General features: G+C 38.6%; 1 protein-coding gene across 1 annotated transcript; it reads right to left on the bottom strand.

The window, feature by feature from the left end:
* Window positions 1-18862: 18862 nt before the first annotated feature.
* LOC149191341 (plasma membrane ATPase 1) lies at window positions 18863-71010 on the bottom strand. The gene is made up of 21 exons (XM_089404177.1): window positions 70454-71010; window positions 70247-70366; window positions 69732-69830; window positions 68768-68905; window positions 68469-68603; window positions 68138-68317; window positions 67759-67965; window positions 67510-67629; window positions 67297-67416; window positions 67062-67184; window positions 66830-66934; window positions 66581-66725; window positions 66325-66489; window positions 65861-66099; window positions 65710-65742; window positions 21024-21105; window positions 20714-20874; window positions 20339-20524; window positions 20051-20233; window positions 19558-19736; window positions 18863-19373 (listed from the first exon to the last, which is right to left on the bottom strand). The coding sequence occupies exons 1-21, from the start codon at window positions 70505-70507 to the stop codon at window positions 19277-19279; spliced, it is 2871 nt and encodes a 956-aa protein (XP_089260303.1). The 5' UTR covers window positions 70508-71010; the 3' UTR covers window positions 18863-19276.
* Between the last annotated feature and the right edge of the window lie 58619 nt (window positions 71011-129629).

The following is a 129629-nucleotide window of genomic DNA, read 5'->3' as shown; positions in this document are numbered from 1 at the left end:
CCTCACAGGTGGAAATTGTTTTTAGTGAGTTGTTTCAGCTACATGGTCTTCCGAAGACCATTGTCAATGACCAGGACAACAGGTTCATGGGGGATTTTTGGTGGGATTTGTTCTGACTGGTGCGCACTGAGCTCACTCTAAGCACTAGTTATCACCCCTAAACAGACGGGAAGATGGAGATAGTTAAAAAATGGTTGGAGGGTTACTTGTGTAACTATGTGATAGGCCATCAGCTAGCATGGATATGGTGGTTGCACTTGGGCGAGTACTGCTACAACACCACATACCACATGTCCATATGTATGTCTCCATTCTGAGCCCTGTATGGTTATGATGCATTATCTTTTACTCAAGTGATGATTGGAGATAGTAAGACACCTAAGGCCAAGGATTGGATACAGGAGAGACAAGACATTTTGCGGGCTCTCAAAGACAACATGTGGATGGCACAGAACGAGTAGAAACTTTATGCAGACAGGGGCAGAGTTGAGAGGTAGTTTGAGGTAGGGTATTTGGTCTTCTTGAGGCTTCATCCATACAGGTAGTCATCACTCAAGTAGAAGGGGTCGAGAAACTCAAACCTCATTTTTATGGGTCGTACTGAGTCACTCGGCGAGTTGGGGAGGTAGCATATGAGCTAGAGCTACCCCCGGGAAGTCAAGTGCACAACATTTTTCATGTGTCTTTCCTTAAAAAGTCACTGGGGAAGTAAGTGGCAGCAACTACAGAGATGCCCCCTATGGATGATGAGGGGCACTTAGTTCTAGAGCCAGAGGCTATTTTGGACACCTAGGAGAGGCATTTCCGGAATAGGGTCATCGAGGAGTTTTTTATCAGATGGAGGAGCCTACCAGATGAGGATGCCACTTGGGAAGGGGAGCAGATACTTCATCATCCTTCATTACAGTTTCTTGAGGACAAGAAACGTTTTGGCGGGGAGGACTGTGATATTCCCAAAAAGGCATTATTACTAAGTGAAATATCAATTTTGGCCATTTTTGTCTTAATTCATGTTTTCACTTAGGAAATGTGGGTTTAGAGGCCCCACGTGTATTTTTTATTAAAGAAAGCCCAAACATTAGAGTTATAAGGGGAACATTGAACCTCTAGTGGAGTGTGGGGGCCACTCATAGAGAATCACAGCCCATATGAGAAGTATGCACTCATTGGAGCAAGTTCGGTGGGATGAAATTGAGTTGGGCCCACATGGGAATTTTGGAGGCACTTTGACAAAAAGGAAGGAAAGGCACTCATTTTGGCATTCATGATCATTTGAGAAAATTGTCTTAGACTAGCACGCTTGAGTTGAAGCCAAGTCTACAAGTGTTGTTTAGCACACGAGTGTTTTCGAGCGGAAATCTCAACCCTTGCTTTGGTGGACTTTGAATGTCATCCCAAGGAGGGAATCTCACCTATTCCAGTTCGATCCATGAGTAGAGAGTGTGAGTTTGAGGGAGGTTCCAGCAGCAGCAACGCAGTATTTGTGAAGTCTTTGGAGGAGGCATAATTGGGTGTTGAGGAGAGAAGGGAGTTTGGACCTAAAACTTGAGGAGGAGCCCAGGGAAGTGTTTTGAGGGAGATTGCAGCCATCTTGGGGGATTTTTGCAGTAGGATTGATAGGTGGGTCGAATTACCCAACAGCAGTGTCATTGAGGGGAAAGAGGATTGAAATTTCAATGTCAACCATTGGTCAATCCATTTGTGGTTTATTTTGGGTATTTGGTGACAAGTTCGGGATTAATTTCCCAGAATTTTCTGAGCATCGGAGGAGGCCCTAACAGCAGTTCTTCACAACCCACAACGTATTTTATAGGCAGTTCAGTGCAGATCCAGGAGAGAGTAGTAGCATACTTGAGGGGGACTTCTTATTATTCACTTAGGCTTTGCTAGCTTTCCTTGGGAAAGCCTAGGTGCACTCTTTCCAGCACCACATTGTACTCTCTTTATATTTAATAAAATGGCTCAGTAGCACAATTTTTGGTGCAGATTCATGGAATGATTTATGTGCTTTATTTTCATGATTTTTATGTCTATGCATGCTTTGTTATTTGTTGTAAACATTCCCTAGGAATATTACACGAATCATTGGTTGGTTCGAGATGGATTTACAAGGTAAAGCATGCAACATATGGGAGCATAGAGAAACACAAGGCCAGATTTGTGGCCAAAGGGTTCTCTTGGGTTGAGGGGATTGACTATTATGATACCTTTGCTCCAGTATCAAGGTACTCATCCATCAGGTCAATTCTAGCACTGCCAGCGTAGATAGGATGGAAGATCCACCAAATGGATGTGAATGCATCATTCCTCAATGGAGTTATATAGGAGGAGGTGTATATTGAGCAACCAGAGGGATTTGAGAATTTTGACAGACATTCGCATGTGTGCAAACTCAAGCGATTATTGTATGGACTCAAGAAAGCACCTTGTTCTTGGTATACAAAGATTGATAGTTATCTCACTGGTTTGGGCTTCACCAAAAGTCAAGCAGATGCAAACCTTTATTACATTGTGGTAGAAGGTAAATTATTGATTATTGTATTATATGTTGAAGACTTGATCCTTACTGGTGATGAGTATTTGATCAGATCTTGCAAGGAGGACCTTGCAAGAGAGTTCGATATGAAGGACATGGGCCTCATGCACTACTTCATTGGATTGGAAGTATGGCAAGGAGATGGGGAATTGTTTGTCTCTCAAGGCAAGTATGCCAATGAGATACTTCATAGGTTCTGCATGGACAAGTGAAAACCCATGGATACTCCTCTAGCAGGGAGTTGGAGGAAAGAGGATGCTACTTCAAGTGAAGTAATGGAGGTTACCATTTACGGGAAGCTTGTGGGTTCACTTATGTATTTGGTAAACACACGACCAAACATGTGTTATGCAGTTAACAAGCATAGTCAAGCAATGGTTAAGCCAACCAAATTGTATTGGAAGGCGTCAAATCATGTGTTGAGATATCTTAGAGTCACTACTCAGTTTAGTCTTTGGTACATATGGACAGAGGGAGTGAAGTTGTAAGGCTTCACAGATGCGATTGGGTGGCGATTCCATCAGATAGGAAAAGCACATTAGGAGTGTTTTTCAGTGTTGGGTCCGCAGTAGTTTCTTGGTACAACAAGAAGCAGAGATCTGTGGCACTCAGTTCAGCAAAGGCAGAGTACATGGCTGCAAGTCAAGCAGCATGTGAGGCTATCTGGATGAGAAATATTCTTATTGGATTATTTGTTCAAAAGATGGATCCTACAGTGATTTGTTGTGACAATCAGATTTGTATCAAACTCTCTGATAATCCAATATTTCATGATCTATCCAAGCATAAAGACATTCGGTATCACCATCTAAGAGATTGTGTGCAGAGGCAGATTATGTTGTTGCAGTACATTCCGACAGAGGAACAAGATGCAATTATTTTGACAAAGGCCTTGTCAAGACACAAATTCAAGTTCCATAGAAGCAGGATTGGGGTATATGATAATCCCTTTCTTGCTGAGAGGGAGTGTTGAAAATGTAGCAAGAAAATCTAGTTTTGGATTTGCCTTGGTCAAACTAGATTAAAATTCGAATTTCTATTTCAGCGAAATACTTGGAGGTAGTTAACTGAGGTGACATGGCTCTTGTCACTCAGTTAACTCAGTTAATTCGAGTTGGAGACACTTGAGTTTAGTTCTACATGATTGATTGCTAATTTATATCAATTTATTTCAGTTAATTTATTGTCAGTTTAACTAGTTATAACTGTTAGAAGAACTAGTGGAGGTCAAGTCGTGGATGTGTAACTTCAACCACACTCGGTGATCAACCAGTAAACTGATCAATCAGCCAAAAATAATTGTTGCATGGAGAGAATTCAAGTTACCCAGTTGAAATGGAGATTCCAAGGCAGTGTACTATTAGTTGTAGCATATTCCTATGTGTACAGGTGGTGCATGCAGTCAGAGATTTACCTAAGGCTATTTCACAATTCCTTCGTGTGAAATTCCTAAAAACTAGGGGCAATTTCCCAAGGGAATAGCGCAAGGAAATAGGAGATTAGGAAGGTTTCAAATTGGCTAAGTGTTGGGCCAGGTTCAATCAGTCAGTCATAGGGATATATTATACACTTATAGGGTGTGCTCAGGTTTGAGCAAGCATTGTATTTCTTCTCTATTCTCTTATTAATGCAATACAAATAGTAAGGGGTTTTAAGTAGTTGCTTTCCTCTAGATAAATATTTGTGCATGTGTGATGTTTCCTTTTGCATGTCAATGAGTCTTGTTATAAATGGTGAATTAACTTCCGCGGATCAGTAGAGTAGCTTCAAGTCTTGTGATTTAACAAATTTCATGAGCAGTATTGAATCTGCACATTAATTTCTACAATCTTCAAGTTTCCTTCTCCTTCACCTTAGCTCTGAAACCATGTTGAGAAATCAATAGGGGTAGAAGTTAGGGTGATTTAGTTTACTTGATAATAGTTGTGAAGTTATGTTGTCTTCTTATTACTTATATTATGTTTTGTTCATCAAACAATTACCAAAACCATAAACCATGAATATCACAAATAGACAATGAACACATGATGTAAGCTCCAAGCCAGGGCAAAACCCCTCTAAGGGGAAAACCCATAAAATTATTCTCTTCCTATAAAATTGGATTAAATGATAAATCCAAGACCCAAACGACAAGACGAAGACCTCCAACAAGACCCAAGTCAACCCTCCTCCCAAGCTCTTCCAACAAGTCAAAGTCAGCTCAAGTCAAAAAATTTCAAAACATCTCCAGCTTCATAATTTCAGAGTTGTATTGAATATGTAACTTCAGCCCCTACAGTAGCTTCATAATTTCACACGTGTGAGAGATCTAGGGCAGACTTTAGAGCAAAAACTTTGATTTTCTTCTTCCTTGGACTTCACTTTCTCTCGCTTGCTTTCTTGCTCCTTCTCTTGAATTTTTCTCTTGTCTTGGAGATCAAACTTTCTTGCTTGGTGCTTCAAATGAGGTTGAACTGTCTCTGTTTATACACATCCAAGAGGTTGAATTACCCCTTCCAGGGTCAACTTGATGAGGGAGGGCTGACTTGGTCTTGTGGGTACAAAAGTTACATTTTTGACTCAAATAAATTTCTTCTTCCACTTCTTTTTCAAATTCCAAATGGGACTTGACTCTAAAATAGTATTTTGACTTATGACAAATATTCTTTTCACTCAATAAACTTGAGAAGCATGAAGAACATGCTTGACCTAGATGAAAAATCAATTCGAGCATGAAACTCATGCTTGATAAATAATATTTATTTTTCTTATTTTTTATCTTTTACATAAAATATATAATGACATAAGTACAATTGCAATTATGAAGACCGAACCTAGTTACATTTTCTAACATAAGATACGTACACTACAATCAAATAGGAAGGTCTCAGAATGATGTATACCTTGAAAAAAATTCAACACAACCTGTTGGGAATCCAGTTTAAGTTCTACAAGAAATATTCAACATTGAAATGCCTAGTAAACAAGCCTATTCTATAAGGACACAATTTTCGGGGGATCCTCTGATTCTAAGAATTTGATTTTGAGGTAGTTTTCAAGCCAGATAATCAACATCGACCCAAATCATATGTCCAAAATAAGGTCCAAATAATTAGCCTAGGATCCATAAATGATCTACTTCTAGATGTTGACCTCTTTAGGGTGGAGTTTATGCCCAACTCCTTTGAAGACATTACAATCTTCCTCACAATTGATGTAGCACCACAATACTTCATGAGCATGCAAAAGAAATGACTAGTCTCCAGGGAAATAGAATACTAGATGATAAAATATACAAATTAGGCATGGATGGCATAATCTCATATTTCATTTCTCTCATTAACATCTTAAAATACATTATGAATTCCATAATGGAGTTGTGGAAGGACCTTATAGATGGAAATAAATTTCTAGAAATATCTTGCAAGGAGGACTCTAGTGGTTGACAATATTAAAAGACACTAACAATTATGAAAATGTTGTAATTTATGCCAAATAATGGGGAAGAAGGGATCAAATACGACTACACCTAGTAATATCCATTCGGTTATTTGAGAAATGGGTTATGGATTGCCTAACAATCCTCTTATTTTCCACTCAAGAGTCAGGCACATCATTACAACTATTGATTATCTAACCAAATGTACAATAGTGGCACGAACCACAAACTACATAGTGGATACATTAGTCAGGTCTATTTTTGAGCACATCACCACAAGGTTTGGATGCTTGTGAAGCTTAACAAGTAAGAAAGGCCATCACTACCTAAATAAGATGGTTGTGATGTTGACATGAGACTTCTTGATACAATGTTCTAATGGAATGGTAAATGCCTTTAACAAGATCTTAAACAGTTACAAATATGTGTGTTTTGAATAGGGATGATTAGGATGAACACATACTTCTAGTTCCATCGGAATACAAAGCCAATGTTGTGAAGCTCACCAAGCATACCCTATTTCACTTGGTGGATGGATAATAAGCAATTGTACATGTAGAATTTTTTATCCATGTTCTCTTAATCACAACATAACAAAACAATAAAGGAATAATCCCATAAAATCAAGCTCTAAGAATTGTTGTGATTAAAAAAAGGCACATTTTAGGCACACAGAGTGCAAAAAGAAAGAGAAAATGCATTGTGTGGTCTCCAATTTAAGCATGATACTTTTGATGAAGGAAACCTAGTATTATATATGATAGAAAATACATGAAATGATCAAGTAAGCTTCAGATGCATTAGTTAGGTCCATTCCTAGTCAAAGAATATGCAACTCTAGAGCTATCCAGTTGAATCAACTGGATGGAACGATTAAAAAGGGGTGAGTGAATGGCATGTGCCTAAAATCATTCAACCCATCAAAAGAATAACTGCATCATCCTAGAAGAGAAGTATTTTACAATCAAGTTACTTTAATTCAATTTCTTTTCAATAAAATAAGGTTCAAGCCTATGCTTGACAAGTCAATTAAGTGAGAATGTGTCGCAACCAATCAATTCAGTGTGTGTTGTAGTTTGATGAGTCAATATATGTTGCAATTAGAAAAGTTAGTAGTATTTTATAACTAGCCAAGTTAGTAGCATTGGCCTTTTAAAGTTAATTGAGTTAATTTCATTTTGTAGTTAAATACATCCTCTATTCAAAATATCTTCTTTGTATTTTTAGGATGAGCACCACTTTTGTGGTTGGGGAGGGAATTTCATAGCATCTCTATTTTGTATATCAAACTGCATAGTTGAAATTTTGTGCAATCACGTAGATAAGTCAAACCATAACTAAGTTTGTTACATCACAATGTATCCACTACTATCAAAGTTGATTTTGATATGATATTGAAGTCGAAGTAAATGGTCTAGTCAATTAAAATGGATAATTCATAATTTGATAAGTGAAATTTGGTTAATGGAATCACATCCCACTTTAGTCAAGTAATGCTCAATTATGAATCAAATCTTATATTATTTACTTCTACATATACAAAACATCCCACTACTTCTAACATATCTTGTAGCCCAGAATTCAAACAACCAAGTGTTCATCCAAAATTATTCATTTATGACTTATAAACTAGTCAAAAAACAAAAATGAAAGGAATCAACAAATAATCTATAGGCTTTCCTCAATTTACATTAGCTTCTAAACTCAATTATCAGATATAATGGTACCTAAAGATAAGAATAGTTCTAGACCGCAAAGAAGTAGTGCATGTAAACTTGATAGATGTTAGGGTATACCAAAGAGGAGACTTCATGGGAAGAGCGGAGTTCATTAGGATCATAGTTGATCTATATTGTATGAGGAATAAGACTTAAAGATTGACAGTAGAATATGTCACCAATGCATAAAATAAAGTATTTAAGACAAACAATATAAAAAGAACTCAATTATTTTTATTAATTGGCAAAAACATCATGAGAGTATATTATGAGGAAAAGCATGCTTTTCTCCATGGTGAATTAACGTATGTATACTATTTACGAGTGTATTTTCACCTAGATTCATGCAATTTCGGTACATTTCAAATACCATGGTTTACAAAAACCATGGGTGAATATCATAAATTACTATGGTAATAAATAATAGTGATATTAGATTTTCACTCCATTATTATGATTTATTTTGTTTTGTTTTCATGCACCTTACAAATACCATGGGTGGATACCATGGTTTACCAAAACTATGGGTTATAAACCACCAACAATAGAAAGACAATTATTGACCGTGGTAATTTTATAAACATCCACCTAGATCACTCCTAGTACCTAAGGAAGCCATGGTCCCCACTACTTTGAGTTCCCCCATTAGATGGTGAAACTTTTGTTAAACTTGACCCTAGGTGAGCCACTTGCCTTGGTGTAGGAGTTTCCTTGATTTGACAACCCAATAATGTTGGAGCCTTTGTTAGCGAGTGCCCTTAACCTATGTGTCCATTATATGATTAATGGTTTCTTGTTCCATATAGTTGGTGTTGAGTTTTGTTGGTGTCAACTTCTCTGGTATATATGATGTGTTCAATAATGGTGGAAAGTATGGTTGAAGGAGTTCCATATTGAACATTGGGTGTAAGCCAAGGAATGGGAGAATACTTAGCTCAAAATAATTGTCACGCATAGCCTTGGTGATGGTGTAAGGTCCATAGTGAAGTAGACGAAGCTTCTAATGGGGTGTTGTAAGGTAATCTTGCTATAAATGCAACCAAACTATGTTTCCCACCTGAAACCTGTGTGGCACCTGTGTTGATAATGGTGTTTCTTGTACTTGGTATTGGATTTTTGTAAAATATCATCGACTTATTGAAGGATCTATTGAATTTTCTCAATGAATTTGGTAGCTTTGTTGGCCTTGGATTGAGCATGGAAATATTTTACATATGTGGACACAACAGGTAGTGCTACTTCATTTTGACCCAATGGTTGAAACCTTGAGCCCACCTAAAAATGGTTGTGGTCGTTCAAGCTATAGAGGGATATATTATATCATGTTGAACATAAGGGAGAATCCCATCCCATGTGTGTGTATGTTTGTAGTTGTACATGTGCAAGATATGCACGATAATCCTATTGACAACCTCTATCTAGCCATTAGTTTGGCGATGGAAGCCAGTGGGTTTGGTGAGCTTGGTGTCCAACAATGGTCAGAGGCTTGACTAAAATGTGCTTAGGAACTTATTATCCTAATTTGAAATTATGGTTTGTTGTATCCCAAAATGTGCCCACACCTATTCAAAGAAGAGTTTAGTAGTGGCCTCCACTGTGATATTATTATTTTAGGTTGTCAAAATGGCCATTTTAAAAAATTGATCAACAACCACGAAAACACAGTCATTGTGTTTCTTGGTTGAAGGAAGACTAGACATATAGTCCATCGAGATGGATTCCTATGGCATGTTAGGAGTAGACAAAGGGGTGTACAATCCTTACTTCTCAATGATTAGTTTTGAAATGGCATAGGCAATGAAGGACTTGATATACTTGTTGACATCTTGTCGAAGTTTCAGTGAATAGAAAAACTTTTTTAGCACGGTCTCTATATTTTCCATGCTAAAGTGACCTACCATCCAACTGTAATGAGATTCTCAAATCATCTTTGAATGCTTACTTGAAGGAACATAGATATGGCTTGTATGGAATAACAATCCATATTGAAGATGAAATTCGGTGACAATCGTGCTTGTGTTCAGCATCTGGTAAGTGGTAGTGAAGTCAGGATCACTCTCATAGAGATGGGCCCACCCAGAGGCCTCATGTCCATAGGAGCAGAGCATTGTGGTTAGTGCTACAATTAGAGGTCGATTGAGGTAGTAAGCAACGTGATTGTTTCTCCCTGTCTTATATTTGATGTCCCTTTTTGAAGCATCTCTTGGATCTTGTGCTTGATTTCCTCATTTTCCAGAAGAGAGCAATGATAGATTGGCCCATTGGGTAGAGGTGCTCCATGGGTTATATCAATTGAATGTTTTTACTGACAATGTATAGGTACCCCAATGAGTGAGGAGAAGATGTTTTGTACTCTTCCACGACCCTGTCCACTTGCTTTAGCTATGTTGAAAGGTCCTATGTGGAGGTCAAGGATGTGGCCATGACTTTCTACTCATTTGGAGATCGAATCAAGAGGAAGACGAATTTCTCGTTCTAGGAGATGACCTTCCTACTTTTGTTAGCTAATATCAAAGAAATGCTTGTAGGCAAAGATACCTATGATATCATGTATAGCCGTCAACCCAAAGTAATAATGACATTACAAGGTCTTGAATCATATACAACATAATGCTTCCACAAGTATGGTTGGCCTAAAATAACATCACGAAATTCAAGGGGAGAAATGTCACAGAGTAACTCATCCTTGTTGGTAATCACGACTTCCATTAGACCAAAACCCGCAGGTGTTAGTCAACGATCACATCGCTATAGATAAGGATCCATGACAGGTAGTCAGTCCATGTCGTGAAACAAATGGGGAGCATTGGTTTATCTGATGTCCAACAATCCTCCCTTAATGCAAACTGTGTGTGTATCAAACTCTTGACCTACACTCTGATACCACTTGTTGGGAATCATGATTGTTATTAGACCAAAACCTACAGGTGTTATTCAACAATCACATTTTCAAAGATAAGGATCCATGAGAGATGATCAATCCATGTCGTTAAATACACAGGGAGCGTTGGTTTATCCAATTTCCAACAATCCTTGAAGGCTTTATGCCATAGGAAAGGTGAAATTTTTAATTGATGGAAAGATCTCCCCCTTGGTGAAGCCACTCAATGGTATGTGGCTACGAATGTGGTGTCATCGACAGGTCCTCCTGCTTAACGACCTCTGCTGAGAGGAGGTTCTTTTGATTTTTTTTGTCGACAATGAAGTGCAACAGAGCACCCTTCACCCTCATATCTGAGTGAAAAAGGTGCTCACCTTCCTTTAGTTCTTCAAGCTAACTTTTCTAGACCTTTGTGGTAGCAACGATGGCATTGGGTTCTACATTAATGATCTTCTTCCCCTTATCTAGATTTGATTCAAAGTTGAAACCTGCATTTGACTTTAAGGCTTTCATCTCAACCACCAATGACTAACTTGAGCAAAGTTATTAGTGTTGTGCCATGGGCTCCTATGGAATTCGCACCACTTTTCCATGTCTTTCTTCATCTTCCCATTACTCTTCTTTGTTTGTGGCTTAGATGGGATTTCTTGGGGCAACCCATCATGGATTATTCCTTTGTTTTATGGTTTGGGCCTACGTTTTCCTTGCTTATGTTGTGCGGAATTCACATCTCCGAACTCTTCATTTTTCTATTTATATTTATGCTTGATTTTCATAGCATATTGATATGTTGCACCTAATGAAGAGATCTCTAGAAACTCCATTTATGTCTCGATGTATCTGTGCAAACCGCTGCAGTATTTGAGCGATGGATGTCACTCAGAGTCTTTGATACCCAACTTGTTGTGTAAGGTATGGAAGATATTTATGAACTCCAACATAATTTGGTCCCTCTTCTATCATAGTGTGGTCCATCTCATGTGTTGGTCTTGAACTTCCAACAAGGTGATATTGTTCCTTCAAAACATCCTTGAAAGAGCCCCAAGTGAGTGTGACTACAAATATTGTGGATTCCTCTATGGCCTTTTGCTCATATAAGTCTCCCACCAATCCTTGACATGGGGGACAACTTTAATGAGTGGAAGGTAATCTTTTCTCTATCGAAAAAATTGTGGACTAAAAAATACCCTTCTGGCAAATTTAACCATTTGTCTAGAGAATTTGAATCTATCTAACCTTCGAATATAGGGTTATCAAAACTAATTTGTACCTTGAAGGGGGCATCACCTCCAAAGTGACCATTTGATGAAGATGCATTGATTGTTGTCATTCGTCAAAGGATCTGAGAAAAATTATCCATCGTCTCATCCCTTTGTCGTGTGAGGGCTTCTTCGAGCAATAATTTAATAGGATTCATTGTTCCCTTGTCTTTCTTTTATTCTGCCATGGGAAGTCATCTAGATCGACGAGGACGATCTTCTAATGGCTCAAGTAGTTCGAGCCCCAACTCCTTATACCATGATCTCACTAAGGATATGCACAAAAAACAAATAAAGACCAACCTACTTTTATACCACTGATCTGGATTGTCTGAGGAATGCGACTTAAAGATTGACAATATATTATGTCAGGAACGTGTAAAAGAAATATTGAAGAGAAACAATATAAAAAGAACTCAATTATTTTTATTAGTTGGTAAAAATATCATGAGACTACATTATGAGGAAAAGTATGGCTTGCTCCATGGTGAAGTCTAAAGTGGAGTATGTTACATGAAGACTAATCTTCAACTTTCAAATATGTCATTTGTTTACACTTGTAGAGTAAACCAATGTTAATATAGAGATGGGTGATCCATATTTATTAATTTTCCCTTCTAATATCCTTAAATAGAGAAAACTTCTTTATCATAGATTTGTAAAACTCAACGATATAATTGTTTAGGCCATAGACTTGTCAATGGGAAATCCTTAATATTTTTTCTACACCATCTTAGGGAGGCAAGATTTCAATCATCCATTAAAACCAGTAGGGTCAACTTGGAAATAATTGAGACAACAGTGTTTTTTTCGAAGTAGGTCAACTTGGAAATAATTGAGTAGACACTAGTGGTGTGTTTCCAAGTAGGTAGATCTTTGTGAGATCCTCATAATAATGAATGATTTTCTCTAATAAGCATTTCATCCGTGACAAGAAATCTCTCTATTTCAAACATGCTCTCTAGATCATTTTTTTTACTTGGCTAGAAACTAGAAACACTAGGTATACTTATCACCTTCCTCCAAATAAAATTGAGACCACTTCTTATTTTCTCATTTCAGATTAAGGCATCTAATTCCATCCAGTTCATATACTTTATCCTTTCAATTTAAGGCATCTAAATATAAAGTCTATTTTTCGTCTTTAGCACATGAAACCAACAAGATTATTCCCCCCATGATTTTGAGGTGATCCTAAAGTAGAGACTCATTTTTATCTCTACTTTGTGCCCCCTAATTTAACATAGTTACCGATCAAACAAGAACTTTACCGATTACCTGTTTTTTTGAGGTAGCAAAAATATCACTCGATTTTGAAAAATGGTTATTCAGAATACACCCTTTTTTTATATATTTTTGACACTTCAAATTTTCTTATGTATCAAGTATCAACATTTTTTTTAAATGTTAGTGATTTTCATACTGATTTTGAAAAGTATTGATGAAACATCAATCCATTTTTTTTAGATGGTTTATTCTAACACTTTAAATTTTTTTATGTATCAAGTATGAATTTTTTGTTAAATGTTAGTGATTTTCACGTTGATTTTGAAAAGTGTTGATGCAGCATCAACCATTTTTGTTTAGAGGGCTTATTATTTACACTTTAGAGTTTCTAATGTATTAAGTGTAGATAACAACAACAACAACAAAAACAACATAAATAAATGAATATTTCAAAAAACATTAAAAAAATTGAGTTAATAAAAGAAACCACACAATTAAAAAAATAATAATAAATTAAAAAAACTTAAAAATAGTAATAATAATAATAATAAATTAAAAATTAAACTAAACAAAAAATATATATTGTGCAGGGAACCGGAGGGAAAAGAAATTTAATTTTTCTTTATAAGTTTTTAAAAATATTTTTTTTTTTATTTTTTTAATTGTGTGGTTTTTTTAATTTTAATTTTTTTCTTCTTTAAAAAAATTGTTTTTGATGTTGTTTTTGTTAATTTTTTAATATTTTTTGTAATTTATGTTTTTTTCCTTATATTTTTTAATTATGGTTTAATTTTTAGTTTTAAAAATCTTTTTATTTTTATTTTTATGGTTTTTTTCATATTTTTTTATATTTGGTTTTTTTTTATGATTTTTTATTTTTTTTAAGTTTCATTATTTGTTATTGTTTTTAAAAACTGTGTTTTTTTTATATACAATGTTTGAATTTTTGTTTTCTTTTGTATATTTCATATATATATATATATAGCAGAGTCCATGTTGATGCTCGACTAACAACATGATCCCATTATGTGCAATTTGATAGTTGATTTTAAAGTTTTCTTTATAATGAATCGAATCTGCCCCACAATGTGTGAATTTCATAGTTGGTTTTTAAGTTTTCATTACAATGGTCGAGTTCACCTACACTGCATGTCATTTTGATGTTTGATTTTTAAATTTTTGTTGCACATGTCAAGTTGTCTTATGCTAAGATTTTCAAATCGCTATACATTTAACATTTAAAAAAGAAATTACTCTTGGTCTAATGACTCTTCAGGCGTTCATTTTTAAAGTTTTTTAGTTATAAAATTTTTCTATAATGTCATGCTTGAAATAGTCATAATTTTTTGTTTTAATTCCATGGTTGAAAAAATGCCAAGATTTTAATGTTTTTCTAAGTCGTGATATTTTATCTTTAATGCTATGGTTGAAAACAGTTATAAGTATTTTTTCTTTAGCACTATGATTGAAAATTATTGAAATTTTAAGGTTTTTCAAAGACGTGATATTTTATATTTAATGTCATGCCTAAAATTCGTTGGAATTTTAAGGTTTTAAAGACGTGATATTTTATATTTAATGTCATGCTTGAAAATCGTTGGAACTTTAAAGTTTTTCGGAGTCATAATATTTTATTTTTAACATTATTATTAAAAAATGTTGAAAATTTACCCGATACAAAAAAAAAAAAAACGTTATTCCAACGTCAACACTCTTTTCATTTTCAGGGTGTCTTTTGCACACAAGAAATTGGTTTTTGCTGTCATTTTTTTTTAAATGTTGAAAATTCACCCAAAAAATGTTATTCGAACATCAACGCTTTTCATTTTCAACCTGTTTTTCATGTTTTTTTGGGGTTTTACGGCTATAGTTCTCGTTTTGAGGTAATAGTTCTCGTTTCAGCAATAACTTTGTTATTTAACGAACACTCTTGGATTTTACCTTTAAAGAAACTCACCATAGGCATGGATTACTTGGTCCTCAATGTTGTTCTACCACCCTATAAGCTTTAAATGGAGACCTTACAATTGAGGTTCAAATTTGAAGGGAGAGGAAGCACTCCAATCCACCAAATCCCATTGGATGGATTGTTGTAAGAACAAAATAAAGATTAAAAAATCAACATCACTAGAATGACAATAAATGGTGGTCATGATTTTCTCGATGAGAGCCCAAGAGACTTTGTCTAACCCTACATCTCTACAAAATGCTCCATTCCCTTAGCCTTTCCAATCAACTTTACTTTTTCCAAATAACTACATAAATTTAAGAGATGAACACGATCTTAATAAGATAATCTTCTCGTCTTTAAGAGATGAACACGATCTTAATAAGATAATCTTCTCGTCTTTATTATATTAGAGACCCTACCTATCATATTAAAATGCACAAGGCACACCAACCTTTGGTTATATGTATTCAAATTGACAAGGCTTCCTTTGGGCTCATCCCAAAACAACAATGTGTCACTTTTATCTATGAGAGCAAACATCAATAGTTGGGTAGTTGGTTGAATCCTTCCATTAGACTAAACTCCTTAACACATGATTGTGGCAAGAAATATAAAGAGTGCTAGGCCTCGAAGCATCCTTGCCTAACATTTCTCCACTCACAAGATGGTAAAAGGATTAGATTATTTTTCCACTATATATTATATAACAAGTTTTCGCATTGTCGGTTGACAACTAAGCTAAGCTAGGATAAGTTGTTCCACTTTGGAAAAAAAAATATAAGAAATTTCCTCATCAACTAAGTAACCCAAACATCACATGATATATACTTGAGATAGAGAAAGCAAATATACTCCAATGCCATCAGAAAGCTAATGATTCTCTTTGTGGGAAAGATTGAAAAGGGACCTTAACAAAGGCAAAATGGATCCAAATTGTTTAAATCCACAAAAGCCACAAGATGAAAAGAGTCTAACAAGGATATGAAAGAAAACCCTAAACAGACATGCCAAGGAGAGCAATACAACCTTCTCAAATGCTTGAGGATAGAGAAAGAATAAAGGAAAAAAATTGTTATCATCAAATAGAATGATTGCATATGAAACCCATGAGCAGATGTTGCCTTGTGATGGGAAAATTCAGATTGTAATTTCCACAAAAGCCACAAGATGAAAAGAGTCTAACAAGGATATGAAAGAAAACCCTAAACAGACATGCCAAGGAGAGCAATACAACCTTCTCAAATGCTGGAGGATACAGAAAGAATAAAGGAAAAAAATTGTTATCATCAAATAGAATGATTGCATATGAAACCCATAAAATTGTTATCATCAAATAGAATGATTGCATATGAAACCCATGAGCAGATGTTGCCTTGTGATGGGAAAATTCAGATTGTAATTTCCACAAAAGCCACAACATGAAAAGAGTCTAACAAGGATATGAAAGAAAACCCTAAACATACTTGCCAAGGGGAGCAATACAACTTTCTCAAATGCCTGAGGATAGAGAAAGCATGAAGGGAAAAAATTGTTATCATCAAATAGAATGATTACATATGAAACCCATGAGTAGATGTTGCCTTGTGATGGGGAAAATTACAGTGAGCAATGCAAAGTTACAGTAAAAATAAATGTACAAAAGAAAAACCATCCCCTAAAATAAAATAATAAAATCAACAAATTCCCATTAAACATCTTTACGGTTTCCTTTATGGTTTGAAATTTTGTTTAGTAAACCATAGGATTGTTCCCAGTAAACTTGAAGCAAAGGTTAAAAACTTTATAGAGCCAACTCCACAAAACCACTCACCTTCACATATCCTTCACATATTTAGTCTACTAAAAGATCTAGAATTGCTACCAATGTTTATTTTGGACTCGTAAGGGGGAAATCTTACGACAAAACGTATTGGATGGAGCTAATTTTTTGGCAACTTGTAATTTTTTCTTAATTTTTTGCACAGTTCTACAAAGAAATCTTCATTCTTGAAAAAAGCATCCACGTGGAGATCTCGTACTCGACTCATCAACTCTTTTAGTACATTGAAGCCCATGGTACCGTGACTCCATGTTTGAAGTTGTCATGATAAATGAATCTAATGATGACCAAGCTGAATAAACACCATCTCAAGAGTAACTTCCATTAAGAACATTTATGCCCTGACCCTGGATGTTAAGAGTGCAACGACAATTTGTTTTTAAACAAATCATCAATGATACCAAAACCAGCAGTCCAGCAAAATACGAACGAGCACTAACATTAGGTTAGTGGTATCTTACGTTACGCTAACTTGGATGTATGTCACTTTCAAAAAGGCAAATAATTTATAACTTGCATCATCAAGAAAAATGAAGAATTAATCTTATCTTTCTCAAATGTTTCAATATCGAATACGATATTATGTAAAACCAAACAAAGAAAACACTCTGAAGCTTACTAAAAGTGTTTTTCATCAACCAAATTGCATACCTGCAAAGAAGGCCATGAGTTACAAACTCCAATAGTAGAATGTTGTAGAGAAGTCGAAATGTGGAGCAACAATGAACCATGTAAAACAACAAAAGAAGCAGCATTTTTCTACATACATAGGATTGTCTCAATGTCCGAGATAACTTGGAAAGGGTGGGTCCAGAACTATGCAATATATACATTAACACAACCCAAATGTGAGGTTCTGCAATAATGGGTTTTCAAATAGTGGTTTTCCTTGTAAACCAAATGAGTTCTAGTTTGAGAAGACGAACAATGAGAGTAATTGGAAAAAATTAGGTGATTACTCATCATAACAGCAACCAAACTAAATGGTTTCTTAATTAAGCTTGAGAACTCAAGAACTTAATAATTATTGGAAGTTCAGTTACTAGGGGGATATCAAAAGCAGTATATTATTCTCCAGCAGATAGAAATGACACACCAAGTATGCGTCTTTTTATCAGAATAACCCTTCTTTTGGCAGGAGTGGGGTCAATATCCTGGGTCCTGTTAATCTGGAGATTCCCAAGGAGTGGGGTCAATCCCCTGGGTCATGTTAATCTGGAGATTCCCAAGTAGTTCAGGGTGCAAGCACCAAAATGCTAGGGATCAAACGTAGCCCAGTTCAGGTGAACCATCCATCTATTTTTAAAAGGAATCTACCCATATTATGGCAGAACTGGAGTTAGATATCCTGGGTCATGTTGCTCCGGGGATTCCCAAAGTAGTAGATGGCTGCAAGCACCAAAATGATAGGAATCAAACCTAAGCCAGTTCGGTAGATGTTGCTCCGGGGATTCCCAAAGTAGTAGATGGCTGCAAGCACCAAAATGATAGGAATCGAACCTAAGCCAGTTCGGGAGATTCCCAGGAATCATACCTAGGCCAGTTCAGGTGAACCAAAGTATCCTTTTTTTTAAAGGAATCTACCCATATATTTTGGAAGATGTGGGGTCTATCTACTGGGTCATGTTGCTCTGGGGATTCCCTAGTAGAAGGCTAGGAATCAAACTTAAGCCAGTTCGGGTGAGCTCCCACTAGTTTACCACAGAAGCACAGTCCAATCGATGGCCACACCAAGTATCCTAACTAAAAAATTGTTTTTTTTAGTAGAATCAAATACACCAATCCTTTTAACATTTCGTAATGCTACTGCTCCGCAACTTAAAAGCCCATCTCAAAAGTTATCAACCAACTGCAAAATGGAGTTTTGACAAGTCATCGATATTGACTTCCGTTCTGAAAATTGCCATGTAAACTAAAAGCTAAAAAGTTCAGACAAGTTGTTGGTATTGACTTCAGTTCTGAAAATTGTCATCTAAACGAAAAGCTAAATACATTTTATTAGATTCTTTCAACATAGCATTACGTCCAAATAAGAGACAATTTAAAGACAAAATGATGGTCAACTTCTTCCAGGTAATACTAGCCAATATGTTAATTCATATAGTCTGACACTGTTGAGTGCAGTTCCATCTGACTAAGAAAAACGAGGTTTAGATCAACAAGAACATGAAACCCAACTAGTTGTCAAACACACAAAACCACCTGAGATCTTACTGCTTAATTTGTGCCAAAACACCACATAAAATCGAAGATATTGAACACAACACTCTGCCCACCTGAATACCAGAGATTTGGCAAAGTTGAACAGTGCGCTTGAAATTAACATCCTTTCAACTCTTTTACAAGAAACGTTACTAAAACTTCTGTAGAACACCAATATCTTCATCAAATTACACATGTCAAAAAGTTACAACTGTTTTCAAGTGAGCCCCCCCATAGCACCCTGGCAGAAAAAGCTCGCATTGATTCAAACAGTGTAGGCCTGCTGAATTGTGTCTATATCCAAGCCCTTCAGCCTTACAACAGACTCTACGTGTCCTTTCAAAGTATGTAGCTCTCTCAACCTGGAAAAGAGAGAATAAATCAATTTAGGAAGAACGAACTTTTATTAACTCACATCGAAATATAAACACCAATCGATTGAGAGTCACAAAATTGAGAGAAAACAGAATAGACCCTTTACCATCAAAAAGGTAAAGCTTTGTGAAAAGGGAAACAAAACAAGTGCGACAGATAGCAAAGTCAAACCTTGCAATCTCAGCACGTCTCTTAGCCTCCTCCGCCATTTGATTGAGGTCAGTAATGTTGCCCCTTTCACTGAACATTTTTGTGTCTGTTGTATGCAAACCATGAAGTGTCCTTTGAGCATGTGCCCATTTAAGTTCACGGGCCTCTTTCCCAAAGTCCTTTTGCCTTGTAAATGCCGTCTGAAATAGATCGTCCAATGTAACTATAAGAACTGTACTCTTAAATAAATGGCATTCAGTGTAAATTAAAAATGTCTAAAAAAAATGTTCATGATAGCAATCAGAAATATCCACGACTCTTGTACCCTGAATGACACATCAGTGTACCATCACTATCAAATATCCAAAAATATTGCCTCAAGACCAAAACTTTCCCCTCCGAGTCTAGCATTTTCCTATATACTCTTTATGCATAACAGTCTTTTAAAGCAGATGCCTAATTGAAGCATTTAATCAACAGATTATTCAAAGCATTTATAAATTCAATAACATACCCTTTGCTCAATAACAAGATCCCAAGCCTTCCCACTCAGAGCATATCGAATGAGGAATTTTATTATATCAAGAGGGAAGTAAAAGATGATATTATAAAGCCACACTACACCAGCCCAGCCCCAGCCCATGCCCTCTATTGCAGCAAATCCCCAGTTTGCATAAACTGCAATTAGTGTCGCAATCTGTGAAGGGCATCAATAAAACAAAGTTTTAGATTTAGAGACATAAACTAGCACATAACTTCCAAGCTATGCAAGTCACATAAAAGAAATCAGTACAGGACGCACCAGTTGTGCAACACAAAAAGCAAATACAAGCAAGAGACCAGGCCGCTCCATAAAAGACCAGCTCCGGGAACGAGTCACAAATATAAGTGCCTGACTAACTGTACTAACTTGCAGGTAAACTGCAGCACTCAGTTTTCTTATATCATCTTGGTCTTTTTTCTGAAGACTTGCAACACCAAATGTTCTCTGCAAAGAAAGATCAAAATGCTCTGAGCTTCTTAAGCAACCTAGTCAATAAAAACTTTACAAACCAGTGAAACTGTTACTGTTTCAACTTGAAGAAAATTTGGGAAATTTACAGATTTATATTTCTTGGAAATTCCCAAATTAACGACACTCTTAAAAATTCTAAATCTCGGCAAATTAAGTATATACCGGGAAGAAATCTGTCTTGTAAGCAGCCCAGAAAAATATAACAGTCATCAATGCTAGGTAACTGCCAATAATAACCCCAGTGGCAAAAATCTCTGCTAGTTTCCAGCTATCTGGTAAAGGTGATGGTTTCACCCTGTCCTTGGAAATGGTCATTATAGTACCTACAAATTAAAAAAGATGCCAATTACTAACAATATTCAAATCCAGCATCAAAAGTTGTTAATAGCAAACCAAAGATAACAAGGTGCATTAGAAAATTCCATATATAGACTGACCATGAAATAGCAAAAGCAATAAGAGGAATACCAACCATCATTTAATATGGCAATTATAAGTACCATGAACGGTGGGAAGTCAAACTTCCATATCAACGCTAAAAGCATAAAACCTAGCTGCTCACAATAGACAAGTGTCAAGAGTGCATGCATTAATTCAGTCTTCCAATAAGTCACAATGTTTTCTACAAGCAATACACAACAGCTACAAAAAGGGAACATGTAGCCAAAACATCACTGTATTAGCAGATCTGAGCACTTCAGAATCTCTTCTGCTGAATTCCCAATAAGAATATCATATATGAAATAGCAATACAATCAACAAACACTCGATAAAAAATTACTTCAAAGTTGGAAACGAATGTGAATGATCTAATCGCCAATAAAACAATTTGAGACTAGTATTGTTTAACAGTTACTTTGCATGTTCATATATCTGCATCATTTCACAAAGACCAAAGCCAAGTGATGCAAACTAGCCATCTTGTTAGAAGCAGAAGTTTATGAAACCTGGACACTCGGAGTTCATGCATAACCCTTAACTAGACAGATGTTCAACCAAATACGTTAACATGAATTCATACTTACAAAATTGTTCTGGCAAACTGAGACACCTTGTGGTATTGCTTTATTTCAGAAAACAATTGCTCATATATGTTTTCTTGACACATTGCAGAAAAAATAGATGAAGAGCTTGGACTGAACTGCAGATGCCGACACCTGCCTTACCAAACAAGGAATGGGAAAGCATATGATAGTTACACTAATCATTAAGTTTTTTGGGAATTATAAACTAGTTACATATGATAGTTACACTAATCATTAAGTTTTTTGGGATTTATAGTTACACTAATTCATTACCACAAATATATATCTTCATCGGAAATCAAAGTTTTGTATATTCTATCAACTAAACTAGGAATACAAGCAAATAGTATACCATGACTGAGACTCACTCATCACACCCGTGACACTGCATTAATCTTGTCTAACTCAAAACCTGAAAAGATCCAGTCTTGTATAAAGATTTGCTACCTTTAACTTCTTCAATTCACTAGATTTTAGTGAAATGACCAATACTCAGCTGACAATTACCCAGTTATCGTTTAAGGGCTAACACCTTGCCTATTGATAACATCTTCAATTCAAGCAATTATGATAACTGATATGATATTTACCATGTGTCTACACAGCCAATTTCAATCAGTATATACACGCAGCAGTATTCAACAAAACAATTTTTGGACAGACAAGCATGTAGAGCAAACATATGTATGTGAGTGTATATGCAGATGGTACGTTCTTTTGTGTATGTGCATATGTGTTTGTGGGTATAACTAGCATTGATACATCTTCATTGTTAATCCAGGATCCATGCAAACCTCTTGATGCTTAATATGTCCAGGGTTAACATGGATCTATCTAGTGTGTGTATGTGTGCACACGCTAAGTCACCTGGTTCGTGTTCATGTTCAAATTCAGGGCCAGTGAAATTTGAAAAAAATCACCATTGCAAAGAACATTATAAAATCATCATTGTGTTCAGCAAAGAAAAGAAAGTAAAGTTTGTTATAACTTCATATATTCAAACAAAACTCAGATACAAATATTTTTTAACTACAAATTTGACCTAAAAATATGTCAAATTAATTATCTACACTAAAAAATACAGCATCATCATATATTTCAAAAATATGTTACATCTCTCTCTCTCTCTCTCTCTCTCTCTCACACACACACACATATGTGTTTGTGTGCGCGCACCATAGTATTTAAAACCGGTTGAGTCAAACTACTAACGGGTCAAACCAGCCGGTTCATTAGGCTTGGGGGTCAACCTGGCCAATGAACCCAGTTCGGGCCTAGGCAGACCCCGGTTTGGTACCAAACTGGTCATAAACCGGCCAGTTGGGCAGTTATGTCATAAACTGGCTGGGTCATTACCAGCATGGTTAGATCTTACATTTGTGGGCAGTCTGGGACCATCAATGGTGGTTCTTCAGGTTGTTTTGGAGGAAACCTGGGGTGGCTTTCCTTCCAAAACAGCCCCCCTTGGCCATAAAACCAATCCTCCCCCTTATAAACCCTAAACCTAAACAAAAAAACTAACTGAACCCTAGCAATGTTGGCAAGATAACTAATATCTAAAAGGATGAAATGAAAGATAAAGGAAATTAAGTATGGGGGATTTTCGCAGTGCATTATATTAGATATCATTTTTGGGATTCAACTGCGTTAAGTAAGTCATTCAAAGTATGACCATTTCCATGAGAGGAAGTCGTAAAGTGACTAATTTCTCATGATTTTTGAATAGTTCACTTAGCACTCATTGCATCGGGTGATGCTCACAGGGGTGAAGAAGTGGGATTGAAACTAGTGAAATGTGGAGAACGAATCACATAGCATCAATCATCACTTCCGGGGCTTGCACCCGGTAACCAGGACTTCCCAGGAGGTCACCCATCCCAGAACTCCTCTGGCTCAAGCGCGCTTAACTGTGGAGTTTTTCCCCACAATCAAGCCCACTTAGCTTGCTACCCCATTTGCAAAACCTTAGCAAGTATTGTGCCTCATGAACCATTCAGGTAGAGATCCCTTGACTCTTTTTGAATTTAAGTATGGGGGATTTTCGCAGTTAAGCGCGCTTGAGCCAGAGGAGTTCTGGGATGGGTGACCTCCTGGGAAGTCCTGGTTACCGGGTGCAAGCCCCGGAAGTGATGATTGATGCTATGTGATTCGTTCTCCACATTTCACTAGTTTCAATCCCACTTCTTCACCCCTGTGAGCATCACCCGATGCAATGAGTGCTAAGTGAACTATTCAAAAATCATGAGAAATTAGTCACTTTACGACTTCCTTCATGGAAATGGTCATACTTTGAATGACTTACTTAACGCAGTTGAATCCCAAAATGATATCTAATATAATGCACTGCGAAAATCCCCATACTTAAATTCAAAAAGAGTCAAGGGATCTCTACCTGAATGGTTCATGAGGCACATACTTGCTAAGGTTTTGCAAATGGGGTAGCAAGCTAAGTGGGCTTGATTGTGGGAAAAACTCCACAGTTAAGCGCGCTTGAGCCAGAGGAGTTCTGGGATGGGGACCTCCTGGGAGTCCTGGTTACGGGTGCAACCCCGGAAGTGATGATTGATGCTATGTGATTCGTTCTCCACATTTCACTAGTTTCAATCCCACTTCTTCACCCCTGTGAGCATCACCCGATGCAATGAGTGCTAAGTGAATATTCAAAAATCATGAGAAATTAGTCACTTTACGACTTCCTCTCATGGAAATGGTCATACTTTGAATGACTTACTTAACGCAGTTGAATCCCAAAAATGATATCTAATATAATGCACTGCGAAAATCCCCCATACTTAAATTCAAAAAGAGTCAAGGGATCTCTACCTGAATGGTTCATGAGGCACAATACTTGCTAAGGTTTTGCAAATGGGGTAGCAAGCTAAGTGGGCTTGATTGTGGGGAAAAACTCCACAGTTAAGCGCGCTTAGCCAGAGGAGTTCTGGGATGGGTGACCTCCTGGGAAGTCCTGGTTACCGGGTGCAAGCCCCGGAAGTGATGATTGATGCTATGTGATTCGTTCTCCACATTTCACTAGTTTCAATCCCACTTCTTCACCCTGTGAGCATCACCCGATGCAATGAGTGCTAAGTGAACTATTCAAAAATCATGAGAAATTAGTCACTTTACGACTTCCTCTCATGGAAATGGTCATACTTTGAATGACTTACTTAACGCAGTTGAATCCCAAAAATGATATCTAAGATAAAGGAAATGTCACTTTTACTTTCATCCTTTAACTTAAATTTTTAACATTACCATGAAATGACTCAGAATGTTTGAGAATTGTTTTGACCTCATTGGATTTCATATGGAGAAACTAGAATTTTAGATCTCACTCAAAATCCAGCAGACTTAATGGTTTTCAGGATTTCAGGATTTGGGGGATTGTAATGTTTTGATTTGATTCTGTCATGTGTGAGGGTATGAGGTTGGCATTTGATAAAGAGCATGAAGCCCTTTACATACCTTGATGTTGGTGGCATTGATTGGTTAGGCATGCTAAACTTTTTCAATTTCTACCATATTATAAGGTTGAGCAATCCAAGTATGAAGTCTTTGAGCTGATGATGTTTATGTAGTTCTTGTTGATGATCCCATTTCTAGTAGTGATGAATCAATGATGAGTTTGATGAGTGATCATGTTGACCAGTGCTTTGTAGTTTTGATGTCTAATTTTAATGTTGCTACTATTATTACTGAGGTTGCAGAGGAGTCTGAGTCCTCAAACTTTGAGCCAGATAACGTTTACGTAGCTCCTATTGATGATCCCATGTCAAGTAGTGGTGATGAGTTTGATGATGATGAGTTTGATATGTAGACTTGTAGTTGGCTAATGGGATCACGTTAATCAGTGACTTGTAATTTTGATGTCTAATTTTGTTGTTGCTACTACTACTACTGAGGTTGTAGAGGAGTCTGAGGAGTCCTCAAACTCTGGGCCAGATGATGTTTACGTAGCTCCAGTTAATGATCCCATGTCAAGTAGTGGTGATTAGTTTGACGATGATGAGAAGTGATCACATTGATTATTGATATGTAGACTTGTAGTTTGGCAATGGCCCCATAGCTTATAGCATTGTTTTTGGACTCTAGAAGCCATTTAGAGCCTCATTGATTATGTATTTTGTTGCTAATATGTATTGCACTGTAATAACACGAGGAAATTTTTCCCTAGGGTTTACCAGGGTTTCCAACAAATTCTTCTTTTTATTTCAAATAATGACCAAGTAATTCAAATAATGTCATCTTCAGGAAAGCAACATTGTTTCTCCGCAACAAAATAAACATTCAAAATACTATAACAAATTCCACAGTGCGAAATGATCCAAATTCAATAATCTAGTGCAATCCGAGTTCACCAAGACTTAAACTACTTCTATATTTGGACTAAAAACTGAGTCCACCTAATCTAATCTGCAGTCCTGAAAATTCCTTCTGCAAATATTGACCAGAGAGGATAACGACTCGCTTAGACTGATAATTGTACTCGTTCTCGACTTCGGCACCCTTCAAGAATACGTCCATACAAACTTCAGTGCCTCCACAACTTCTCCAAGGAATTTCGGTCTATTATAATCCTTGGACAGACTCTCGCATTGCATCAGATGACCGGCAAAGTTCTATACAGGATACATAAGTTCTCCTGCATAATGTTACCCCAGAAACCCTCCACACTTGTCTCAAAACAAAGTGATTCCAGGTGACTCAGATTTGCTCCAGGCTAGACCAATCTTCCGCGTACCCTCAGAACAAAATGGATTTTGCTCCAAGGGTGAACGTCTAGCTTTAGGGAGTACTTCGACCTATCTTAGAACAATTCGTTGCAAACCTTCAGCTTCAGATCTTCGACTTGTTCAGACAATTCACTTTTGCTATACCTCGAAGCAGACTCACATGCCCCAGCCTTAAATCGGAAGAAACCAAAAGAAGAAATAAAAGGAAACAAAAAAAAAAAAAAAAAAAAATCCTCCTCCAAATCTCAGAAAGGTGTCAACCTGTCTTAAAAGATTAAGAGGTTTGTTCTTGTATATCTTAGACAGACTTGCAGATCCTCCGGACTTTGCATAGCTTACCTCATAATTTCCAGATTGAAGGTTTCCCTCGAATCTGTTGTTCAATTCCGGCCTCAGAGAGATGATCTTCAGCTCTAGGAGATTCTCGGCTTGCCTCCGAGGTCTTTCCCCCTTAGATCCTTCCCAAAATACTTTGTTGCTCCCTTAGATAGTTAAATCCCTGTGCCAGAACAAAAGAAAATGAATAGGTAAGGTGAGATCACCTCCGCTGAAACTAGTCCAAAGAGAAAATGGGTTTAAACCCTTAGAGCCTCATGCTCAAACAAAACAGAGACAAATAATCCAATCCAATAATGCCCACAATTGAATCTAACCCTCTTGCATTTATAGATTTCCTTGGTGGGGCTTTTCTCATTAATCAATTGAGTGGGGTTCACAACAAACCCCATCTTTGGGCTTTTTCGCCCCAACTGCCCCAAAACTTGAGTATTTTGGGGTTTTCACCTTTATCAATGACTATAGCCTATGGGGATCGATAGGCTACTTTGTCCCTTGGGCCAATTAATCCCTTGGGGACATTACAGTCCTCCCTTCCCGACATTGATTGTCCCCAAGCAATGACAAATTTGGGTGAAACTTTTCTTCAACCTTTGTAACTTCCTTCCTTTGCTGGATAATTAGTGTGCCGACAAGGATCACCATCATGCCATAGTTGCTTTTCCACTTGTTTCATCATTAGTGAGGTTTGTGCAAAAGATGCAGCTATAAGTCTTTAGAAACAGTTTGTTGGTGGTGAATCCTTCCTTAAATAGTGAACCCTTTGCAGTATTTTTCACATGTTGTCCATACATTGTTGTTGGCACCATTCCCTTTTAAAGTGACTTATGTCCAATTTCTTGGATGATGTCATTTAAGCGTGGCTGGTAATTGAAAATCTCCAACCCTGTGAGGGAAAATGGACCATCAACCCGCAAAAGTTTAGTGGCAGCAATTCCTCTTGTAATCTTGCAACATTTTGCCTTCAACAAGAATGATTTGGCAACCTTCATAACGACTACCTGATTTAGAGATGGGTTGTGAATCCTCTTATTGTCATGGATCAGATCCTTTTTTCCTGTAATTGTGGGATTCCAAAAGGCACTTTTGTCCCTTGAAGTGCCCCTTATAATCAATGCGACCTGTACACTTCTTTCCTTAAGCTTTTTGGAAGGATCTATTAGTACAATTTTGTTAATTTGTGTAGCTCAGGCATGTGTTCTAGTCTCAGATTGTGTCTATGAGGCTAAGGAACACAATTTACCAATATCCAAATAAAGTTTCCTGAGAAAAATCCTTGATTAGAATTAATTAAGCAATTAATTAATTTTCCTAAGTCTAACTTAGGGAAATAGCTTAATTAATCAGTATTAATTGGGGTAAATGGATTTTCCATTAGAGACTTCGAGAAAAGTTACTTGAAGGAGTCAAGATTATCTTAGCCATTGATTGAGATTAGATCATGGTCGTTGATTCATCAACAAGATGATTATAAGAGGAGATCGATGGGTCATTTGGAGAAGAGATCGAGACACAAAATTGCAGTGATAGCAAGGGCACAAAGGCATCACAGGGGCATCAACAGAGAGAGTTCAAAAGTGACTGGAGACAAGATTACCGGAGAGATTCCTCACAATGATTTCCAAAGAGACAAGGAGATCGATTTTTCTGTAGGAGGTCGATTTCCCAATGCTACGAGTTGCTCCAGGGAGGGGTGCGAAATACCCTAGCATGCAGTGTGAATTTCTCAGAGAGGACGAAGTGTCGTGGAAAAGAGAAACTTGCAACAGAGATAGATTTGCACAAGGAGATCCATTTTCCAATTGAAGTCAAAATTTCCAGTGAAGGTCAAGTTAATGTCTCAGCTAGTGTGACTTGCCAGGAGAGTCGCGTTCATATGCCAGGCCGCACATGTGAGCCAGATCGAATAGCCAAATGGAGGTCGAAGTTGATCTGAGGGGCCGAGTTGCTTCCAGGAGGTCAGATTGACTTGCAAAAGTGATCAAAACATTTTTCTAGAGGTTTGCTAAATTACAGCAAACAATTTTGTGATTTTCTCCATCAAAAATTTGTTGAAGAAAAATAAATAACTCATCTGCAAAACTGGTTTTCCCCACACAGGTTTTTCCAAGGACATTTGTCCAAAAATAATGGTGTCCATTATTTGTGTGTGCATAATTTTCTCAATTCTTGTGGTTAATTATATTTCAATGAAGTTTCAATTGTGTTATATTCAGTATTTGCCGCATATAATTTTCAGAAGACAAATAATCTACATTGATAGGAGAATAATAACCAAAAATTGCAACAATCTTAAAATTTCACATGGTATTAGAGTAGATCTAATGGTAGAAGGAGGATCTGCACAAGCACAGGAAAAGAAAAATCGAGGGTTTTAACCCAGTTCAAGTGCTTTAGTTTATTCTCCAAATTTATTTGAGTTTAGCAAATTTCCAGAGATGGTCACAACAGATTTGAGAAATCAGGCCAAGTTGGATGTGTGAAAACTCCAAACTGGAACACTATTGCACAGTGTTGCGGGGGAGCGCCCCCCCCCCCTCGCTCCCGCTCCCAATCCGTGCTCCGGGCGGGAGCGGGTCGGGAGCGCGCTCCCGAAATCGCTCCCGATTTCGGGAGCGCGCTCCCTAAAAAAAATTTCGCTCCCTGCCTTTTCGGGAGCGTTTTCGGGAGCGTTTTGCCTTTTTTGCATTTTTTTTTTGTAGTAATGTTCGAAATGCAATTTTTTTTGAAAGAAACAAATAGTTTTTGAGTGGGGCAACTTAATGATCAAGTCTAGGCCCTAGTATTGATATGCTATTCATGGTAATGTTAAATTCTTAAAGTAAAAGTGACATTTTCTTTAATTTTCATTTTCATCATTTTACTTAAATTTTTAACATTACCATGAAATGACTCAGGATGTTTGAGAGTGGTTTCGTCCTCATTGGATTTCATATGGAGAAAGTAGAATTTTAGATTTCATTCAAAATCCAGCAGACTTATTAGTTTTTCAGGATTTCAGGATTGGGGGATTGCAATGTTTCCATTGAATTTTGTCATGTATTAGGGTATGGAACTCATATTTAATCAAGAGTACCAATCCCTCTATGTACCTTGATGTTAGTGACATTGGTTGTCGAACTCCTCTATCATGACCCTTCTAAAAATGTACGCATCACTCAAACAAAATCTTGACTTGACATGCTATGCTTTTTCTATCTTATGTTAATGCTTAGAGGGTGATATTAATGACAAAGATCCCTATACAGATACAAAGGTAATGACAAAGATACCTCTGGATATTAATGCTTGGAGGGTGATATTAATGACAAAGATCCTGATTTTGCAACAAGACTAAAAAATTAGACATTTCTCGTGGTGGCAAGAGGCCCAAGCATAAGAAATAGATAATAGATTTACTTCTCTTCTCTAGTTTCTAGTAGCTTTTATAACTATTGACTCTTTCATATTTATTATGATATTTTTTTAAACAATATATGACAATTTAAGTTTGAAGTTGGCAATTATAACTCATTAGTAATGAATTATGAATATGATGCTTCATGAAAGTTGAAAGTTGTTTCATTTCGTTTCATTTTATAACATTTCATTTCATGTTAGATATTATTTGTTGTAATGGTTACACTTAGCTTACAAGTACAACTTTGGTGATCAATGATGATAAATGTTATATATTGAATTTTGAAAGCTTGAAACTTTAAGATTGATGAATCATGAGACTCAATATGTTGTATGTTACTATGTTACTAACTTGCGGACGTGGTTGATGAAGATTATAACTTCTAGATGATTGTTGTTATATGGTTCAATCTATGCTTTTTTATGTTTTTTTATATCTAATTCATCATTCTACATGTTTTTGTTGACATATATGTATCAAAAATTAAAAAATATAAAAAATATATATATTTTTAAAAAATCGCTCCGGGATTCGCTCCCAAACCGGGAGCTTCTGAAAATGGTCACTCCCGCTCCCGCTCCCAAGTAACATTGCTATTGCAGCAACTGGTATTATTTCTCCTAATTGTTAATTAATTTAACAATTTATCTGCTACAACAAATATCAAAACAAACACACTGCAACCTTCACAAATAAAATACTGCAGAAAAATAAAATGTTAGAAGCTAAGAAATGCTAGCACACACACATAAAATTAACACAAATATTTTTCGACAAAAGTCCTCGGAAAAACCCAACTTGGGAAAACCAGTGCAGCGACTAAGGGTTTTATTATTATGCAACAGTGAGAAATTTTGAGTACAACTGGATGTAGAAATCTGGCAATCCTACAGAGAATAAATACTGGCAAAAATCTAGTGAGGAATTTTCCTCACCCCACAGGAAATCTCCCAACATAACTTGCCTTCAAAAACTTGGCCCTCTGACCCTTTGCACACCCTATTGGACGTCAAATCTCTGATTGATCTCTGATGAAGTCGTTCAGCTTTTTGTTGGCTGGAAAGACGCTTCTTCGGCTCTCTAGGACTCCTTCCCGGCCTCTGGAACTGAAGATGTCTCTCCCTCTCAGCAAATCGAACTTGCCTCTAGAAGTTGTTGCATTGCCCCTGCGTCAGGTTCTCTGTGGCTCTTCTGCCTCTCTGCAAATGCACTCGTTGTATCTGGAATACTTCTTCCAACCTCATTGTCTCTGCCCCTCACTCACTGCTTCGATCTTTGGCTCACTCCGACAACTGACTGTTGCTACTCTGGAAATCGATCTGCCAAGAAATTGAACTGCTCAAGTGTCTCAAGTGATTTCCCCATCACCACATCGACCTCCACTTATAATCCTCTGTTGGAGCACCAACGACCAAGATTAAAACATAAACGATGGCTAGGATCATCTCTGAATCGATCTGTATGAGTTTCCAGATGATTCTCGCCTTGACTTAATTAATACTGATTAATTAACCATATTTCCTAAGTTTAGATAGAAATATTTAAAAAGGTTAGTAATCTAATTAAGTTATTTCATGGCAGAATTTCCAAAAACGATTTCTGGGTTTTGGAGATCTCATGTATTCTAGCCTTTCCACCAAATTTTGTGGCTAAAACACATCTGATGCTACAAAAATTAACACTCCCTCTTAGCGAAATATTTAAAAACTGGTTAATAATCTAATTAATTCATTTCTAGGCAGAATTTATTAGCGAGGAATGTGTTCTAGTGTTGCACTCCCTACCACATTACATTGTCTCTACATCATCTCTTGTCACGTTGATGATGCCTAGCCATACCACCCACCAACCACTGCACAACTCCAATATACGCTGCATTTGTGCTATCACTGACACTGCCATACTGTTGCCAACACTGCATCTGTACTGCAACTCCCTCTCATTTGTTGTTGCTGCAACTGCAACATCTGCAACTGAAAAGCATCCAAAATACTAAATCAACTATGATCGGTATAATGAATTTGTCACCTGAGCCTCTGACTACTACTAGCCTTTGCACTGTCCATTGGAGACTTTGCGCTATTGCTGACTCTACACTGTTGTCAACTCTGCACTGCACTCCCCAGCATCTAACCCTACTAGTCTATGCAATTGTCACTCTAGCATCTAAAAGCATCAATTGCCACTGATCCATCCTACTACTAAATATTGTGGGCCCCCATAGCCAGGTAATGATCCATGAAGTGGACTTCTCAAGGATCCTGCCCATCTGTAGCGCTCTGGGGCTACAACACCAAGTCAGCCCACCTCACTCCTAGAGTATATCAGTGAACATCGTGAAGCCTTCCTCCAGCCTGGAGGAAAGTCTATCAATCTCTGCAAAAGCTACCTGCTTGTCCTCCTTATCCTCCTCCTTAGAGGACACTGGTTACTGTAGTGACCGAGCTCACCACACCTGAAGCACTTGACCTTTGACTGGTCCTTCTTCTTCTTTCTTTGCTCCCCTTGTCCCTGACGTGAACCCTTATATGCGAGGGCCATATTCTCTTCCTCCTAATGCAAATTGGCCCACATTCTATCCCATTATGGTAGCTTATCTCTACCCAATATGCTTTGGACAAAGATCTGCCACTCCTTTGAGACATTGTTGAGTGCCAATTGCACTAGCTCTGTGGGATGAGGTGCTGCCCAACAACTGACAACTGGTCTCGTACCTCCTGAATCTTGGTAAGGAAGGGGTCTATGCCTTCCCCTTTCTACATATGGATGAGTCTCAGCTTCTCCTCTAGGTACTTCTTCCGCTACTTGGAAGTACCTTGATACAATGTGGAGAGAGCATCCCACATCTGCTTGGCAGTATCTTTTCCAACTATATGTGAAACAACATGATCTCGGACTCCATCTAGGATCAACTATTTTGTGCGTGCCATCTCCTTCTTGTTCTCTTTTTGTTGATCTGCATCCTGAGGAACCACCACCACTGCATCAATATAGGCTTCCAGACCATATTCATCTAGAAGGAAGGACATCCTTGCCTACCAGATGACATAGTTGGAATCTCCATCCAACCTGTCCTAATCACGAAGACCAGCAGTGGCCATCTCAACAAACTGTGGAAAAATTCCTCTTTCCTTTTGCTCAACTGCTGCTCTGCTATTCGCACTTCCTTTTGGAGTGAGAAGATCTACTCAGAACTACTGTCGATCTGCAAGGAAAATCGAACTTCTTGAGACTAGAAGTTCCCTGAGAAAAATTTTCCCTCTGTGTGTGCTCTTCTCTCCTCCACCTTGACAATAGCTCTGCTCTAACAAACTACTGCAAAAACCACTACGTCCAGCTAGAGATCTGCTCAATAAAAAATTGGAGTTGCTCGCTCTGCCTCTGGAATCACTCGATCTAGAAGGATCGATTTTTTCTGCCCCTCTCAGAAAAATCAGTCTTCCTCAAGCAACTCGGCCTCTATGGCAAAAGACTACGCTACCCTTGGGAATTTCGACCTGCTACCCACACTGAGCAGCGAAAATTCCTTCTGCTTTGTTTCTAAGCTCTCCAGCTAATCAACTGCGCCCTAATACCATGTGAAAATTCCAAACCGAAACCCTATTGCATCAACTGGTATTATTTCTCCTAATTGTTAATTAATTTAACAATTTATTTGCTATAGCGAATATCGAAACAAACACATTGCAACCTTCACAAATAAAACACTGTGGAAAAATAAAACGCTGGAAGCTAAGAAATGCTAGCACACATAAAATTAACACAATTATTTTTGGACAAAAGTCCCAGGAAAAAACCTAACTTGGGAAAGCCGGTGCAGTGGCCGAGGGTTTTATTATTATGCAGCAGTGAGAAATTTTGAGTACAACTGGATGTCGCAATTTGGCAATCCTACAAAGGAAAAATATTGGCAAAAATCTAGTAAGGAATTTTCCTCACCCCACAGATAATCTCCTAGCACAACTTGCCTTCAAAAACTCGGCCCTATGACCCTTTGCGTCAGCCTCTGCGCAGCCTGCTGGACGTCAAGCCTCTGACTAGGCTCTAATGAAGTTGTTATGCCTTTTGCTGGCTAGAAAGATGCTTCTTCAGCTGTCTGGGACTCTTCCCAGCCTCTAGAACTGAAGACGTATCTCCCTCTCAGCAAATCGAACTTGCCCCTAGAAGTTGTTGAGCTACCCCTACGTCGGCTTCTTTGTGGCTCTGCTGCCTCTCTACAGATGCACTCGCTGGATCTGGATTACTTCCTCCAGCGTCATTGTCTTTGCCCCTCACTCACTACTTCGATCTTTGGCTCACTCCGCCATTGAACACTGCTACTCTAGAAATCGAACTGCTCAAGTGTCTCAAGTGATTTCTCCATCACAACATTGACCTCCTCTTATAATCCTCTGTTGGAGCACCAACGGCCAAGATTAAAAACATAATCGATGGCTAGGATCATCTCCGGATCTATCTGTATGAGTTTCTAGATGATTCTCACCATGACTTAATTAATATTAATTAATTAACCATACTTCCTAAATTTGGACTTAGGAAATATTTAAAAACTAGTTAATAATCTAATTAAGTCATTTCTAGGCGGAATTTCCAAAAATGATTTCTGGGTTTTGGAGATCCCATGTATTCTTGCCTCTCCACCAAACTTAGTGGCTAGAACACATCCGATGCTACAAAAACTAATAGGATGGAGCTTCTAAACTTTGGCGCTTGGAAATCCAAAATGTCATTCCTATTGGATGAGTATGGACTGAAGAAGTATGCAGAGAATATTACTGTCATACCGACAAATCCACAGCAATAGGCCACCTACAAAAAGGAGAATGCCAAAGCGAAGAGGATTATCCTTAACGGAGTCAAGGACCATATTGTTCCACATATCGCAGAAAAAGACACAGCGAAGCAGATGTGGGACGCCATAGTTAAACTGTACCATAATCCTTCAGAAAACAAGAAGATGATTCTCAAAGAGAAGTTGAGGAGCATCATCAAGCAGTAGAAAGGATAAGACATGACTTCCTATTTCACCAAAGTTCAACTTGCCAAAGATGAGTTAGCTACAGTGGGAGGCAAGCCTAGTGACGATGAGCTAGTGCACATAACACTGAATGGATTTTCCAAAGAATGGTGTATGTTCATCCAAGTGATTTCTAGGCAAGATACACTTCCAAGATGGGACCACCTATTGAGTGACTTCACTTAGGAGGAGCTTAGGCTCAGCTTGGTCAATGGCACCAGTAGCAGCAACAAGGCATCGAAAGTGGAAAAGGAGCAAGAAAATGTCACCCTATCAAGAAAGGGAAAGGTGAAGAAAGGATCCAGTAAGGGTCAAGGCTCAAAAGGAGAAAAGAAGAAGGATCTATCAAAGGTCAAGTGCTATGGTTGTTACGAATTGGGCCATTGTGTCGGTGATTTCCCACAGAGGAAGAACGACGCAAAACAAGTAGCAACTTCAGCGAATGCATATGAGCTCTCTAGTCGGATGGAACAAGAATTCACATTAATAGCCTGCATGTCTAGCTCAACTTCACAGGGTGTCTTGTATATAGATAGTGGAGCATCATTTCATATGACAAGAGTTAGAGAGTACTTCTCAGTTACAAGGAGGAGGACATTAGATTCTAGATTCAGATGGGGAACAAGTCCAAGTACAACCCAGTTGTTGGAGGGACTGTTATATTTTAGAGGGAGAATGGCAAGGTGATTCATATTCATGATGTGTTGCATGTGCCAGGCTTGGGGATGAACTTGATCTCTGTATCAGTCCTTCAAGACAAAGGATACGATGTTATCTTTAGAGGGGTAAAGGCGTTATTGAAGCACAAGGATAGGAAGTCACCCATAGCATTTGGAGTGAGGAGCAGCATGTTGTGTAAGTTGCAAATGGATGCTCCCAAGGCACTAGTTAGCAGCAATAGTCTGAAGGATCATGGGGGGCTATGGCATAGGAGGATAAGCCATATTCATCATGGAGCACTCAAACTGCTTCATGAGACGATGATAGGTTTTCCAGAGGTGAGCACAAAGCATGACAATGTTTTCAAAGGATGTGTGTTGGGAAAGTTTGTGAAAGCAACTTTTCCAAGGAGTGACAACAAATTGCGGGGCATGCTTGACCTTGTGCATTCAAAAATATGTGGGCCAAAGTCAACAAAATATCTCAGGGGATAAGAGTACTTTGTTGTTTTTATTGATGATTTCTCTAGGAAGACCTAAATCTATTTCTTCAAGACCAAGAATGAGGTCTTCAGTCACTTTCAGAAGTTTAAGGCTCTAGTTGAGAATGCAACAGGTAGAAATATCTGGACTCTTCAGTCATACAATGGAGGTGAATACACAAGCAAGGAGTTCCATGAGTTCTCTACCAGGGCAGGAATTGAAAAGAGAGTGGACGTTCCTTACAACCTGCAGCAAAATGGGGTTGCTGAGAGGAAGAACTAGTCTATTTCTGAAGCAACGCGAGCTATGTTGAATGACCAGGATCTCCCACGATATTTATGGGCATAAGCATGCAGTACTGCGGTATATATAGAAAACAGGGTCCCACATAGAGCGCTTGGCAAGACGACACCCGAGGATACCAGGAAGAAGCCAGATGTCAATCACTTTGGGATATTTGGAGGCCTAGCGTATTGTCACATTCTAGGGGAGACATGTTCGAAGTTGGATTAGACTGCAGAGTGAGGTTACTTTGTTGGCTACAGCAAAACCTCGAATACATACGGGATCTTCCTCTTAGGCGCCAGGAGGATTATAGTCAAGTGGGATGCCATGGTTGAGGGAGTATTCCTTGATTATGAAAAACAATGTGTGGAGGTTATACCGAGACCGAAAGATGGAGCGGTGGTTGGATCACGATAGATTTATAAGATCAAGCAAAGTGCAGATGGCAGCGTCGAGAAATACAAGGCTAGATTCGTGGTCAAGGGGCTCTCTTGGAAGAATGGAATAGATTACGAGACATTTGCTCCTGTGGCTAGGTACACTTCTATATGAGTCGTGGTCTCAGTAGCAGCACAGATGGGCTGGCAAATCCATTAGATGGACATCAAGACGGCGTTCCTAAATGGTGAACTGGAGGAAGAGGTGTACGTTGAACAATCAAAGGACTTTGTGGCACACAGCAGAGAGACCCATGTGTGCGGATTGAAGAAAGCCTTGTATGGGCTCTAGCAGGCTCCCAGGGCGTGGTATCAGCACATTGACAGATACTTGCAAGGCATGGATTTTGTGAAGAGTGAGGCGAGCACAAACCTCTACTACTTGGTGGTTGGGGGTGAGGTTCTCATTCTTGTCTTGTACATGGACGACTTGTTTCTTGCAGGTTCACTGGGGCTCATTAAGGAGTGCAAGAGGGACCTTGCAACGAAGTTCGAGATGAAGGATTTGGGGCTCATGCACAATTTTCTAAGCATGGAAGTATGGCAGACGGATGGTGATATTTTCCTTGGTCAAGGGAAATACTGCATATAGATCTCGAGGAGATTTAGGAAGGAGTGCAAAACCATGTCTACTCCCATGATCACGAATTCGAGGAAGGTAGATGCATCTAGGAAGAAGGATGTGGTCCCCACCTTGTACAACCAGTTGATAGGCTCTCTCATGTATCTAGTCAACACCAAGCCAAACATATCCTATGTTGTAAACTCTCTTAGTCAGTTCATGGTAGAGATGAAGAGAGTGCATTAGACAGCGACAAAACATGTGATGAGGTACTTGCGTGGCACTATCGGGTATGGGATCAAATATACTCGAGGTGTTGGTGTTAGGTTGGTTGGCTATACTAATGCAAACTAGATAGGTAACACAGTGGATCGGAAAAGCACTTCAGGGTGTTCCTTCAGCGTGGGATTAGGAGTTGTTTCTTAATACAACAGGAAGCAGGAGTCTGTGGCACTAAGTTTTGCAAAAGCAGAGTACAAAGCAACGAGCATGGCTACATGCAAGGCTCTATGGCTTTGTAAGTTGCTAGTAGCCTTGTTTGGTCAAAGGGTTAAGATGACGATGAGACACTGCAACAATCAAAGTTGCATCAGGATGCCAGAGAATCTAGTGTTTCACGACAAGTCCAAGCATATAGACATCATATAGCACTTCATAAGGGACTATGTGGAGCACAAAATTGTTTAACTACAGTATATAGCCACAGATGAGCAGGTAGCAATACTAACGAAGGCTTTGGGAAAAGCAAGATTCATCTTTGTCAAAAACAACTTGGGTGTTATGTAGAACACATTCCTCACTAAGAGGAAGTGTTAGTTTGTGTAGCACGGACAGGTGTTGTAGTCTCAGATTGTGTCTATGAGGCTAAGGAACACATTTTCTCCAATACCCAAAAAACAAATCATGAGAAAAGACCTTGAGTAGAATTAATTAAGCAATTAATTAATTTTCCTAGGTCTAACTTAGGGAATAGCTTAATTAATCAGTATTAATTGGGGTAAATCGATTTTCCTCTAGAGACTTCCAAAAAAGTCACTTGAAGGGGTCAAGATGATCTTAGCCATTGATTGAGCTTAGATCATGGTCGTTGATTCATCAACAAGAGATTATAAGAGGGGATCGTTGGGTCATTTGATGAACAGATCGAGACACAGAATTGTAGTGATAGCAAGGGTGTAGAGGCAACGCAGGGGCATCAGCAGAGAGAGATCAATAGTGGTTGGAGACGAGATTACCAAAGAGATTCCTCACAGCGATTTCCAGAGAGACAAGGAGATCGATTTTTTTGCAAAAGGATGCTAATTTCCGAGAGATGAGAGTTGCCCCAGGCAGCGGTGCGAATTACCCTAGCAGGGAATGCGAATTACTCAGAGAGAACAAAGTGCCAGGGCAAAGAGAAACTTGTAAGAGAGATCGATTTGCACAAGGAGATCGATTTGTCAGTTGAAGACAGAATTTCTAGTGGAGGCAGAGTTAATTTCTCAACTAGTTCGAGTTGCCAGGAAGGTCGAGTTCATCTACCAAGCGGCATGTGTGAGCTAGAGTGAACAGCCCGAGGGAGGGCGAATTTGATCTGAGTGGCCAAGTTGCTTCCAGGAGGTCAGATTGAATTGCAAAAGTGATCAAAATATTTTTACAAAGGTTTGCTAAATTACGACGAACAATTCTGTAATTTTCTCCATTAGAGATTTGCTAAAAAATAATAAAATAACTCATCTGTAGAACTGGTTTTTCCCACACTGGGGTTTTTCTAAAGGACATTTGTCAAAAAATATTAGTGTCCATTATTTGTGTGTGCGCATAATTTTCTCAGTTCCCGTGGTTAATTATTTTTCAATGAAGTTGCAATTGTGTTTTATTCAGTATTTGCTACATATAATTTGCAGAAGACAAATAACCTAAATTAATAAGAGAATAATAACCAGAAATTGCAACAGTCTTGAAATTTCACAAATTTGCTCTCCTTTGTGGCCCTTGTTTGCATCAGCGATCTGATCTATACACGTTCTTGTATAGTTTTTTAGTTGAGAATGAGTAATTCTAGTTGGTTTGTTATGTGTAGTTCTGGCAAGCTTCTCCCTGAGCATAGATTCGGGGACAAAATACATCTCATTTTTGTAGAAGATGATTTTGTCTTCCACCTTATACCTGTCATAATGAATGAGTCCATCCAATATGTAGCAAGCAAAATTATTCTTGTAGTACTCTACTAAGAGATAGGCTCTCCAGTCTCTCAAGAATGTGTCATGTTTCGCATGCTTGACTCCATTAGATTATAAGTTGTTACGTGTAGTTCCACAAGATGACATGCAAGTGACTTCTCCTTGTTTGGTTGTGACCTCCATTTTCTAGGTTGTAACCATGCGAGGGCTGCCATTGCTCATACCTCTGGGTCTCGGAATTCGATTTCCATTGTTTGGTAGTTCATCACAATTCTTCCTAGCGAGTACAACCACTGAACTCCCAGCACCATATTAGTATCTGCCAATTTTATCACATAAAAATCATCAATAAGCATATACTTAAAAAGAGTGATGCTCAATTGTGGAACTACCTGGGTGCATGTCATATGATATCCATTAGTTGCCCTTACTTCAAAGCCCTCAAATTCTTGGACGAGAATGCCTCTCCTTACCACTACGGCTGCATCGATAAAGTTGTATGTTGCTCCACCATCTATCAATGTTATGACACGTTGCCCTTGTATAGCACCTTTGATTTTGAATGTGTGATATTTAGGAACTCCTGAGAGAGTGGCAATAGTACCTCCTTCAATTCTCGGAAGTGGCTTCCTCATTGCTTTTGGGGGTGGTGCTTCTTCATAGATGCTAAGCTCCTTGCTTGGTGGTTGCGTTGTATCACTCTCACTGTCAAATGTAGTGAATCTTACCTTTTCCCAAACATCAGTGACCTAGTTCCCATGGCTCTTTGCAAGTGAAACAAAGCTTCTTTCTTCTAAGCTCGTTTCGAGTCTCTTCATCTAGTTGATCCTTCTTGGTTTTGTTGTCCAGAGATATCTTCTTGCCCTTGTCTTTTGAAATGATTGGTGGCATGGGTGGAGCCTTCACTTTTGGTGTTGCACCTCCCATATCTCGAGTCTTCTTGATGGCATCCTGTAGGGTTGCAGGGTTGAAAGCCTTAACCCAGCCTATAGGGGTTCGACTAATCCTTTTGTGAAGAGCATGATCGTTATTTCTTCAACAATGTCTGTGACCATGATTGTAGTCTGTTTGAATTCTGTGATATGCTCCTCATGCAATTCGGTTTGCTTGAGTTGTGCCAATTCTCTAAAGTGTATATCCGGGTTATTCCGATCAAATCTATCTATCAACATTTGCATAAAGTCTACATAAGAAGTGTTGTTTGCATGTCCCAATGTAACCAATCCATGATACCACCAATCATGTGCTTCTCCTTCTGGGTGTAGCATGGAAAACTAAATAACATCTATTTCTTGCATGGAATTGAGTTGGAAATAGGTGTCCAACTTTTGCACCAAGCTCTTGTTGAGCACTTTGATGACCCATCAAAAGAGTGGACGGGCAGCTTTCCTACCTTGCACATCAAATCCAGATTTCATCATTCCCTTGGTCTATTTTGATATTTGATGTTGTTGTATTCCCAAAAAGTTAGGACTTCTCAAGTGTTATCTTCTAGTGTTGCATACTTCCGAAAGTATTCATCAAAGAGTCTATTTTTCTCTGCTGCTTCTTGGGTCGTTGTCTGTTGTTGGGGTTTAAAAATTGATGGAGTAAGGGTCTGAAGCTCCCTCCACTTGCTGCCCCTAGTGTTAGTGCGTACAGTAGGACCAGGGTTACGGTTGTTGCTTCCTTCAGTACTAGCCCTATTACCAAAATGTGATCTATTATCATTATTACCAACAACATTTGAATTTCCTATGAGTTGTGCCATTAACTGGGTTAATTGTTGTTGTCCTTGAGCTAGTACCTGAGCTATTTTTTTATTTTCCCCTAAATTAATTGTTGTCCCTGCTACCACCCTTGTAAAATCAAATTTGTCATCTCTGTCAGTCCATGAATCAATACTTGCAAGATATCTTTGGTATCTGGTCCTCCTCGATCTTCCCTATTCCCCGTGGTTGATCTGCAGTTAACCTTATTCTTTCTGACTGTAATGTTACTAGTATCGCCCGGAAGCATACAAGGTTGACACCCTCCCAAACTAGCAGGATTTCAGCTCTTATACCACTGTAATTCTTCCAGCTCTGATACCAACAAATTCAAATAATGTCATCTTGTGGAAAGCAGTATTGTTTCTCCACAACACAATAAACATTCAAAATACTATAACAAATTCCACAGTGCAATATGTTCCAGATTCAATAATCCAATGAAACCCAAGTTCACCAAGACTTAAACTACTTTTATATTTGGACTAAGGACTAAGTTCACCTAATTTAACCTGTAATCCTAGAAATTCCTTCTGCGAATACCGACCAGAGAGGATACTGACTCACTTAAACTGATAACCGTACTCATTCTTGAATTCAACACCCTTCAGGAATTTGTCTAGACCAACTTCAATGCCTCTGCAACTTCTTCAGGGAATTCCGGTCTATTATAGTCCTTGGACAGACTCTCACATTGCCTCAGATGACCAACAGAGTTCTGTACAGGATACATGAGTTCTCCTACGTAATGTTACCCTAGAAACCCTTCGCACTTGTCTCAGAACAAAGTGATTCCAGGTGATTCGGATCTGCTCCAGGCTAGGCCAACCTTCTGCATGCCCTCAGAACAGAATGGATTTTGCTCCAAGGGTGAACTAGGATCCCTCAACACTTTATCATTCAAAAGCTTTACATCAAAATTATTCTCAGCAAGTGCTTCACTAAACAAAACCATACTGTGATCCTGACTCCAAGAAGCTCTAAGAGAACTATCAGCTTGCCTTCACATAACACCTCTTATACGTCCAAAAACACATGAGATAATACAGGGGAAAATGCCTCAAGAAACAAGTAAAAGCCATTTCATTTCTGCAATTGGCATCAATGACAGATCAAGAGCTTATTCTAAATAGAAACAAATGTGAGCTTTTCATGCCTTTTGTTGCTTTGTCAGATGACTTTGATTAAGAATCCTTTGGAACGTACTCATCCTTTACTACAACATCATGATCAAAGCTGAGAAGGGTTTTTAATGAAATTTCAAGTTTTTCTTTTAACCAGTTCACATCAAGAAAATTCTAGAGATACAGAGAGCCTTGGGTAGCATTTGCTAACAGATAGGAAATCCCTTTCAACTTCAATAAGACTGTAAGGCTTGCTTTCAAAATTATTGCAAGTGTAATCTCACTTTCTCTTGTTATATTTTACAAATCCTCCTTTATCCTATCATACTCGCATTGAAGCAGAGTTTTGTCATCATTCAAAACGACTACATCCAATGCTTATATCCTTTATAACTTCATCAGGAACAGATTCACTATCTGTTGTGCTTTAATTCAGTCTGAAAGTCCTCAGGAGGATAAATTCTTTGAAAGGTAGGAATAGCATCTTCAATATTTCTCTTTCTAATAAGTCATCAGGGTGATTATGCCAACCATGTGAATGTCAACAGTCAAACAGCAGTCCCTTTCCAGCCAGCAGCAGCAGATTTCAAGGGCCAGAGTAGATCTTGAAGAGGAGGCACTTTCTAGCATCCGGGCAGCACATTTTCTCACCTGGGGTTTGTCTAGCTTGCTTTAGCAAGCCCAGTTGCACACATTCCATACATATATTGTAAACTCCTATTTGATAATAAAATGGCTCAACTTGGCGCAGTTTTTGGCTAAATTTTTGGGTGTCTAATTGCATGTTGAATTTTTGTGTTGGATGTGGTGTTTTTGTTTTGATTATCATTGTTAATTCTTAGCAGGAATATTACAGTGGTATCAGAGAACCGGTCTTGGCTTTAGCCATGGGGGAAATCTTCTATGATCACAGAAGAGAAGTAGAACATTATTTACTGGAGGCATAGATACAGGCAATGTCACATGGCTCGGGTTCGAGTTCGGGTTCGACAATGATTAGGTTCGGTTTGAGTTCGAATGTTTTGATGAGGTTCATCATTAGGTTCGTATATATATATATATATATATATATATATATATATTAATTTAAAATGAATTATACTATAAAATAGTAAGAAATCAACATCAGTAAACATCAAAAATGCTATCACAAACATGGAAACTGCAAGGATAAATTACAAGCTTGAGTTGCGACTGGAAGTTATGATTTTTGATCTATGGACTTGGTCAATGGCTATGAGGTTCGATGAGGTTCGCCGAACCTCAAATTTTTTTTTAAGGTTCGCCAAAATTCGAACCTCAAGGTTAAAGTTCAACGAACCTTGTGACATAGGATACAGGAACCGGGAGAGGGAATTGGAGATCACACTTGATACTGAGGCCCCAGAACAGGAGATAAAGGAAGCAAACATGGTGGAACCAATGAGCAAAGAGGAGGCAGCATTCAATAGCCTCTTGAAGGCTTTGAGTGACTTGGCGAAGGGACAGAAAGAGATGCTGAAAGAGATTAAGCAGCAGAACCAGGACAAGAGCGTCCACCGGGATTTTGTGTTCAGGGAGACCTCAAGGCTTCCCATCAATATAACCATCATTCCCCTTTGACTCGCACACACGCTTTCAGTGAGCCAACCAGGACTACATTGCTCATGTTTTTACCTTCAGGAGTTGGTAAGCAAGTTGGGCGGGATGAGACGCCCATGGGAGAGTATTTCCGAGAGTCGCAATCGATGGGGGATGAATTTCGAGCTCTGCACAAACTTTCCAGGATTTCTGCCAGCTCAAGCAAAATGATAGGGTCAAGGGCGCAAGAGGTTTAGGCACACAGAACTCAGAGCTGCAACGTACCATTGGGAGGATGTATCTCCCCACATTCGATGGTTCATCCAAGTGCACGGCTAGGGCATGGGTTGAGAAGTTAGATACGTATTTTCAGCTTAGCCGAATGACTAAGGTGGAAGCCATCAAAATGGCTACCTTGCACTTGGAGGGAGAGGCACACAATTGGTGGTTCCATGGGTTGACCACGCTAGGGCATGCCAGTGTGACTTCCTATGAGGACTTCACATGGAGGGTTGTGGAGCATTTTGACAGGAGGGATCCGGAGGCACATTTCAGAGAGTTGACCCAGCTCAAGTAGACAGGTAGCCTCGAGCATTACATATCATAGTTCTTGAGGGTGTCAGTGATGGTATTGGACTTGTCAGATGCCAGGAGGGTCTACACCTTTGTGGAGGGTTTGGTTGAGCCCTTGCGTGGGCTAGTGAGGGCAAGTAAGCCCACCACTCTACAGGAGGCAGTGAATCACACAAGGGATTTGCAAGACGCAATTCCCAAGACTAGGGCACCAATTCCACCACGATCTCCCTTTCCATAGAGGGGCTGAGACACTAGAACCCACCACAGAGAGATGTTTAGGGGCGTGGACAGTTGGATGATGAGATTAGGAGAGACCTCTGTAGGAGGAAGTTGTGCTTCACTTGTCAGGAGCCATGGGCACCTGGGCATAGGTGTACCAAGGGCAAGGCCCATTATATAGAGGTGTTTTCTGACAGTGAGTCGGAGGATGGTTTGGAGCAGGAGGATGATGTAGGAGGTGGTGAGTTGCAAACCATTGGAGGTAGCGGAGGAGGAGGAGCACCACCACCACCTAGTGGAGACCTCTTCAAACCCACCGGAGGGGTCATCACTTCACAGAGGAGAGTCCCCAAGTATTTGACGCTGAGGATCACGGGCACGGTGCAGGGACAGTGTGTGGCAGTTTTGGTGGACAGTGGGGCAACCCACAACTTTATTGATGCCCAAATGGTGGAGCGGAGGGGTATATAGACTGAGAGCTTTGAGGGGTTTTCAGTCCCGGTGCCAAGAGACGGGAGTATGCAGTGCACCTGGTATGTCCCTAGTTTGACAATGATTACGAGAAATTACTCTATGATCGATCACTTCTTTGTGGTCGATGTTCCAAAAACCAACAAAGTCATGCGTGTCCAGTGGCTCTATTCCTTGGGACGAGTCACTACAAATTGGAAGAAGCTGGAGATGGAGTTCATGGGGCCAGATAGGAATCTGGTGTTGCTGAGAGGGATGCATCCATACCCACCACAGGCGGTGCCAGCACATCAGATGGAGACTGACTTGCCACATGGGGACATAAAGTGGGCAGTGGAGCTTCGAATTACAGAGACAGTGACTCAACCACGGCCAACACCAAGACATTCAGGAGATATTAGATAGGTACCCAGCAGTTTTTGGAGACATTCCTCTAGGTCAACCACCTGACCGAGGATTTGAGCACATGATTGAGTTAGAGGAGGGTGTGCATGTCGTGATCACCACTCCATACCAACATCCCAAGACATACCAGGGTGAGATTGAGCGTGCCATACACAGGTTGTTGGCCTTGGGGCAGATTAGGCCCAGTTCGAGTCCCTTCTCCTTTTCAGTTGTACTGGTGAAGAACAAGGGTGGGACCCTCCGCATGTGTATCGACTACCGGGCTTGAACAAGAAGACGTTGAAGAACCAGTCCCTGATTTCGCGCATAGATGAGCTGATGGACGAGCTTATAGGAGCTAAATACTTCTCTAAGATTGATTTGCGCTCGAGCTACCATTGTTGAGAAATCCAAGGGCAACTAAATTAGGTGATATCTCTAACTTTGATAATTGCTTGTGATGTATTTTTGCTTAACTTGATTATCTTCTTCTTTTACTTGATTATAATTAGTGTTCTTATCATCAAACAACTACCAAACAATAAAGAACAATGAGACAAGAGGACACAAGATATAGGCTATTAGCCAAGGTCAAAACCTCTCCTCTTGAGAGGAAAACCCACAAGAATTCTTCTCTTCTTATAGAACTTCAATTGACGAATTCCAAGACCTAGACCCTTGACGAAGACTCCTCCAAGACCAAGTCAACCTTTTCCTTTTCTAGCAAAGTCAAACCAAGTCAATGTTTTCCTTGTTTCAATTGTAATCTCTCTTATGACCTAGGCTTCGGACCTACAACCTTAGGCTGCAATTTTGACCTGCCATTTTTGGCTACTGCAAAAACCCTAGTTTCCACTTGTGGGGGACGATGCAATGTTTTCACCCTTCTCACTTCTTTGCTTGGACAGTGGCTTCTTCTTCAACAACTCAGCTTGCAAGATGGCTTCTCTTACCCTCGTTCTCCGCCTCCTATTGTGACTACAATAATTCGGTCTTTGCTGCAACAAATAGTACCCAGACTTCTTCGCACGTGAGGAATTTCAACCCTAAAACAATCTTCAAAAGTTTGGATTCTTCCTTCTTGAAGTCTTCTCTTCCTTCATTGATTTTAGGTCACCTCTCCTTGCTTTGATCGAACTTCTTGATGCTTGATGGATGGATCCTTGAATGAGGTTGAATGCTCCTATTTATAGGCGTCCTTGAGTGCCCTAATAGGCCAACTTGTCCCCCTAGGTAGGCCGACTTGTTCCTTTTGAAGGTCAACTTGCTCTAGCATTATGACAAGGTTTTAGAGGGTCTTTGACTCTAGTTTGACTCAAAAAAAAATTCTTTACAATATGTAACTATTGACACCTAATCCGAAACGGATGGGTGAACTGGACAGTCATCAAGAAGATGAACTGATCTGTTGTATTTATGTATATAAATATGAGTTAGCTAATGAATAATAAAATCAGTTTTCTCTCCCGCTCATTCTGGAGTTACCCTGGCCTGACATGGTATCAGAGCACAGGTCCCAGAAATAGTTGTAACTCCTGCTGTCCTGAGAGCTGCTCATACCTGAGCGTTTCTGCCTCTGTCCTGAGACTGCGCACTGTCCTGAGACTGCGCTCCTCTGCCCTGAGCACTGCCAACGCGTCTGTCCATATTCCATAATGTTCTCTGTCCTACGCTGCTCTGCCTCTGACATGGCCTCTGGCATCGTTTTTGGTTCATGAAACGCCACTGCAATCTCTCTCTATTCCATTCTTTGAATCCGATTCAATAGCTAGGACTACCTCTCTTTTTTTCTTCTGCGGAAATTTGAACTCAGGGTTTCGTATCTGAGACCAACCCTTTTTTTTGTTGCTATGCTGGGGAATTGATCTCAGCATCACCACAGTGGCCTATGCCTGGTGCCTCCACGCAGGATCGAACTACGGACCTTCAGTTTACAAAGCCGTGAATATACTGAATATTGCTGAGACCGCGGCCTTGGTTATTGTGAGTGCTCGATAAGAGCGTGGAGGTTATTGGTATCGCCCGGCGTTTTGTGATTCGCAGACCCTCTCGCTTTCTCTTTTTCGGAGTTAGAAGTATATGTATGCAGGGTGTTTCATTTGGAAATGCCAGCGGAAATACGCTATATGTATTTCTGAGTGTTCTGTTATTACTCTGAACTCATCGTCGAAAAACCAAACCCTCTGTCTGGTCGGAAGTTGTGTGGTATTTACATTGGGCAGCGGCTTTAGGTAGATCTGCACGGGCTTGAATCGGCCTGAGAGGTACATCTATTGCGAGGCCTCCTCATGTAGCAGGAGGGATCCCTCTATTGCGAGATCGACCTCTCTTGGATGCGTTTCCTAGAATCTCTAACTCCTTGTATAACCAACATCATTGGCTCTTTCCTACTCTACATTGAAGGCTGCCATCTCATTCAAATATGCCATTAATATGCCAGGAAATTGTGTTGTGTTATATGTTGTGAATTATGCGTTGAATGTCTTTTTAAGGTCGTGACCTGGTGCATTTGAACTGCTACATGTGTTTGAATGGTATGTGACATCAAAGACTGTGTATGGTGGTTCGATGAGCGTGAATTATTTCTGCATTAAAAAATGAGATCATGTTAGTTATTGTCAATGCTACATTAATTGTGGTATGCATTGGTCTCTGCGCTGGCCTGCCACATTGTTTTTTTGCAGAGCCGAACGGATGTGGATCATCTTTCATAGTGACGTAGGTACAAGAGAGATGATTTTAATGGCGGTATAATGTTGTGCTGTTGATATGCATTTATGATGGCAGTTTTGAGTTTGGAGGTGATATAGTGATATTGCACAGTTTTTTATTTTTGGTAATGCTGTATTGAAGCATAAAGTGATATAATATTTCAATGAAATTCTGATGCCTTCTGTCACACATTAGAGGGATTTGTAGAAAATATAGTGCATAAGGCTGTAAGGAAGTTTTTTATCAAGCAGAAGTATTTTTTACAGAATGCATTCAATCATCTCTATGGTCGGAATAGTTCTCACTGGCAAGGAGAACTATTCTGAATGGTCTCGGATGGTAAAACACACCCTCATCTACAATGAGCTGTGGAAAGGAGTGTGTGTCGGAGAAGAAGACAAAGACCCTGTGCAGCGTACATCAGATAAAGAACTTGTCATTTGGGAAAACAAGAACAGCAAAGCCTATGCATTGATCGCAGCATCTGTAAATGAAGAAGTAAGTCGTCATATTTCATCCTATTCCACTGCCTTTGAAGCTTTACAAAAGCTGAAAGAACTCTATGATTCACATTCTGCACTTGAAGTTGTTCAGCTCATGATTAAACTCTTCACTCTTGAACTGAAAAATAATGATCCCCTTGCTCTTGCATCTGAAATAAAGTCTATAATGCATGATATTAAATCCACTAAGGTGGAGCTGGATATCTCTCTTATTGCCTTTCTCAAAGCACTCTATCCTACCTACTCTAATTATCTTGAGTCTTTACAAGCAAATGGAAATCTTAAAGACATAACCTTTGAGTCTCTTGTGAAAAAGTTTGCTGAAAGAGAGAAAGCCTTTGGAAAGAAAACAGTCCCTGAATCTTCTGAAGAGACTGTTTGCCTTTCTCATAAAGAAAAGCATCCTGCTCAAGATTCTACAAGAGGAAGAGGTGGACGAAGAGGAAGAGGAAGATACTTCAGAGGCAAGGGGGGCAGACATTCTCAAGCAGAAAAGGCAGATCTGCATTGCATTCGCTGCAAACGAAATGGATCACATCATGCTTCTACATGCAAGCTACCATGGGACAAGGTTGAGCAGAGAAGAAACCAGAAGAAAGGTAAAACTGATGACACAGACAAAGGTAAAGCACCTGAATCCGCTCACTATATTGAGGCACAATGTAACATTGGAGTAAATGAAGATTTGTTTAATGCTTCACTTGCTTCTTCGAAAAATGACTGGTTGCTTGATTCGGGAGCAACCTGTCATATGACTCATAGGAAAGATTTTTTTGAAGATTTCACTGACAATGTTGATGGAGCAGTATACTTTGCAGATCAGTCAAAAATCAAGCCATCAGGGCTTGGCACAATCAGGCTTAAACTGCCTGGTCTTCCAGATTTTCTTCTGGATCATGTTCTATATCTCCCACAGCTCAAGAGAAACTTGTTGTCCCTGGTCCACATCCGCCAGCAAGGTCACTCCATTCATATGTTTGATGGAAAGCTTGAGGTAAGAAAGGCATCTGACCATTCACTTGTCATGAGGGGTATAGAAGAAGAAAGACTTCTTAAACTGCAAGGAACCTCTGCTCATGCACAACATTTTTCATATATTTCTCATCATGAAGAAGGTACACTTTCATCAAGTTTATTATGGCATGCTAGATTTGGACATTTAAACTATGATAGTCTCCGCTTGTTGAAGAAAAATGGTGTTGTTGGTTTGCCTACAATTCCTAGAAAACATAAGCAATGTGATGCTTGCATTCTAGGAAAGCATAGCAAACAGTCTTTTCATGATTCAAATTCAAGAGCACATAGGAAGCTTGAACTCATTCATTCAGATTTATGTGGTCCAATGCCTGTTTCTTCTGCAAATGGAAATAAATATATCATGACATTTATTGATGATTACACCAGAATGTGTTGGGTTCATTTATTGAAGAACAAATCTGATGCTTTTCAAACATTCAAGAATTTTCATAAATGGATTGAAAATGATGCACAATCTCATATTGGGTCTATTCGCACTGATAATGGAAAAGAATATACATCAAATGAATTTGAACACTATCTTCGCCAACATGGGATTAAACATCAAACAACTGTGCCTTATAATCCTCAACAGAATGGTGTAGCTGAAAGAATGAACAGAACAATTTTGAATATGGTACGATCCATGCTTTTCTTCAAAAATGTAAAGACAATGTTTTGGGCTGATGCTGTTCTATGTGCTGCATATATAAAGAATAGATGTCCATCTAATGCTATAAGAAACAAGACTCCTTATGAATTGTGGTATGGACATGTTCCTTCGGTAAAACATCTCAGGATTTTTGGTTCCACTTGTTATGCTTTAATACCAAAGGTACATAGAAACAAACTTGGTGCTAGAAGTCGTAAGTGTATCTTCCTGGGGTATTCAAACACATCTAAAGCATACCGCCTCTATGATGAAGTAAATAAAAAGTTTGTTTTATCTAGAGATGTCATTTTTCTTGAATCATCCAAATCTGACAGTGTTGTTGAGCGGCAACTTGATCGCTTGGATAAATTCACAAAACCGAAATCATTTCAAGAGTTTGATAATCAGATTCCACATCTTGAAGGGGGGATTCCTATACTAGATCAACATGTGGAATCTTCTTCTGAAGAACAATCTCCCTTGCATGACACTCCAACAACGGATGATGCTTTAAGTGATGTAATTGATAGAATTGGGAGACTCAATCTTGATTCAGATCCAACTCAATCAACAGAGCAGCCTGGACCATCTCAGAAAGGTCCCCCAAAGTGGCTGACAAAGACACTTGAAAGTGTTCATCCTGATGAAATTGGAAAAACAGGAACCAGAAATACAAACCGACAAGATGGAGGTGATGTAGATAACTCTAATTCACCTGTTGATATGGATGTTACTTATGATTGTGAATTGAACTTGTCTACAGATTTTGAACCAACTTCCTTCAAAGAAGCTGCTTCTCATGATGAATGGAAAGAAGCGATGCAAAGGAGTATGATGCCCTCATAAAGAATGGCACTTGGAAGCTGGTTGATCCTCCATTTGGAACCAAACCAATTGGCTGCAAGTGGGTCTACAAGAACAAATACAAAGCTGATGGCTCACTTGACAAGCACAAAGCTAGGCTTGTGGCAAAAGGTTTTGCACAGAAGGAAGGGGTCGATTATGAGGAAACTTTTGCCCCCACAGCAAAATGGGCCACCATCCGGACACTCTTTGCACTAGCTGCTCAGAACGGTTGGAAAGTCCATCAAATGGATGTAAAAACTGCATTCTTGAATGGAGATCTAAAAGAGAATGTTTTTATGTCCCAGCCTGAAGGATTTGCTATGAAAGGACATAAACACAAAGTATGCAAACTTGTGAAGTCCTTGTATGGCCTCAAACAAGCACCACGAGCCTGGTATGAAAAACTAACTGAGCATCTTCTGAAACTCAACTTCAATCATTTTGATCTTGATGATGCAACTTTATTTGTCAAGAAAGTTGGCAAAACAGTTGTATATCTTGTGGTATATGTAGATGATCTTTTAATGACAGGGAACAATGAAAGCTATATTGCATCCATAAAGAAAGAATTAGGAAAAAATTTTGAAATGACTGATTTGGGCTATGTTCATTACTATCTTGGCATTGAAGTAACCCAACATCCAAAGTCCATATTTCTTTCTCAAAAGAAATACATTGGAGATTTGTTAAACAGATTTGGCATGACAGAGTGCAATCCCCTTTGTACTCCAATGGAACAAAACTTGAAGCTCACATCTATTGAAGGAAAGGAATTTGAGGATGCAACAAAGTATAGATAGCTTGTAGGAAGTCTCATCTACCTCACTACTACCAGACCAGACATATCATTTGCTGTTGGAATCCTCTCCAGGTTTATGCAAAAGCCTTGTGAGGGACATTGGTCTGCTGCAAAAAGAGTTCTAAGGTACTTGAAGGGAACTCAAGACCTTGGAATCAAGTATACACAGGTGGACGACTTCAACCTGATTGGATACTCTGATTCAGACTTTGATGGAGACAAAGAAACTGGGGTATCTACTTCAGGATATGCTATGAGTCTTGGATCAGGAGTTGTCTCCTGGAGATCACGCAAACAATCAGTACCAGCAGATTCCACAACAGAAGCAGAATATGTGGCAGCAGCTGAAGCAACGAAAGAAATTGTGTGGCTCAGGAAAATTCTTGAAGATTTGCAGGTAAAACAAATACAATCAACTCCACTCATGATTGATAACACATCTGCAATAAAGTTGGCCAAGAACCCAAAGTTCCATGATCGTACTAAGCACATCAATACTAAATATCATCTGATCCGACATCATGTTGAGGCCAAAACAATCCATCTCCGTCATTGTTCCACAAACGAGCAAATTGCAGACATCTTCACCAAAGCGCTTGGAAGAGAAAAGCTTGAAAGATTCAGAACGATGCTTGGACTCACCAACATCCCTTCAGATTAAGGGGGGGAATGTTGACACCTAATCCGAAACGGATGGGTGAACTGGACAGTCATCAAGAAGATGAACTGATCCGTTGTATTTATGTATATAAATATGAGTTAGCTAATGAATAATAAAATCAGTTTTCTCTCCCGCTCATTCTGGAGTTACCCTGGCCTGACAGTAACATGCCCAAAAGGGTCTTCTTTACATGACAATGACTCAATTGACTTGTAGACTCAATGACAAGCCCCAGAAGCACTCAATGGATGCTTGACCAATAAAAAGAAATTTCTCTTGAGCATGAAACCCATGCCTCAAGAATGACAATAATAAATTTATTTTTCTCTCTTAATCAACTACATAAAATCATGATTACATGTGTCATTATTAAGACTGAACCTAGTTACATATTTCAACAACCACCACATCGAGCTGCAAGAGCGAGACATCCCAAAGACAGCTTTCTGATGCCATTATGGGCATTTCGAGTTTTTGGTGATGCCCTTTGGGCTAACCAATGCCTCTAATACTTTCCAGTCTTACATGAACCAAGTGTTCTGCAAGCAATTTTGCAGGTTTGTGCTAGTGTTCTTCGATGACATCAAGATCTACAGCAGAACTTGGGAGGAGCACTTAAGGCATTTGGAGGAGGTGCTTCATATTCTTGAGGAGTAGCAGTTATACGCCAAGGTGTCCAAATGTGAGTTTGGACTGACAAAGATGTTATACCTTGGCCACATCATCGGAGAGGATGGGGTGCGTGTGCACCAAGAGAAGATCAGGGCCATACTGGATTGGCCTACACCCAGGAGTGTGACTGAGCTATGGGGATTTTTGGGCATTTGCACCTATTACAGGAAGTTCGTGAAGGGGTTTTCACAGTTGGTAGCACCCCTCACCGATCTGACCAAGAAAGGTGTGTTTGAGTGGATAGATGTAGCGTAGGGGGCTTTTGAGCACCTCAAACAGGTGATGAGCAGTTGTCTGGTGTTAACGCTGCCAAATTTTTAACAGTCATTTGTACTGGAATGTGATGCGTCCAATGAGGGCATTGAGATTGTTTTGATGCAGGATCGGAACCCCATAGCATTTGAGTCGGAAACTCCTTATTCATGAGAGGCTCTATTCTATAGATGACAAGGAGATGTTGGCCATCACGCATGCATTGGTCAAATTCTGACAATATCTGGTGGGAAACAGGTTCAGGGTGAAGACTGACCACAACAGTCTTCAATTCTTTTTGGAGCAGAGAGAGCTCAAGGAGAAGCAACAGAAATGGGTCAGCAAGATCCAGGCCTATGATTTTGGCATAGAGTATGTATTAATTTTAGGTATGTTCTACGCTTAGAGCAATTTATTTCAATTTTCACAGTTAGCTCAATATCTTTTCCAAATTAGCAATCATATCAGCATTAAAGTAAACTACAGATAGAACATAAACATAAATCGCAGAAGACAAGCTAAGACAAGAGGACACAAGATGTAGCGCTAGCCAGGGACAAACCCCAATGTGGGGAAACCCTTGATCAATTCTTCTTTTATGTTCTTCAATAGTTCAACACAGAGAGAGAGAGAGAGATAGTACATTTACAACAGAAGTCAACACTTTGACTTATCTAGATAAGAGCATAGATCATCTCTAAGAAGATGATACACGAGATCAGTTGAAGACATGCGCTTCAACTGATTCTCCAAGGTGACTACTTCACCTATCATTGTGCTGCATCTCATCATCATGTTGCACCTCACCATGCTGCACCATGTTGCACCCATCATCACAATGCTAGACCTCATCACTGTTGCACCTTATGCTACACTGTTGTCCCATGTGCCATTGTTGAACCATGTTGTCATACAGCGTGTCTCATGTGCTTGCAGCACCATGCTTGCCACTGCTATCCATGTTGTCCACGCTTGCCATGTTGCACCATGCTTGCCATGCTATCCATGCTTTCCATGCTATCCATGCTATCCATGTTGCACCATGCTTGCCTTGCTATCCATGCTTGTTGCTGTCCATGCTTGCTATTGTCATGTAATAGTTGTTGTCCCACTTTGTTGCCTTGTCATAGCTGTTGTCCCACTTGTGCCACTGTTGCACAATTGTCATAGTTGTCCTATGTCATTGGGTTGTCCCATCAAAGTTGTCGTCCCAACATGCTGCTATCCCATTGTCCTATTTGTTAGTGGCATTGCAGCTCCTATGTGGCAGTATCCAACACCTTTGTATTGTTGTTCATGGACAGAATTCAGTCACTAGTTAGGGCACCCTCCTGTAACCTACAATAGTCCAACAATCAACCCATAACTCACCTTGAATTATGCGGCCTCCCTTTCTTTATAAGGGAGGTGACCTCACTGGTTGAGGAGCCACCTACAGCTCCATGTAGAGGGTTGTTTTAACCATCAAAACAATACTTACAGGCCTGCGACTTTCACACGAACCTTGCTACCTCTTCAAGTGGTCACAAGGGTGACCTTAACGTCCCTTTTCCTTCGCTGAAGTAGGCCTTGTATTGCTGCCTTCTAGCCCAGCTCCTAGGCCCTCCTAACAGCAGCTCAATCCTCCAAAAGACCCATGACTTTGCTACGGCTAGGACCTATTAGGGCAGTGTATATCCTTTTCTTGATTGTGGTTAGGTTACCCTTAAGATAACGTAGGTTAGGGCTGCCTTAGAATAGTGTCGGGACTGCCTTCCATCTACATCTAGGGCTGCCTTCTATCTGCATCTAGGGAAACCTCTTTTCCATCTCTAGGGCTTCCACTCCTAGATTTCTCTTCCACTAAAACCCAAGACAAGTGGAGAGAAATCAAGATAGAAATGTGTGTGAGAAATGACTCTCAAGCCATTTCCTTTTATACTAAAACGTTGAGCACATGTCGGATTTATTTGGTTGTTGGCCGACCTTGACGAATTGTCTTATAACACAAATAAATTCATAACTCAATGAATACTTATCGGAATCGGATGATATTTAGATCAATCCTACACCTCTCGATGAGAGGGATCCAAGAAAAATATCAGCTGTCATAAATAAGATGACCCACATGGAGTTTGGTCCTAGTTGCCAATTTTAACACTCCCTCTCAACTAGGGAGAACTCCATCTGCTGATCCATATGTCCGATTGTACTATCTCTGCCATCAGTGCCCTGCATTGCTCTGCTCTGGTGTGTTGAGCTCTGCTCTACTTTGTTCTGCTGAACCATGAAGAAGAAGAATTGATCGAGAATGTCTCATACCATTCTCTACTGACCCGAAGACAGTTCCATATGAAGAGAGTGTGTCATACCACTCTCATTGACCCGAAGTCAGTTTCATTGATCCCAAATCAATGGAGGTCATCCTACCATAGGGAGTATGGTGGATACAACGATGCGTCCATCAATCGTACTACTATGGTCCCTAACCCCATTTCCCTGCTCATTGGCCAGATGAGAGGTACTTCTTATGAGTCCCAAACTACATGGGTAGGATGCCTCAACAGGAGAACCACTCATCCTGTCCCTAAGTCACCATGGGGTATCACAGGGGAAGGTTGAGCCATTCACCCTGTACACAGCGCACCATTAGGGGAGGGTGAGTCGCCCTATGGTCGCTTGTTGCTCCAATATGTACCCCAAGCCCCTTGGAGCTCTCAAAGCTCAATGCATGCAACATGCAAGACCCTCATAAGAAGGTCTCTCAACGACTCCAAGTCGTTCGGGAAAGTCACAAATTTGACCTTTCCCCGGGGCTTTAACAAAATGTCTGCGACCTGTACATCAATCTCAATGTGATAGAGCCTCCTCACTCATCAACGTACCAGATCCCAAATAAGGGAGTATTTGATGTCTATATACTGAAGCAATCATAGAATACAAGATTCCTCAACAATTGAATCCCCCCCCGATTGACACAGAGAATCACGGTGGTATCCATCATGTGTACAAACAGCTCGCTGAAGAGCTTCCACAACCAGGCAACTTCACACGAGATCATACTCGTAGCTATGTATTCGGTCTCAGCGGTGCTTATAGCAACCAACTTTTGCTTCTAGCTCATCCATGATATCGAAGCAGAATCCAAAGAGAACCAGCACTTAGAAGTGCTTTTGCGATCCTCCACACTCTCTGCCCAGTCAGCATTCGAATAATCATGCAGCTTCACATTTCCGACAGCGTATCTCAATTCATGAGAGATTGTGCCCCGAAGATATCTCAGAAGATTCTTGGCACCAACCTAGTGAGGCTCAACCATCTATGAGCTCATCATGCTAACTACAAAACATATGTCCAAACGGAAGCTCACCAAGAACATCAACGCGAATGAGTTTATGAAACTCAGAGGCATTTCCCAAATCTGGTCCGGCATCACTACCATATAACTTCTGAAAGTTAAGATCCTCGAGGTAGTCACGGGTTTGCAGTTTACCATTCCACATGTAGAAACCAACTCCCTCTTACTTCTGCAAATAAGAGGGTCTGCACCTGTCAGAAATAGGTCGTCCTTAGAAGGTGCCGGTATGAGAGGTCTATTATCCACAACCTTCGAGCAATGGTTTGGATCAGTTTCACTCCTAGTGAATCTCAGCTTCATCAGACAACTATCAATCCTCTCATACTACACCCGGGGTATTTTGCTTCAAGCCATAAAGGGCTTTCTTCCACGTGTATACATGAGATTCCCGATCATGAATCTCAAACTCCTCGGGTTGTTCCAAACCTGTCGACCTGCTAAATGAGGGGAATGGTCCCCTTATAAGATTTTCCTTCAGTACATCTCAGACATGTACCTTCATGCGCTTCTTGAATTCAGGCATCCCTGTCACCATCTGACTTACATCGAGTAGGGCCCCATAAGTAGACCTCCGGTGTTAAAGATGAGATATGTCAATTGACATGATCCCCAATGGACCATCTTGCAACTAGATACAAATTACCAATGAGAAAAAGCATCTTTGAAATTTCTATTTTCAAACACGTACCTTTCCATCGATGAATGCCACCCTGAAACCTTTGACTTCCATTACCGAAATGGACACCAAGTTCTTCTTGTGATCAGGTACATAAAAGAGATTATGTAAATGAATCGAGTTACCCTCATTCAGTTGAGGGGTAATATTACCTACACCCTTTCCGGGATAGGTGGCATCGACTCCAAGTATAATCCCACGATTGTTTCCATCTCTACCAAATTAGAGAGAGCACCCTTCTATCCGATGAAGTGCCTTGAAGCACTACAATCAATAAGCCAGATTCCCAAAGAGTCTGAAGGAGAGGGCCAATACAAGATAATGCTTCTTTATCTTATCAAAAACAACATTTGATTCTTCATACCTGGGGTTCCTTGCTTTCTTTGAAGAGTCGGTTGTTTCCTTGATGACCTGCATTACCTGTCATTCCTTCGATCATTGAAAATGTCCCTGGAATGATTGTTATCTTCATCAAGAGATGTGTCCCTGCCATTCGAACACTCCTTCACATAATGGCCAAACTTATTACAAACAAGGCATCTGTCTTTCTTTCCACCCTTAGATCCGGACTTCCCAATGAAGTGGTCTTTAGGTAGGCCATCAGAAGCTTCCGCTGCACTATTCTGATAATATTCTCTGGTTCGAATTCACCCTTGGTGAATTTGAAGAGGGATGAGGAATCCCATTGATCCTTTTGTCCTTTCCCAATTGTCTTTGGTGATTGCTCTCACTCTTGCTTGGCTTTGTCCTCACTTCAGCTCCGATACCATGTTAATTTTAGGTATGTTCTATGCTTAGAGCAATTTATTTCAATTTTCACAGTTAGCTCAATATCTTTTCCAGATTAGCAATCATATCAGCATTAAAGTAAACTGCAGATAGAACATAAACATAAATCGCAGAAGACAAGCTAAGACGAGGACACAAGATGTAGCGCTAGCCAGGGACAAACCCCAATGTGGGGAAACCCTTGATCAATTCTTCTTTTATGTTCTTCAATAGTTCAACACAGAGAGAGAGATAGTACATTTACAACAGAAGTCAACACTTTGACTTATCTAGATAAGAGCATAGATCATCTCTAAGAAGATGATACACGAGATCAGTTGAAGACATGCTGCTTCAACTGATTCTCCAAGGTGACTCCTTCACCTATCATTGTGTTGCATCTCGTCATCATGCTGCACCATGTTGCACCCATCATCACAATGCTAGACCTCATCATTGTTGCACCTTATGCTGCACTACTGTCCCATGTGCCATTGTTGAACCATGTTGTCATACAGCGTGTCTCATGTGCTTGCAACACCATGCTTGCCACTGCTATCCATGTTGTCCATGCTTGCCATGCTGCACCATGCTTGCCATGCTATCCATGCCTGTTGTTGTCCATGCTTGCCATGTTGTACCATGCTTGCCATGCTATCCATGCTTGTTGTTGTCCATGCTTGCTACTGTCATGTAATAGTTGTTGTCCCACTTTGTTGCCTTGTTATAACTGTTGTCCCACTTGTGCCACTGCTGCACAATTGTCATAGTTGTCCTATGTCATTGGGTTGTCCCATCAAAGTTGTCGTCCCAACATGCTGCTGTCCCATTGTCCTATTTGTTAGTGACATTGCAGCTCCTATGTGGCAGTATCCAACACCTTTGTACTATTGTTCATGGACAAAATTCGGTCACTGGTTAAGGCACCCTCCTGTAACCTACAACAGCCCAACGATCAACCCATAACTCACCTTGAATTATGCAACCTCCCTTTCTTTACAAGGTAGGTGACCTTGCTGGTTGAAGAGCCACCTACAGCTCCATGTAGAGGGTTGTTTTGACCATCAAAACAATACTTACAGGCCTGCGACTTTCACACGAACCTTGTTGCCTCTTCAAGTGGTCACAAGGGTGAACTTAACGTCCCTTTTCCTTCGCTGAAGTAGGCCTTGTATTGCTGCCTTCTAGCCCAGCTCCTAGGCGCTCCTAACAACAGCTCAGTCCTCTAAATGACTCATGACTTTGCTACGGCTAGGACCTATTAAGGCAACGTATATACTTTTCTTGACTGTGGTTAGGTTACCCTTGAGATAGCGTAGATTAGGGCTGCCTTAGGATAGTGTTAGGGCTGCCTTCCATCTGCGTCTAGGGCAACCTCTTTTCCTCCAACGTCTAGGGCTTCCACTCCTAGATTTCTCTTCCACTAAAACCCAAGACAAGTGGAGAGAAATCAAGATAGAAATGTGTGTGAGAAATGACTCTCAAGCCATCTCCTTTTATACTAAAACGTTGAGCACATGTGGGGTTTATTTGTTTGTTGGCCGACCTTGATGAATTGTCTTGTAACACAACTAAATTCATAACTCAATGAATACTTATCGGAATCGGATGATCTTTAGATCAATCCTACACCTCTCGATGAAAGGGATCCAAGAAAAATATCAGTTGTCATAAATAAGATGACCCACATGGAGTTTGGTCCTAGTTGCCAATTTTAACAGTATGTCAAAGGCAAGGAGAATGTAGTAGTTGATGCTTTATCCACGGGACCCGCGACATTATCCCTCATGAGTATCTGCTAGGATTGGAGGGCGCAGTTACTGGTAGAGTACTTTAAGGACAGGCACGCTTGTGAGATCCTAAATGGCACCCATGCAAATTACTAGTTCCGTGTGATGAACGGTGATGCTTTATCCACAGAACCTATGACATTATCCCTCATGAGTATCTGCTAGGATTGGAGGGCGCAGTTACTGGTAGAGTACTTTAAGGACAGGCAGGCTTGTGAGATCCTAAATGGCACCCATGCAAATTACTAGTTCCATGTGATGAACGGTGATGCTTTATCCACGGGACCCGTGACATTATCCCTCGTGAGTATCTGCCAGGATTGGAGGGCGCAGTTACCGGTAGAGTACTTTAAGGACAGGAAGGCTTGTGAAATCCTAAATGGCACCCATGAAAATTACTAGTTTCGTGTGATGAACGGTGATCTACTACAAGAACTAGATCTATTTGGTACCTGGTTCGCAGTTGAGGGAGAGGATTACGCAAGTTGCGCATGACTCTCCACTAGAAGGACATCAGGGGTTCCTTAAGACATACATAGCTATCCAGGAGCGTTTCACATGGAGGGTACTCAAGGGGGATTTTATGAGGCACATACAGGAGCAGAGGAACAAGGGAGAGCAAACACACCCCGCGGAATTATTGTAGCCTCTTCCCATTCCTAAGAGGAAATGGGAGAGTATATCCATGGATTTTATTACAAGGCTACCAGCAGCATAGGTGCGGGACTGCATATATGTAGTGGTCGACAAGCTGACCAAGTACACCCATTATTCGCCATACCCTCCACGTCATCAACTTCACAGGTGGACAAGTTGTTTTCCAGGGAGGTGTTCAAGTTGCATGGTCTCCCCAAGACCATAGTGAGTGACAGGGATATTCAATTTATGGGGGGATTATAGCAGGAGTTGTTTCGGTTAGTGGGGACTGAGCTCACACCCAACACCAGTTATCACCCACAAACCAATAGCTAGATGGAGATTGTGAACAAGTGGCTGGAGGGATACTTGTGCAATTATGTGACTGGGCAGTAGCGCACATGGGTGAAGTGGCTTCACCTTGGAGAGTACTGCTACAACACCACGTTCCACATGTCGATAGGTATGTCTCCATTTCGTGCTCTATATGGTTATGATGCTCTGACATTTATCGATTTGGTGTTTAGAGACAATAGGGCCCTAGGGGCCAAATATTGGATACAAGAGAGCTAGGACATCCTTACGGCTCTCAAGGATAACTTACAAATAGCCCAGAATCAGTAGAAGATCTATGCAGATAGGCACAGGGTTGAGAGGTAATTCGAGGTTGAGGACTTAGTCTTTCTAAGACACCAACCAAACAGGCAGTCCACTTTGAAGCAGAAGGGAGATGAGAAGCTCAAACCACGTTTCTGTGGGCCTTACAAGGTGACCAGGCGGGTTGGATAGGTGGCCTATGAGCTGGAGCTCCCACTTACGAGCAAGGTGCACAATGTATTTCATGTCTCATACCTGAAAAAGGCTCTGGGACAACAGGTGACAACAGCCACTGATTTGCCCCCTTTGAATGATGAGGGGTATTTGGTGTTGGTGTCAGAGGTTATATTTTGGAGGTGAAGGAGAAGAGGCTCAGGAACAGAACGGTTCAAGAGTTTCTGGTGAAGTGGAAAGACTTGCCAGAGGAGGATGCCACTTGGGAAGGGGAACAAGTACTCCAGCACCCATCACTGCAGTTGCTTGAGGACAAGCAACATTTGGGCGGGGAGGACTGTGATATTCCTACTTAGCAATTTTGCTAAGTAAATTACCATTTTTGCCAATTTTGAAGTTTTTCCATCTTAGACTTAGGAAAAGTGGGTTAGGAGGACCCCACTTGGCATTTTTGGCTTAAGGAGGCTCCAACATAGGAAAAGGAGGCAAATCGAATTCCTAGTGGAAGGTGGGGGCCACCCCAAGAGGAATACACACCCCTTGGAGAAAAACACACTTGTGGAGAGAGAGGGAGAAGAAGGGGTCGATGTATGGGGCCCACATGGAGAGAGAGAGAGAGCTCAAGGATAAATAGGAGGAGAAGGCATCATTTGGGGGATTTTGATCATTTGACAAACAAACTCTCTTGTACGCTTGAGCTATTGAGCCAAGTATACTAGTGTTGTTCAGCACACGAGATTTCTGAGGAGGGATCTCAACTCCTTCTTTGATGGACTTCGAGTGCCGCCCTAAGGGAGCATTGCTACATTTGTGGAGTTGTTCCAGAGGAATTCCACAGAGGATTTCGAGCTACTTTGGAGCAGACTGGGCACAGAAAGAGAACACGCACTATTGTGGGGAGAGAGCTTCAGGGAAGAGTTGATTCTGGGGATTTAGGGGCACATTCCCTTGGTGTTTAACAGTGTTTTTGCAATGGATTAGAGGGAAAATTGGGTGGCCATTCTTCAGACCGAATTTCTTATTCCTGAGCATGCGCAGAGGTGGCTTGACTGGCCCTGAGCATGCGCAGAGGTGGCTTGACTGGCCCTGCGCAGTCATTTGAGGAGTGCATTCGTTGTGGAGGCTTGATCGGGTGCTTGAGGCTGAATTTTGCTAGGAGACATAAGGAGAACTATTGGAGGGCCTTCTCAGCAATTTTGGAGGGCTTTGGTGGCAAATTCTCAAGTAGTACGAATTGCCCAGCCAGAGGAGGAACTCGAACTAATTGGGGGTAATTTCAGAAGGTTGGAACTAGACCCAACCCTTTCTGGGTCTTTGTGGGTTTGGTGAGGAGAGCCCACGATTAATTTTACAGAATTTTCTGAGCACTCTAGAGGGGTCAAACAGCAGTCCCTTTCCAGCCAGCAGCAGCCGATTTCCAGGGCTAGTGCAAAGTTTGAAGAGGAAGCACTTTCCAGCACCCAAGCAGCACATTTCTCACCTGGAGTTTGTCTAACTTGCTTTAGCAAGCCCAGTTGCACACATTCCATACATATATTGTACACTCCTCTTTGATAATAAAATGGCTCAGCTTGGTGCAGTTTTTGGCTAGAATTATGGGTGTCTAATTGCATGTTGAATTTTTGTGTTGCATGTGGTGTTTTTGTTTTGATTATCACTGTTAATTCCTAGTAGGAATATTACAACGTCTCAGATTCCTAGATTGTAGAAAAATCAAAGACCTGATTTGGGATCATCCGATAACAGCAGTTCCTTCATACCTGGGTTAATAAATCACAGATGATAGAGGAACAAGGGCTCATCCAAAGGGGAATCAAAGCAAACCTGATACAATGGAAGGTCTAGCCTTCTTTCAGGAGAAGACACATGGAGGCTTTTTGAGCTCAACGGTCGTTGAAAGGGGTATCACTTTGCTTAAGGCTACCTTCCATCTGTCAAACAGATTATCAAGAAACTTCCACAGGTAGGAGTTGGAGGCTCGAACACCAGGATCTGTCACCAACTATTCAAGTCTTGCAGAAAGAAACATGACACCTTCCTTTTTGACTTCTAAAAGATTGACCAAAGTACTGGTTGTTCAGTGCTGAGAATTCTTCACTTTTCTTCAAGAAAAAGAAGATTTCTACTTTTATAGGCGTTTTTTTAGGATTTAAATGGAGAGATCCAGGAATCAGAATCTGCCTTTCTATCTGTTTCACCTCCAGGAATGATCCGGTAGCCAAGTTTTTCAGAGACTTTTGGTGATGTCTTCCTGGCTGTTACAACTAGTGCTGAGTGTGTCCATCACTGGTGCAATGCCAGTGGGTTATGTCTTGTTTCATGCCATAATTTGAGTGCATCATCTTAGTGTTCCAGAACATGGATTACAGCAAGGGTCATTTGCAAATTCTGGGTTTCCTACCAGATCCCTCTAGAAATTTATGGTAAGACCCTTCCTACAACAAATATGTAGAACATATTACAACCCTTAGAATTAACTCCAACTTCCATCGCTCTCTGACATTAAGACATCATTAGATGCCTAGTGAGACACAGTGAGACTGCTTTTGTGTTTCACAGTAGGCACAGTTAAAAGTTTATGGTAAGGGCCTTCCTACAACAAAAAGATGTAGGATCTGTTGGAACCGTCAGAATTAGTTCTCTCTCTCTCTCTCTCTCTCTCTCTGAAAGAGAATATTACCGGTCGCCAAGTGAGACACCAGCGATATTGTATTTGTGTTTCCACAGTGGGTGCACAGTTTTCATTGTAGGATTAAAGTTAACTTTATAGATTAGCAAGATTGAAACATCTGACTATCAAGGTCTTCACAACATCAGATTCAAAGTATTCTATTTCTTGTGGACCTTTTCGACTTTCGAACTTCTTTCAGTTTGCCCAGTCAGGAACTTAGGCCTCTTGACATTTTATATAGACTCAATTAGCAGGGGCAGGGTCCTTTAAAATTTAAACCTAATTAAATAAAACAAAGCAGTCATATTATCTACCATCTGTATTATAGTAGAAAGGAGGACAGAATTGAATAGAAGGTAGGAGGTTATGGGATTTTGATATCTGCAACTACTCCCAAGGAAGAAGTTATTTGGAGAAATTCATCTGAAAATGCAACAAGTTATTAAGAAAAGGGCTAAAGAACCATGCCTAGTTAAGAGAACCAAGATGTGCTCAATTCTGTATTTTTTTTGGAAATTAATGCAAATACTATTTATTAAAAATGACAGCAATTCATTTCCACCAGGAATGGAAAGATGGCCCCTGGTAAAATTCGTCCATTCATTTCCAAAGAAATTAACACATTAAACACAAAATGAGTGACGAAGAAAGATTAGGAATAAAAAAACATTAAAAACTGATATTGAAATAAATTGTCTATTGCCTATGGGCTTGTTTTGGTGCAACTTAGTTTTCATTCCACAAGTCAATTATCAAGAGAAGGTGCACATAATGGAGAAGATACTAAGAGCTGGTTTTGGGTGGCAAATAAATTTGGAAATTTTGGAGTGGCAAATAAATTTGGAAATTTTGGAGTGACCTCAATGCAAAACAATGATATATTGGTCTGTTAACAATAGATCTTGCAGACATAGATCAACAGAATCATGGAATAGTGGTTTTGCAGTCCTATCGTCTTGTTCACAGGTGAAAAAGGTAAATAACAGAAAAGATACCCAGAAAAGGCTCAGACAGCAAAAACATTGTATTGTTTCATGTAAAAAACGACAGATGCATTGCTCTGAGCAGTAGACCTACCAGACATATGACACTGCATCAATGGATTCAAAAATTAGCAGTTTTGCAATGCTATCTTCACGTTTATTAAAGGGCAGAAAATACTTTGAAGGGAAATAATATCAGTGCATCAATGTAGATACTGAAAACATACTTACCACAATACGTATTGTAATTGACACTGCATATATCTGCATCACAAATATGTATTCAAAATATCAATCAAAATTAGCACAGAAATTTTATGTAATTCATTTAGAAACTGTTAGTAATTTTATAATCCATGCACAGGAACGCAAGTAAGTTTACAGTGTAATTCTTCATTCGCTGGAAAATTGCACGACTTGTCAACACTGCACTGATAATAACACTGAGACCTGGCTCTGTCAAAACTATGTCAGAAGCACTTCTTGCTGCATCAGTTGCATCAGCAACAACAATTCCTATGTCTGCCTTCTTTAGCGCAGGCGCATCATTAACACCATCGCCAGTCATTCCACATATGTGCTTTCTAGCCTGCAATCGCTTAACAATCTCATACTTATGCTCTGCAATGACCAGTCAAAATCAGGAAGGCCATGGAATCAAACACTAATTAAGGAAATGAAAAAATAAAAGTATATGAGATAAACATTTCCACCTGCAAAAAATAGTTATAATATAAACCATGAAGCATAAAGTTCCATAACCAAGAGAGAAGGGAGTTGGAAATATAAAGAATTGAGTGGGACTCCCAAGAAAAAACACAGAAGTAAAAGATAATTGTTGCTCACCAGGGAAAACACCAGCAAAACCATCAGCCTTCTCTATCAGTTCATCAACTGGCAAAGCTGCAATTGATTCATCTTTGTCCTGACCTAGTAAAGAGGATGATGGATACATGTTTGTACCCATGCCCAGTCGGCGACCTGTCTCCTTGGCAATAGCTAATTGATCTCCTGATGAACATTTGCAAGTAAATAGTTAAATGTCGGCTCGCTGCATTACAAAAACAGTAGTGAAACTGATGACACCATAACCTCACCATACCTGTGATCATTTTGACATTTACACCAAGATTAAGAGCCCTTCTGATTGTTTCAGCACTGTCATGGCGTGGGGGATCAAAAAGAGGCATCAATCCAATAAAATGCCAGGGCCCTCCTGGACTCTCCTTCCTGCCCTCTGGAACTTCCTGCAAACATTTTGAGATAGCTATAAAGATATACATAATCAACAAGAAGAACTTACTGGGAAGATTCAGCCCACAGATAAAGCAAAAGAAGCCATATTATTAACCTGATATGCAACTGCAAGAGAGCGAAGTCCTCGTTCAGCAAACTTGTCAATAACTGTATGAACTCGCCGCTCAATTTCTGGCTTATTATGTGCGAGGTTAAGAATCTAGCAGAAAGTATTTGGTCATTTCAGTTTTAATAGAATGTGTACAAATAAGTTTTGAAGCACTTTCTAAACAATACAGCCCATTACCAAGCCTAATGAAGAAGGTCAAACATCCAAAGAACAATACCTGCTCTGGAGCACCTTTACTAACTCGATGCATTTTCCCTTCATTGTCAATATAAGTGAGAGCTGTCCTCTTGTCAGTTGGATTAAAAGGAAGAAAATGGACCTCTTGAATGCCTGCCCGCGCCTTTTACATCCATGGATATTAAAACCCACAACAAAAGATACAAATCAGTAAAATAAGCATAGGCCTGCTTATCAACTAAAATTTAATATGATGACATAAAAAAAATACTTGCCTCCTTAGGATCCGCAAGCATCCCAACAATTGCCGCATCAATGGCATCTTGATTCTCTATTCTGGATGCTCTTGCAGCCATCAGGACAACAGCATCCTTGTCATATCCTTTCGTAAAAACCTGTTCATGACAACAATTAGTAATTGATACTTGTTTGAAGGAAACTAACAGTACTACGGCAAGCAGCAGAACATAAGCAATTGCACATCTAACCTCAATAATATTCTTGTCCACAGTAAGCTTATTCAGTGTTAATGTCCCAGTTTTGTCGCTGCAAAGCACATCCATTCCAGCCATTTCTTCAATGGCTGTCATCCGTTTTGTGATGGCACCCTGCACCAGCAAATACCAGAAAGAGAGATACTATCAGGGAGAATTATACTTAAGGAATGGTGCCTTTTATAGATGTCTGCCAAACAAAACACTGCATATAAAGGCCCGGGTGTGATAATGGCAACTAACCTGTTGAGACAGACGATGGGATCCAATAGCCATTGTCACAGAAAGGACAGTAGGCATTGCTATCGGAATCCCACCAATGAGGAGAACTAGAAGGTTATCTATTCCAGGACGATATTTACGGTCTTGAATTGGATACATAACAATGATCTCAACTATCATGCCAATCGCAATTGAGCAAATGCAGAAATTCCCAATTGCCGTCAAAACCTGCAAGCCACCTCCAAGAAAATAGCCATTTTAACGCAACGACTGGATCATCCAATATTACCACCGACCCTAACTAGCCAATTTGGTACAACTGCAGTATCACCAAAAATTATGTATTTATCAAATAAGAGAAAGGACAAAAAAAAATCAGAAGTCCAGAATAAATACCAACCTTTTGGAAGTGGCCAACTTGGTTTGTACTGTCCACAAGATGTGCTGCTTTACCAAAAAAGGTATGGACCCCAGTAGCAATGACAACACATTCAAGTTCACCCTGTTTGCAAGTAGAGCCAGAATAAACCCCATCGCCAGGACCCTTTGTTACTGGTAATGACTCACCAGTGAGGGCAGACTACACACATTCAAAAATATTGTCATAAAACGTGGCTCAGGAAAAGTACCAAAACACTCGAAGTTAATCCCAGAAACCATATAAAAGCATACCGAAAATTCCAGCACTGGTAATCAGAAATAAGAAGTAAAGGAAAGGATTGGATTAAGACCTGATCAATCTTTAAAGGATCTCCTTCAAGAAGACGCGCATCCGCAGGAACAATATCTCCAAGTTTGATGCTGATTATGTCACCAGGAACAAGCACCGCTGCATCTTCTTCACTCCATTGTCCATCTCTGAGAACCTGTTAAGTTCAAAGTCTTAAGTCATTGACTAAGGAATTTAAAACTGCAGCACCCATGATCTTAAGAGGATTCTGAACATCCAATTGCATGCTTCCCCGCAAAACCAAGGATAGAAAACTGAAAATATCGGGGCTGCCACTCATACAAAAGATAGTGAACAGACCTTGCTCTTTGGAGCCAGCCGAGTCATCAGTGCCGCAGCAGCATTGCCAGCATTGTTTTCCTCTATGAAACTTATGGTAGAGTTTATAACAAGCAATGTTAGAATACCAACAAAATCTTGCCAGTCAGGAGGTTTTCCCTGCAAAGATACAATTTACATGATTAAAGCCTCAACTAAAAAGAGCGGATAGGGTATGCCCTGACTGATACTGGCTACAAGAGAGAAATATTGTGACACGGTAGAACAAGAAGCCATCTTCTTTTCCGATAATATGCACAGGAACCATAAGGATGAAGTAATACTGTGAACTACTAAATATACAATAGAGGGGAACGATATCCAATAGGAGAGACCAAAAGCCACACTACTATTTACTATCAAACGAACACAGAAAACACAAAATTAGCAACAGAACTAGCAAATATTATTAATGATGAAAAAACAAAAGAATAACCACGACCAATTTGCCAAAAAAATACAATTATCAGAAGGAATGGCCAAACTTTAAAGATATGTGTTTAGTTCATGGATTGATCAATGGGGGTATATTATCCAAGCATGTTGAAGAGTCAAGACAGGCAGACAGACATGTTTGATAAACTGAATGCACACATTGTAGGCCCGACTAGGAAAAGCCCTTGCAGAGAAGAAAACACCATAGAAAAAAAAATAGAACATATAAAAGTAACAACATGATATTTGTGGTGTAAATAACCAAGAGTTTTCAAAAACAGAGAAAATATCGCATTAGCAGTATATCAACAGTTGTTTTACCAACGAGAAAGACAAATCACTAGTGATGACTGAGACTGCAAAGAGATGAAGAACCCGAGATAGAAAAATGATGAGTGCAGCGACTCTGCCGACAAAATATATAGAACTAATTACATGATATTAGCAATGAAGCTTGATAGCTGCTTTATAATAGAATCAACGAGGGGAATTAGAAGTGTATGATGCTTACTCCTCCATTCGCCATAGCAATGGCCATCACAGCTGCGGCTTCCATAACCCATGATAAGGGGTTCCACATAAAACCCAAAAACTTGAGAAATTTGCTTTCCTGCGCACCCAAAAGACGTCATGGAGTTAAATTTAATCAATTCTTGACAATGTTCAAGTACTCCGCATAAACCCCAAGTGCATGAACCTCTTGGCATAAGCCATGACAAAGGATCCCTCATCGGAAGCCTAGGCAATATACTTTCCTGTAGCCTAAAGATTTGATGTTGCAGTATAAGCCCGACCAAGCTAAGAAAACGTATTTATTTTAAAGAACGATATAAGCCATGGAAATTACACTGTGCCAGTTCATATCTCTAACCGGAAATCGCTTCACAGTAGAACCAAAGAATTTGCTTTACTCTGCATACCTCAAGGCTCAAACAACCTTAGAAATACAGTTCCCCGTAGATCTCAAATCCCAGCTCAACTCCGGAACTGAGCTCAAAATTAGAAATATGTCGAAGCTACCCTTACCTTTTTCTCTTCGAGCTTGTTGTATCCGAATATAGTGAGCCTCTCCTGCGCAGCTTGGCTGCTCAAACCCTCCCTGCTGCATCTTAGATTCTCAAAAACCTCCTCGATGGGAATATTTTCCTGCATTAACAAACCTCACAAAATCAATCTCAAAGCTCCACAGAAACACCTGGTAAAAGACTCAAAAGGCATTCAAGTCCTCCTTACCAAATCCACAGCTTCTTTGTTAATGGCTTCCAGAGTCGCAGCCTTGTCACCCATTTCCGCAAATCGGGTTTACTCACCGCCCCGGCGCCCACAAGATACACACATGCAATCCAGCGATCAATGCATCACCGAGCTCTATTTGCTTCGATATGCCAATCACCAAACACTTGAGCTGAGGAGATTCGAACTGGGGACGTGAAAAACAGCGTTGGGCTTAAAAAAAACCAGTAGAGAGATGAGATTTTAGTTGACAGAAAGAAAGAATGTGAGATGTGGAATCCGATATATAATATAGGATGAGTTTCCAGGTGTCCAAAATTCACTGTTATTGCTTTTATTCTCACTCACCCTTTTCACCATGGCCTCACTACAAACCTGGGCATTAAGTAACCAAAATATATCCGTTCATATACATGAAGTATGCTAGTCTGCTTGCTTGGCCTGTCCAGCAAAGAAATCTGGAGTGACAACAACACCCAAAATTGGTAACCACGGAAGGTAGGTGCTAAATGAAGATTGCTCTTCTTCCACCCATACCTTACCAAACACCAACCTCCTTTGTCGTTAAGGAACGTGCTAATCCTGCAGCAAATATATTTTTCCCACAACAATTTCGATGTGAGCTTGGACATTATGGGGCAACAGTTTTACCATGCTTCAAATTCTGTTCATATAATGAAATGATTGCTTTTTAGAGAATTCTTGTCATCTAAAGTTTGCAGAATTTCAAATTCTGTTCATAATGAAGAAGCGATGTTTTTATGATTTTCTTTTCAAAATATAAAGTTTTTTGAAATTATAGTTTTTAAAAAATTTGATAGTTGTAAAATTTTTATTTAAAAATTTTAATATAAATTTTTAAAAATCACTTTTGTAGAGAAATCCCTATATAAATTTTATAGAAATTTGTAAAAAATTCATTTAAAAATTTTAATATAAATTTTTAAAAATCATCATTTTATAGAAATCTCAATATAAATTTTAAAAAATCATAATATTTTAATAATTTTTGTTTTAAGTAATTTCAACAAATTTGTAGGCCAAAAATTTCCGGTATGTGATTTCTATTGAAAGACTTTGCTTAATTTCAATATAAATTTTTTAAAATCACAAATTTGTAATATTTTTTATTTAGAAGGTTTCTAAATTTTTCAAGTTGTTTTTACGAAATTCTACCTATCAATTTTTAAAAAATATAATTTTAATATAAATCTTTAAAAATACATTTTTGTAAAATTTTGAAAACCAAGTTTTATATATCAATTTTGAAAAAATATAATTTTAAATGATTTTAATATAAATTTTTAAAAATACATTTTTAAAAAGTTTTGAAAACCAATTTTTTATAAAATAATAATATAATTATAAAAGTTTATATATTTAAATATTTTAAATTTCTTGGTATCAGTGTTTTGGATTAATCACATCATTAGGATTTGGTCGACGTTTCGAACTAGCTAATGTGGTTCATCCTCAACATTAGCTGATTCGAAACAATGTGATTAATGTGAAAGACTGATATTAACATTATAGATCACAAAACTCTGAGATCTAATTGTGCTCTTAAAGAATATAATATTGTAGTGGCTTTAAATCTTTTGTTATTAAAAATAATATATTGTGTGTTTATGGCAAATAATATATTATGCTCTTAAAGAATATAATATTGTAGTGGCTTTAAGTTTTTTGTTATTGAAATTTTAAACTTACTTAAAATAAAGTTTATCTTAAAATCATCTTATGTTTATCAATTTTATTCCAAATGTATATTGTATCAAAAATTAAACTTTTGACATTTAAATATTAATATTATTTTTTATTAATATTAAATATTAAAAGTTTATTTATTTTAAACTGTAAAAAATATCTCATTTTTATGTCATATTGTGTGAGTTTTTTTTCACTTCCAATTTCATATTTACCATCTTGTTAAAATTTATCTCACATTAATACTTTTCAAATTATATATATATTAACATTATATTTACCATCGTGTTAAAATTTTATCTCACATTAATACTTTTCAAATTATATATATATTAACATTATCATATACATGTATTAAAAATAATATAAAGTAAAATACAGAAGACAAATAAATAAATAAAATAATTACTTTAAAATTTTTGAAAATTTGTAATTTTATTTTGAAATGTAAATTTTAGAGTTAATGTGGTAATACCCCCTTTCTCTTTTTTGTTGATGGTGTTATTCCCTCACCTTACACTTTATATTCTATTTATGTATAAAGGTTGAGGTTGGAGTTAATACCAATATCATTCTCAGGATATGTAATTTTAAGGTTCTGAAATAAGATATAAAAGCAGTATTTGTTATAAATATAACTTAGATAAATGGAATCATCTTACACCTACCACAACTCAACTAACTCAACTAACGTTTAATATTAATATTATTAAAAATTTCAATATCATTGGTTACTTATTAACATAAAGATTTTTTTTTAATAATTCAGAGTAATTAGTAACTAATTAAGATTTAGTTCAAAACTCTTTTGCTATCACTATAACCACTAAATTGGTACCAACAATTTGCAAGCTACTGCTTAGCAAGAAACTCATAACTTAACAAGTCCTAACCACTAAATTGGTATCAACAATTTACAAGCTAATGCTTAGCAAAAAAACTCAGTACTAAAATGTCCAAAAACACACTTACTAGAAAACATCTATATTTTAACTTTATTGCCCTAAACTAATATTATATTAACCAAATAATTATAAAAAAAATTATACACCCATAGAAATTATTTCAAAATGTGGAAAAATTATTTTTCTTCTCCACCCTTATCTTTTTCCCGTATTGTTTCCTTTTTCCTCATTTATAGAATCTTGAACAACGTATCCTTTAAATTTGTTACATAGTCGTGGACAGAAACTAATTCCAATTTTAACTTTGGATGTCGTGTGCGAAAAAGAGGGGATGGGTGGGGCGCATGTACATGTCACTGTCACGGATTTGTCCAGATCCGCATGTTGCCATATGTCATCACTTGCAAAAGTTGCATCTCCCCTGCACATGGTGACTTGCGCATCTTCTAAAGGGTGGGGTTGGTTTTCATGAATTCGATTTTGTACGGAAAAGATAAAACTTCCTCCATCACATGGCCCCCATGGACTTACACCTATTAATGTACTTGTCGTACTACATGGAGTCTACATATATATTTTTCGCGTTTAAGGGAGATGAATGGGGTGGGGTCACACAACATCACATTGACTCATAAACACTCATTTTCAACTAATGGTCTCAATAAGCCATATTTTACTCATAACCTTGCTAATGTATTGCGAACACACAATTGTTAATATATTAAAGGGCTATATATTAGTCTTAACTTTGCCAAAACATAATTATTATTATATTAATATGCCAAAGACCATTCGTATGGACAATAAAACTTTAAGGGAACAAAATCTGCAGCGAGATTAAGTATTCCCTCTAGTGTTTTCTTGCGTTGGCAAGGTCAGTGCTCTTATTTCCCTATGTGGATGAAATGGCAAAAAAAATATAAAAGAGGTGATGGTCGTCTTAACTCCAAAATGCATCACCAAACAAAGGAGAGAGATCCCCTCAATCTTTTTACCACGATTCATGCATGGATGCGTTGAGGACAGTTATTTCATAATTAATGAAACATGAGTAGGATTGTCATTGTCATATGTGGAGGCTCCTCATGGCAAACTTGCCCTTCATAAGCAACTTTCACTCACTTTATGTATGATTGGTTGAATTATATTGTTTGTAACTTTGTGGGTATGTATTTAATGTTTGTTGTTTGTTTTTTTAGGTTGAAATTTTATTTATTTTTTTGTAATGGATGGTAGTTTTCTTCGTTTGTCTCCACATAGATGGTTTGTTAATTCTAGTTTATTCAAGATATAATTCATAGTCGTGGGTTGCCCTGAGGGTAAGTTTAATTGGTCAAGTCCCCGTCGTTAAAGCACTTTTGTTATTGAGAGGTCAACGGTTCAATTATCTTGACACTCTTGGGTCAAGTTCCTAGTTGAGCCGACATGAAGTAATCCCTTCGGTGGATCTGCTTGGTACAAATGTTCCATGGACGTAGTGGTCATTGATCTCTGGGGTCCGTGAACCACATAGGAAAAGAAAAAAAAACAAACAAACAAAAACTCATAATCTTGAGTTGACATGTAAAAGATATTGCTTTATATTTCTTTATCCACTCTTCTACAAAGTAATTCAACATCTTGCAACATTTTCTTTTAGCAAAATTCAATTCCTCTAACCCGCAACTTGCCTAGCTCTCTTGAGCTTCATGGAGTGTTGTGATTGTTGCCTAACCTCCTTGAGGAATGTGAGTATAGTGCACTGGTGTGTAGCTAATAGTGCACCAAAATTTGTTTCTCTCATGATGATTCTGACTCTACAAAGAACTTTGATACCTTGAAGAGACAAGTGGAAGACACATTTTTTGAAGCTGACACTACAAAAAAATGATAGAAGCTCCCAGATGCATTATTGCCTTACGTGATTAGTAGAACGAATCTTAAAGTGGGTTCACCATTTTGTACCATAAAATGAATGTTATGGAGGCAACATCAAGCTCAATTAAAGACCAACTCATTAGCATTGCTCGAGAGATAAGCATGCCTCCTCATACCCCATTTAATGACAACGCTTCCATTCACTGAGGAAAAACCACCTTCTAGTCACCCAATGTAAGGACTTGACTTTGAGGTGTCATTAGTAATGGCAAAATGGAGGGCACATTAGGCATACGTGGCAATTTGTATGGCAAGTCCATTTGTTTGGTAGCCTTGATGATCGACTCAGTGTGATTCATGAGACAATTAAGATAGTGTACTAGCGTGTGGGCTAAGAGGACCAAAGATGTCTTGTCAAGTAGGATGAATGATGAACATAGTGCCATATAATGAGTTCTAGTAGAAGACAACACAACTTGACAATGTGATAAATTGTATGCCTTATCCATATCAAACCAACAATATTGATAGATACATTAAAGATATGTAAAAACCTAATAAATAAATGACATACTCTTCATTGATTATCATGTATCTACTTACATGAATAATAACATACACTCAATAATTAAAATAAACACTCAATAATTAAAGAGCTTTAACTCAAAATGACATAATTATCTACTTACATGGATGATAACATGGTCACATGCTAGACACTCAATAATTAAAATATGCTTAGCTCAAAGAAAAAAAAAAACCATAAATTACTTGTAATTGAGTGGGAATCACAGAGTCTCACTTAAAGTGGCTTTAATATTTGATTGATTATAAATGTTTAACTTGAAATCAATAAAATACAATCAAAAGTAATAAAGTGATTAGTGACCATCCATACCAACTCACAAGATAACACCATCACACAACTAATGAACTTCTTGAAAGGCATAAGACGTTCAAATAAAACAAAAAGCCTAGGGATATTACACAAGTCAAAGTCATGGCACCCTCACATTAAAGTTCTAAGCTTTGTTTTGTTTTGTGCATTTTACTTTTCTCACACTTTTCGCGCAGGTTGTTATAATCGCCACGTGCCATGGATGTAAATTTTGTATATTTTTATTTTGAATTCCGTGTGCTCCTCAACTTAACGATCTTAGCAATGGGTAGGCAAGGATTGTGGTCGGCTTGAATAAATTAAACCCGCAACCAAATTTGCCGTCATTAAAGATATTTGTTACGTTAAGAAAAATAAAAATAAAACTTCGAGATCAAATACATTTACAAAGACGTTTGATTTGATTTAATTTTGAAATCGATATAATTGTATTTCCTATTATAAATATTGGGAAAAAAACGCGGTACCAATGGCGCGACAATAATATAATAATTATTAATTAGTTGCAACCACCTTTAACATCAATTTTGTGTGAGTATTTGGCGATAGTGCATAACTAAAGCAAAATATAATAAAAATATAAAAATCATAAAGATAAAAATAGTAATAAAGAATAATTTTTATACTTCTAACTTTTTCAACCATTATAATATATAAGAAGGATATTTATACATTATAATGTAAAAATATAAAAGCATAAAATACTTCTTTTTTTAACACTTGTTATGGGTATGTTATGTGTATGACATAAAATGTGTATATTACTAAAGAAAAAGGTGATAATTACAATCTCGTAGATGTCGATGGGAATAGTAAAATAGAATTGTGACATTTATTAAAAAATGTCACTCACTTTTTGGAAAGGAGAATAACACCTTTGTACACATGGGTCGGATTATTAGGTGGCCAACCTGTCAATCTCAACTTCGTAATCTTGTTGGGTTGGCTAGTTTGAATGTGACAACTAGTTGGTGTAGCCCACAAAGGAAATTGGTCGATCGGTGAGTTATGGTACATACATGTACTGGGGTATAAGTTTTATCATGTGGGAGGATTCCCTGGTAGATAGATATATCTTATGTTCTTATTAACTTTCATTATTACAACATTTACTTTTGTGCATGTTATCATTTATCTTATGATGTGTGTTTTAATGGTGGTTTGTTTTTTTGGGTAAATTTTGATAAACATGATAATAGGTATATCCTTGATTGCTCAAGGCAATATAGTGATCTATGGTGGTTTTTAATGGGTAAGTTTCGATAAATATGATAATAGGTATATTCTTGATTGCTCAGGGTAATATAGTGATCCAGGCAATATAGTAATTAATGGTGAGATTTTTATATGAAAAAATAATTTAAATTAAATTGGTATTCTTTAAAAACGAAATTTTTAAAATAGTAATAATTATGTTGAGATGTATTTTATTTATATGGTAGATGTTGCACTGTCTTATAAAATGAAATATTAAATCAAGAAATAATAATAATAATGTCAAACTTATTAAAAACTTAATAAAAATAATAAAGTGATTCGATTTAATTTAATTATTTATATTGTAATTATTTTCATCAATAAAATTACAAATAATTTTTTAGATAAAACTCATAATATACATATTACATTAAAATAAATTTAAATAATAATGGTTTCTATTTGCAATAATGATATTTCAAAACACATAATTAACAAGATTTATAGTTGTGATGCAGCATAGTTCTTGCCTCTACCACTAATTAATTGATTCTCCTCGCACAAAGCTTTCCACATAATGTAAGCTCTATGCATAAGCATTTTTTCTCCGCACAACCACTTCTGCATAGCTTCCTTCGCACAACCACCTCCGCACAGCTACCTTCACACAAGCACCTTCGCACAACTATCATTTATTCACACAAATAACTAGCTTGTTGTGAAAGGAAGAAGAACAAGCAATGACAGCACCTTTGACCTCAACATTCCATACATATTTGAAAAATAAACCATAATTGCGATGCAAGCATAAATGAATTTGTGTGTGCACCAATGTTATAGTGACTTGCATTCCATATTAATTAAATGATGAGAAACTTCTATGCATATAATTTATACTTTGCTTATAATTCTTTTGAGTGAGAAGAAGTTGCTTGTGCAAAGAGACAATGGTAGCGAAGATGGTTATGTAGTCAAGAAATACTCAATAGATGTGGATGTAACATAGGGACATCTTAGAGCAGAGGTGAAGGTGATATGTGCCCACTTCCCACACATGGGCGAAGTCCATTATCAACTCCATGCATCACTAAGTAGCTCCAGGGGTAGCGCCTGCATCAGCTCTGGTAGCCTATGTTAGGCTAGCTTTGATACCTCATAATTTCATTCACAATATTCATTCCATGGCATCTTAAATAAGGTCGTCTCAGAGCACAACTTATAACATTAGTAAAGGGAAAAACTTATATTGTTAGCTCCTAAGGAACAGATACCTAGCTCCCATGGATCATTTTGCCAAAGAGGTATGTATATAAATAAATTAAATCCTCTTGAGAGGTCGCAAGTTCAAATCGTATAAAGCAAAAAAAAATTGAGATTGAGTCACTTGCAGGTAATGAAGCGAGTGCAAACCCCCCATGGAAGATGGGAGCACTGGAGCTAGAGATCTCAAGGAGATTTATTTCTCAACGGTGTGTATTTCATCAATTCTAATGCTGAGGCGACTTCCAGCTATGCAAAGGCCTCAAGCCTAGGAGTTAGGCTAGCGTCTTGTGTGAATTTTTTGACTGGAAATGCAAGCCTCTCAGCTGTCGAAAAGGGTCACGTTATTTAACGACATTAAAGCTGGAATTGCGTGATCTTGTGCATCATAATTTTTACATATTTTTCATTGTTAAGTCGTTCATGAAAAATGCATGGGGATGGTCGATTTGCAAAATTGGGCAAGCTTAGCCTATGTTTTCATTCATGGATTCCATGCATGCATGATTATTGTTCCTTTGGTTATCATTAATTTCTACACCGATTCGCTACATGTGCAAAGTGTTGTTATTGAGATCGTCTGTACTTATACTCGTTGGTATGACTTTTTTGCCATTTTGTTTTACAAAATTCTTTTTTACGATATCCACATGGCCAAGGTAAATGATATTGGTGAAGCAGGAACAATAGTTGTAATAAACTTTGTAGTTGAGGGGTTAATCAAGTCGCTAAGTGTTTTGTCGATTTTAGTATGTATTAAATTTGTGTGGTAGTATAAGCAAGGAAAATAGACCAAATATCCTAAGGGATTAGACAATAGAATATTAAATTGAAATTAGTAATCATAAACTCAAAAACTAAAACAAACATCAATAGAGGAGTCAGCAACAATTTAAGGGAAAAAATTTAATGTTTCTAGAGATAATTCATGGTTCCAAGCATAATAATTTAAGGAAATATTTTAAAGCACATCGATGGGCGGAACAAAGGCATAATAATTTGATTGGTGGTGGTCCCCACAAGGCATATGAGGTTATGTCATCCACATCTGCATTGCCATTGTGCGGAAGTTTAGCTCATTGTGCGAAGGTTCCGCACAATAAGTTGAACCTCCGCATAATGAGATGAACTTCCGCACAACCACAATGAGAATGTAGAGGACCTAACCTGCTATGCCTTGTGGGGACCGCCACCAATCAAATTATTATGCTACAAAAGTAATCATATATTCTATTTCCATTAAAACATCTAATTTGTTTCCATTAAAAAATATGCATAACATAAATAATTTCTCGAATCTGGACTAGTGCTGCGCGCGCTGCCTAGGGTTACCTACTACGCAGTCGACTGGTTTTCATTTATCGCTCATCGCCCATGACCCCTCCGAAGGCTCCACCGGAGGGGGTCGACATCAAACAGGCGTTCTCCAACTTAGTGAAATCATTGCCTCCTCAGCGCCCTCGTCCTGCTGTCTCAAAATTTGTCAAGAAATTAGACGGCCTTCAAGAAGTTCTCTTGCCTCCTGCCCTACCTCGCTTGGCCGCTCTTTCGCTGGTAAAAAAAGGACTCATCGGTCAGTTCACGGGCCTCTGGCCTTCTTCGAAAACTGTCCAAAGATGGGTTGAGAGAAACTAGTCTGATAAAATACAAGGGAAGCTATCCATCAGATTCTGCAGGAAAGGGTACTTCACATTTCACTTTGAATCCAAAAAAGACAAGGATTTAATTTTCAGAAACGGACCCTATTTCATGGATTCCAGAGGCCTGTATCTCAACAAATGGACCCCTGATTTTGATCCTAAGCTTGATGTCCCCAGTGTTGTCCTGGTCTGGATCCGGCTCCCTCATCTTCCCCTTCACTGCTGGGGGGATGATTCGGTTCGAGCCATTTGGAATGCAGTTGGTAAATATGTTGACCGAAGCGAGCCAAAAGACAACACGCAAGCTTGTGTCTGGATTTGTGTTGAAGTGGATCTCGGCAAAGGCCTCCCTGAAGCCATCAAGCTCAAAGTCGACGATTGGAGTCATATTCAGCAGCTGGATTACGAGCAGATCCCATTCAAGTGCAAGGTATGTCACGAATACGACCACTTTGCAAATCGATGTACTAAGCTTATTAATGTAGAAAACAGTCCTCAAGAGGAACAATGGGAAGTGGTTAAAAAAAAAGAAATCGGCCTCCCTGGTTAAAGCTGCCTCTAAAGCTGATCCATCGGCCTATGCAGAAGGTCATCCTTCCCCCTCTTCTCCTGCACCCTCCAAATCTCCCCCCCGCTCCCCTCCTCCGCCCCCTTCATCTAACCCCTTCTCTATCCTTTCTCTCCCTGAAAGCCACCCCCTAGACCCTCCCTCTCATGAAAGCCTCCCCCAAAGCTCTTCCAAATACACCTTGCCCCTGATCATCTCCTCTCAGCCCCCTCTGGATCCTCCCTTAAACAGACTCACCAGGAGCTCTTCCAAAGACCATGGAGGATCTAGTGATACCTTCAAGAAGCCTGGTCCGGGTAGGAAATCTGCCAAGCAGCATCGGGATGAGAACGCGCAGAAAGATATAGCTATGGGAACTCAGACACCCATAGAATCCTTCATCCTGGGACAACATGAAAAAGATACAAATAACAAGGAACAAGAGGGTAGAGCACCACCCCGGACATCACATTTACAATGATAAAAATCCTTTCTTGGAACATCAGGGGATTTGGGCACCCCTCCAAGATAATAGCCCTTAGAGATCTCATACATCATGAGAAACCTAGAATTATTTTGCTGCAAGAAACAAAGCAAGGTCAGCGAGAAATGAACGGTATTATAGAACAACAAAATCAGTATAAAGGAAGCATCAGTGAAGCAAGAGGAGCTTCAGGAGGAATAGCCACTATCTGGAATCAGAACATATGGAAGTGTAATTCGGAAACCATCAGCCAACACTGGATCAAAACAGTCTTGGAAAACAAAGAAGATAGGCAAACTGTAATCATCTACAATGTTTATGTGCCCAATCACTACAGAGATAAGGATTGTTGTTGGCGCGATCTAAAGTCTAGCATCGATGAAGAAGGGAGCTCCAACATTATTTTGGGAGGCGATTTCAACCTTATCCTGCATGCCAATGAAAAGAGAGGCGGCAGTTTCACTTCTGACCCCTACAGAACCCATTTGGAAAACATCATGCAAGAATCTGAACTTGTGGACATTATACCTAAAAATCGGTGATACACATGGAGCAATCGCAGGATTGGCGCAGGTAATATTATGGAGAGATTAGACAGAATGTTAATCAACGTTTCGCTTCTTTCCATGTTTTCTGTTGGATACGCCAACATTTTGACATGCCCTGTCTCAGACCATTTCCCTATCACGCTCACGCTGGAAAACCATAACAATTTTGGGCCTATTCCCTTCAGGTATAGCTCCCTTTGGAACGACATTCCAGCAGTAGCTGAAATTGTCCTCAGTACCTGGAGTCAGCATGTCAAAGGGTCCCCTGGATTTATCTGGGAGTCCAAATTAAAAAAAAAACCAAACAGGCAATTAAAGAATGGGCCAAAACGAGCTACAAAGAGCCTGAAGAGGAAAAAAAGGAGCTTAAAAACAACCTCAACAGCACGCAAAGAGCGATAGAGGAGTTTGGCCTCTCCCAAGAAAGCAAACAATAGGAAAGCGACCTCTATTCACAATTGTGCCGAGTTAAAAGAGCAGAAGAATTAAAATGGAGGCTAAAATCGAGGCAACTGTGGCTGCAAGGAGGAGACAGGAACTCAGCTTTTTTTCATAAACAAACAACAGCCAGAAAGATAAGGAATGACGTAAGCTCCATTATTGATGCTGAAGGTAACAGGCAAGTAAACCAGGACACCATCCAAAGGACAGCAACAGAGCATTTTCGAGACCTCCTAACAGAAACTAAAGAACAGGAGGATTATACTGAGCTATTACAACATTTGTCTGCAGGGATAAGAAAACAAATAAATGACAGTTTAACCAAAGAGATTGATGAGGATGAAATCAGGAGAATGGTATGGGCTCTTCAGCCTGACAAAGCCCCACGTCCAGATAGTTTTCCCATATGTTTCTATCAAACATTCTAGGGAATCATAAAAAAATATCTGATAAAAATGTTAAAATGGATCCAGCGAAAGTGAAAAATAGGGGGGTATACCAACGCCACACATTTGGCCCTCACACCCAAAGAAAACCGACCCTCTTCATTTGCTAAATTCTGTCCTATATCCCTTTGTAATTCTTCCTACAAAATCTTGTCCAAAGTCATCACCTCTCGCCTCAAACCCTTTCTTCCATCCCTCATTTCTGAAAATCAAGGGGGGTTCTTAGCAAATCGACATATAACTGAATCCATCCTCCTAGTACAAGAAGCCATTCACTCGAGCCAGTCCAGGAATGAGAAAGGTTTTGTTCCTAAAACTTGATTTGGCCAATGCTTTTGATAGAGTGAGGCACTCTTTTCTCTTAGCCGTCTTGAAGAAGATGGGATTTGATGTAGGCTTTCTTAACCTCATTAAAGGCTGCATTACCGGGCCATGGATTACCCCTCTTGTAAATGGCAGACCAGGTGATGCTTTCCAATCCTCCCGTGGTCTAAGGCAAGGTTGCCCTCTCTCACCTTATCTTTTTATTCTAAGGGCTGAATCATTTAGCAAAGCGCTGGACTTCCATCGGAGGGTCGGTCTCATAACAGGAATAAAATTTGGGAATGGAGTCAAGAATATAAATCACTCGCAATTTGCAGATGACACCTTGCTAATTGGAGGGGCTTCTATCACAATAGCCAGGCGTTTCAAAGTACTTCTGGATAAATTCATGGATTACTTTGGTGGTCTGTTCAATCAGCAAAAACGTTGTATTTACGGTTGGAATACAACATCGCAGGTCCTCCATAATATTGCTGCAACATTTGGGGTCTCATGCCACTACGACTGGACTCATTTTTCATATTTGGGCATTCCTGTAAGCGCAGGCCCTTGAGGGCGGAAGTTTGGGACACTATAATCGATAAGATGAAAAGGAAAGTCCAACAGTGGGGTTCAATATGGCTCAACCCAGCTAGCCGTCTCATCCTTCTGAAATCCAGTATATCCTCTTTGCCTTTATACCAATTTACTTTCCTTCAAGCCCCTGCTTTCTTTCATCACAAAATGGAAGGCATACTCCGCCATTTCTTGTAGCAAGGAGGGAAACAAGACAAAAAGAAGTTTAATTTGATCAGCTGGAAGCAAGTAATTCAACCCCAAGATCGAGGTGACCTTGGCATCAGATCCCCCAGATATCTTAACTTAGCATTCAGAGGCAAAATTGTTTGGAGATTCATAACTGGTCTTCCTGCATGGTGGAAAAGGGTATTGGAAATTAAATATCTAAATTTTCCAAGGCATCAACTCCTCGATCAAGACATCCCCAACAGAGACTCCACCAAAATCTGGCGTTTATTCAAAAAAGCAATTCCTATAATTGCCCAAAATACTTCCAAAATTCCTAAGGGAGGAGCAAGCATCAATATTGGAGAAGACAAAATCATGGGACAACAACCTATTAATACGCAAGCTGGAGTTAGTCCCATCCTCTCCTTTTTTGAAAGAGCTGGTATCCATCATTTGGATCAGATCTCACAGTGGGATCCTTCATCCCTACTATGGTCTGGATGGTCCTTCCCTGTTATACCCAATGATCTCAAAGTTAGTTTGTCAGCTCTCCAATCCCACTTGCATAGTATAGCCCCTGTCAAAAAGAATACCTTAGATGGATTCAGTTGGGACCCTTCTGGATCTATATATACCATTAAGGCTACCCATCAATTCCTCTGCAGCAGCAATCATCCCATGCCAATCTGGAATCATTGGAAGGCTGTTTGGAAGTCTGAGGCCCTCCCAAAAATCAAATTTTTTATATGGACTCTTCTCAAAGGGAAAACTCTCACTGCCAAAAACCTACAAAAGTGTGGAATCATCGGCCCCTCTCGCTGTCCCAACTGCTTGGCTACTGAGGAATCCATCCATCACCTCTTTATTGAATGCCCCTTCTCTACTGAATGTTTGGGGAACTTGTCTCAGAACAATCAGGCTCCGTGGACCAGCCAAGATACCATAGGAGAAATTTTGGACAAGTGGAAAAAGAATTACCCCTGGCAGCGAAGGAAGAATAGCATAGCGAAGAGGGTTTGGGATATTCTCCCTTACACCATGTTATGGAATATTTGGTTGGCCCGCAATCGAAAAGTTTTTAAGGACAAGGGATCGAATATTAGAATTCTATGCAGTAAAGCAAGGGGCCTCGCCCTTGAAACCATATCAGCTAAGAACCAGAGGAATATAGACATCGCCGAGCTGAGTGTGGAAGAACGAAGCTTTATTGGTCACTTGTTGGACAAAAACAACAGCAGGCAGATAGGCTCGCAACTGACAAAATATTGTCCCTCATAATTGGAAAATTAGACTCAAAGAGAATGAGTTTGCTGCTTGGATCCAAAATTGCAATAGGAACTATCTTTTTTTCGACGGAGCTTCAAAGTCGAACCCTGGGGCTGCAGGGGCTGGAGGAGTGATACTTAATGCTAATGGGGACATTGTTTTATCATATGAATGGGGTCTCGGACACATTTCCAACAACAGGGCTGAAGCCCTGGCCCTATACTAGGGACTTATTCAGCTTGGGAAGCTTGGTACAGATGCAGCCTTCATCTTCGGAGATTTGACAGTGGTTATCAGTTCAATGGTCTAGAAGAGAGACCCCATAAATGTGTTTCTCCAGCAGATCTTAAGGCGCTGTCACATTCTAGCTCACCCTATGGAATATCTGCACTTTCATCATGTTCTGTGCAGCTTAAACAAAAATGTTGACAAACAGGCCAACAAGGCATGTGCCAGACATCAGGGATGTCTTGTTTGCAACAGAGTGGAGACTTATCACCATTTATCCTCAACTAGCTTTGCAAGAAGCCTGTAAGTTCTGACATGATGGAAGGATCGATGAATCATAAATCTCTCACTGTGACCAAGATTTACAGAGGGATCTGGCGCACTCAAAAAATCCATTTGCATGAGACATCAGTCAGGCGATCGTTATTTTTCTCCCTTCAGGCCTTCCCTCAATCGCATCCCCGCTTCAGTTCCTTAATCCTACCTTTTTCCCTTTCTGTTCAACTGAACGCCCGATTCCTGCGGGCCTGTCTAATTCTTTTGTCTCAGAACCCCCTTCCTCTGGATTTTTTGGGCACCCCTCCCTCAAGGATCCTCCCTTCGAGAATCATATTTCACTTACAACACTCAAAGATCAGAGTCCCCAAGACAGCGTTCCAGTATCGAGCCTTGGGCCTCTCTTTTTATCAGGATTTGTCCTCATCTATTTCTTTGACGCGGGTCAGACAGGCACTCCAAATAGGCATATCAGACTCCTCCTCATTTTTTGGCGTGGATCAGCCAGGCGTTTCAATCAGGCATATCAGGCTTCTTTCTATTTATTATAGTCAGGCATATCAACCATCTCATTCTTGATAGATAATGTTCTGCAAATGTGGTCTTTTAGCGTTCCAATTTGTCAGGATATATTCAATTTTAGCTTTCATTTCAAAGCCTAAGTGGCGGGAACCTGGAGGATCTTGTTGTTGTAAATCCTTCTCTCCTAGCACCACTCGGCGAATAATTATGTACTATAGGGGAGCAGCTTCCATCTCCCTCTTTTTTCGAAACGCAATATAGCAACCGATGATGTTAAAAAAAAAATATGCAGCAGTAATAGCAATAATAATAATAATATAAATAGGTGCAAGGCGGAGAAACAACGTGCGACGACAATGACTACTTCTAAAGGTACGCTAAAAATGCACTCGTAATTTGTTTTGTGTCCTAGAAATCTATTTACTTGCTTCCCATCACATGAATACCAAAGATGTTCAGATTTTCCTAAAAGAGTTGGTTAGGGTTTTCGTCTTACATTATACAGCTGAGGGATATTTCTAGCATACAGTTATGTACAAGTAAATTTTGATAAAGGTCCAACATATCGGTCATTGGGAACTAGAACTTCGTGATTTATCTGCAATAGTCAGTTTATGTAATGGGGCACGTATTAGCTACCATGACTATGAAGGCTTTATTGTTTTTGTTATTATTAATATTTTTTTTGCTATTTTTTGCGTTAACTATGAATGCTTTCGTACTACTTTGAATAAGGTAGTACCTTGTCATTTGTCAACGAAGGTCTCTAAGAATGGTTGCTTAGTTGTAATAATAAAAAATAATAATAATCTAGTAAATAATAACAATAAACAATAAATAACGATAATAGTTTAATTTTAGATTAGTGTCTTACACACTTAAATGACGCTTGTGTGGAAGTTCATTCCGTAGAGGTCTTTGTGTGGAAGATCATATTGTGGAGAGGATCTCTACACAAATACCTCCGCATAATGAACTTTGATGGAAGACAAATTCAACGTTACTTCCGACAAATTGATTTGAAATATTTAATGGCCCAAAATATTTTATTTGGAATATTTAATTGATAAGTGTTATATGCTCACATGACATGGCATCATCGTTTTTCTTATTTCTTCGCGTGAATAACAAATTCATTTTCTAGTTTTTTTCCTATCTATTTAAATCTACGTCAACAATCTTTGGTTACAAATCCACGAGTAAGGGGTATCTATTTCATAAAATCCTAAGACTTGCACTTCATTTGCAAATTGGGAATGTTAATACAATCAAGACTTGTTCATTGCAAATTGGGAATGTTAATACATCAGCATGTTCATTGATTTACCTTCTTGAATACAGTACACGTGATTTAGATCTTTGATTACAGTAAGTGGTTTTAGATGTTTGTTGTCATGTTTGTTAAATGTAGTCTCAATGTTGTTATAGTGCATTATTATGTTTCCATTTTTTGACAAGGATTTGTCATCTCAAGGTCACAATAGTATGTCATTGCATGTTAGCAATTTGATATTTTGGGTTTCTCTTCCGAGAAGAAAAAATGCCAAGTGGTGGCAAGTTTCAGGTGCTGCATCTAGTGAAGTCATTTTTTTTCAATCTTGCCTGAGGTCTAGACAACTGAAATTAAAGTTACCTTCAGGGAGAAGGTTTTGTACATTGTAATCTTGCTTTTCATCTTTTTGGTATGTAGCCAGTTGCCCCTATAAGGCATACATTCAACAACTGGGGCAAATCCATTCTACTGGATGCGTGTAATTTTGGCCTCTAGTCATGGAACTGTCATGGAGCCTAGTATTACCCCAATCGTTATTTTAGGCCTAGTAATACAACTTTTGGCAAGATCTAAGATAAATTGAGGTAGATAATCGTTAATTAATGGACTTCAATGCTCACACTAGAGTTAACTAGATTCCTCTCCATGATTGGGCCAAGCATGTGCTTTGTATTTAGGAGATTGATACAGATTCAGTAGGACTTCACTAGACGTATGAAATTGCTTTGGGACCCCCTTCAGCTTATGGTAGGGATCCGCTACAGGGGCTCTTACAACTTATTACAGGGATCCCTACCCCACCTTACTCTTCATCAAGGAAGGTCAAGAAGACTATTTGGGGTTTTATATTTTGCTCAAGGTTGGTGATAGTGAGTTTTCTTTCTCAATCATGAAGAACAAGATTAACATTCGACACCTGTGATACTAACACCTAAGAACGATGCTCAAAAAATTTCTCTACTCTTTGGCTCTTAAAAATTATTTTTTCCCTGTCACGCCCAAAATGGCAATTACTCGAGGACAGTTTTCCTTCAATATTAAATCGATGATGTTTTGTATTTCATTTTCCATGCCCACAGGTGACAACTCTTTAATTTTTGCAGTAATTTGAAGCCCATAAAATTAGCTTTCTCATTATCACCACCCTTGTTTTCAAAAGGTAGCATTATCAATGTCGAGGCTAAACCATGGCCAAAGCTGAGATGCGTGAACATAAATCACTAGTAATCGTAGCATGACAAGTTTACTACCTCCTATTCGAATCAGATTTAATCAGATGAAGCACTCTTTTATGAAGCATAGGTAGCCAAGGCATAGCTATTTGGTTCCATGAACAAGGAATAAATGGGGAGAATATGTGTTCACCATGAGCTTAACACTTCTATATTACTAGGAGAGTGTAGATATTTAATGAGTATATCACTAAATTGACTATTTTGTAAAGATGAAGTATCCATAGAAATCATAAAAGGGAATGACCAAGAACACAGGAGATTATGTAATCGAGAAAAAGAAAGTAGTTTATTTTCAAAAGAAAAGGCAAAGGTTCCTCGACAAGGGGCACACAAGGCATAACAATGATCTGAATCTTAGGGGGAGGCCCCCAAAATCTAAAAAAATGAAATGGGTCTTGTGGGGGGGGAGGCCCCCAAGATATAAAAAATTGAAATGCCAGGAAAAATAAGAAAACATTCATTAAACAAAACCACTAAGAATTTTTTTATTAAAAGAGAGAATAATTATAAAAAAACTACATTGTGGTGGACAATATGTCCTTTTACAAAATGTGACTTGTTACTTATAGTCTTTTTTTAGTTATAATACCACAGGTAAATTCCATGGGTGGGTAGATACCATGGGTGATTGAATACCATGGGTGGATCTCACTTACAATAACATGGGTAAATACCATGGGTAAATGAATACCATGGGCGGATGCCACTTACAATACCATGGGTAAATTCCATGGGTGGATAAATACCTTAGGTGGATGCATACCATGGGTGGATTCCACTTACAATACCATCGGTATATTCCATGGGTGGATAAATACCATGGGTCGATGAATACCATTAGTGGATGCCAATTTCCATTTGGATCATTCCTCCCTTCTTAAGAAGCAATGGTCCCCATCGTGTGAAGTTCCCTCCTAAGAAGCCCTTGTTGAATATGAAGAGTCACTAAAGAGAAGGGTTTTGTGTGGTTAACCCATAACCGCGATGAACGAAGATCCGATGATAGAGATACCATGTAATGCTTGTGACCAACCATGATATTGACAGTGTGCGACTTAGCAAATGGACTTCAATGAAGTGTGAGTTTATGGATGACCCATAACCATGAAAAATGAAGATCCAAGGATAGAGATACCCTCTAATGCTTATGACCAACTGTGATACTAACAATGTGTGGCCTAGCAAATGGACTTCGATGACAAGGATTTTGTGTGGTTGACCCATAACCATGATGTTGACTGTTGATGAAGTACCAGGTGCCTAGATAACCGGGGGTAAAAGGGCACGTCTTCAAAGAACCCAAGTTGGATGTTGCTATGCTGAAACTGATGAATGTGAAGTAGGTGCCTACTAAAGCGAGGTGGGAGGGCACATCTCGAAAGGAAACTCACTCTGAATGTTGCTCCATATATAAAAACTAATTTAAAATGGGCATAATTCGATCAATATAACTCAGAATTTTTATTATAACCTATTTTTGTAAACATAATGACCATTTTGCATCTTCCCATGTGATTGAAAGCCCTATCTGGACACTCTGGAAATTCAGATTGACGCTGCAACTATCCCGCCATCACAAAAAAATAAAATAAAATAAAATAAATAAATAAATAAAAAAGAAATAAGAAATGATTTTAAATCAGCGATACCTCCCTCATCTGAACTCTGATTCGACCAATTTTTTCGAAATTGGGTTACTTTTCAAGAGGATCTTAGATCTACGATCATTTTTCTGAAATCCTGTGCAAAAATGATAAGAGAGCCGTTGTCCACGAATTGTCGTCAAATTTTTTTTTGCAACACAACTGATTTTAAATCAGCAATATCTCCCTCATTCGGATTCTGATTCGGCCGATGTTTTGTTTTGTTTTGTTTTTGGGGTATTTTTTGCAAGGAATCCAGATATGTTATTTGTTTTTGTAAATTTTACACCAAAATTTTCAAAACCGATCTACAAATTCGTCGCCCAAAAAATTCCAGCAAAAAAATGAAAAAAAAATCTCGCTTTGCCCAAGAAAGTGCTATGCGAAAGTCATAACACATGCATGAAGTTTGTTGAAGATCGCTGCAAAATTTTGAAACTGAAATATGCATCAAACCCTTATTCCCATGGAGCCGTAACCTAGCTTTGATACCATGGATCTGGATCTTGGGGGAGGCCCCCAAAATCTAAAAAATTGAAATGGATATTGGGGGGCTGGCCCCTAAGATTTGAAAAAATGAAATGCCAGAAAAAATAAGAGAACACACATTAAACAAAACCACCAAGAAATTTTTTATTAAAAGAGAGAATAATTGTAAAAGCTATATTGTGGTGGACAATATGTCCTTTTACAAAATATGACTTGTTACTTACAATCTTTTTTTAGTTATAATACCACAGGTAAATTCCATGGGCCAGTAGATACCATGGGTGATTGAATATCATGGGTGAATCTCACTTACAATACCATGGGTGAATGAATACCATGGGTGGATAAATACCTTGAGTGAATGAATACCATGGGTGGATGCCACTTACAATACCATGGGTATATTCCATGAGTGGATAAATACCATGGGCCGATGAATACCATGGGTGGACTCCAACTTCCATTTGGATCAAACAATGAGTATAAGCACACACGATCTCAATAACAACACTTTGCACCTGTAGCAAATCAGTGTAGAAAATAATGATAACTAGAGGAACAATCATCATACATGCATGAAAGCCATGAGTGGAAACACAAGCCAAGCTTGCCCAGCTCTACAAGTCGACCATCGCCATGCATTCTGCGTGAACGACTTAACAAAGAAAAATATGTAAAAATTATGGTACACAAGACCATGTAATTCCAGCTTTAATGTCATTCAATAGTGTGACCTTTTTGGCAATCGAGAGGGCCTGTATTTCTAGTCAGAAAGTTCACACAAGATGTCAGCCTGGCTCCCAAGCTTGAGGCCTTTGAATATTTTATACGTGTGTGGAGCGTTCACTGTGCAAAAAGCTCCGCACACAAAAGACCTCCACACAATGAAGGATGTGCGGTAATTGTTAATTATAAGTGTTTTAATTTAATACCTTAATTATGCAATAAGTCATAGGGATAGTATATGATAATGTAAGTATGTCAAAAGCATATTTCTTAAGACACAATCGCAGGCTTTGGTTAGAGTATCTAATATCTAACCACAATAACAATCATAGTAATAAAGATATATGCACAACCTGATTCTAGATTTTTTTACTTGATATTCCCTTTGTGATGCCAACCTAGAAGAAATAGATACAAGTTTTAATGCAGCGACATGTAAACAATGAAAAATTAAAACATGATGGTCGATTTATTTGGTAAAGAATGTGTTCATTCTTCTACGAAAACATAATGGTTTTTCCAATCAATCATGCAAAGATATGAATCATTTTAGCGTACATTTTTTCTTCAGAAAGAGGAACTGGAAATGTGGGTAAGTGACCTTTGGTGGGCAAGTGGCGCTCACAACTTACCACACACAAGAGCTCGTTCTTGTGTCATTAAGAATAAATTCAACAAGTGGATCATGTTGTTGAAAATAGCAACAAGAAATGCTAAATATAGAAGTGCTAAAAATAGCACTGCCATAAATAGCATTTCGGGATACCTTCCTATTTTTAGTTAGTCCCTGAACTAAAATAGAGAAGTAAAATTCGAATTTGATCTTAGTAGCTGTTTGTAAAATAATTAATTAATTCATCTTGAGTTAATTAGTTGCAGAAAATCAAACATAAAGTCTATGTGGGGACATGCAATAGTTATCCCATTAATTGAGGAATTTATCCCTTAGTTAAAGAGATAGGGATGAGTTGTAATATTGATTTGTAATTAGTTAGCTCAGTTAAGTGAGTTAAGTCCAGTTAGATTAATTCAAATAGTTTGTTGAACTAATTGTGAGTTCAGTTAGTTAATGCATGCATGCATGTAACTGTTGCACTTCAGATAATTGAATATTCTCACATAAATAACTCATGCATGTCAGTTCAGACAGAGACCCAGTTGAGATAAGATGATGGGACAATGTACTATCAATTGAGGGAATATTCCATGGAGGATATCTCTTGCATGCAGAAGGAATTCATTACTTGATGATTGCGCAGTTACTTCTTCAATTTAGTGAGTGTGTGATGAGGCCAATCACACGGGTGGCATCATTGGACCCCAAGAAAAACTGCGCAAGGAAATAGGAGGCTTGGAGGGCTGAGGGAAGGCATATCTTGTGTCTATTCAGTTTGTGAGCTGTATTTTTTTGATTGCAGAGAGAGCAAGATAGCTTGTGAGCTGATTCTTTTTGTAATCTGAACATACTTCCACTTGTATGATAATACAGAGATTGAGGTTTTAGGCTGAGGCTTTCCCCAGGTTATTCTTCTGTGTTCATGTGTGATTTATTTCTCATTCTCAGTTATATGTGTTCTATTTGATCTTGCTCATATTCGATTAAGCTTCCGCAAGTTTGTTGTAGAAGTAGATCTTGTATATTGCTTTAGTATATTGCATAATCTATTGATCTACAGTAGGAATTTCTACATGGTATCAGAGCAAAGGTGATCAAAATGAGAAAGCAATATACAAGAAGGGAGAAGTTCGAAGTTTGAGGTTCCTGAATATATAAATTGAGTTCTTATCACATCTCAATTTCACCAATGGCGTTCAGCGGTTTAAGACTCGAGTATGCCCTTGATGGCAGCTCGAATTATATAGCTTGGAAGGATCACATGGAAGCAGTATTAGAGGACAACGGTCTAAAGGACTTCATTGATCAAGAATTCCCCAAGCCGGCCCAGCTAATGCTACAGAATTAACAAAATGGAAGAAATGTGTGGCTAAAGCAAGGAGAATCCTCCTGGAGGGATTTCGAGACCACATTGTCTCGAGCCTCCATGGGAAAGAGACATCATTTTCGATGTGGAAAACATTGAAAGATCTATATCAGAACAACAATAATAAGAGGAAGCTGGCGCTGAAAGAAAAGCTTCGGAAAAATCAAGTGTGAAAAGGGCGACACGATCTCTACATATCTGAACAAGCTCACCACCTACAGGGATGAGCTTGGAAGTGTAGGGATCATGACAACCGATGATGACATGGTGAGTCTTGCACTCCTCGGTCTTCCTAAGAGCTGGCATAGCTACCAAGACTCAGTTAATGGAAGATAAATACTACTAGAGTGGGAACGACTTTGGTCGGATCTGATGCAGGAGGAGATAAGAAGAAGCACCAGAGATGGATCCTCATCAAAGCAAGATGATGAGGAAAATCTAGCCTTAGCGAGTAAGGCAAGGAAAGGAAAAGGGAAGGCGTCCCATCCCAAATCCAGTTCTTCCCATGGTGGGAAGAAGTTTGACAAATCGAAAGTGCGATGCTTTCATTGTCATGAAGTGGGCCATTATGCTACGAATTGTCCACAGAAGAAATCCAAGAAGGGATCCTCGAAGGGATCTGATGGTGAGGCACTGGCCTCACAGTTTGAGTTGGATTTCTCTCTTATCTCATGCATGGTTTCATCCATGGTGGGATGAGTGTGGTACCTGGATAGTGGAGCTTCATTCCACATGTCAGGAGACAAGAATCTTTTTAGTACCTTGGAGGAGAAGGATCTCTAGATGCGGATCGAGATGGGCGATGATGGAAAGCACCGTGTTTTAGGTGAAGGTATGGTTGTGTTTCAGAGGGAGCATGGAGCTCCTCTCACCCTGATTGATGTAAAGTATGTACCAGGTCTGAAGAAGAATCTTATGTCCGTTGCTATGCTAGAAGATAAAGGCTATGATGTAGTATTTAGTAAAGGAAAGGTATTTCTGAGGCATATCGGCATTGGAAAGACCAAGTGAATTGGGATTTGAGTAAAGAATCTCTACAAGCTGGAGGTAGACGACTATGTTGCATTGAGTTCCAAAGTTGAGATGGTTCAGAGCCAAGATGTTGGCGAGCTATGGCATAGAAGATTGGGCCAATTGCACCATGGAGCCCTTAAGATCATGCACCAGATTTCTATTGGACTTCCCAAGGGAAAACTGGCGCAGATGGATACATGCAAAGGTTGTACCTTGGGTAAGTATGGGAAATCTTCCTTTCTGGATCGAGACAGTAGAGCTGGAGTAATCCTGGAGCGAGTTTACTTAGATGTTTGTGGACCATTCTCTACAACCTCCACCCCTAAACAGAGGTACTATGTTATTTTTATTGATGATTTTTCTCGTATATGGTGGATCTACTTTATGCAAAAGAAGGATCAGACCTTCTTGAGGTTTTATGAGTTTAAAGACTTGGCAGAGAAAGAATCTGGAAGGAAAATAAAAGCCTTGCGTTGCAACAATGGTGGAGAGTATGTCTCCCAACAATTTAAGGAATTCTGCTCTGCAGAAGGAATTAAACGGGAGTTGACGACACCCAATAACCCACAGCAGAATGGGGTGGCCGAAAGGAAGAACAGATCAATTGTGGGAGAAGCTCGAGTGATGTTGCATGATCAAAGCCTACCACTGCATTTGTGGGTTGAGGCATGCAATACAACAGTATACTTGCAAAACAGAAGCCCGCACTATATATTGGGAATGAAGACACCTATGGATGCCTTTTCCGGGAAGCGACCAGATGTGAATCACTTCTGAATCTTTGGATCATCAGTTTAATGTTATGTGACCAAAGATGCTTGGAAGAAGCTAGATCCAACAACTGAGTTTGGAATACTTGTGGGGTACACTGATACACCCCACAACTATCGGGTGTACCTGCCTACCAGTTAGAGGATAGTGGTACGCAGGGATCTGAAGTTCGACGAGCAGAAAGCCATGTGAGTATCACTTGAGAGGGAGCTCAAGTTGCATGCAGAGGAGGAACTTTCAGTTCCTAAGGAGGAGGAGCCTCAGATTGATGCGAAGCAACCACATGCAGAGGATCCGAGAGTGGAGACATCCACTCATGCTGAGACTTCCAGAGATGGGCAAAAACACTCAAGGGAAGCTGACAGGTTGATGTTGGATGCGCGGGAGAATGTGGGACAACCATCTTCTCAGCGCAGACAGAGGAGGTTGCCCGAGCGGTACACTGGGTACATGGCCCTGGTTGGGGAGTGTGTAGAGTCTGAACCTTCTTCATTCAAGGAGGCAGTGCAACAACTAGTCTGGGTTGATGTAATGGTAGAGGAGTATGACTCTATCATTCGGAACAGTGTGTGGGATGTTGTCCCAAGACCTCAGGACAAGTCAGTGGTTAGTTCCAGATGGCTTTACAAGGTAAAGCAGGCAGTTGATGGCAGTGTTGAGAAACATAAGGCAAGGTTTGTTGCCCGTGGTTTCTCATAGGTCAAGGGGATCGACTACGATGAGACCTTTGCTCCTGTAGCAAGGTACTCATCTATCAGATCGATGTTGGCACTATCAGCTCAGATGGGTTGGAAGATCCATCAGATGGACGTGAAGACATCATTCCTCAATGGGAAGATTGAGGAGGAGGTGTACATTGAGCAACCAGAGGGTTTCGAGACCTTCGATCATGAGTTGCATGTGTGTCGACTCAAGAGGGCTTTGTATGGGCTGAAGCAAGCACCCCGTGCTTGGTACACCATGATCGACAATTATTTCACCGAGTTGGGCTTCACCAAGAGTGAAGTAGATGCAAACCTTTACCACATCATGGTAGAAGGTAAGCCATTGATCATTGTTCTTTATGTCGATGATTTGATTTTGACAGGTGATGATTAGCTGATCCGGCCTTCTAAGGAGGACCTTGCAAGAGAGTTCGAGATGAAAGACATGCGTCTTATGCACTACTTTCTAGGCATGGAGGTGTGGCAGAAAGATGGGGAAGTATTTGTGTCTCAAGGCAAGTATTCCAATGAGATACTCAGGCGCTTTCACATGGAGAAGTGCAAGCCCATGCAGACTCCTCTAGCTGGGAACTAGAGGAAGGAGGATGCTACTTCAGGTGAGGTAGTAGCTGCTACTGTTTATCGATAGCTTGTGGGTTCACTTATGTATCTAGTGAACACACGACCAAACTTATGCTTTGCGGTGAAACAACTGAGTCAAGCTATGGTTCAGCCTACCAAGCTATTTTGGAAGGCAACGAAGCATGTGCTGAGATACCTCAGAGGCACATCTCATTTTGGATTGTGGTACAAATGGACAGAGGGAGTGAAGCTTCAGGGCTTCACAAATGTGGATTGGGCAGGGAGTCCATCAAACCGGAAGAGCACTTCTGGAGGAATCTTCAACCTTGATTCAGCTGTAGTTTCTTGGTACAACATGAAACAGAGGTCAGTTGCACTTAGCTCAACAGAGGTTGAATACATGGCTGCTAGTCAGGCTGCATGTGAGGCCATTTGGATGCGGAAGATTCTAGTGGGATTGTTTGATTAGAGGATGGATCCAACTGTGATCTACTGCGATAATCAGAGTTGCATGAAACTCTCTGAGAATCCATCTTTTCATGACAGATCCAAGCACATTGATATCCGGTATCACCATCTTCGAGACTGTGTGGTCAAGAGGATCATGTTGTTGCTGTATGTTTCGACCGAGGAACAGGATGCAGATATTTTGACTAAGGCATTGTCAAAATGCAAGTTTGAGTTCCACAGAGATAGGATTGGGGTTACTGATAATCCCTTTCTTGTTGAGAGGGAGTGTTGAAAATAGAAACAAGAAATGCTAAATATAGAAGTGCTGAAAATAACACTTCCATAAATAGCATTTCGGGATACCTTCCTATTTTATTTAGTCCCTGAACTAAAATAGAGAAGTAAAATTCGAATTTGATCTTAGTAGCTGTTTGTAAAATAATTAATTAATTCATCTTGAGTTAATTAGTTGTATAAAATCAAACATGAAGTCTATGTGGGGACATGCAACAATTATCCCATTAATTGAGGAATTTATCCCTTGGTTAAAGAGATAAGGATGAGTTGTAATTAGTTAGCTCAGTTAACTGAGTTAAGTCCAGTTAGATTAGTTCAAATAGTTTGTTGAACTAATTATGAGTTCAGTTAGTTAATGCATGAATGCATGTAACTGCTGCACTTCAGATAACTGAATATTCTCTCATAAATAAGTTATGCATGTCAATTCAGACATAGACCTAGTTGAGATCAGATGATGGGACAATGTATTATCAGTTGTAGGAATATTCCATGGAGGATATCGCTTGCATGTAGAAGGAATTCATTCCTTGAGGATTGCGCAGTTACTTCTTCAGTTTAGTGAGTGTGTGATGAGGCCAATCACACAGGTGGCATCATTGGACCCCAAGAAAAACTGCGCAAGGAAATAGGAGGCTTGGAGGGCTAAGGGAAGGCATATCTTGTGTCTATTCAGTGTGTGAGTTGTATTGTTTTGATTGCAGAGAGAGCAGGATAGCTTGTGAGCTTATTCTTTTTGTAATATGAACATATTTCCACTTGTACGATAATACAGAGATTGGGGTTTTAGGTTGAGGCTTTCCTCAGGTTATTCTTCTGTGTTCATGTGTGACTGATTTCTCATTCTCAGTTATATGTGTTCTATTTGATCTTGCTCATATTCGATTAAGCTTCCACAAGTTTGTTGTAGAAGTAGATCTTGTATTTTTCTTCAATATATTGCATAATATGTTGATCTACAGTGGGAATTTCTACACGTGTTTTTCATTGCTGAAGTTTGTAGTTGGGCAATTTTTGGCATCATCTGAATTTTTTAAGATCTTGTACGTTGTTCATTCCATCACTCTCCACCAAGCACCTATACATCCATTCGAAAACATTTGCTTTTTGCTTTCTTGTCACAATTTAACGATAATTAATTATGATATGAATATTTCATTTGAAGTGGGAGATCAATTGTTTGTGTCAAAGCATCTTTAACCAGTGTACACAACTCGAGGCATTGAAATAAACATTTATTGTGAATTTGACATTTCCCTCCACTTACACGTTCACCAACACAACGAAATTTATGACAATGAGTTATTTGTTATATGTGTGCAGAGCTTTCACTGTGTGGAAAGATTTGACAAGAAAAGCTCCTCACACAAAGACCACATAATGAATGATTTGTAGTAATTTTTAATTATATGTTTTTTAATTTAATATCTTAATTATGCAATAAGTTATATGGATAGTATATGATAATGCAAGTATGTCAAAAGCATATTTCTTAAAAAACAATCACAAGTTTTGGTTTATTAATAGAGATATACGCACAAATCGATTCTATAGTTTTTTTACTCGATATTTCCTCTGTGATGCAAACTTAGAGGAAATATATTGGGTACATATCGCCTTGCCCTCTTCTCTAAGATGTCCCTATGTTACATCCACATCTAGTGAGTATTTGCTGACTATAAAGCCATCTTCGCTAGCGTTGTCTCTGAACATGAGTGCATAGAAATGTGTTTTCTTCGCACAAACAACTTCTCCGCACTCAAACGAAGGTCCGCACTCCCACATTAGTTCCTTGTGTCACACCCATAACTCAGTTGCATAAAACATACGTAATGAAATAAAATATTTTCAAATAAATTGCAATCAACTTGCCTTTTTCTTGCAAATGCGATATAATTTTTTTAGCACACAATGTATAGTTTGTGATGCAAACTTAGAGGAAATATAGTGGGTACATATCGCCTTGCCCTCTTCTCTAAGATGTCCCTATGTTACATCCACGTCTAGTGAGTATTTGTTGACTATATAGCCATCTTCGCTAGCATTGTCTCCAAACATGAGTGCATAGAAATGTGTTTTCTTCACACAAACAACTTCTTCGCACTCAAACGAAGGTTCACACTCCCACATTAGTTCCTTGTGTCACACCCATAACTTAGTGGCATAAAACATACGTAATGAAATAAAATATTTTCAAATAAATTGCAATTGGCTTGCCTTTTTCCTGCAAATGCGATATAACTTTTTTAGCACACAATGTATCAATGTGCCCACCAACACCACCCCCCCCCCCCCCCCCCCCCCCCCCCCCCCCATCGCCCCCTACCCACATAAGGGACCTACAACATCAGATAGAGCAGCAGTACTATCATACATAGTAGTGTCAAACATAACAATGTCAATGTCAAAGCACTCACCAACAAAATATAACAGAATGACCACTAAATATTTATTTTGTTTTATTTTATTTATTTATTTTTTATTTTTATTTTTAATTATTTGTCAGGCACTGAAAAATACCAAAAATAAAATGCCCTCCACCAGGGGAAAGCTCGCTTAGCCAATTGAAAATTAGAAATAAGATTTCCATACAATTAGAAAATTATAACCTCGATGATTAGCTCAATTGGTTGAGTTCCCATAGCTAAAGAACCTTTCCATTGGGAGGTCACGGGTTCAATTCTCCTTGATGCCCTTGGGGTTAGGCTCAGATTAGTTTGGACAAGATGTGTGGTCCCTTCATGTGAACACACCCTGATTTTCCGTTGAATATATATATATATATATATATATATATATATATATATATATATATATATATATATATATATATATATCTGTGTGTTTGTGTGTGTACTTTGGTTAAAATTGCAAATGCATCGCAAAAGAAATGCAAAGTCAATGCACTTTGACCGCAAGGCAAATGCTATAGTCCCTACGTAGGGGACTAATAAACATATAAGTAGAAATAAGAATACTTCTATAAAGAGATGTGAAATATATAAAAATTATAAATAGTAGTTATAAATTAAGATTCATTTTACGATATAAATTAAAATAATGATTCATATTTGTGATAATTATATTTCAGAACTTCATATTTAAATTTAATTAATAAGCATATAAAAACTTAATACTTATAACAAATTATTTTTCTAAGTTGTCAATTGGATTTATCTCAGGTGGATGGGAGGAAGGATGTGGATCCTCCCCACTTGGGTTCAATTCCCACAAGTGGCATGATGAGCTTTGATGTAATGGCTTATGTAACAGCCTCAGGTAAAAAGTTCATGTAGTAAAGTTAATAAAGGAAAAATAAGACCAAGGTCATGGGACACGTATTCCAAGTTGAACGTTGGGCAAAACATCCTAGTGGGTGTTCATTTGGTTTATTATGGCTAAGGAAATTGGAAAAGGTATTGACAAAGGGTTTGAAAAGGAAAATAGGCATTAATTGGTATTTTACTTATGAAAATAAAGGAAAATAGGAGAAAAGGGAGATGAAAGGTCACAAAATTGCATGAGAGGAAAATTATGGGAAATTGAAGAAAATAGAGGCCTTAATAATAAAAAGGCTTATGAGGATTGGTTCACAGCTTTTGTTGGTTAGCTTTTTGTCAGTTAAGTTTTGGAGCTCTCTCTCTATTCTCTCATACTATTGCACACTTAGAGCATTCTTGGATCACTCTAGCAATGGGGAAAGGAAATAAAAGGAAGGACAAGAAAACAAAGGACAAGCAAGGAAAAGTTGGATCAAACAACTTCAAGGGGAATACTTGTAGGCAACAGGTTACATGTGTGATTTCCTAGATGGTTTGTGAATGCATGGTACATGCATGTGCGTATTTGGTTCTCTTGTTATCATTAACATGGGTTTTTCCAGGTGTGACAGTGGTTTCATCCTTGACTTGCCATTTCTAGATAGCCATAATGTGATGGGGTTATTTCATTTGATTGAGCTTTGGATTTCCGAATGGTTTTGGCACCGGGTGAGGTGGTCTCAGGAAAATTCTCAAGGGCCTAAGAATCCCTTGACCAGTTTTGGCGGGATTGCAATAAAGCCTAAGGGTGGCGATAGGTAAATTCCTCAAGGTATTGGTGAATAAATTATTAGGCGTCCAAGCTTGTTTTGGGCCTAGTGATCCCTTGATTGGTTTTTGGCGGGATTGCAACAAAGATTGGTTGTTTATGTGATTTGGGTCTAGTGACCCCTTGACTGGTTTTTGGTGGGATTGCAGTAAAACCTAGTTGTTTATGTGCTTGTTTTGCACCTAGTGATCCCTTGACCAACTTTTGGCGGGATTGCGGTAAATCCTAGTTGTTTATGTGATTGTTTTGGGCCTAGTGATCCCTTGATCAGGTATGACAGGATTGCGATAAAGTCTGAGGGTAGAGGTGGTATAATATCTGAGAAGCCCTGGTTTTTTTTGTCTTGAGTCCCACATTCATGCTTGGAATATGGCACGGGGGTGATTGGCTGAAAGAAATATTTGGTTTAGCTCAATCTATGGTCGGGTGGTATGTGGAAGTCCATGACTTGGTTGGATTTCGCACATGTTAATAAGATCTATTTTCCTCTTGTATTTCATGATTACTTGTACTTGTTATTATGTGGATTTGATGGTTGTTCTATCGTGGTTATTGTTCTATTTATATCTTAGTTATAAACATGGTTTCATAACAAGTTATATCTATGGCTCTTAATATGTTTGATTTGTTGATGAATGGTTAATGAATGCATGAGTTAACAAATGTTATTGTAACTATTATGAGAGGGCATTAGACCTTCTTGATGATTCTCATATAAGTATCAGACCCCTATGTTCATATATGCATTCATGACCTGTAGATTACATGTTCTCAATATGTTTAACGAAATGATTGTCATGGTTAGGCCTGGTTAGGTCAAGCCTCTGATTCAAGTTTGAATGTTTAGCTTTGTTTTCATGTCATTTATGCATCTAAGAAGTTACATGAAGTTCTGGGTAGTGGTTTGGAGGCTGACCTGGAATTTAGGCTCAGAATCTAGGACCGCATGCTCCTAACTGGAAAGTTTGGGTTACAACTACATGAATGTAGGCTTATGCATGTGGTTTGAGGCTTCCAATCGCACGTAGGCCTTGTTGTGGGTGCGGTTGAGGGTCCATGGAAGATGAAGAGGGGTCAGTCTCAGGGTTTGGCCACTTGGGATGGTTTATCAGCCCCCGAATGTCCTATAGCCCCTATAGGATGTTGTGAAAGGTCAGTTTGTCGTCAATAGTTAGCCCCACTTCTTTAATGGGACCGAGGAGGTCAATTCATGTCATATTATCTCTTTGTCTCATGTTTACCCTGGTAGGCTGGTGAATTGGGTAAATGTGGAAGGGGTGGTTACAGTTTTCAAGCCTTATTGTTGAAAATGAATAGTCCCTTGACGAATGTAATATATGCATGTATGTATGTTTGTATATATGTATGTATCAATGTTTTAATAAATTTAAAATAAGAATATTTATATATAGAGATGTAAAATTTATATAAATATAAATAATATTATTAAGAACTAGCATAGATCTATATTAACTTTGGATCTACTAAGCACCGAGAGAAATCAAATCTCTCAAGGTGCAAACCTTTCCTTAAGTTTTTGCACTCAAAAAGAGGTTTGCATCTTAATATATTTGATCTCTCTCATCACTCAATAGATTTGAAGTTAAGATGGATATATGCTAGTTTAATTTTAAGGTTACAGTGATACTAGAGACCAAATTTTGGTGTATAAGATCCCCTTGTTTGTGGGACAAGATACCCATAAACAAAATGTGTAAATGGTTGATGATAAATTGATGAGTATCCATATAATTTGTTGTAGATATAAATATAAATATAAATTGAAGATAGAGTGAATATGAATGTTTTCTAACCCACCAAATAGGTGATTTGTCACAAATTAAGTGTGGCAAGTGTGAGGAGTGAATACCAATTGTGTCTAGTTTAGATGGTTGGGAAGAATGATTCTTATCCTCCCTGCTTGGGTTCTATTCTTGCTAGTGACATGTTGACAAACCTTGAGCTTTTGCAAAATATAGTTTATCCTAGGTACCATCCTCAAAATGAGGGGAAATTCCCAGGTGTTTCCTAGGATTTGAATTCCAAATTTAGGTTAGTTGGGTTTAGCTCAAGTGGTTATAAAGTATAGTGTTATCCTTGTCACATAGGTTTTGTTCCAATAAGTGATTTGTTGAGCTCATAGTGATTATATTGTTGCAATGACTTTGAGCCCTATTATTGACTTAGCATGTGCCCTGGAGAATCTACAATTTACCCTAAATATCATCTTCAAAATAAAGAAAAGTGCCAAAATATTTTCCACAAGATATGTTACCTAGAAAAATGTGTGAGGAATGAAAGAAATAAAGTGGAATAATTAGTAATTTTAAAGTATTTTAGTTTGGGGAAGAAAAATGTCAAGTGAAGTACAAGCATGTTACCTAGAAAAATGTGTGAGGAATGAAAGAAATAAAGTGGAATAATTAGTAATTTTAAAGTAGTTTAGTTTGGGGAAGAAAAATGCCAAGTGAAGTACAAGCATGTGTAAATTGGCATATTTTTTTATAGTTGTGTACTTAAGGTCATTTTTAGGTGTTTCTTTCAAGTTTTTAAACACAAATACATAGGTTGGATGAAATTTTGAAAGTCCCGCACAACTCGTTCAACTCTTTGGCTAGGAGACCACTTTGTAAAGTATATAGAAAAACACAAATTTGGATGCAATATGAAGAAATATAAAACCTCCTTGTAATTATAGTAGTCTATCGAGACAAGCCCAACGAAGGTAGTGTAGGTGTCTTAACCAAACACTAATTGTGTTTCTTCTCTTTATCAATAAAAGTAAAAGAAAATTTTCACCCAAGTGCATGTATGGGTTCCTCTTGTTCATCCATTAATTGTCTCCCAACTGAGGATTCTCTAGTTTTAACCAATATTGTCTACTTTCATAATAAAAAATTATAAAATTGAAAGTACTTCTAAAATTGAATTTCATAGTTGAAACTAAAAGTTGTAAAATGTAGAATTAAAATTGTACAGAACTTATAACTTGTTAGATTGAACTTAAGCAAGATAGTTGTGCATCCATTATTTGAATACAAATGATCAAAGAAGAAAGCATTGGTGATTTCTATGGTTTTGGTTTATTTTCAACAATTCCCTGTTTACTCAATGTACAAGGTGAGATATATATGGATAGCAAAGGAAAGCCTATTTACAAAAGAAAACAAAACCAAACCTAGATATTAAATTTTTAGTGGAACATGTATTTTTTGACCAATTTGGTAAACAACTTGAAAGCCTGAACAAGTTTTAAGAGGATTGAACAAGCCTTAAGAGGATTTCGGCCATTATAAAATGGAAAGATTTCCAATTTTAAGGAGCTTAAAACTATACAATTAGTTTTGTTAATTTATGAAAGAAACTGATTATGTATTTGAAGTTAAATGAAATCATAAACCCCAAACTAATGATGATTAAGTAGACCTGTTTATCATATTGATTTCAAAATGATAAGTATGTGTTGTTATAATCAAACAAAATAAAAAAAAGTTAAGAAATGAACTAAAATCAAATTTTTGACATATAGTAGCTAACTTACCCAATTGAACAAATTAATCATAAAAATGGAAAAGAAAATACCTTAAAGGAGGTTATCCCTGAATGGGTCAGGAGACGATTTGATGAATAATTGATTTAGAAGCATGTGTACATACATAACACTCACAAAACATCAAAATTTAGCCATGAGAAAGTTTAAAAAAATATTTAAATCTCTAAAATTACATAGACAAACTCGTTAAATTGATATTTAAATCTCTAAAATTACATACACAAACTCATTAAAAAAATAAATTGACAACATGGTGATAAGAACCAAAGACACAAGGATAAAATATCCAACAACATGGTGATAAGAACCAAAGACAAGAGGATAAACTATCCAAGTAGTTAGTCATAACACAACTTATAGTTATTGAAGAGTGCAATTGAATTAATTATCTATTTTGGACCTACTTTTTAGTATTGTGAGGTTTAAGTTCTATTAAGATTTCGACTTAGTGTAAGCATTGTGATAGTTTGTCCTTTCATTATATTAACTTTAGCCTTTTCATATTAATTGTTGGCATGGTGATCTTTATTCTTAAGATGTCATAGCGTTCATCATAAAGCATTAGAGGATCCTAATATGGTAAACCCATTACATAAAAATGATCGTGTGATGGTACATTCAAATGTGCCTAGAAAATTCTTCTGAAGGTTTATATTAGTTAATTCTCGTTTTGATTATAATGAAATTCCATATATTATCTTGTGAATGAATATGTTTTCATTTGCAATGCCTTTAAGAAGGAAATCATTTTAGGTTTTTTTTTTGGGCATGTCTTATTTAAAATGGACATTCATTATCGATTTAGGGAGGTATAGGAGTCACATGGTTAGTGTGGTTTACATAGCCATATCTTGAGCAACTGATTTTTTAATTAAATTTGTTATTGATATGTTAGGAAGGTCATGTCTTATGATTCGTCAATAGGGAATAAAGATCTACAAAATATTCTAGTTTTATTTTCCTCTGAATTGAAAGTTATTTATTGAGAATGAAACCCAATTATCAAACGTTTTGTGGGTAGAGTTACTAAGTCATCATATGTAATTATAGTCATTCCTAGAATGTATATTTCCTCCTTTAAGAGGCCTCATCTCCCATGAAATTGAGTGAATATTCAACATTAGGCCCTTAGTATGGTGTCAATTAAGGTCCATCTATGAAAATACCTTAGTGAGTCCATACTCATAAGGATCAAGTTCAAGTTGATTTCTTATCCTATTAGGTACATTAATCTCCCAAACACTTATTTCCGATGATAAATTCTAGACCACTATATCTAATACTTCCCATTCATGAACTAGATAGATCTTCAGGTGGCCTTACAAACACAAACCCAAGGAGCTAAAAATGGTCCCTGGGATAACAATGACATGTAGAGTAGTTGGATCCAAGTGGTGAATAAACATAAAGGTATCTGACTATAAAAGGCCCTAGCCTAAAATAGTACTATACTAGTCAACCCCATTACACATGAAGCTACTTTGGCATACAAGTAGGTTATTCAACAAGTCTCTAGACTATCTCAGCAAGGTGGGAGAACTTGCAAGGCTTGCTTTCCTCTATCATTACTTGACTCTTGGGTGAAAGAACAAGCTAGTTTATTTCATAAATGGCCTCAAATATAATGAGGAGAAGATGCATGAAACTTGCTCTCGATAAAAGTTTCTTTGTGGCATGTCCAATGTTTAAGTGAACCTAGCAAAAAATGTATGGTACATGAAAGGTTATCTTCAATTGGTGGTGTGGCAAACCTTTATGTGTTTATATGAAGTCAAAATTGCTAGGTTTTTCCTTTATACGACCTTATGTAGTATTTGGCTTAGTTCTAAGAATCTATGCTCAAATTACTCTAATGCGAAAGGTAGGGTTGCTACCCTAATATCCACTCAAGTTGTTAATGTAATTATTGATTACTACTCTAACCCTACTAAAAGGTGTTTTTTAGATTTTTTTGAATCTTGATGCACATATTCCAAATTTTGGCCAATAGTTCTACTTCTAATGGTGTTGGTGAGAGAGCATAACATTGGCATTAATGGTTGATAAGATTTTAGATGCCCCTTCATAAATTTGTGAAGATTTCAATATGATTAAAAATTAATATAATAGATAAAGGCTTTTATCTATCGAGGTGCTTCTTGGTTGAAACAAAGCATGTATGGCCTTTAAGGCTTGTTATATGATCATAACCATTATTAGTTTATGATTGATATGAATTGTGGTCTACTTGGAATAACATTTGTAAGGTTGAGAGCAAAGTATGTAGAGACTAGATAAAGAAATGTTATTATAGAAAAACTATGTTTATTGTGATTCTTCTAGGTCCCATCCTCTGTAGATTGATGGAATGATCATTCTATCTTATCATAAACCCATCTAGTTTATCATTTATTTGGGAGCTCAATCAAATGCACGTGGATAAAATGTTTTATACCATGAATGTTTCTCCTTTGTAAAGACTTGTTTGTATTGCATGTATTAGAACTATTTAGAACCCTTTACCATGGCATTTTGGGGAAGATGGGTGGGTTGCCTAATGGAAGATGATATTGCACATGAATGTTACTTTTCTATGACAATATGCATGATATATTGTGACCATTTGATGTAACTAGAATTGAAATACACATTAAGAATTTCTCTAAGGAACTCTAACCTGGTCTTTTATAAAGAAAAACAAGCATGGATAAGCAATCTTTGTCCTATCCTAAGATTGAAAGGAACTCATTGTTGTACTTGACTACATTAGGTTGTGAAGGGGATAGGCCAACTAGGTTATTTGTTAAATATTTAGCAATTGAGCATTTTGTGATAAAGTGGATACTCTCAAGATAGTGAATCGTCAGGTAACTAACCAAGAGTTGTGTAAGAATTTGTAGCCCAATACTGAATGGTGTTTCAATCATATGGCATTGTGTGAGAATTAGAGGAAACCATGCAACATTACTTTGATAGTGTCTCAATTAATCTTTCATATGAATAAAATTAGGCTTATGGTCAAGCCCTTTCCTTGGTTGAGTATAATCTACCTTGTGTGCCCAAGCTATATGGCTTCCCATGTTTATTTTATAGGGTTGCATTAAATTTTATTGAGCTTGACTTAGTTTAATTGTATAAATAATCATTCATGAAGCAATGTTTAGGTGTGGAAATTGGTTAGGGCTTCATCAAGGTTATCCTTGAGGAGGGAGCGAAGGACTGAGTTGATTATGATCTAGAAGCCAATCATACTTAGTATTTCCTACAAGTTTTTGGATAATCATTGGCCCTTCATCTTAAGCACATTCTTCCTAAAGTTGTTAGGCAATAAAAACAAGCTTCTTTCTAAGCTAGTTTATATTTTGGATAATATAACATAATTGTGTGGGAGAGTATGGAGTGATATTATGCTTTAGTCCTTGGTTATTTCCTTATTAAGGCTCATTTTGAGAAGTCATATGATAAAGGTCAATGGTCATTCACCATTACAATGTTAAAAGCATTTGGCTCTAGCTCCTCCTTTATATTTTGGATAATATAACATAATTGTGTGGGAGAGTATGGAGTGATATTATGCTTTAGTCCTTGGTTATTTCCTTATTAAGGCTCATTTTGAGAAGTCATATGATAAAGGTCAATGGTCATTCACCATTACAATGTTAAAAGCATTTGGCTCTAGCTCCTCCTTCATTGGTGCTAGGGAGAACCTCTTCGCAAGAGCTCTACTTGCCTCTCTATTAATAGATGTAAATTTAAGGGACTCGCATTTTTATATTATGTTAGGAAATGGTTTATATTACCTCTAACATTAAATTTGTTAGTCGATGAATTAGGCTTGTGTTATTTTGTAAGTAATAAGTTTTATGTGGGGCTCATCAAAGGCATATTTCTACTTGAAATTGGCCTAGGTTGGTTGGTGAATGGTCATTTTGCTTATCTTTTTTTCTCCATTCTTGAGGTTCAAGTCTTAGGTTAGCAAGATGAAACATGTTGACACGTTCTATCTTGATTTAAGCTCAATCATTTAATGGATTAAAATTCTATGTTATAGACAAATCTAATGCCCAGTCTTATATTGATAGGTTTCCAGAGGCAAGATTCAATTTACTTGGGGTAGGTTTTGAAATTTCTTGGAATTTCCTTTCTGTTTTTGGCTTCTCCAAAAGATTTGTGACAAGTGATGATGCAAGTGAAGAAAATAAAATTAATAAATGGATCATATTGCTTCCATTTGTAATAAATAAGCTACATATTTACACCAAAATTCTAGCATCGAATCATGTTAAATACTCTTCCTATTGGATTCCCTCTAAATTAACTTATTTGTGTATGGAAAAGATTCAAGAATTTCATTTGGGTCAATAATTATAATGGTAAAGGCTTTCACTAGGTTAGTTAGGATGTTTGTTGCACTCTTATTAAAATGAAAATTCAAGTTCAAGCTCTTTGCAATAAACAAGTGGTTAGGGCCATGAGTGGGAATGACGTGTAAGAATTATCACTCGGGCATCATATTAGTTAAGGGGCTTTGTTGGAAAAGGTACCTAGTAGTGTTTATCCTTGCAATAGATTGTTGTCACCCATTCTTAGGTCAAGATTGCTAGCAACTTTATGGTTCATAGTGTTTGGAAGGCCATGGATTCCAATAAGCCATTCCTAATGTAAAGACATTTCCTTGTGATATGGGCTTCCCTCTTAATTATTATTGATTGTGGTGCCGCCCTAGTTTTGCATGAAGGAAAATCACTAGGAAAGATTGTGTGGTGTTTAGCACTACAACTATTCAATAGGGCATTCACATTGCCAAAAACTTTGTAGATAACTAAATAAGGTTATGGATCTTAGGTAGAGTTTAAACATAATTTAATATGGTAAATACAAATACATTTGTCATGGAATATCTGTAGATCCTAATTCCATGTGATTTTATTCCAGATTTAGGGCTTCAACCACCTTAAGCTTAGTGTAGATAAGATTATAAATAAGGACATGCCCACGATACTTTTTAATGATTGAAACATTTTACCTAAATATTTGGTTTGAAAAAATCATATATATACAGATACATATATATGTGAATATTCAATAAAAAACATATAACTTACCATTAGAACTTATAAATCATAGTGAATGTTACCAATTTAATCATATTTTATGTATATGGATAATTGGTGTGTCTGTGTGTGTGTGTTTGTAAATAATGGCCAAAATATAGCATTTGGAAAAAAATTGCCCTTAAAAAATACCATAGACATGCCACAACATTTTCAAAATATAAGCATGCTTCATGCCACAAATGGTTTTATTACAAAAGCGTTATAAGGTTCAAATATGTTTTGGCATATAAATTCCAAGAGAAAATATGGTTGTGTTGATGCCTCTAAAATCGTAGCACCAACATTGGGGATAACCACCTGGTCTGGACCTTAGTACAACTCCTTTTCTGTTTAGTGTGGTGGCTTCGACTAGATGTTATGGGGCCAGTTTCTCAATAATGTATGGTTTGATGGATGAGTGTTTTAAATGTATAACAAAGATGATAGGTGATTTAATCTATCTCTAAAATATACAAATATATCTATATAACCCGGGTATTCTCATAACAATGTGATTCTTGATGATTCCTAACAGACAAATAATCATATGTATGATTTACTTATCCATAGAAAGATGCATTTAAATAATGATTACTTTCTTTAAGAAATTAAACAAAGTAATTGTAAAAAACATATCGCATGACATACTAGTATTTATTGCTGACATATATGTTTTAATATAAAAATTCTAAATCATTCAGAAGTGACATAATATAGAGTTGCTTGAAGCATGTTAATACATCAACAATAGCAAATTAAATGGAATGCTAATTACATAAAGAACAAGACAAAAAGAACAATGATAGAAATACCGAATGCATTTGAGTCTCATTATGTAAGTAACATTTTGGTTCCACCTTCTTATTCCAGAAACTCCAAGGAGATACAAAAATGCAGGTCTTGATTGAAGTTCTTTCACAAAAATCTGAAACCTTGATCCATGGCTTATAAAAAATAAATTAAGAAGTGCAAAAGTGCAACTTCTCAAGTCTAATTTTTGTACAATTTGAGGACCCTTTCTAAAATAACATGAAAGGGGTTTTATAATAAAATTAAAACAAACTATTGACAAAAATTGTTGAGAATTGTTGGAACTAACTACATTAAAATCTAGGATTTGAATTGCAAAAATAGTATTGCGATTGCCTTTGAAAAGATTCATCGCATCTATTTCTTCTCCTGTATCCGCAACCGACAAATTGAGAGCATGTTTTGAATTTCTGGAGGATGACTCATCCTGGAGTGTAGTTGTCCCGTGTATGTGGCATCTGAAAGCTCGGGCATCATGTGATCAACAGCATCGGCAAGGCATTTGATGGTCATCTATTGGCTATGCGGCTTGACCAAAAAGGACCAATATGCATCCCAGTTAAGGCTTTGTATTCTGTTGAGCTGTTCATCTTTGGTGGCCAAATCTTGCTTCCATTGATTTTCTAATACTTTCGCCTTTGGAAGATTTCCTGGGGAACAATCGGAAATTAAATTGGCTCCATATAAATTATCATTTACCAGCTCAATCACATTATTCATTATAGCCCTGGCCCTGGAGGTAACCCTTTCTGCCTTTATCAACTGTGTTTCCCATTCCAAAAACAATATTTCTTTATGCGACTCTTGAATTTTCGGTAGTTTAGCAGCTCTTCCTTCCTCTGTGCTTTGCCAGGAGAGGTAATTTGTGACCTTATCATCTGCATCCTCAAATTCTAATATGGTATTAACTGCTTGATCGATTAGTGATGTAGTTGTGATGCATAATGGGTCGATAAGAGATATTTTATGGCAAAGTAGATTCAGCTGTTGAGATAAGGCTTTATTTGCCTCTAGGGCTTCCTTTTTAAATTCCTCAACCTTGGGATAATCTCTGAACTATTCTATATAGAGTTGTAGCTGTGTGATTTGCTCCTCTTTAGCCTTAATTTCTTGTTGATGTGTCAATTGAAGCTGTTCGAGCTCTTGAGACAACTGTTGTTGTTTTTGGATGGCATGCTGGTCGATCTTCTGTTTCTCCAGGTTTAATTGTACCTCAAGTTGCTCGTTCTTTTGTTTTTCTTCTGCCAACTGTTCCTCAAGCCGATTAATCTTCTGTTGTTCTATTGCTACTTGTTCTTCAAGCTGATTAATCCTTTGATCCTTTTCTTTGAACAATTGGTTAACTTCAGTTTCCTTATCAATTGTAGCAGCTATGTATGCCCCTGCAAATTGAGATAACTTAGTCAAATCCTCAGAAGGCTTGACCTCTGAATCATTCCATAAAACATTCATAAATTCAAATTGAGGAGCCATGGATGATGTTTGGTCTATTTTCCTCTTTTTCCTCTATCTCTTGACTACAACTCTGTGTTTTAGACTGTAAAATACATCCAAGGGTGGTATTTCCTTAATATTCAATGTAATTTCTCCTGATTTTCAGGGATTATTTCAATCTCTTTCTGATCTATGTCTTTACTGGCTGTTCCTTCAATCACACTATCAAGAACGTTGGGCTGTTGTGTTGCGGGCGATACTGATGTGATAATGTTTTGGAGGTCGCTCTGGCTTTTGATCTGCTGATCAAATTGCTTCCATTATTTAATCAAGATGGGGTCAATATGAACATCTGTGCTAAGGGGTTCACTGGTCTTTCCACTTTTTTTCCCTTCCCTGAACGTCTCTTCAATAGTTTGTTCCCCGCTGTGTTCTGCTTGCTGAACATAGGGGTAGTATTTAATAAATCCAGAGGTACTGTGAGTAACCTCTGTGTCCTGTATTCCATGAATTTGTCCATCTTCTCAGCTCCCAATTTGAATCTTGCCAGATGACTTACTTGTGAGAATAACTTTGCTGAAGCGAATAAGTCATCAAACTCATCATTCTCATATATAAATTTACTAACTTTCACCTGACTGGTGAAATTGAAAGCGACCTTGTTTGGATCATATTGTCTTTTAGGAATAACCGGTAGACTCAGATCCTTTGTTTTCTGTGCTTCTTTCTCAGCATGTTTAAAATCATGCAATGTGTAAGTGCCACAGCGTAGGGGAAATGGAGGCCACACTTGTTTCTTAGAATCTTTAAGGTTTCTAGACATCCTTTTTTCCACTATCCGGTAGGCTATTTCCCTAGCTAATAGCTTATCTGTAATGTAGAGTGGAAGGACATGAGGATATGTAATACTGCCAAAAACTCTAATATAGGTGAACTTCTCCTCTCCGAACCAATTGCCGATTGAAGTTAAATCAATGCTAGCCTTGTCAGACAGTTGTGGAGCAGGTTTATTAAAGATGGTTTGATGGACAGGTAAAATAAAACCATGGCAAATCCTGTATAAATGATTCTTGTAGTCAGACTTCCATAAATACTTATGATAAATATGAATGGGGGTTGGATCCTAAACAATCCATTTCCAACCTAGGATGGGAAAGTCAGAATTAAAACAGATTGTGTCCATTATGTAAGCACTCATATAGAATGGGGGCACAACTTGGGTGGTGATAAATCTGTTCCTTCTATAATCTAGTATTTGATTGGCCATTTTATCCGATAGAATGGTTGCCCAATCCATAATAAAGGAGTTGATTGCTGCTTCTATCAATGGAACCATTTCTATAGAAAATATAGTAGAATCGGGGCTTCCAAAGAGCTTACATACCATGGCAGCAGCATAACAATATGGAGATGCTAAGGATTCCACCGAGTACATACCAGAAGATTCATGTTTATGCTTGTTAGGAAAATGTCTCCACTGTTTGATAGGGTCTGACTCTATCTCATTCTCCTTAGCGAAAGCTTCCAGGAATGATTTGTTGTAGTGTCGCTGGGGATCCGACAAGTGATACATTCTCTTGACATCTTCAGGTTTGAATGTCCTGAACATCCTTCCATCGGTTGTTAAGAAAGCTCTGTCTGTTATATTAATACTTTCGATTACCCATCTGACTAGATCATTATATGGTAAAACTTTTGCACGGGATGCTATTCTATGGAGGAAGGAGCTAGCCAAATCACTGAGCGTGCTTTTTGTTTGATCAGTTCCATCAATTGTTGCTTCTTCTTCTATCTCCGTTGGATTTTCTGCTTCAAGTAAAGCATATATGCCTTCCCACGAGATTTTACCAAGGCCTTGACAGGTAGTATCTGCAATTAACACCAATTTTGCTTGTCCTTCTTCCACTATAATGGGGGCCTTTTCCTTTTGAGATTTCTTAGACATCTTGACCAACTGTGTGATTCTGGATCAACACTGCAAAATGAGAAAGAGGAGCATAATAGGCGAAAAACTTGAGAGGAGATAATACACAAATTACAGACTAAAAGCAGTTATGCGCATTAGATGCAAAAGATCTTATATTGTACATAACTACCACGGATGAAATCCTTAAAGGACTTAACCATAATTTCCCCTTAATGCTTTTACCGTAATCTCATAATGTGAAACTTTAATGCTCAAGTAATATATGTCACATCGCAGGTTTCGTAACAGTCCTTTTTTAGAACAGGTGCTGTGACTCTTGCGATTGTATTATTTTAATATTTGTAGAACCATCGCGTATCGCAAATCGGGAGTTACAAGCACCACGCTCAAAAGGTTTCTTTGCATTGTTGCGATTGCGATGAGTGCTGAGCTGGCATGGGGAGATGACGGGTTTCAAACTTGGAAAATCACGTTTTTTCTTTCTTTATAATTGCTTTATCCCTATACTGCATGTATTCATAGTATTTATTACTCGCTTTTATCGAGAGCGCGATATGCGATATTTATATCGCATCACAATTTTTCAATGGAGTGTTTTGGATGCTTTCCTATGGATCGGCGATATGCGATTGCGATAGCCTTATCGCATCACAAGGTTTCAATGAAACACTATAAGTCATTCCTTGGGATTAATGATGTGCGAGACACGATAGTTATATCACATCGTATTTCTTATAAATGGTTTATTTTGATTAGGACTTCGCGATGAGGGTTTTGTTATGACTCTGATCACATCGCACTTTCCAAATGGATGTTCATGGGTTCTAAAGAATTGCGATTTGCAATGAGTGGTCCTAAATACTCATAAAGCAACTTTTATATGACTAATATGGCAAATCTATTTTATTAAAAAGTTTTATTGCTTTTTATATTCTAAAGGGGACCCATTTCTTATTAGCATTTTAAGACTAAAATTAAAAATTGAAATGGGGGGTTGTTGTATAGCACAACAATTGGCGATTCACTGGCAGAACCAGTTATCTCTGAAAAATAATGAAATTTCTAAAACTTTCTTAAGTAGAATCAATTGAGGAAAAGAAAACTATCTAAGAATTGGTTAGATAAAACAAATCTTACTCTGAATAAACAAAATATCAATTTTTCAATTTCATTTACAAACCCTTATGATAAAATAAAAACATTTTTTAGTTTCTTCAAGCTTTGATTGGTTGTTAAAGATAAAGTAGGGGGCTCTTCCAACTTAGCTTTTAAATTTACTCTTTTGTCACATGTAGTGCCTCTGCTGCCAGCAAACATCTATAGTCTCGACAGGGTTACCTTTTAACCATCAATCATTCATTGTCCCATCCATCTAACAGTATAACTTTTGAAAGATAAATCCAAAAAGATATATCTACACGCATTTTCATTTTTACTTTTTTTTTTGGATAAAAGCCATTGTCCTGGTTTGGGAGCCAGAAGATGACAATGCCATTCACTGGTTGTAATTGAACTGAACAAGCTGGCTCATAATGAGACCCCTTGTCTTATGATTATAAGCCATTACCCTGTTTTGGTATGCAGTATTGGTAATGTCAGTTTAATTAGTTCCCTATGATCATGGTAAGCAGGCTCGTCATGAGACCTCTTATCTTTTAAATTAGATATATTTTAGAATTACACTCTGAAAAATCATAAACCTAGTGGATGGGGTGAATGACTTACTCCTTAAGAGTTTATGGATGAAAATTCTAGAGTTGTGGATGCTTAGCTAGAAATAAGTCTTTACCTTTTTATAAATAACCTTTCTGAACTGATAAAACTCAAAATGATTTACCACATTTTCAAGGTTTGGAAGATTTCACAAATTTAAAGAGGATCTCAGAGTTTCATGTTTATTTTAATTTCCAACACTGTAATCATTTCCTTGGAAGTTTCTACTTTTTGAAAACAAGTATTCACAATATTTTTTCAAAGAGCTTTTCAATAGTGAAAAGCCAATGGTAGACTATTTACAACATTATTTCCTAAAAGAAACTAGCTTGCATAAAAAATATGTACATGTAAGAAGGGGTTACCTCTTTAAGAAAATAATTTCTTTAAGATAAGCCCATTCATAGGAAGATAATCTCTCTTTCCTGATAAGTCTTACAGTAGAAACGTTGATGAGCCTATCTTTTCAACGATCTGAAATGGTCCAAGCCACATCTTCTGATCCAATTTAAGGATTTGATCAAACCTCAATTGAATAGAGGAGGAAGGAATTTCTTCAATGAATTGTATTAGGGCTAGAGATGGGAGTGCTAAATTTGGTGGTATTACAACTTCTTTCCCATACACCAAGTTAAAAGGAGAAGTGCCTATGAGTTATGTGATCTACCCATAATGCAAATATTAAAGATTTATGCCAATTCTTTTGACTTTGATCAACAGTTCTTTTAATAATCTTGATGAGATTCTTATTAGTTGACTCTGCTAAGCCATTTCCTTGAGGGTAGTAATTTGCAGAGTATTTTAACTTAAAACCTCTCTTAATAGCAAATTCAACTATACTATTCCCAGAAAAATAAGATGCATTATAAAAAATAAACGCGTTAGGTAAACCAAACCTTGTAATGATGAACTGATTAATAAATTCAATAATTGCATCAGAATTGGCTACCTTTAGTGGAATTACTTCTACCCACTTTGTGAAGTAGTCCGTGGCCGTGAGGATGTACCTATGTTGCTTGGAAGAATGTGGAACAATCTCTCCTATAATATCATGCACCCACTATTCAAATGGTTGCTCAATGTTTACTGGTTGTAGAGGAAAGGTCGGTTTCCTTTGTCTTCCGCTAGCAGTTTGGCATATCTTACATTTCCTTACGTAGTCATGGGCATCTTTAAACAAAGTTGGCCAATAATATCCAACATGTAGTATTTTGTGAGCTGTAGTGTCTCCTCCAAAATGTCCACCTGCTAGGCCATCATGCAATTCCCGCAAAATCGTTTGTGCTTCAGTTTTTTCAAGGCATCTTAATAAAATTGAATCATAATTTCTCTTGAATAACACATTATCAATGATTTCAAAGTTTTTGGCTTTTAATCTTAAGGCACGTTCGTTGTTGTAACTAAATTCAGGGGGAGCATATCCATTTTTTAAGTAAAAGATCAGATCAACATATTGAGATTAAGGATTAATGATACTTATCTCATTTACTTGTGCAGTATTATCTGAATCTTCAGCAATGCAGTGATATCTAATCTTTAATGGATTTCATTATGTGATTGCAAGAGTGGCAAAGGGATATTAGAAATCTCTTTTATCCTATTCGATCAATGTATATGCCATATTTGGATACAATGAACCCTAAGAGTTTACCTTCATTAAGAGCAAAGAATGATTTCTTGGGATTTAAAGAAATCCCATATTTTTTGCAACGTTCAAAGATCTGTTTTAAATCATGTAGATGATTGCTCTTTTTCTTAGAATAGACAGTTATGTCATCTAAGTAAACAACGACTGTCCTATTGATCAAACATTTGAAGGCTATATCCATGGCTCGTTGAAAAGTAGCTCCAACATTTATCAAACCAAAAGGCATTTTCTGATAAGCATAGGTTCCCCATTTAGTTCTGAATGTAGTCTTTAATCTATCGTCTGGATGTACCAGTATCTGATTGTATCCTGAAAAACCATCATGAAAAGACATTAACTCTGAGCCAACTATTGATTGAATTATCTGCTCCATTGCTAGTAATGGGAAATTATCCTCCTGACATGCTTTGTTGAGATTTCTAAAATCTATGCAAGTCCTAATATCACCATTCTTTTTCCTTACTGGTACTAACTTTGAGACCCATTTAGAATGTCTGACAGGAAAGACTATTTTGGCTTTAAGGATTTTATTAAACTTTGCTTTGATTTGACTTTCAAGATTTGGGTGAATTTTCCTTAGCTTTTGTTGTACAGGTTTCTCATCAGAAATCATTGGAATTGTGTGTTGAATGATAGAAGTATCATAAGTTTTCAGATATTCGTAATTCCAATCGAAAACATTTTTGTATTTATTTAATAATCTGATGAAAGCAAATATTTCATCTGATGAAAGTCCAAGTCCTAGATTGACATTTTGTGGTTTGGCCTCAGTGCCGAGATTTACTAATTCAAACCTTAAAGTAGAACTTTGAAGTTTTGCATTAGTGACCTTTTTGAATCTATCTTTAATATCATAAAGATCTTCTAGCTTGACCACAGATTTAGGAATAGGATTTTCATTGAGTCTTTGTTTTAATTGAAGATCATGATCACTTTCATCGATAATCTGATCGTCATAAGATCCTTCAGAAGTCAAGAAATTTAAGATATCCTCATCATGATTAAACACACGCCAATTGGTGACATTATCTGGAACAGATGGCCGAAAAATTAATTCAATAGAAAACCTATCTGGACTATAATCCTCGGATGGAAGGAGTTTAGAAGCAACATTAGCCAAAAGATCGGTTGTTGCATTCTGTGATCTAGGAACAAGAGAAATATCAAATGCCAGAAAATGAGTTATGAGATCTTGAACAAGTGATTGATAATGTTTGAGATGCCCTGAGAGACAATGGATAGTAGTATGAGGATGGAGCTCTGCAAGATTGCAGCGGGTAACCATGGAGGCCTCGGGGGCCAAAACCCTAGGGATTGAAGGCCATTGCTCACGTACCGGGCTGGCCTGAATTTACCATTTACCTCCCTTCCTTCCTGGCTTCATCCACACTCAACCCGCAGTTCATAGCATCTGAGACTCACCGCGAAGAACAACTGGTTACCCTTCATCCTGTTTTACTGCCTCCTCGACAACTGTAGCTCCGCTGACCGTGACTGTCAGTTTTGATGGAGTTGGACGATGTAGACTACGAGGCGGGCCCCCACCCCGACAAGGTTATCTGGGTGCACCACCGAACCATGATGGGCTCTGGCCCCTTTGTTGCCACTCTACGATCGTTGACAGCTGCTTAGACCATTCCGTTTCGTCCGAGTCTATCTGATAAACATCCCCCATTTTCAGTCCACATTGATGATGCACCTAGTTTGGATTGTCCCCCGCTCTCTCCAGCGACCTTGAACCTGCTGGGTACCTGTCTACATCCCTCTCCTACGTTCGATGCTCCCTTGGTACACCCTTCTCAGACCTCAGTGCCTTCTTGTGCCCCTTCTTCCTCCCGCTTTCCCCCATCGAACCCCCTCCCCTCACCACTCCTGTCTTCACCAGTGAAACCCTAGCTCCCGGAGGTTCAAACCTTAACACCCCTATCCGTTATGGATACTTCAGCTCCCCGATCCCTAACCCTAAATCTACCCCGTCCACTCCCCAAGCTATCAACTAGGGTTGCAGGGGTCTTCTTAAGGAGCATCCGACTGCCCGACGCACAGATAAACCCAAGAAAGCCAGGTACCTAAAAGCGGTGGACAGGGACATCAACCTAACCCTTGGCGAGGACATTCCGATGGGAGAAGTTGCAGATACGACAAAGAAGGTTTTGTTGGGTCAAGTAAGGGGCAGAAACTACTCAGTGGATCGTCTTTGCCTCTGCACCTTGAAGATTTGGGGTTCCTTACTCAAAGAATTACCCATTATCAGGGTCTTGGCTCGTGGGTGGTTTTCCCTTCGCTTCCATAGGGAAGAATACACTAATTGGATTCTATCCCGCTTCTGGCACATTGAGCTTGCACCAGTATTACTAAAAAGATGGGACCTTTTATTTGATCCAGAGCGTGAATAGTTGGGTGTTAGGTCGATCTGGGTTCGATTGCCGGGCCTTCCAATGCAGTTCTGGATCCCTGTTGTGTTCAAGCATATAGGAGATGCGATGGGTACCTATTTATAACATGACCAATCATTTGAAAAGACTGGGTTATGAAAATGGCGTGAATCCTGGTTCATCTGGATACCAGGGAGGGGCTGGAGGAAAAGATAACCCTCCACTGGAGGCACTTTTCACACCGTCAAAATCTGGATTACGAAGGAGTGACCTTTCGATGTCGAAGATGCCACAAGGTCGGATATCTATACAAGGATTTCCCACTGCTCACTACTTCTGCACAGGAGGCTGCAAGGGGTGTGAAACATCGACTGTTTGAAGACCAGATTGTGGACGAGAAAACCTCAGGTCAAGATCACTAAAAGGATGCGGATGGAGTCACTGCTCAGCAATCCAGTGCTCCAAGGATACCACCTACATCCCCTCCACTGACTTGATCTCGGTCTGCGATGGAAGCTACTCCTACATCAGGTAATGCTCCTACTTCTTGTTCCTCTGCTCTACTTTTCAATCATTTAAATACATCTTTACATATTCCCGTGTCTCACTCTGCATCCCTATCATGTACTCAACCCTCCATAAATTATGGTTTTGAGCCCCCCTACCCCATATTCTCTACAACCCCGCCGTCTCTACAAGCACTTAACCCTCTCCTTCAACCTCCTCCCTCACCCTCTGCATCGGGCTCGCACTCCTACAATCTCCGATCTTGTCCATTGATCAATACCCCCTTGCTTGGACTCGACATCCCCCTCCAACCTACCGAGATTAAACCCTCCAGAGGTAGGCCTTCAAATATTGCCAAAGCCATCAAATTTGCGGTGGCAGATGTGGTGCAGGGTCGACAAACCACCATTGAAAGGGCACTTAGAGCATCTGAACCCCTTGATTTTTTCCCCAAATGATTTGGCTCTCCTTCAATTGTAGGGGTTTGGCCAGCCCAAAGACAAAACTGGCTCTCAAGCGTCTCTTAAACTGTTCCCCCTGGGACATGTTACCTCTACAGGAAACCCTAGGGCCCTCTGATTAGATCACTAAGATCCTACAAGTTTTACTACCTGGCTGGTACTTTCAAGGCCCGGATATTGTGGGCAGATTTGTGGGTTTAGCCATTGGTATCAATCCAAAATCTGTTAAGGTGATATCCTCTTGGAGAGGCCTGGGATTCTTGGGCATGGACATTCTATCTACAGATTTAGGCAAACATATCCACATCATCAATATCTATGCCCCCAACCAAAACAGACTTGCCTTCTGGCAATCCCTACTGGATAACCCCTTAATTAATAGCTCCACCATTATAGGGGGAGACCTAAACCTCTTCATTGGAAATGAGGAATCCTGGGGTCATCACTCTCAGATTGACCCTCTCTCAGACTAGCTGAGCTCCCTTCTGGACCAATATGGGCTTATAGATGTGCCCATGAACAAGAAGATGCCCACATGGCATAATAGGCATACTGGTGAAGTTTCTCTTGGAAGAAGGTTGGACATATATCTCATACATGAAGAGCTACTTAGAACTCTTGCCCTATACAAACAATGGGTTGGTTCGGGGGGGAATCTCAGATCACTCCCCCATATTCTTGGAAGTGGCCGACCCATTCAGGAAGCCAAGGGTCCCTTTCAAATTTAATAATCTTGTTTAAAAGACCCGGACTATGTCAATATGGTCTCGGACTTCTGGCAAGCCTAGCCACCCCTCAAAGATTAGAGAAAGGTTGCGGATTTCTGCAGGAACTTGAATAAGCTCAAGAGATTAACCATTGACTAGTCTAAAAGGAAAAAAGAAAGGGATGAACAATCCCTTGTGGATATCGAAGAACAACTGGCCTCCTTAATGGATGATAGTGGGCTTGGCTACTTATCCAATGAATCAAAGCTTCGCCTAGTGGACTTGGAATCACAGAGATCCAAGATCCTTCTGGATCGGGAAGAATTATGGAGACTCAGAAGCAGAGCAATTTGGCTATAAGCAGGGGATGGAAACACAAAATTTTTCCACAACTTTTCCAATGGAAGGAAAGCCAACAATACTATTTGGCATATGCCCTCAGAACAGGATCAGTTGGCCACCACTCACTCTCAGCTCACCCATCTTGGTATCTCCCACTTCAAGCAGCTCTTCAAAGCCCCCTCTGCCCCCTCTCTACCTGAAATCATCAACCTTGCTGGCCACTTCCCTGGGTACTTGGAACCGGATGGAATTGATGACCTTATAAAACCTGTCTCTATGGGGGAACTTGAAAGCACTCTCAAATGGTTCAAGAAAGACAAAAGCCCAGGCCCGGATGGCTGGCCGGTGGAATTTTATATTGCTTTCTTGGACATTATTGGACCGGACCTGCTAGGAGTGATAGAATAAAGTCAGACTCTTGGCCGTATATATGCCCCCTTAAACTCCACTTTCATTGCCCTCATTCCAAAGACTGACTCCCCCTCCTCCTTCCATGACTTCCGCCCTATATCACTCTGCAATTGTCTCTACAAAATTATAGCCAAGATTATAGCCAATCGAATTAAGCCTATCCTCTCAGAACACATCTCTCAAGAGCAATTCGCCTTCCTCCACAATAGACATATCCATGAAGCCATTGGCTCTGCCGAAGAGGCCCTCCAATCCATTAAAGTAAGAAATCTCAAAGGGATGGCACTCAAAATTGACCTATCAAAAGCTTTTGATAAAGTAAGTTGGTTATATTTAAGAATGATTCTCACTCACCTGGGTTTCCCTCTGGAGCTCATTAGATGGATAATGGGATGTATAACCTCAGTATCCTTTGCAATCCTTATAAATGGGTCAGCCTCCCATCCCTTTCAAGCGAAAAGGGGAATCAGGCAGGGATGCCCCTTATCCCCCCTGTTGTTCCTTCTAGTCATGGAAGGCCTGAGTAGACTGTTAGATTCGGAGAACCGAGCTGGGAGACTCAGGGGACTAAAGATTACTGATCATTTCCTATTGACCCATCTTCTTTTTGTGGATGACATCCTCATCTTTCTCAATGGGGGCATATAGGATATTATTACTCTAAAGGAGTCATTAAAACTCTTCAGTGCTGCTACAAGAATGGAAATCAATAGGGAAAAGTCCACTGTATCTTTCTCTGAATTCTCCCAACAAGAAATTCACCTCTCCCTACAAAATTTTCCCTATCAAGTATTGGATCTATAGGACAGATTGAAGTATATGGGCTTTAGGATAAAAGCAGATGGCTACAAAATAGCAAATTGGAATTGGTTGATCACAAAAGTGGAGAAAATAATAAATATATGGTGTCATCACTTCCTATCTAGGGCAGGAAGACTGGTACTCATTAAAGCAGTAATAGAAGCTACCCCTGTCTTTTGGATGTCTTTGGCCTGGATTCCCTTGGGGATTCTACATAGGATCCAACAAATTTGCAGCCATTTCTTGTGGAAGGGACAAAAGGATGGAAAGCCTTATGTATGGGTCAAATGGAGCAGAATTGCGACCCCCAAAAAATGGGGAGGATGGGGTTTAAAGCATCTCCCGGATTTTGCACAAGCACTGGCTGCAAAGCAAGGTTGGTTACTCCTGAACCATAAGAGTCTTTGGTCGGAGGTGGTCACCCATAAATACATTTGGCCCAGCTCTATTTTTGATTGGATAAGGCGACCTACATGGAACAGAAAAGGAATTTCAGTCATTTGGAGGGCCATACTAAACACCCTGCCCATCATCAAAAGAGGACTTATCTGGAAGATTGGAAATGGGGCATCAGTGCATATCGGGATTGATCCCTGGACTGGCAGTGGGAATGTATATCAACTACCACAGGATTTGATCACACACCTCAACCACATCGGTGTCCTGTACATATCACAATTAGGAGACCATCGAAATACAACCTTTCTTTAGCAAGCATGACTCACAGGTGAGGAATGGAATATCCCGATCCAATGGGAAAGACAGTGGAGAATTTTCTTGCAAGCTCTATCAGAATCCCATGTCTGCCTCAATGATGAAGAGGATGAACTGATTTGGGGTCTATCTAAAAATGGTCATTACTCCTCCAAGCAAGGGTACGACCTCATACAAGCTGAGCACAAACTAGACAGACTGATGAGTTGGTGGAGTCAACTATGGAAGTTAAAAGCTCCCCCATGCACAAAATTATTAATGTGGAATATCATTAAGGATAAAACCCCCACAGGAGCTAATCTCAGAAAAAGGGCTTTCACAGGACCAACTTGGTGTGTACTTTTCCATGAGGAGGAGGAATCAAACCAACACTTATTCCTCACCTGTCCTACATCCAAAATGCTATGGACACAAGTACTGCATACTCTTAATATTAACCAAATCTGGAATGGTGCGGATATCCCAAGTGCCTGGGACAGTTGGTGGGGAGCTGCAACTGAACCAAAAATTAGAAATTTGCCGCTAATGGTCTCTTGGCACATATGGATGGGTCACAATAATATCATCTTTTGTGACCGGATCATAAACTGGGCCCTGATACCACCAAAAATTTGCTCGGGCTATGAGGAACTCCCAGTCGAGGATTTTGTCAATAGACCCCGGATCATCACACAGGAACAGATTGATAAAACCCACCCTTGGGCTTATTTTGATGGGGCTGCACAAGCTCAGGGATGTGGGGGAGGCATAATATTTCATCTATCAGACACCCACTTTTTCACATATGCATGGGTCTGGGCAAGGGTACCAATAATTATGCAAAGCTGATTACCCTTCGACATTTGATACATTTTACCATCCTCAAACAATGCAGATACATACAAATTTTTGGGGACTCCAAAATAGTCATAAATTGGTTTAACAACACAGCTTCATGCCATGCATATACTCTAAGAACTATTATGGATGATATTTTTTTTCTTAAAACACATTTTGATCACAGTTCATGCACTCACATCTACATGGAGCGTAATGAAAGTGCGGACAAGCTATCGAAAGAGGCAACGCATCGTCCTTGAGGAGAATGGCTGATCATAGAGCATACACTGGAGAGGACCTACCAGTACTTCCACGAGCCATACATAGACCAGGAACTTCGGAGGGCTAATAGCCCCTAATATCAGCAGCATATATTTTGTCTCTTTATTACAGATATTTTATTATCTTGTAATTAGCAACTTTGGGCTACTAAGCAGTGACCACCCACTGGTGATTTTTTGAATATGTAATTATTATATATATACAACACACCCAACTGGGTCTACCTATTACACAATTTTTGAACTATAACAACTGACTACGGTCACAGTATTTGCATATGCCTATGGGCATCTACAACATGTAATTTTCAACAGTTAATGGAAATTATGAATTTTCTCCCCGTGAAAAAAAAGACAATGGATAGTATTTCTCACTTGTTTAATGACAATTTCGGAATCACCAAATACTTTCAAAGATTGGATATTTAGGCCTATTGCTTTATAGAGCCCTTGAATCAATGCCTCATATTTTTCAGTGTTATTGGTACACTCAAATTCTAGTCTACATGATAACATTGTTTTTTCTCCTTCTGGACTAACTAAAATACATCCTGCTCCTGCACCGTCATTAGATCTTGATCCATCAAAATACAAAGACCAAAATAAAGGCTTATTTACAAGTTCATCTGCAACACTAACACACTTTGAGGTATCAGTATGGGAGAAATTTTCTATTTGTGACATGACACTATTAACAGGAAAAGGGGATTGTTGAGCATTAAAATTCCCCAAAAATGATTCAGCCAAATAGTTTCCAAGAATGTTATTATTGAAGGCTACAGGTTGGTTTTCTTCTTCAAACCTGGTTACTGTATGAGTCAAATGTGTTTCGCAATCTATTCTGATTTGATTTGGTTTCCCATTATATGGAAGCCAAATGTGAGACTAATCAGTCGAAATATAACCGTGAAGTTTTTCGGACCAGTCTCTGCTAAGGATCAAACCATAAAACTCAGGGATGTCAGTAATTAATATATCAATTCTTTGGACAACCCTGGGATCAGCTGATAATTTGATAGTAACTGAATTTATTTCTCCTAAGACTTGTACTTTAGTTCGATCTAATTGAACAATATGGACTGCAGACTTCTGGGGCTCAATATTTAACTTGGAGCAAACCGAAGCTGGCATTATATTCGATGAAGCCCCTGAATCTATCAAACAGTTATGCAAATTTATATTGTAGATCTCATAAGTCATGAGAAAAGGAGGAGTATGAGAATTTGACCTATCCCCAATTAAAACAACATCAGTGGCATCTACCTTATCAGATGGTGGCTTTCCTGATCCTCTGGCAGCCTTGGATAATACACTAGTTGGAATAGGAGAAGAAGGTACTGCATTTAATTCTTTAAGCAACAACTTTTGTTGATGTTTGAGCTTGCTAAGTTCATGTAAAGAAATATTTGCTCGAGTCTTGTTCATGTCTTCCACAATGTTATAGTCCATAGAATCTGAAACTACTTACATTTTAGATGATGAGGGAGGATTGGAGGATGATGGTTGATTGCGGGGAGACACAACTGGAGTTTTCTTTGTGGGAGCTTTGTCTTTAGTAACAAGACTTGAGTTTTTATTCTTTTAATTTGCTTGATTAGGCTCTACTATACTTTTTCTTCTGGTATTTACTGGGAGAGCCTCCTGTTCACTTTCATTATCAGAGTGAGGTAAGATAAAGTCCCACATTCCATGACATTCAACTGTTCATGTTCTTCCATTTATTCAGCTGATAAAACATTATCTTCATCTTCATCATCATCCAGATCAGATTCTGCATTAGATATAGCATTAGGTGGTTTAGGATCAGTTGGCTGATTTATTTTAAAGTTCCTAAATGGTCTTTTCGTAGAAGTCTCAGCTACCTGCTTTTTTGTTTCAACCATTTCATTAGACATAGTTTTAAGAACTTTTTGTAAACCTTACATGTCATATGGATCCTTGATTGCTTTCTTCTTTGAATCATCTCTAAAGGTAATTTTTTTGGATTTCCTTTCTTCTAGAGCGTTTATCTTTTCCAAAGCAAGGATACATTTTTCAAAAATGATTGCTTCCTTCATATTTTCTGCTAATGTTGGTTTAGCAACCCTATCAACGAAGATGGCTATGCTTGAAGGCAAGGTAAAAATATACCATTCATTCCGGACTTCCTCACTAGGCTTGGATGTTGCAGGAATTTTATTCAACAATTTATTAAAGCGTGAGTTGAAGTCTTTAATGGGTTCCTTTGATTCGAATTTCAGATTGGAGAGATCATTAATCAAAGTTGTTGTAGACCTATCATCTCCAAACTTAGTTAGAAATTGCTCCTGAAAAGCGTCCCAACTATTGATAGATCCTGGTGGTAATGAAAAGTACCACGATCCTGCTGCTCCTTGTAGAGTGTATGGAAATAGTCTAACAACTGCATCTTCTTCCGTTACTCCATTCAAGTTGATTGATAACATGAAATTGTTTATATGTTCTTTCACTAACAGGCCAATATTAGGATTAAATTTTGGTAACCATTTTTCAGGATGTGCTGGAAATTGGCTCAAAGGTGCAGGCATTCTGACAGCTCCTGGGTTGGTCCATGGCCTTGGTTGAGGTTGATTATGTGCCATCGCTGAGCAAACAATAGAAGATGGTGACAAAGCAGTTGAAAGTGATTGGGTAGAGGGTGTTGAAGTCCCTATACCTGTTTGGACTATGATCTGAAGTTGGGAAATAGATGGATGACCTTGCAATGGTATGGATGGAATAGATGATGATGAGGACAAAGTCTCACTGTTAGATTCTGATGGTGTCTTCCTAGCCCTTTTTCGACTTGGTAGAGGGAATTCAACTGGTGGAATACCAAGTTTTTCACTCTTTGCCCTAGTAAGCGGCTGCGATGGGATATATTGCGAAGTCACATTGCCTTGGGATAACTTAGACTCTTCTTGGGATATTGAAAACCCTTTGAGTTTATGAATCAAAGACTATACTTCAAGGGGTTCAGGAGAAGAATTGTCTGGTGTGTTTAGGGTTTCAGTAGTGGGTGTTGTATTTTCCTTTTCAACTTCTCGCTTAGGAATAGGAGATTTAGAATGCGAAGGAGAAGTTGGAGGAGATGGTGAGGGAGTTTTACTCTTAGAATGGCCTGTGGATTTAGATTTACTCGCCATTCACAGTTAGGCCCTCCTTCTAGCGCCAAAAATGTTGATGCCTCTAAAATCGTAGCACCAACATTGGGGATAACCACCCAGTCCGGACCTTAGTACAACTCCTTTTCCATTTGGTGTGGTGGCTCCGACTGGATGTTATGGGACCAGTTTCCCAATAATGTATGGTTTGATGGATGAGTGTTTTAAATGTATAACAAAGATGATAGGTGATTTAATCTATAACTCTAAAATATACAAATATATCTATATAACCCAGGTAATCTCATAAAAATGTGATTCTTATGATTCCTGCAGACAAATAATCATATAGATGATTTACTTATCCATAGAAAGATGCATTTAAATAATGATTACTTTGTTTAAGAAATTAAACAAAGTAACTATAAAAAACATATCGCATGACATACTAGTACTTATTGCTGACATATATCTTTTAATATAAAAATTCTAAATCATTCAGAAGTGACATAATATAGAGTTGCTTGAAGCATGTTAATACATCAACAATAGAAAATTAAATGGAATGCTAATTACATAAAGAACAAGACAAAAAGAATAGTGATAGAAATACCGAATGCATTTGAGTCTCGTTATGTAAGTAACATTCTGGTTCCACCTTCTTATTCCAGAAACTCCAAGGAGATACAAAAATGCATGTCTTGATTGAAGTTCTTTCACAAAAATCTGAAACCTTGATCCACGACTTATAAAAAATAAATTAAGAAGTGCAGAAGTGCAACTTCTCAAGTCTAGTTTTTGTACAATTTGAGGACCCTTTCTAAAATAACATGAAAGGGGTTTTATAATAAAATTAAAACAAACTGTTCACAAAAATCACTGAGAATTGTTGGAATTGCCTACATTAAAATCTGGGATTTGAATTGCAAAAATAGTATTGTGATTTCCTTTGAAAATATTCATCGCATCTATTCCTTCTCCTATATCCGCAACCGACAAATTTAGATCATGTTTTGAATTTATGGAGGATGACTCATCCTGGAGTGTAGTTGTCCCGTGTATGTGGCATGTGAAAGCTCGGGCATCATGCGATCAACAACATTGGCAAGGCATTTGATGGTCATCTATTGGCTATGCGGCTTGACCAAAAAGGACCAATATGCATCCCAGTTAAGGCTTTGTATTCTGTTGAGTTGTTCATCTTTGGTGGCCAAATATTGCTTCCATTGATTTTCTAATACTTTCGCCTTTAGAAGATTTCCTGGGGAACAATTAGAAATTAAATTGGCTCCATATAAATTATCATTTACCAGCTCAATCACATTGTTCATTATAGCCTTGGCCCTGGAGGTAGCCCTTTCTGCCTTTATCAACTTTGTTTCCCATTCCGAAAACAATATTTCTTTATGCAACTCTTGAATTTTCGATAGTTTAGCAGCTCTTCCTTCCTCTGTGCTTTGCCAAGAGAGGTAATTTGTGACCTTATCATCTACATCCTCAAATTCTAATCTGGTATTAACTGCTTGATCGATTAGTGATGTAGTTGTGATGCATAATGGGTCGATAAGAGATATTTTATGGCAAAGTAGATTCAACTGTTGATATAAGGCTTTATTTGCCTCTAGGGCTTCATTTTTAAATTCCTCAACCTTGGGATAATCTCTGAACTATTCTATATAGAGTTGTAGTTGTGTGATTTGCTCCTCTTTAGCCTTAATTTCTTTTTGATGTGTCAATTGAAGCTGTTCGAGCTCTTGAGACAACTTTTGTTGTTTTTGGATGGCATGCTGGTTGATCTTCTATATCTCCAGGTTTAATTGTACCTCCAGTTGCTCGTTCTTTTGTTTTTCTTCTGCCAACTGTTCCTCAAGCCGATTAATCTTCTGTTGTTTTATTGCTGCTTGTTCTTCAAGCTGATTAATCCTTTGATCCTTTTCTTTGAAGAATTGGTTAACTTCAGTTTCCTTATC

Source organism: Pinus tabuliformis, chromosome 2_2 (assembly GCF_031772625.1).
Source record: "Pinus tabuliformis cultivar Carrire ecotype Pingquan chromosome 2_2, CPIR1, whole genome shotgun sequence".
NCBI classification, from domain to species: Eukaryota; Viridiplantae; Streptophyta; class Pinopsida; order Pinales; family Pinaceae; genus Pinus; species Pinus tabuliformis.
Note: the sequence above shows the minus strand (reverse complement) of the source record. Positions and strands in the feature narration are given on the sequence as shown.

What these genes read in the sequence shown, in the direction of transcription:
- LOC149191341 (XM_089404177.1), bottom strand. Translation starts at nt 70,507, where the DNA reads ATGGGTGACAAGGCTGCGACTCTGGAAGCCATTAACAAAGAAGCTGTG. An exon ending in TTGCTATGGCGAATGGAGGA is followed by an intron (nt 68,906 to 69,731) that starts GTAAGCATCATA and finishes GTATCTTTGCAG; the next exon opens with GGAAAACCTCCTGACTGGCA. An exon ending in ATCCTTTAAAGATTGATCAG is followed by an intron (nt 68,318 to 68,468) that starts GTCTTAATCCAA and finishes GAATGTGTGTAG; the next exon opens with TCTGCCCTCACTGGTGAGTC.